General features: G+C 48.1%; 3 protein-coding genes and 2 long non-coding RNA genes across 13 annotated transcripts; all 5 read right to left on the bottom strand.

Annotated features, from left to right (window-relative positions):
* Positions 1-6,101: 6,101 nt before the first annotated feature.
* LOC134486301 (uncharacterized) lies at positions 6,102-9,950 on the bottom strand. Its single transcript, XR_010065109.1, has 2 exons — positions 9,737-9,950; positions 6,102-6,886 (listed from the first exon to the last, which is right to left on the bottom strand). It is a non-coding gene; the product is annotated as an uncharacterized LOC134486301 (long non-coding RNA).
* Positions 9,951-49,927: 39,977 nt separating this feature from the next.
* Chst14 (carbohydrate sulfotransferase 14) lies at positions 49,928-51,985 on the bottom strand. Its single transcript, NM_001109639.1, has one exon. The coding sequence runs from the start codon at positions 51,855-51,857 to the stop codon at positions 50,730-50,732; it is 1,128 nt and encodes a 375-aa protein (NP_001103109.1). The 5' UTR covers positions 51,858-51,985; the 3' UTR covers positions 49,928-50,729.
* Positions 51,986-54,051: 2,066 nt separating this feature from the next.
* On the bottom strand, positions 54,052-80,480 carry Bahd1 (bromo adjacent homology domain containing 1). Of its 9 annotated transcripts, none has more exons than XM_063284160.1 (7): positions 80,414-80,480; positions 61,150-62,571; positions 59,011-59,393; positions 58,134-58,293; positions 57,639-57,715; positions 56,850-56,950; positions 54,052-56,182 (listed from the first exon to the last, which is right to left on the bottom strand). In XM_063284160.1, the coding sequence occupies exons 2-7, from the start codon at positions 62,555-62,557 to the stop codon at positions 55,993-55,995; spliced, it is 2,319 nt and encodes a 772-aa protein (XP_063140230.1). In that variant the 5' UTR covers positions 62,558-62,571; positions 80,414-80,480; the 3' UTR covers positions 54,052-55,992. The 9 variants fall into 9 exon arrangements, with proteins under 9 accessions (XP_063140230.1, XP_006234856.1, XP_017447685.2 ...); XM_006234794.4 differs by lacking the exon at positions 80,414-80,480 and adding an exon at positions 76,927-77,255; XM_017592196.3 differs by lacking the exon at positions 80,414-80,480 and adding an exon at positions 76,927-77,255 and having other exon boundaries at positions 56,850-56,941.
* A 10,060-nt stretch (positions 80,481-90,540) lies between these two features.
* LOC134486300 (uncharacterized) lies at positions 90,541-91,605 on the bottom strand. The gene is made up of 2 exons (XR_010065108.1): positions 91,057-91,605; positions 90,541-90,740 (listed from the first exon to the last, which is right to left on the bottom strand). It is a non-coding gene; the product is annotated as an uncharacterized LOC134486300 (long non-coding RNA).
* A 4,711-nt stretch (positions 91,606-96,316) lies between these two features.
* Positions 96,317-116,749, bottom strand: Ivd (isovaleryl-CoA dehydrogenase). The gene is made up of 12 exons (NM_012592.2): positions 116,598-116,749; positions 110,639-110,728; positions 110,390-110,441; positions 105,727-105,896; positions 104,198-104,291; positions 103,871-104,007; positions 102,291-102,387; positions 100,632-100,725; positions 100,036-100,117; positions 99,466-99,570; positions 99,287-99,359; positions 96,317-96,885 (listed from the first exon to the last, which is right to left on the bottom strand). The coding sequence occupies exons 1-12, from the start codon at positions 116,742-116,744 to the stop codon at positions 96,752-96,754; spliced, it is 1,275 nt and encodes a 424-aa protein (NP_036724.1). The 5' UTR covers positions 116,745-116,749; the 3' UTR covers positions 96,317-96,751.
* Between the last annotated feature and the right edge of the window lie 25,497 nt (positions 116,750-142,246).

Here is a 142,246-nt window from a genome sequence, read left to right as displayed (position 1 = left end):
ATCAAAGGAGGAGACACAACTGAGAATATGGCACCATAAGGTCAGACTGTAGGTAAGCTTGTAGGACATTTTTAAATTAGTGATTCCTGGGGGGAGCCCACCTCATTGTGGGCGAGGCACCTGTCGGCACCTGGGTCCTCAGACAGCAGACTGAGGAAGCCAAGAACAAGCTAGTAAGTAGCACCTCTCCATGACTACTGCATCAGCTTCTGCTTCCAGGTTCCTGCCCTTTTTGAGTTCTTGTCCTGACTTCCTTTGACAATGAACAGTGCTGTGGAAGTGCGAGCCAAACAAACCCTTCCCTCTCCAAGCTGCTTTGGTCACTGTCTTAGGGTTTCTGTGAAGAGACACCATCATCATGGCAACTCTTTTTAAACATTTTATTTATTTATTATATATTATGATTACACTGTCGCTATCTTCAGACACACCAGAAGAGGGCATCAGACTCATTTCAGATGGTTGTGAGCCACCATGTGGTTGCTGGGATTTGAACTCAGGACCTTGGGAAGAGCAGTCGGTGCTCTTAACCACTGAGCCATCTCTCCAGCCCCATCATGGCAACTCTTACAAAGGAAAAGATTTAATTGGAATTTGCTTAAAGTTCAGAGGTTTAGTCCATTATTATCATGGTGAGAAACATGGTGGCAAGCAGGCAGACATGGTGTTGGAGAGGAGCTGAGAGTTCTACATCTAATCCACAGGTGGCAAAAAGAGACAGTGAAACACTGGGCCTGGCTTGAGCATCTGAAGCCTCAAAGCCCAACCCCAGTGGCCCACTTCCTCCAACAAGGCCACATCTCCTAATAGTGCCACTCCCTATGTGCCTATGGAAGCAATTTTTCTTTTCTTTTTAAAATTATTTATTTTATAAATTTTATAAATTACATAAGTACACTATAGTTGCTTTCAAACACACCAGAAAAGGGCATCAGATCCCATTACACATGATTGTGAGCTGCCATGTGGTTGCTGGGAATTGGACTTGGAACTGTGGTTGCTGGGAATTGAACTCAGGACCTCTGAAAGAGCAGTCAGGGCTCTTAACTGCTGAGCCATTTCTCCAACCCTGGGAAACATTTTTCAAACCACCACAATCATTGTTGCAGCCATAGAAACCCTAAGACACCATCCAAGACCATCTGCCCAGGGGTGGCACTGCCCACAGTTAGCTGGTCACCAATCATCATTAATAAAAAGAGGGGGCAGGAGTGTGATGGCTCATGCCTTTAATTCCAAATACCAGCCTGGTAATAGTGTGTCACACACACACACACACACACACACACAGTGTAATATGTATCTGTTCCCTAATCTGCTTACCTCCCAGCTCCTAAAGTGAGCTAAACAAATGGGGGAGGGAGAGGGTGGTGATGGCAACTCGAAACCTGTCCCTTTCTACAGAGCACACAGAAAGGCTTCTCCCAACAACCACTGTCTTTGTATGTGGTGTCAGCTGCCAGATCAAGTATGTGCATACATACACATGTGGGTAAAAGTGTGCCTTTAAGGACTGGAGAGATGGCTCGGTGGTTAAGAACACTGACTGCTCTTCCAGAGGTCCTGAGTTCAAATCCCAGCAACCACATGGTGGTCCGCAACCATCTATAATGAGATCCGATGCTCTCTTCTGGTGTGTCTGAAGACAGCTACAGTGTACTCATATATAATAAATAAATCTTTTTTTTTTTAAGTGTGCCTTTAAGAATGTGTTCTTGAGCTGGAGAGGTGGCTCAGCAGTTAAGAGCACTGACTGCTTTTCCAGAGGTCCTGAGTTCAATTCCCAGCAACCACAAGTTATCTCACAACCATCTATAATGAGATCTAATGCCCCCTTCTGGTGTGTCTGAAGACAGCAACAGTGCACTCACAAAAATAAACAAATCTTAAAAAAAACAAAAAAATGAATGTGTTCTTAGTCAGACAGTGAGGCCTTTAGTCTCAGCACGTGGGAGGCAGAAGCAGGTGGTCTCTGTGAGTTCCAAGACAGCCAGGGCTACACAGAGAAACCCTGTCTTGACCTCCCACACCACCTGCAAGAATAAAAGGAAAAGAAAAAGGAAAACGCATTCACTTTGTACTTGACACTATATACACTTTCTTCGGCTCCTCAGCCATTTGCTGTACAGACTGTCTCTCCTTTCAAGGTGCCACCATGTACTGGGACAGAAAGGTCGGGTCAGAGGACACGTGTAAGGGTATGACAGAGATACCAGACCCAAGGCGAGCAGCCTCTGTAGGCTGCACTGCTGCCCTGTGGCTGGGCATGTGCCTGCCTTGTGTAACGCCCCAGAGGCCTCCTCAGGGTGGCTTGGCAATTCTTCCGAAGGAAACCTTTAGCTCAAGGCACTCCTTCAAACCCTATTCTTGTTGCTTATATATAAAAGTATTTCATAAAACTCAAGGAAATTGTAAATAAAAAATTATAAAATTACCTGTAAGTTTTAGAGATAACCAGGGAAGGCACTTGGGTGTATATTCTTCCAGGCTTTTTTCTAGTTCTTTCTCTTCTTTCTCTCAGCAAAAATAGGATTGCAAGAAGTGTGTATGGGTATGTGCACGTGGGTGCAGGTGCCCATAGGTGCCTGATGCATTGGATCTCCTTAGGCTGGACTTACAGGCTGTTGTGGGCCAAACCACACAGGTGCTGGGAACCAAACTCAGGTCCTCGGTGAGAGAAGTTGTACTTTTCTTAAGTACATGCCCTTAAGTACTGAACCACTTCTCCTGCCTCTGTTGTTTTTTTTTTTTAACTTTTTTTTTTTAATTCACGTGAGTGTGTGTGTCAGTCATGATACTGCGTGAGTATCATGTGCTCTACGCCAGTGCAGGAGACTGGCAGCCACAGATGTCAGATCCCCTGGAACTGAATCGATTAGAGACTGTTGTAAGCATCCTTTGAATGCTGGGAATCAAACCCATGTCCTCTGGAAGAGCAGCCAGTGTTCTTAACCTCTGAGTCACTGCTCCAGCCCTAGTGTTCACTATTAACACAGGGCTGATCCCATAGTATCCTGGGTTCTTTCTTTTTTTCCTCAAACAAGGTCTTCCTATGTAGTCCCGTCCTATTAGATGTCTATACATTCTCTTCCTTTGCAATCAATGTGACTTGCAGCCTTCTGCTTTGTAGGGAGAACAGTCTTCATTGACCTATTAAAGGACCATGTGATTTTGTGCTTTAATCACTGAAATGTGAGGGATGTGACCTTGCCATTCTCTGAAGATGGTGCCTTAAGAAAGATGGAGGTTTTCTCTGCTTTCTTTTTCCCTCTGCCATGAGGTAGGCAGATTCCAGACATAGACTGTGTCTTCTGACTGATCTGAGAATGGAGGTGATAATGCAGACTGGAGACACCAAGGACCCTATCTGATGCACAATGTAAACAAACGAACCCTTGGTCTGTCTTTTGGAGACATAATGTCTGATAAGCTAATTAAAAGTCATTCACACGTGAGTGTTATTTATGCCACTGGAGGACTGGAAGAGAGGGCCCTTTGTAGCTTCTAGGTTGTAGCATCAGATCTACTCCAAATGTAATCCAGCCTCAAGCAGCTAAGACATGCCTTTGGGGGAACTAAGCCTAGGCCAGTCCATCCAGATGTAGCGGTTGGATGGAAAGAGTGAGCATGGAACAGCGAGTGCTTGTTACGCATGGTACTCAAGCAACTTGTCTCCTGGATGGGTAATTTGTGACCTTGTGCAGAATCTAGTTCCTGACACATCAATGATCTTGAATCCCTTTTCACTAAAAAAGAGAAAAAAATGAAGACGTGGGTGCCATGATGCAGAAATTTTTTGTTATTGTGTTCAAGACAGGGTTTCTCTGTGTAGCCCTGGCTGTCCTGGGACTCACTCTGTAGACCAGGCTGGCCTCAAACTCAGAGATTCGCCTACCTCTGCCTCCTGAGTGTTGGGATTAAAGGTATTTACCACCACTGCCAGACAAATTTTTATTATTGAATTAGTTTACTTTGCATGTATGCATGTGTATCTCTGTGGACACACGTATACACATGTATGCACACATATGTGGAGATCAGAGATTGACATAGGTTATCTTCCTGGACTGTTCTCCACTTCATATATTGAAGCAGATTTCCTCACTTGAACCCCCTAACAAGGTTCTCTGACTTGGCTCTGTCTCTGCCTCCCATGAGGCACAGTGGATTCTATATGGTTGTCAGGGATCCCAAGTCTAGTTTCTCAAACTTGAGTAGTAAATACCTACTAAACCATCTCCCCAGCCCCAAAGTGAATCTTCTTTTTAAGACGGGGTCCCTCTTTATAGTCCTGGCTGTCCTCGAACTCGCTGTGTAGAGCAGGCTGGCCTCTAACTCACAAAGATTCTCCTATTTCTGGCTCCCCAGAGCTGGAATTAAAGGGCACCATGCCAGGCACTCCAATTTTTTTAGGAGAACATTTTATTTGACTTCGGAGATTTGTGGCTGAGTGTGCTGATGTACACGTCCAGTCCCAGTAATCAGGAGGTGGAGACAGGAGAATCAAGAGTTCAAGGTTACTTTAGACCCACACAAGATTCTAAAGCAAAAACTTGTTACTAATCTGGAAATGCTGTCATTCTTGTATTTCTTTTAGAATTAAGAAATGTGTTTATAAATAAAAGGATGATACTAATAAATGATAGTATTTTCAATGAACTTACTAAAAATACAGCTGTCCTCACTGTACAGCCCCTCCCCTGATGCCTTCCTGGTGCAAAAAACTCTAAAACTCAGGAAGTGTTATTTCCTGTGTGAAAGGATGAACACACAAGGTGAGGCACGGTGTGTCCTCAGAGGTGGGCCAGGAACAGCTCTGTGGAGGCCTCCAGGGGCAGCAAAGACCTATAAACACACATTCTGAGGGCTCTGTGAGAGGAAGCCCAGCTCCCCCTTGCCCCAGCATGTGAGTGGCTGTTTTTGACTAAGGTGTGTAGGTGACCAGAGGAACAGAGTTGACATCACTGTCTCTTTCTGGAAACATTGCTGACAGGGTGTGAAAACTACAGTAAGTGATAAAGGCAGGCTCTAATTAAGCCCTCAGTAGAGCTAGGCTCCAGCCTTGATACAAGGGGTAGAAATCAGCTGGGTCGGGAGACAGGACAATGGTCCTAGGCCACTCAGCAGGCACTCAGTGTGTGTGCTCACCAGCAACTTAAGGAAAGGGAGACAGTCTGGACCCGAAGGCAGGTTGGCCCTGATACCTTTATCAATTCTTGTCGTGGAAGCAGCTTGTAGAGCAGGCTGGACTCCAACTCAGATCTGCACCCCCAACCCCTTACTAGCATTAAAGGAGGGTGACACCACCGCCCAGCTTCCTTTACCAGTTCTTGGTGTGAATAACCTAGCAGAATCTCTGGATATACCAACAGGAAGACTAAGTAAGAGTCCTCCTCCCTCACCATAAAGGCTGTATGACCCATCCCTAGGAGGGTACAGGACCTTCTTAGGCAAAAGAGATTGAGAAACAGAGCTCAAATCTCTTGGGCAGAAGACTAAAAACCAATTTGTCCTGGGGGCCTGCTGGGCAGGGAGAGGATCCTTCCAAGCTCAGAGATTCCAGGGCTGGTCCTGAGAGCCCGAGCCGGCTACTACACAAACTTCATCAGGCCCCGTCTGAAAACCGTGCTGCTCTGAACTGAGACGGTAAATCTAGATCTTGGTTGGGTCTGATGTCAGGCACAGTGAGGATGGGGGAGGGCGGCATTTGGGGCACCGACAGGATAGGAATTAGTGAGAGGGTAGCCAGAAATAGCCTAGAATGGGAAGACCTGGGAACCCAATGAGAACAGAAATGAGAGTTGAATACTTGGGTCAGAGCTAAATAGAGTTGTGTTAGCCTGAAACGTAAATTGCCAAGGGGTCAGTAGTGAGACTGATGGAGGGTCTGGGGAACAGTGGGAGCCTGGAGGAAGACAATGGCGGCAGGAAGAGGAGGAGAAGGAAGAGGAGGAGAAGGGAGAGAAGGAGCAAGTGGCTAGAATCAGGGAGCTGGGTGGTGCCATGCCTGTAATGCTAGAGCTCAGGCGGAAGGCGTAGGATCCAGAGTTTGAGACCCTATCTCAAAATAAACAGAAAGCACCAGAAGGTCGGAACAAGAATAGGTATGACAATGTCAGCTCTGTGTAGATAAATCCAAAGCATTTGGGGGATGTCACAGCTTGTCATGTTTGTCCTCAAAATATGGGGAACAGGCGAGGTTGTTAACGCAGAGGTCAGAAATTCCTCCACCGCGGCAGCACATACCAGAGCGAACCTGCTTCCCTACACTCTGGTGCTAAGGCTCGCGGCCTCCAAAGAGCCATTCGAAAACTCAGTCTAAAACGCTGAGCTAAATGAGGTGAGCTCCCACATGGCTGGCGCTGCGGAGACCCGGGGCCGCACAACTGCGGCCTGCATAGTACCAGCACCGGGTTGCGCTCAGTCTCCTCCCCGGCGTCGGCGGCGGCACCCGCACAGGCTGCCCAAGTTCACGCTTGCGCGACCCGCATGTTCCCTGGGTCCCAGCCCCAGGGAGTGGCACGGCAGCCGGACCAAGACCTTGATCCTGACCCGGTCGGTGTCGCGCGGCCGGGCGCTCCCGGGCTCGTAGAGGCTGCGAACTGCAGCAAGTGCCGGAGTCACGGGCAGGGGGCGCTCACGGGATGCCCCGGGTCACTGTCGGGTGGAGCGGAAAGCGTAGGTCCTGTCACTCGCAGAACCACCGGCCCACTAGGGTAGATCCTTAGAGGCGCGGCTTGAGCCAGAAGCCACCGCAGGGAGTGGTGAGGTTCCCCGAGGGGCGGAACGGCTTAATCGCTGCTCGCTGGGCGCCTTCCACCTCGCGTGAAGCTGAGTGGAGAGCGGCAGAGAATAATTTGCATCCAAACGAGGGTGATTCTCCTGTCTGTAGGAACGAAGAATTGGAGCCCATTATAACCGCATCCCACCACACAAGCGCCCACTAAAAGACGCAAAATCCCGTTGTCATTATACGAACACGTGCCGGGGAGCCCACTATAACCGCATCCCCACCACACAAAAGCCAAGACCCCTTTGTCATTACACAAACACTTGTGCAGGGGCCAAGCAAGTTCCTTTGCCAGAACAAGTACACACGAAGCGCCACCTAAAAAGTCTGTCACTCATTAAACACAAAACCCGAACCTAGGACTGTGCCAGACACATTCAGGATAAGGCAGTTTGGATGGGTGTTTGTAACCTGACTTTCCTGACTGTACCCTTCAAGGCAGGGTTTGGTAATTCTCCCACTCCTCCCTAGAAATCCACTTACACAAGCACTTTTATAGATCACGTGGATTTTATGGAAGGTTTCTAGAGGAACGCAAAGAAAGGACATGTACACACAGGGCAGAGGGCACAACACTTCGTCCTTCCAGAAAGTTCTTCCTTTTTTGCCTTTTTTGACTGTTTCTTAAGGCCCCTTTATTTGAGCAGAGTCTGAATCTTGCCTACCATTAGCCACAACCCCAAGACCTTCCACCAGGCTTCACCACAGAGAGGCTTGCATCTCCTAAATTGCTCACGGGCACGCACACTGGCTCACTCCAGGCAGTCTGCTCTGTACTAAGCAGTCTGCTCAGCATTCCCTACAGTTAGTCAACAACACCCCACCTTCTCCTTCTTTCTCTTTCTTTCTGTAGGTGGGGATGAATGGGCATCCCCAGTCCAGTGCATGCATAGGCCAGAAAGAAGCCAATGCAGGTGTCTTCATTTACAGCTCTCCAACTTGATTTTTTTCAATTTGCATTTTTTTGCAAACGATTTTATTTGTTTGCGTCTCTGCATGTCTGCACAAACTCACACTTGCTGAAGAAGCCAGAGGACAACTTGTGGGAGTCAGTTTGTCAGCTGTCTCCTAACATATAGATCCTGTGGATCAAACTTGGGCTCTCAAGCTTGGTGGCAATAACCTGTACCCATTGGGACATCTCACCAGCCCTCGCCTTCTTTCTGAGATGGGGTCTCTTCCTGAACCTGAACTTTACCATTTTAACTAGACTGGTTGGCCAGGAAATCTGGGGAATCTGCCCGGAGCTGGGATTACAGGGACCATCAGTGAGTACAGGAGATCTGAATTCTGGTCCTCATGCTGGCCCAGCAAATACTTTACCTGCTGACTCTCTCCTCAGCTTTGATGCCCCACTCCCTACCCCAAACCCTTGTCCCAAACCCCAAACCCACACATACCTTTCCCCATCTCACTAGCCTAGAAAGCCCTGTGTGGTAGGAGTTATTCCTGCTTTGCAGATAAGTGTTAGGGAGATTTAGTAACTTCCTCAGTCTCACAGGTAATAAGTGACAGAGCTAGCCTGTCCACTCAGGCATTCAGAGTGTCCCCCTTCTACAAGACACAAGGAATTTAGGAGGGGGTCAGATTGAAAAGCCATAGCCAGTGCAATGTCCTGGGTGTGTCAGTAAGCAGCCATCAGTGAATGTGTGGTTTTCACAGCAGAAGAATGTCCACAGCACTGTCCCTTGCTAAATTCTGTGACTCTCTGGCATTTGGACTCAATGTTTCACAGATATGGAATTCTATCAGGTCAGGCATGATATCAAGCATCAGAGACAGAAACAGGAGAATTGTGAACTTGAGGCCAGCCTAGGCTATATGATGAGACCCTGTCTAAAAACTAAAAATCAACAACATAATGAATAATTATATCAGAAAGTCAAGTTGAATAATGTATACACATTCATATTCCTTAAATTTGATCAAATATGAATGTAAGGATGTGGCCCCCTTTGACCCTCTCAACGCCGTTTGAGGTTAAGACGGTGGTAGGTTGATCCTTCCATTCCCACTTCGAATTTCTCTCACAGAAACTTCTGACACGTAGCACTTTAAACTATGTCTTTCTCAAAGTCTCTCAGATTCTGGGCTGGCTATTAATATTATATATAAGTGCTATATAAATACCGCATACATATAAGCAGGATTTGTAGGGCGGCATCTAGGTTCCACACATTATATCCTCTTACAATTCTGTGTGCGGGCACATGTGTGCACATGTGGGGGAGGGCAACCTCAGCAGTCCTCCATATTGTTTGAAGACAGGGTCTCTCACTGGGTTTTGATATGTAGACTAGGCTGGACAGCCAGTGAACCCCAGGGGTTCCCTGTCTCTGTGTCCCCAGCAGTGAGATTGCAAGCACTCACTTTAAAACTTGAGTTCTGGAGACTTTATGTGTGCTTCTGTTCCTCAGCCCTGCGGAGGGAAACGCAGGAAGTGTTCAAGGACAGCCTACGCTACATGGCAAGACCCTGTCCCCAAAACAAAGATATTTTAAAATTGAAGTTTAATGTACATGCATTGAAATGTACAAGTCTTCACGTAGTTTACGAACTCACACAGCCATTACCATGATCAGTCAAGACACGCATCGCTTCAGAGGTTCCTTTCTGTCTACACTACTCATAGAGCCCAGCATTCTGATATATAATATCATAGGTTACTGCTGAGTGGAAGTCAACTGTTTTTTTGTTTGTTGTTTGTTTTTTTTGTTTTTTGTTTTTTGTTTTTTTTTTTTTGAGAGTTGTAATTTTAGTATTATCTGAATAAAAAGAAAAACTGAGCCCCGGACAGGTTTAAATTACTTATCTAAGAATAACGTGCACAAGCATAGCGTTCTAGAGTTTCTCAGCTTAAGAATATTGTTTTGAAAAGAAAAGCCGAGGTCGGGAGAAGAGAAGACAGTGAGGTGGTAGGAGGATTCAAAACCCAAGGGAAGCCACCTTTGAACTCTGTCCTGGGCGAGGGCGTCTCCCGTGCAGTCAGTGGTCGACTGTCCAGGCTGAGCCCTGGGGTTCAGCCACTCCTTGTCATCTTCTCAGCGTCCTGGGCCGGCCGCTGCCTGCAGCCCACACTGTCAGCCCGGAAGCGGCGAGCAGGCAGGCGCAGCAGCCAGCAGCCCTATAAAGCCGGGACTCCGGGACGCACGAGGCTGGAACGTTCCTCAGCGCAGTTCTCCATCTGTCCTGCAGGGGGAGCCACGCCCGCCTGCAGAGGCCGGTCAGGGGCTGCTTTGCATCTCCGAGGGGAGGCCTGAGCCCACCCTGGCTTTTGGCGGGAGTATTTCAGAAGCCTGCGCGCAGCCTCTTGTCCCAGCAGTCAGCCCAGCACGCGTTCAACTATTCTTTTTCTCTTTTGTCCTCTGAGCGCTTTATTTATTTATTTTAAAGGAAGCTGCTCTTACAGAGACGCAGAATCACGTTTGTACAGTAAAATCAAACAACTCGATTGAACTGTCCTTCAGCTGGAAAAGCACCGACTTGCAGATTCTAATAGAGATGTCAACATTGAAACAGAAGTGGAGGAAAACAGATTTTGAAATGTTGGTATTTTGCACAGCCATTTGAACCAGAAAATGCCATCCGATACACAATAGGTAACTGACTTGAGTAGGAAACAAACACATTTTCATCAATAAAATGGAAACTACCTTTTAAAAAAAATCTAAAAGATTTGCTCTTAGGAGGTCCAGTTTCGCTCGTCCTTTGCTCTAATATTTTGGTTTACTTGAAGGGAAGAAGGGGAAATCTTAAGTAGTCATTATGAGAGGAAATGAACACCCAAGAGGCCTTGTCACCACACCAGCTGTGGTAAGTGGGAGCTGGTAAGTCAGTGGGGAAACAAGACTGAGGGTCAAGAAGCAGGTTAGTGAGCCCTACAAAGTGCAATGTCACAAAATGCATAATGGCACTATTGGTGAAAATTCACACTTCCCAAAGACTGTCATCATCCTATCACAGCTGTTTCAATAGTTCCAGATGGATGCCCTGCTGAGCACCTGTAATCCTAGCACTCAGGAGGCTGAGGCAGGGGAATCTTCACTCAAGCTGACTTTGAACTTATTAAATAGCTGAGACTGGCTCTCATCTTCCCCTTCATGGGCTGAGTACTGGGATTTCAAGTGTATACCACACAGACCAGTAAATTGGTCAGTGTTTTCCTGGTTTGTTTTTGTTGTTGTTGTTGTCGTTTGTTTGTTTATTTGTTTGTTTGTTTTGTTTTTCCACACAGATTTTCTGTTGTGGAGTCTTGGATGTCCTGAATCTCACTCTGTAGACTAGGCTGGCCTTCAACTCAGAGATCCACCTGCCTCTGCCTCCCATATCCTGGGAGGATTAAAGGCATGACTCACTGCTGCCCCGTTTTTATGTGTATGTGTATTTTGACTGCATGTGTCTGTATGTACAGCATGAGTGCCTGGTGCCTGAGGAAGCCAGAAGAGGGCTGTGAGCGTCCCAGAACTGGAGTTACAGAGAGTTGTGAGCCACCTGACGCAAGTGCTGAGAACCAAACCCTGAGGCTCTACAAGAACAGCAAGTACTTATAACTGCCTAGTCATCTCTAGTCCTGACTGACTGGCAGGGTGTGTGCATGCATGCGTGCGTGTGTGTGTGTGCGCGTGTGTGTGTGTGTGGTGTGTGTGGTGTGTGTATGTATGTGTGTGGTGTGTGGTGTGTGTGTGAGTGTGTGTGTGTGTGGTGTGTGTGGTATGAGTGTGTGTGTGTGCATGTTGTGTGTGGTGTGTGGTGTGTGTGTGTGTGGTGTGTGTGGTGTGTGCATGTGTGTGTGTGGTATATGTGGTGTGTGTGAGTGTGTGTGTGTGAGTGTGTGTGTGTGGTGTGTGTGGTGTGTACGTGTGTGTGTATGTATGTGTGTGGTATGTGATGTGTGTGTGGTGTGTGCATGTGTGTGTGTGTGGTATGAGTGTGTGTGAGTGTGTGTGTGTGTGGTGTGTGTGTGTGGTATGAGTGTGTGGTGTGTGCATGTGTGTGTGTGTGGTATGAGTGTGTGTGTGCATGTGTGTGTGTGGTGTGTGGTGTGTGTGAGTGTGTGTGTGTGAGTGTGTGTGTGTGGTGTGTGTGGTGTGGTGTGTGGTGTTTGTGCATGCTCATGCTCGTGCTGGGGATCAAATCTAGGGCCCTGTCCTTGTCACCCTTGCAGAGCTACATCCTCTACCCAAATTTCAATTTTGTTTGTCTACTTTGTTTTCTTTGAGTAGCCCTGGCTGTCCTAGAACTTGCTCTGTAGACCAGGCTGGCCTTGAACCAACACAATCTGCCTGCCCCTGCCCCTGCCCCTGCCCCTGCCCCTGCCCCTGCCTCTGCCCCTGCCCCTGCCCCTGCCCCTGCCTCCTCGTGTTGGGATTAAAAGCCTGCACCACTATGGTTAGTGTTACTTTTCAAACAGACAATACACAACAAGAAACAGCAGAAAATATCAGCAACATTTTCAACAAGCCGTCCCTCCTAAAGCGCCTCTCAGAACTGCTCCACCGGCTCTCCACCACTGCAAGTCCACGGCCCACGACCACAGTCTCTTCCGTGTGTGAGCTTCTCTTTTGGTTAAATAGGATGTAGTACTGTGTACACTGTTCTTCATCTTGACTTTTCTCAATATTTATTTTGAGACAGGGTGTCACTAATAACCCCTGCTTGCCTAGAACTTGCTGTGTAGGCTGTCCTGGAACTCACAAAGACTTGCCAAGCCTCTGGTCCCTCTAGCGCTAGGACTGAAGGTACAATAAGGAGATGAGACTACAGCCTGGCTCTTACTAAGACATCTTGCCTTCTTTCTGCGTTTGTCCCTTTAATGTGGTCATCGTATCATCCCCCTCAACACATCTTTAACATTCTTAGCACATGCCCTCTTGATGGCAGAGTTTTCTTATCGTTGCCTGTAGTGTGATATGTCACAATGGTGACCCAGGCCTGTAATCCCAGAATGAGGGAGTCTAAAGCAAAAGGATTATGAGTTTCAAGGCCAACCTAGGCTACATAATCGCTAAAAACAGTGAACAATCGGGCTGGGATGCAGCTCACAGGTGTGAGTGTCTGGTAGAGTGTTTATCTTGTGTTCAGCAAAATCTAGGTTTGCTCCCCAGCACTGCAAAAACTAAATGCATGCTTATAATTCCAGGAGGATCCGTTCAAAGTTATCCTTGGCTACATCAAGAGTTAAAGGGCATCTCTCTTCTCTCTGAATTCCAGTCAATCTTGTCTACTTGGCAAGTTCTAGGAGAGCTATGACTACATAAATGACAAAGTGTCTCAAAAAAAAAAAAGTTAGGCAGAGGTTGTGTACCACTTTAATGCCAGCACTTGGGAGGCGGGCGGAGGCAGGTGGATCTCTGTGAGTTTGAGGGCAGCCTGGTCTACAAAGTGAGTTGCAGGACAGTCAGGGCTATACAGAGAAATTCTGTCTTGAAAAAGTAAGTGATCAGGGCCAACCTGGGAGACTGTGTCTCAAAAATAGACATAGATAAATATCACAAGCAAGCAAAGGTGTGTGTGTGTGTGTGTGTGTGTGTGTGTGGTGTGTGTGTGTGCGTGCGGTATGTGTGTGTGATGTGTGTGTGCGGTATGTGTGGTATGTGTGTGTGTGTGAGTGATGTGTGTGTGGTGTGAGTGTGTTTGTGTGTGTGTGAGTGTTTGTGTTTGTGTGTGTGTGTGTGTGTGTGTGTGTGTGAGAGAGAGAGAGAGAGAGAGAGAGAGAGATGAAAGGCAAGTAGGAAGCAGAGAGAGCAAAGTAGAAACGTCAAGAGTGTTTAGACTCACAAGGCCCACCTCCAGGAATAAATCCTCTAACAAAGAAAGCCTCACATCCTAAGGGTCCCAAAACATGGCTTTCAACTGGGAACCAAGCATCCAAATGCCAGAGACTGGGGGTGGTGGGTATTACTCTCAAATCCCCAGGTACCTTCCACCTTAGTTTAAGACAGGATGTCTCATTGGTCTGACACTTTGCCAACTAGGCTATGCTAGCTGGTCAACGTGCTCCAGTGTCTCCTGCCTTCTTCTCCAATCTTGTCCATTTTGGGATAACAAGCCTGTGTCACCATGCATATCAGACTTTCCACATGAGTTCTGAGGATCCAGAGTCAGATTTCCATACTTCTTTTTAAAGATTTATTTATTTATATTATGTAAGTACACTGGCACTGTCTTCAGACACACCAGAAGAGGAAGTCAGATTCTATTCCAGTTGGTCATGAGCCACCATGTGGTTGCTGAGATTTAAACTCAGGACCTCTGGAAGAGCAGTCAGTGCTCTTAACCATTGAGCCATCTGGCCATCTCCAGTTTCCATACTTTTTTTTTTTTGGTTCTTTTTTTCGGAGCTGGGGACCGAACCCAGGGCCTTGCGCTTCCTAGGTAAGCGCTCTACCACTGAGCTAAATCCCCAGCCCCCAGTTTCCATACTTTTAAGGCAAGTACTTTATTGACTAAAGGATTCACCCAACTTCCTGTCTTTTGCTATATTATAAAATTATAATAATATAATATTATATATATAATTTTGTGTGTGTGTGTGTGTGTGCGCGCGCGCGCACGCGCATGCTATTGTTTTGGTGCTGGGATTGAACCAAGGCCTTATGTGGGCTAGGCACACACTCTACCACTAAGCCATATTCTTAGCTTGTTAGTGCTTTTTAATAGTTTGGGGCCGTGATAATGGATAGATAGTATTGATGGTAAAGTGTGGAAACGCATCTCAACATTTTGCATTCGTCCTTATGGGAATAATTTCCATTTAGAAATTGAAGCCGAAGTGGAGAGCTGTTTACCAGCCTGCGTGCTCCTCTTGCATAATACTGTTGTTAGCGAGCGACTTCCCACCTGAGAGCTGTATTCCAGCTCCCTTATATTCCAGGGAGCCTGTGTGATAAATTCGTATCAATGGCGTGGAAGCGAGGCAATCCTGCTCCACTTTCAGGCCCAGTTAGAAACAGGCATGCCTTCTCTATGCTGATTGGCTGCAGAGAACGAGCTGCTCTTAGAGACTGGCAGTCACGTGAAAGAATTGCCTGAGCCTCAGAAAGAGGAAAACCCCACTGCCCAGGAATATTGGCTCCAAACTGTTACGAGAGAAATAGCCTTCAATTACATAGAACCTCTGAAATGTTGGAGCTTCTGTGTTACAGCAGCTAGTGTTACCCTGAAGTAAAACTCCTCTCCCGGCTTGTCCTTTTCTGGGATGTAACTAATGCAGAACACAGATCAATCTTCAAGGTCAGCTATGCAAATTTGATCTTCTGTCCTTACAGAGGCATAATTTAGTTGACTGTTCTGTTTTTAGGCAAGTTTTATTTTAGTATTCTGTAACCTGAATGAACAACAGAGTCCACGGTGCAACTTGCAGAAGAACCCAAAGCTGAACGGAATAGCGCGGTACACAACGAGAAAATCAAGATCCAAAGGTACACAATTGGTCTGATGGCACAAGAGCAGCGAGATGAAACTTAGGAATGCATGGAAATGATATGGGCAGCTGGGTGTGGTGGCACATGCCTCTAGCCCCAGCACTCTGTAGGCAGAGCAAGCGGATCTCCGTGAGTTCTAGGCCAACCTAGTATACGCAGGGTAGACAGACACTAAGAAATGCTCTCCTGAAGATTGGTTGAAACCACTGTAATGGATGGAGCTCTTATTATTAATTGAGATATGCAGCAGTTGATACTTAATGGAGGGAAAAGGGGGTTTTTCTTGCTACATGTTAGAGAAAAGGGGCTGTGATTGTTCACTCCCTGACCACGTGACTACAGCTTCCCAAGCTGGGATGGTGCTCCACATTAGAGCATTAGAGCAGCATGGTATAGGTGAGGCTACGGGTTTGGTGGTTAATGCCCCAGGAAGCTGTGTCAGAAAGATGCCTTGAGCCTGAGACCAGCTTAAGGAACATAATGAGACCCCGTGTCAACAGGAAAACAAAAAAACAAGAACATGTAACAGTGTTTTAGACCATCTTGTGTATTCTCTGAATCTAGTGATTTCTCCAGACATAGATAATTTCCCTTCGTTTGGAAGATTCTATGTATTTGAAAAGCAACATTAAAAATGGCATTGTGGTCCCTGCCTGTAATCCCAGCATCAAGAGGTGGATGCAGGAGAATCAGAATTCAAGATGATCCCCCAGCTACGTAGTAAATTGGAAACCAGCTTGAGATAAATGTGATTCTTTCTCAAAAGAACCAGAGCGAAAGGGCAGGGATCAGAAATAATAGATTCAAAGTTCGAACACCTGTACTATTTTCCACATTAAAACTAACATCGACGGGGTTGGGGATTTAGCTCACTGGTAGAGCACTTGCCTAGCAAGCACAAGGCCCTGGGTTCGGTTCCCAGCTCCTAAAAAAAAGAAAAGAAAAACAAAAAACAAAACTAACATCGACACCAGGCAGTGGTGGTGCAATCCTTTAATCTCAGCACTCAGGAGGCAGAGGCAGGCGAATCTCTGTGAGTTCAAGGACAGCCTGGTCTACATAGTGAGTTCCTGGATAGCCAGGGCTACACAGAAAAACCCTGTTTGGAGAAAAAAACAAAGATAAAAAATTCCCTCATATTGATAAGCAAACAGGTCCTCACTCTGTGCCTGACTCTAGGTGCTTACCTCAGTGACAAATGGTATTTTGCTCTGAGTGAAATCACCCTAATAATAATAATTCACCCCTATAGGCCTCAGGAGGACACCTCACTGCACTGTAGCAAGGATGTAATTAGTCACACAAGATTTTACACTTCTAGTCATCGTGTTAAAAAAAAAAAGAGGAAAAAGAAAAGGTGAGATTAATTTCAGCAATGTATTTTACTTTAACAAAAAGACTATTTCTATGTATCTAGTGTGAAAATTTGAGATGTTTTACATCCTTTTTGCATTCTATTTTCATATTTACACCTTTTGTACCTCTCGCTGGGTTCTGATGGTCATAGTCCAAACTCATCAGCTATGACCAGTTTCTGCTACATCAAAATGGTCTTAAAGACTTTCTCTGTGTTTCTCTTTCGACCTTCACAACACTCGGCCATGGGGTTATCACTCATATTTTACAGATAACATTTTTTCCACAGAGGTAACCCAGAGACACACGGCCGTAAAGGAAGAGCCGGGCTGGAACCCAACTCTCCTACCAGTGTTCCCCAGCCCAGGCCAGGGTCCAGGTATGGAGTCAAACAGAACTGGTTTAGAATCCTGTTTACGACATCTGCCAGCTGGCTTACTTGGAACACACGTTGTCACACTGACACTTGGTTCCACCGCATGAAAAATGGTGATAATAAGAACCCTGGTAGATTATTGCAGGATTACATGAGGTACTGCATGCAAAGTGCTCAGCAAGTACCCATCCCGGCAAGTGCTCCTCAGAACGTGATGGTTATTACCGTGACAACCAGCCCAAGCTCGCTCCATCTTCCACACAGCTTGCCAGGAGCTTCCCCCCCCCCCCCACGGTAACAAGGTTTATTGTTGATGTGTGACTTTTTACAGAAAAACCAGCGACCTGGCTCCCAGGCCAGTCTTGTCCCTCCTACACACCATTGTTATCTCCCAACACCAGAGTGTGAGACGTGACCAACCACAAAGCAAGCCTGGAAATGTTTGAAGTCAGACTACACAGTCCCATTCTGAGACCCCTCTCAAATCTGCCTCATGGGGCAGAGGAATGTCACTTGGTGATGGGTTGGCTATCCCTCTGTGCCTCTGAAACCTTCTGAGGCAGAGCATGCAGAATGTCCCCAAGCAGGAGCTGGGTGTCCTTGCAGCCTCCTCCCTGCCTGCCACCAGTATCCTCACTTCTCTGTACTGCTGGTAACATGACCCCTTCCCCCGGTGCCAGGCTGAATGCCCACAAGCCAGTAACAGAGTGTGTTTACCACCCTGAAAGAAATACTTTAATAAAATATGTAGCGGGAGTATCAAACCCTCAAGTAGAAAAATTTGGGCACTCCTTTCTGTAGTAACTGTCCTGTCCCTCAAAGTATTTTATCCTATGTACCTTCGGATGATAAATGGGTTATCATAGTGAATCAATTATAGTTTCAGTGGCACATTCGACAAACGTCTGCTGAACCCAGATGTGAGACCTGCTGATCCACAGCCCAGGGTTAGGAAGAGTTTGGGCCAAAGGAGAAGGACGGAATTGCTGCTTTCCTTGTTCTTATCCTCTGGGGGGATTGTAGTTAGCCATCATACATAGAACTACAAGCTGCAGTTAGAGCTACAGAGGAGAGGAGCTCCATGATGGGGTACACAGTACAGATGTCTGATCTGCGGGAGAGAGGAGGAAGGCTGTTCTGAAAACCCTGCGAGCAGCTGAGGGACACAACACCTGTGGTGCGGTGGCCAGAGGGGTAGGGGAATGATATCGAAAGGAGGATCAAGTCAGTTATCTTGGGTCCTGAATTAGTTGGCAAATGACAACATTTTTCTCCCCAAGACAAGGTTTCTCTGTATTGCCCTGGCAGTCCTGGAACTCACTCTGTAGGCCAGGCTGTCCTTGAACTCAGAGATATATCTGCCTCTGCCTCCCAGAGTACCGGGATTAAAAGTGTGTACCACCACAACATGGTTTTATTTTGTTAATTATTAGCTTGTGTGCATGTGTGTATTTTGTGTGTGGCTTGTATATATGGTATGTGTATTCAGGGCTCTGTGTGTGTGTGTGTGTGTGTGTGTGTGTGTATCATGTGTGTGAAGTATGTGTGTATATTTTGTGTGTGACTTGTATGTGTGGTATGGGGGGCTGTGTGTGTGTGTGCGTGTGGTGTGGCGTGTGTGTGTGGCATGTATGTCAAATATGTACTTTGGGTGTGACTTGTATGTGTGGTATGGGGGGGTTTGTGTGTGTGTGTGCATGTGTGTGTGTGTGTGTGTGTATGTGTATGTGTGTGTTACAAGTGTGAAAGATAACTTCTAGGAGCCAGTTCTCTAGCTTTTCCCCTCCATCCAGGGATTGATCCTGGGTCAACAGGTTTGTACAGAAAGCATCTTTACCCACTAAGGCTTAGGGACAAAGCCACCGCTTCCTCCTGGAAATAGCACTGAGACACCTCAGAGGTGTGATCAGAGAGGCAGGGTGTGGTTTTAACCCAATGTAGCCATAGCCCTACTCCCAAGCACAGGGATTTCAACAGAATGTGGCCAACAGAGAGGTCAAACATGAAGCCTACAGGTGCCCAGTGGATGGAGTGAGTCAGAGATCATTGGCGACCCAGGGAATAGATGTTTGGCTGGGAGGCTGGAGCCAAAGGCTGAATAAGAGTTAAGAAATGGGGACACTGAGTGTAAAGCCACTCCTTTCAGAAGCTTGGTTATCAGAGCATGCGACTGAGATGCTAAAACCTCCTCACTATAATCCACTGAAGCAAGTGTCATATTTCAATGGGAGGAGAGCCATCGTTTGTCAATGAAAAGCCAGAATTGCTGCCCCTCCCAGAAAGAGCCAAGGAGCTCCGATTCTGGGAGGACTGCTGTGTATGTATATCAAGGAGGCAACAAGACAAATGTTCTTCGTTTTGGGTATGCACCTATGAACCTAAACAGCATGATCTGTGTGTGCAGATGGTTTGGGAGACATTTACTGAGCCGGGGCTTGTTTTAGCCTGCTGATCTACTAGGAGGAAGTGGTAGGAAAGGAGACTAATCACCGTGATGGATGCCTGCATCAGAACTTGTGACTCACAGCATGCATCAGCACCCGGGGCTCCTAACACTGCCTGTGACACTTCAAACTGTGCTGAGGCCACCAGAAAGCCAAGAGGCAGAGTCTGCTCTGGAGGCACAGGCATGTGATGCTCAACCTAAGAACTATGAGGGAGGGAGGTGACTTAGGGGGTTGGAACACACACTAACGTCATGGCTTTGACGTCCTTTGCCAGAGCAGGCTATGTTGTTAGTCTTAATAGATCTCTAACCTCAGACATTTTGACCCATTTGGAGACACAGATGTCATTCACTTGGCATGAAACAGAAACCAACACATTTTTTTTCTGATCTGTGTATATATGTCCAAATTTAACCCTAATGTTTGAGGTCTAAAACCTTCATTCTGGGGGCCTGGGCTGTAGCTTGGTAGAGTGCTTACCTAGCATGCCTGAAGTTCTGGGCTCTATCTGTGGCATGCTGTTTTGATCCCCAGTACCACAGAATATCATACTGGTGTTCATATTTATGGAGTCAGGAGGCTAAGAAATTCAAGTTCATCCTCAGCTACCTAGTGGTTGGAGGGCAGCCTGGGCTAAATGAAACAAACAAACCAAACACACACACACACACACACACACACACACACACACACAAAATCAGATAAAAATCAGATCCTAATAAGTTGATACAATTGTTGAGAGGATAAAGGCTGTCTGAAAGGTTCCTTTTTTTGTTTTGTTTTGTTTTGTCTTGTTTTGTTTTGTTTTGTTTTCCCCAGACAGTGTTTCTCTGTGTAGCCCTGGTTGTCCTAGAGCTCACTCTGTAGGCCAGGCCAAGGCCTCAGGCTTGCAGAGATCCACCTACCTCTGTCTCCTGAGTGCTATTAAGGGTAAGTATATCACAATCGGTAGAGACACCCCAACAAGAGCAAGAGCACTGGTGTTTCCTTAAAAACAACTTTAATCACAGCTCAAAGGCAGAGGCAGGTGGATCTCTGTGGATTTGAGGCCAACCTGATCTACATATCAAATTCTAGGGCAGCCAACACTACATAATGGGACCTTGTCTTAAAACAAAACAAAACCTAAAACTTCACTTTGGACATACTTAAAATGTTCTGCTCCCGACAGCATGTGGCTGTCAGAGAGGGTATTCTGATCTGAGGGTTAGTTGGTGCCTTATCTATAATCAGACATCTGGTGCTTGCTTGCATCACCCCACTTGTGAGCTCTTCCTTCAGCTTACGAAAGACCCCAGGCTCTGGCATACAGCATGGTAACTGCCGTTATCAACAAGGATAACGTCCATATATTCTATGTTTGAAAGTAGATCTTGTGTTCTTACCACACACACACAAACACACACACACACACACACACACACACACACACACACACACACAAAGGTATATGAGATGGTGAATATATTAATTAGTTTGATTGTAGTAATAGTGTATATATAGTTATATAGTTCAGGCATCTGTAGATCAAACCATCATGTCATGCTACACATACATATACACGGGAACATATGGTTTTTTGAGGCAGTATCTCGATTTGTAGCAAGTTTTCCAAATCCTGATCTTCTTCTTGCCTCTGCCTCCAAACTGCCAAGGTCATAGGCGTGCACTACCACCCTGCTATACAGACAACTTCCATTTGTCAGTGACACCGCAGTATAACTGGGGTTGGGAAGATACCAGCATTTGCATATCTCTGGAGGAGAACAGGGAGTACAGACCAACAACGAAGGCTGGCCATGTGTGGGCTGGAACAGATGACCTGGACTCTTCTGGGAGAGCCGTTCCTTACCTGGGGAAGACAGCAAGCTCTAATCAGGCAAGGGGCTAGCCTGGGAGCAGAGTCAAGACTACCTGACTAGAGAGGGGGACAATACAAATTACAACCATAAAAGTCCCCCAAAGGACTGCAAAGGGAAAATACCCTAGCTAAGGAACTAAAGATAAGGTCAGGAAAAAAAAAGAGGCAATTCTGCCTTCAAGGAGTGTTTATCCTCAGGGATAGAGGATGTTTCCAGAAACCTGCCTGGGCCTGAGGGGCCGAATGAAAGACCGGTGGGGAAGCAAAAGGGCACACACAGCAGAAGCATAACCCATGTTTCGGCTTTGGCTCCTGGCTGTGTCTGAGAAGTAGAGAGGGGGAGAGCAAGCATGAGTCTGGGGTAGGTAGTTAGTTCTTCTTGCTCTCTGCCACGGCTGCTTTGTTAGGGAGGAGCCTGGGGAGCTGACGGTCCTAGGCTGTCCGTGTTGCTAGCCACAGGCTCTGGCTTAAACCACATCCAGCGTCTTTGAGGAGACAATTGTGTTAACATCTTGAGACAAAGCTCACATTTAACTATTTTAGAACTCTCATTACTTTCTCAGTCGGTTCTTCCTCCCAACACTTGGGTTACCAGACAAGGACAAGATTCTATAGAACAGGATCCTACCGGTTTAACAGCAAATGCCTTCACCCACTGAGCCATCTTGATGGCCTCCTATGGCTTTTTATGAAAGAGACAATATAATCAATCCAGTGTTTTAAGAGAGAAGGTCCTGGAGCCACAAGACCAGGATTTAAATTCCGGCTCATCTGTTTCCTAGCTTTGTGACCTTGGGCAGGAGTTACTAAACCCCTGTGTGTTTCACTTTCCTTGTCTGTAAAACAGTTGTGGTGATTGCATTTGCTTCAGGAGTTTTTATGAAGATGAAGGGAGATCGCCACAATAGGCGAGGACCACCCCTGGCATGTAGTAACACGCGGTAAATGTTGGCCATTTCATATCTCCCCGGATCCCTGGGATGGTCTGTGCTGAATCTTTCCTGCAAGTTGGTGGCCGATCAGTCAGGTGGGGATGTGGACAGGCCCTGCTCCAGGCTGGATGAGATCAGTGGCTGCTGGGGCTTAGGGTTCAGCTCCATTCACTCCATCCATTTCTGTCCCTCTTTTCTTTTGGCTGTGCTGTGGTTGACCTCAGGGCCTGGGCTACACCCTCAGCTCCATCATTTGTATTTGCTTCACTAGTTGGGGTGCCTTGTTTAAAACATGCTTCGTCTTCTGTTTGACTGCAAAGGTAAAACTCTAAGCTTGAGTCTTCTTTCATTTACTTGCTTTCAAGCTGTGAAGACCAAACAGACTGGTCTCATAGTCCCATCCAGTCACTCTCCTGTCTTGATTACAGCTGATCTGTCTGGCTAGTGGGAGCCTTTTCTGGTAGTTCCTGCATTGTTTTCAAGACTTTGGGCAGTAAAATAGCATTCAGGCTTATATTGTGCATGGATTATGGAAGGGAGCAGAGGCAACCTGGGTGTTTTTGGTATTTTGGTTTCCCTTCCAAATTAGCCCCCCTCCAATTTCTCCCTCCCCAACTTCAACCCCCCAGGAAGGGACTGATTTCTCTCTCACAGTTGCATTTGAATTTGTTCTAGCTTTTGTCACAAAGCTTTGTTTAAACACAAAGATCATCATGGGCACAGTAGGGAGGAAATCAGAGGCCTTCCTGCCCCACCCCCTTGTTTATCCAAACTGTAAATAATCCCCTTTCCTTTACCAATTTTTCTTTCCAATAGTGACTTTGTGGCCTTACCTCAGCAAGTGTAACTGGGCTGCTACTTCTGGAAGTTCTGATTTCTATGATAGGAAGTGGAATCCCAGGACCACAATTTGGGTGGTGTACTTACTGCTTCCTTGATGGGATGCTGCTTCTAATCTCTTCAAGTGACTTGATAGCAGACAGATGTGTATATCAATTGATCTACTGATAGATTCAAAAGAGCTCGTGAATTCCTATGGATACAAATCCAGATCTAAAGGGGAGTTTCTGTTTGTTACTTGAGGCAGGGCCTCCTGCAGTCCAGGCTGGCTTTGAGCTAAGGATGGCATTGAATTCGTCCTTTAAGCTTCCGTCTCCCATGTCCTGGGATTACAGGCAGGCTACATCCAGGTACAGTTGCTATGTACATATGTGTGCGGGTACATGTGACACAGTACACATATGGAGGTCAGAGAACTTTTGAAGTCAGTTCTATTTTTCCTTCCTTCTTTACACGGGATCTGGGGCTGGAACTCACATCATCAGACTTGTGTGGCAAGGGCCTTTATCTGCTGAGTTATTCTCTTTGGTTTCTATAGTCATGCCATATGAGTCTTTGGTCTTTAAAGACAAATTTTCTTTTTTGATTCCCATGTTTAGTTCTGTGTGCCACTGTGTATTTAATACTTCCCACCAGTCCTCAGCTTGACATTTCTCTAATAATTTTGACAGTCTTTTTTTTTTTTTTTTGTTCTTTTATTCGGAGCTGGGGACCGAACCCAGGGCCTTGCGCTTCCTAGGCAAGCACTCTACCACTGAGCTAAATCCCCAACCTCTAATTTTGACAGTCTTAATAAGTTTTTAAGACTGTCTATTAAGGTTTTACTAAGCAGTGTTCTCCAGAGAAGCAGGCTCAGTCTGATACAGGTATAGTATAGGCAGGCTTAGCACTGCAAATCATCCCATGTGGTTATGAAGCCAAGAATCTTCTCGATCTGGATGAGCTGGAGACTCCAAAGCTGAAGCTACAGCTCTGGACCAGGTCCAAAGTCTTGGCATGCAGAGGAGGAGCAGGAAGTCCAAGTGCCAGCCAGCCCCAGAGGGAACAGAGCTGGTGGAGTCTGAAAGCAGGCAGACTCACTTCTCTGAGGGTAAGACCACAGTTCTGTCCATTTGGGCCTCCCACTGATTGGCTCAGAGGCCCACCCACCCACCAGCTACTCAGGTACAAGGGTTAATGTCCTCCCAAAACATCCTGCAGACCTGCCCAGCGTGATGTTTGACTACTCCAGCCAAGGTGGCACACAAAATTGGCCAGAATTGAGTTTGTAATTCACTGATAAGAATGTTTGGCTAGCAAGCATGAAGCCTTGGGTTCAATTCCAAGTACCAGCCCCTCAAAAATAATATATATTAATAGATATCACAAAATAATATATATGTGTGCATATATATATATATATGTCATAAAAGTAGAAGCAAGAAAACTTTGATGCTGCCCAAATCAAGCTGTCATTAACCCCACCTGCTAGGTTAGAAGGTCTGCCATGGAGCTGGTAAGCAGTCCACACAAATGGCTCACCTCCGTCTCTCACTGTCTATATGCCATTGGCATCACTGGCCGCTGAAACTTGCCATCGTGGGAGCTGCAGGAAGTGAGGGAACCTGAAGGACAAATGTGAACGTGGATCTACTGGCTCAGCCCCCTACTCCCCTCCACTCTGCTGGAAATTCTGGGAGGACAAGGTTCACACCAAGAGGAAGGCATTATCTACTCTGTGGCCTATGATTCGCAGAGAGATCTGTACAGACATCCCAGGCCCTGCAATCTCTGTGGATGCTTTGGTAAATCCTCAGATGCAGGATGTAGATAAGGGAGAGCAATTTAAAACGTCAAGATGCTAGGTTTTCCATTTCTTGAACCAACAAATGATGGCATTGGGATTGTCAGTGCCATGGTACATAACATCAAAGAAAAATGTAATAGGAAAAATTGTGCAAGCAAAAGATCTATACAGCGAAAACACAAAGCTCCAGCTGTTTGGGATGCTGAGGTAGGAGGAGCCATTGAGGCAGGAGTTTGAACGCTGCTCCCCCGACAGCAAAGTCTCCCTCTTTGTTGTGGTTGTTCTTAACAGACATGGCCTGACTTTGTAGCCCCCTGGCTGGTTTGGAGCTCACTATTTCAACTAAGCTGGCCTTGAACTCATACAGATCTACCTATTTTACCACCAAGTAGTGAAATTATAGGTGTTTGCCCTACTCCAAGAGCAGCTCTACCTGTGAGCCTGTAACGAGGGATGTGGGGCATGGGGGAGGTGGAATTAAAAAGGGAAGAAAAGAAAGGCAGGAGCAGTGGTTCACATAATTCCAACACTTGAGTTACAGAGGCAGGAGGATTACTGGGACTACCCAGTAGTTCTGACTACCTAGTTGGCTACAAGCCAACCTGAGGTACAAAATGAAACCTTGTCTTGAACAAATGAAACACCGAAAACCAAAACAATGAGAGAGAGAGAGAAAAGCCGAACTCAACTCCCAAAAAAGTAGAAAAGAAAGAAAATAAATAGTAAATGTTTGAGGAAATAGATATATTAAACCTGGCATACATGTATATAAATGTGTGTGTGTATTCATCGAAACATGACATGTTACCTCAACACTTTGGAGGCTGAGGCAGAAGGATTATGAGTTTGAAGCCAGTTTGGGATGCATAGCAAATTCTAGGCCAGGCTGTGCTATGAGAACTCGTCTAAACAAACAAGCACGTTTTAATCTTTTCATGTATGAATTTTAACTTTTTTTTAAATGTGTGAGTACTTTATCTGCATGTAAACTCTCATGACAGAAGAGGGCATCAGATACCATTCCAGGTGGTCGTGAGCCACCATGTGGTTGCTGGGAACTGAATGCAGAGCCTCTAGGGGAGCAGCCAGTGCTCTTAACTGCTGAGCCATCTCTCCAGCCCCTTAAACTTTTAATTAAAACACAAAAACAAAAACAAAAAAACCAAAAACCACAAAACAGACAGGCATAGTGGTACATGCCTTTATCCCAGCAACTGGAAGGAACAGTGAGTTATAAGATAGCCAGGGCTACATAGGCAGACCCTGTTTCAAAAAACAAAACCAACAAAAAGAGCAAGTGAGCCTCCCTGGTCTCCCAGACCTATGCAGAAGGAATTCTGTAGCCAAGTCATGAATGTTCATTTTTTCCTTTCTTTATCTTTTATTTTACTAAAGCATTGTATTAGCATACAAAGAAGTAGGTTTTATTATGGTATTATCAATACATAATTGGCTTATTTGTTATTATTTTATTTTGTGTGTATGTGTTATGTGTCTGAGGTGCAGATGTATGTGTATATATGTGTGGAGGCCAGAGGAAACCCTGAATATTGTTCCTCAGGACCTATCCATCTTATTCATTTCTTTTTGGAACAGGGTCTCACTATGTCGCTCTGGCTGGTCTTGAACTCATAGAGCTCCACCTGCCTCTGCCTCCCCAAATGCTGGGATTGAAGGTGTGTGTCATGGTACCTTGCCTGCCTATTTTGTTCTTTGAGACAGAACCTCTCGCTGGTTCGTGGGGTTTACCAATTACACTAGGCTGCCTGGCCAGTGAGCCCCAAGAATCCTTCTATCTTTGCCTCCCCAACACCAGGATCGAAAGCACAAACCACTATGCCCAGTTGGGTAGTTGTTTTGTTTTCTTTGCTGTTGTTGGTTTGTTTTTCTGAGATGGTGTCTCACTGTGTAGTTCTATCTGTCACGGAGCTTACTAAGTAGACTAGGCTGACCTTGAACTCACAGAGATCCGTCAGTCTCTGTCATTCAAGAGCTGAAGTTAAAGGTGTTCATCACCAGACCTGGCCCACGACCAGCTTTTTACATATGTGTTAGGGATTGAATTTACGTCTTTATGTTTGTGCTCCAAGCATGCTACCCACTGAGCCATATCCCTGGTTCAATCAGTTATTTTTGTTGATCCTCCTCCCCTCCCCCAACCACCTTTCCTTCTGTTTACGCCCTTCCACTCCTCCCCCCAGAGCAGAGTGTGTTTTACCCAAATGTGTAAGACATATTAGCATATCTGAAAGACTTCAAGCAGTAATCTCCTAAATTCAGTGTGACTCTGAGTTTGTCCTATGTCTCTGACCCCTGAAACTTGTCACTAAGCAGGTCACTAGATTGCAGCTCACTTCTCTGGAGAAATCGAGTGGATTCCTCCCTGATCCCATATTACAGCTGCAGTCATGACCCAGATAACCCAGTCTGTTGATAAAAAGTATCTCTAGCCACCTGAGTAAAGTGTGACTCAAGGGAAGGGACAGGGACAAAGCCATAGTTACTGTTACCAAAGCGAGGGCACAAGACAGAGTCAACACATGCTGAGCAAAATCTGCTTTGTTGGCCCAAAGAAACATTAACTTCATGTTTGCAACTCATGTGAAGGTTTCCAGAAAGCAAGGTGTGGTGGTGGTTTCAATATGTTTGGCCCAGGGGAAGTGGCACTATTAGGAGGTGTGGCCTTGTTGGAACAGGTGTGGTCTTGTTGGAAGAAATGTGTCACTGGGTAGGTGGGCTTTGAGGGCTCCTAGTGCTCAAGCTCCACCCAGTGTGAAATGAGACTCTCCTCTTGGCTGCCTGCAGAAGGACGAGCTTCTTCTGCTGTCGTTGGATCAAGACGTAGAACTCTCAGCTCCTTCTCCAGTACCAAGTCTGCCTGCATGATCCTGCTTCCCACCATGATGATAGCGGGCTGACCCTCTGAAACTGTAGGCCAGCCTCAACTAAATGTTTACTTTTAAAAGAGTGGCCTTAGTCATGGTGTCTCTTCACAGCAATAAAACCCTAATTAAGTCAGAAGTATCAGGTGGATTAGGAAAAATAAAATCTAAAATTATGTTACTTGACACTTAAAAAATAGATCATATTAATTAACTAATTAGTTTTTAGACAGGGTCTTTCTACGTAGCCCTGGCTATCTTGAAACCTACTCTGTAGACCAGGCCAGCCTCAAACTCACCGAAATCCTCCTGACTCTGCCTCCTGAGTGCTTGGGTTAAAGATGTGCACCACCATCCTCAGCTTATTTTTAATTTATGTGTGTCTGGGTACATGAATTCTGGCGCTGGCACAGGAAGTGTGTGACCTACACATGCCCTGGAGCTGGACTTATAGGCAGTTGTGGGCTGTCTGACCTGGGTGCTTGGAATCCAGCTCAGTTCCTCTGCTAGACAGTACGTATTCCTAACCACTGGGCCATCTCTCCAGCCCTTGACTCATGTTTCCACAGGCGGAATCTCATCTACGACTACTATGTTAGCAATTATTTTTTTTTATGTATTTGTTATCTCATTAGCTGATTAAGATGCTGGGGAGATGTGTGAACAGGTTGTATGGGACAGTGTGGTAATACATGTTTGCAGTTCCAGCACTCAGAGGTAAAGGAGTATTGCTTTGTGTCTGAGGCCAGTCATTGCTCCATTGTGAGTTAGAGGCCAGCCTGAGCTGCATAGTAAGATACTCTTTAAAGAGAGAAAGAGAGAGAGATGTGTCAACAGATTGTGAAATTGTCCCCTAGGTGTTGCTAGCTTGCCTGCCATCTGTTTCTTGTTAAGATGTAAGGAGCTGAGAACTGTTCCTCATTCCTCAGCCATGCCTACCTTGCCCTGATGAACTGCACCCCCAAATGGGACTGTGATAGTCAAGTCCTTCCTGCTAGAATGGCCTAAGAATATCTGAGAAGACAGCAGACTAATCCTTGCACTTTTAAAATCCTATTTTCTTTTTATTATTACTTTGTGTGTTCACAATGTACCTATGAGAGATGCCCTTCCACAGTACAAATGTAGAGGTTAGAGGACAACTTTGTGGAATAATTTCTTTCCTTTTACCTTTTCAAGGGTTTGAGGGCTCAAAGTCAGGTCTCCAAGGCTTGCAGAGCAAACACCTTTGCCTGCTGAGCAATCTTGCCAGCTTCTGGAAGCTGCTCTTCTTAGATATTTTGTAACAGCAATGAGAAAGGTAATAATTAATGCCACTGTCAAAGAAACACAAAACAAGAGTTGCAAAAGCTGAGGAGGAAGCAGAAACCTTCTGCACTCTTTGTTGACGGGACTGTAAAATAATGCAGTTGCTCTGGAGACCACGTTGGCCTTGAACTCACAGAGCTCTGCCTGTCCTGCCTCTAGAGTGCTAGGTGTGTGCCTCCATGCCATCTACATTCACTGGAGTATTATCTATTCCCATGGCCGATGTGGAGATCCCTATTGAGTGACTTGATAGGAGAATGTGGTGTGCACATCCATAAGAAGGTTATTGAGCCCAACCAAGAGGCCCGCTCGATGGCACACATCTGTAATCGCAGCAGTTGGGAGCTTGCAGGAGGAAGAATGCAAGTTTGAGGCCACCCTGGGCTACCTAGGGTGACCTTAGCTCAGAAACAAAACAAAAACCAAACCAAAACACAGAAATCCCATCAAATGTTACTTTGATGACATTCTGCAAAGCAAAATGAGCCAGCTACAAAAAGATAAATACATCGTGACTCCATTAACATGAAGAGGTCTCAAGTAATCAAAGTTACAGAAACAGAAAGTAGGGCGGCGGATTCCAAGGACTGGGGACTGCGGGGGGGGGGGCTGGGGCACAAATATAGGGGGGCAGTGAGAGTAGGGCCAGTGGTGGAGAGGGGAGTAGGAGATGTGCAATGAGATTAGAATTTCGTTTGTGCAAAATAAGGCCATTATGGAGTCGGCTCTGTAACAATGGCCTACAGTTAACACTCTGCTGAACGTTTATTGTGTTGCAGGCTTTCTTGTTTGGACAGGGTCTCCTGTAGCCCAGGCTGGTTTTGAACTCCCTACGTAATTGACGATGGCCTTGAACTTCTGATGCATCCTCATGCCGAGTGCTGGGATTACAGCTATGCATCACCATAGCCTTGTGGTTTTTACAATAATAGCCATGGGAAGAAGAAACAGCAGTTCTGGGAAGATCGCCGCAGCTGCCTTGTGCTTCTCCAGCAGTGTCCTCCTGTCAGACCCCTGAGAGACTTGTTTTCTAAGCTCCTTCTAGGAAAGGAATGTAAAGCTGCGATTTCTGGGCCCTTTGGATGCTGAAAGGCAGAGGAGAGTCAACCAACTTCAAAGAGTGGTACCTCAGGGCATTGCAGGTACAGTCAGGTCCTGGCAGTGCCAGGGAAGAAGGCAAAGGGCAGAACACACTTAAGCCAATGGGAGGAAAGAATAGCGGGGAAAAATACTGTCAGGTTCCCAGAGACACTGCCCCCAGAGTCATAATTTCCAGGACTGAAGTCCCAAAGGATCAAAACTCAGAAAGTAACCTGGAAGGATGGCACAGGCCTTTAATCCCAGCACTTGGAAAGAGGAGACAAGCAGGTTTCTGTGGGTTCAAGGCCAACCAGGTCTACATAGTGAATTCTAGGCTAGCCAAGGCTACATAGTGAAACACTGTCCAAAAAAAAAAAAAAAAGAAAAGAAAAAGAAAAAAGAAAGAAATGAAAAATTACATGTGCTTTGTGCATGCGTGTACATTTGTGGAGGTAAGTGTGCATGTGTGTACAGAGGTAAAAGTCCATATGTCCTTCCAAATCACTCTTCTCCCTGTACTTTGAGACAGGGTCTTTCACTGAGCCTGTAGTGTACGAGTTCCATGAGACTAGCTGTCCCCTAAGCCCCAGGGATCCATTGGTATTACAGATTGTCCCACTGTGTCCAGTGATTCTTTTTTTTCTTACAATTTTTCTTTTAAAATAATTTTACTAGTTTTTTGAGAATTTTATGCAGTGTTTTGATCAATCATAATCACACACGTTTTCCAGCTCTGCCCAGATCCTACTATGTGCTGCCCCGCTTCTCCATTCCGATCTTTTCAAACCTAATTGAATCCACTTTGTGTTGCCCAGATACTTGTGGGTGTGAGGCCTGCCTTGGAGCTTAGAAGATTTATCAGGGATCACACATCCTTAAAGAAACGGACTGTCCCTCTCACTGCAGCTATCAGATGCTAATAGCCCCTCAGCTGGGGACTTGGTGTTCACCTCCTCTTCCCCATGCTGAAATTTGTTTACTGGGCAGGCAAGTTTTATGTCAACCGGACCCAAGCTAGAATCATCAGAGAGGAGGGAGTCTTAATTGAAAAGATGTCTCCATACAATCTGGCTGTAAGGCATCTTTCTTTCTTTCTTTCTTTCTTTCTTTCTTTCTTTCTTTCTTTCTTCCTTCCTTCCTTCCTTCCTTCCTTCCTTTCTTTCTGTTTTCCTTCCTTCCTTTCTCTTGTTTTTTTCTTTAACTTAACTTTCTATTGATTCTTTGTGAATTTCATGTTATGCATCCAAATCCCACTTAACCCAACCCCCCCCACACCCACCCTCACAACCTCCCTCCCAAAAGAAAAAAAATCATCATTGTGGAAGTTGCAGTGTGTCTCTCATACTTTTTATCCACACTTCTTTGCTTGCAAATACTCATTGAAATTAACCATTCTGGCCTGAGGCCTCTGGCTTCTGCTACATTATCGCTATGGATCCTCACCAGGACTCCTCTCAGATTTCTTGTTGTTGCCCTGTATCCTGGATATCCTGTAGCTTTGGATCTGTAGAACTGGCCCCATAAACAGGCTCCAGCAGTTGACGGATGGGTTAGATATTGGATTGGGCCAACTCAAAGCCCTGGATCTGGGTGGTAGTTGAGCTGGCCAGCTCTCCCGAGCCCGCACCACCAGGCGAGCTCTCTAGCACTCCTTGCTCATCCAGCGCCACAGCTGGCAAGGAGCGGAGCCAGCTCTCCCTATTTCCTGCCTTCGGGGGCTGGCTCACCTACAACCCTCACAACCAGGGCTAGTTCTACTTTGCTGCCCTGGCAAAGTGTGGAGCCAGCTTTCTGGAGTGCTGCAGCAGGTGAGGGGTGGTGGAAGGCATCTTTCCCTTGCTCATGACATTCCATGTAATTTCCCAGGCTCACACCTTCCAGAAACCCCACAAGCAGGACCAGCTCCTACTTTGCTTCCCAGGCAAGGTGCATGCCCCCTACTCCCCACTCCCGAACCTTCTGTCTCACCCTCCCTCCCCTGAGTGTTGAAGACAGTGAGGAGCAGTGCCAGCTAGCTTACTCTCGTGACCTAGGGCCTGCTCTCCTGCCTGCCATAGGTAGCAAAGGGTGACATCTCTCCCTCGCCCACACTGCCACATAGCATACAAAGTGGTGAGGCCAGCTCTCCCACACTCACACCCTCGGAGCTGGCTCACCCACAACTCGGGCAATCAGGCCAGCTCTACTGCCCTTCCTTGGAGAGGTTTGGGGCACTCTCGGGAGTCCTGTAGCTGGCGAGGGGTGGGGCTGGCTCTCCTGCTGTCATGGGTAAGGCATTTTCTTAATTAGGGACCTATGGGTCATTGCCCAGCCCATTGCAGGTGGTTCTATATCTAGGTGGGTTATTTTGGTTCTGTAAGAAAGCAGACTGAGCAAGCAAGCCATGAGGAGTAAGCCTTTAAGCAGCATCCCTCCATGTCCTCTGCATCAACTCCTGCCTCCAGGTTCACGTGCTGCTTGAGGTCTTGTCTTGCTGACTTCTTTCAGTGATGGACTAAAATGTGAAAGTGTAAGCCAAATAAAGCCTTTCCTCCCCAACTTACTTGTTTGCAGTGTATCATAGCAGTAGCAATCATAACTAAGACAGAAATTGGTACTGAGATAGTGGAGTATTGCTGTGACTGGCCTGTCTGTGTTGTTTTGGGGAGGATTGTGGAAGGACTTTGGGCTAGAAAAGCCATTGAGTATTCAAGCTTAGTGAGCTGTTTTATGAGAGCCTGGAAGATAAGAATGTTGACAGCAGTGCAGGCAATAGAGGTCTGGCTTGTGACGTTTCAGAGGAAGCAAAGATTGTATCAGGCCATTCAAGTGAAGAATCTGCGGTGTCTGGTCAACTGGAATTGAAGAATCATCTATGATTAACAAGAGACCAGAACCACTAAAGTAAAACCTTTGTTTTAATGGGACAAATAATTCTGGGTTAGCTGGAGCTGAGAAATAAGGGATTAAGAAGAGACCAGCTGGTAGAGCGCTTGCCTAGCAAGCTCAAGGCCCTGGGTTTGGTCCCCAGCTCCGAAAAAAAGAAAAAAAAACAACAAAAAACAAAAAACAAAACAAAACAAAACAAAAAAAAAAAAAGAAGAAGAAGAGACCAGCATCACTGAGATGACATCTTCCGGGAAGTGTTTCCTGAGAGTCAGCACATAGAAGCTGTGGTCCAGAGGTGACCATGGTTTACTTGTCTGGCGGTGGAACGAGGTAATGTAAGAGTCACCCAGGTGGTGCTGGTTTTAAAGGTATAAAGAGGTCTTGGAGAGCAACCGAGACTTGGCACTGCTCATGTGGAGCAAGTCAGTAAGCAGCATCCAGCTTGTGCATCAGCTCCTGCCTCCTGACCTGTTTGAGTTCCTATCCTGGCTTTCTTCAGTGAGGAACAATGATGCAGAAGTGAAAGCCAAATAAGCCCTTTCCTCCCAACTTGCTTTTGGTTATGGTGTTTCAGCACAGCAACGGTGTGACCTGAGACATCTGGCAGGTCTTGTGCCCGCTGTCACCACTGCTGTGAGTTCATATGTGCATCTGTCTCGTGGTATCCAGGAAACAGACTTCTTGTATTTTTTTCTGCCAGGCTCTTCCTTGACGATCCCTGAGCCGTGGGAGAGGGATATGCGTTAGAATCCTATGCAGGATGGAGCACCCTGCAATCTCTCATTCTCTTCACACTGACAAGTTGTAGGTCCGTGTTAATTGCCATCTAATGGAAGAAGAAGCTTCTCTGATGAGGGGTGAGAGACGCACTGATCTATGGGCACAGCGATAAGTCATTAGTGGTTTAAAACTGTGCCCATCTGGGAGAGTAATGGGTTCTCCCTAGGGCCTATGAGCTCTCTAATCACCGGTTCGTGGCCCTGATAATGGGGGCAGGTATGGATTCCATCTGGTGGAAGTTTGCTTTTCTGTGGGTGCTAGGGATCTGAACCTCAGATTCTTTTGTTTGCACAGCAAGACCTTACTGACTGAGCCATCTCCCCAGTGTCCCCTACCCCTGCCTTTTTTTAAAAAAAGGTAACTATTTCCGGGGGTTGAGAGACGGCTCAGCAGTTAAGAGTACTGCCTGCTCTTCCGGGGGTCCTGAGTTCGATCCCCAACAACCACATGGTGGCTCACAACCATCTGGAATGGGACCCAATGCTCTTTTCTGTGTGCCTGAAGACAGCAACAGCGTACTCACATATAAACTAAATAAGTCTTTTAAAAGGGGTATCTATTACATTTGGAAAGAGGATTTGCTCAAGAAACACAAAATTAAAAGAGAAGCAACAACAACAACAATAACAAAGCCCACTTTCCAGGACATTTTGTACAGTAAAACAGATAATAGTAATGCCCACCATAAGCACCGGACAGCTACGAGGGTACCGGTTATGAGCACTCAGAAAGAAATTCCGAGACTCGAAATGTACAAACTCGTATACATCACCATGGTTGGTAACGGTGTGCACCAGCCTTGTGCTTTTGTTTGTTCTCAAGACAGGGTCTCACTGTAGTCCTGGCTGGCCTCAAACTCAGAGATCCAGCTGCCTCTGCCTCCTGGGTGCAGGCATTTAAGACTTGAACCAGCATGCCTGTTTTAACTGCACTCATTTGAAACACCATGATAGACAGTTTTACAGTCTTTTGATGAGATCAGCCTAAAAGAACTTTCACAAATGCAGACCTGCAAAAAGAACATCTCTATTTACTGAGGAATTTTCACAAGATCAACACTGTCGTGATGCATCTTTGGAGACAATTTTGAAAAAAAATGGTATATATATATATTAGAATACCATATATGACTTATGCCTTCAGGGTTGGAAATGAGGTATGGTGATCTGTAAAAACATGCTGACTTCAGCCATACCGTATACTTACCTGCAGTGCTAATTATCAGGAAGGAGGCTGAGGCAGGAGAATTATCTGAATTCAGTTGTTCAAGACTCGCCTGTGTAATACTGCAACCCTGTCTTAAAAGAACAGCAAATAGGACTGGAAAGGTGGCCCAGTGGTTAGGACTTATCAGCTGCTCTGCCAGAGGTGCTGGGCTCGATTTCCAGCAGGTACCTGGCAGCCCACAGCCATCTGTAATTCCAGTTCCAAAGGATACGAAGGACTCTCCTGGACTCTGTGAGCATCGTGTGTATATGGTGCAGCATGCAGGCAAAACATCCATACATGTAAAAATAAAAAGAAGACAGAAGAAAAGTGTGTGTATGTGTGTGGGGGTGGGAGTGGGGGCAGACAAACAAAAAACTTCTAATACAGTACCCGAAAAAGTATAAGACTAGATTGTAATCAGTCACCTGGAGGTGACCCACCAGCTCTGCTTTTAGTCAGTAATTAACTGTATTTGGAAGTCCCTGGTCAGAGTGGAATAGCTGCTTTTTCCTGTTAGGGCGGGGCTCTCTTTGGAGCACTTACATTCCTTTTCCATGTGGCACTGCTCCTTGAGACATTTTTCTCGTTTGACACACGGGCACAGGAGCGTTCCCAGTTAGACTTCCCCTTCTTCCAAGCTGGGCTGCTGTGTCGTCGTTGTGGGTGTGCAGAAATTCATTGCTTGTGCACACAGATGCAGACCACAAACTTGGCATAAACAGTCCGGGTGGTGGGAGAGCAGTGCCCGCTGCTTAAGTGTTTTCTTAACCTACTGCATGCACGATTATTTTTCAAGGTATACAGTGATTTTACCGATTTCTGTGGGCAAACGTGGCTTTCATTTATTAAAAGCCCCTGGAATGTCACCAGCCAACGGAATGCCAACCCAGGAACAGGACACATTTTTAAACTGAAGTTTTTCTCATTGCCGCATCGTGTGGTTCACCCAGTCATCTGAACTTCCTCTCAAAAATATTGGGCTAGGTGAGGGGAAGAGCTTGCTGATAACTAACATTGACCTTTAGGAGCCTTGTTTGCACTTAATTTCAAGCATATCATCATAGTCTGGGGTTCAGGTGGCACACATTTTCTTCTGCAGAGTCTATAAACATTCAAATGAGTGCTTATAAACGGTTTTGGTTTACTCAGTCATTAACCAGCTCTTAAACGATCAGATAAGTCGCCGAACTTTCAACTGGGCATTGTGATGCCACCTTCAATGCCAGCATTCAGGAGAGCTGAAGCAGGTGGATCTCTATGAGTGTTAAGGCCAGCTAGGGTTACATAAGAGTTTCAGGACAGCCAGGGCTACATAGTGAGACCCTATCTAAAAAAAGAAAGAAAGAGAGGGAGACAGAGACAGACAAAAAACAAACAACAAACAGAAAAACAAACAAACACACACACACACACACACACAGAGACTGAGCTCTCTGATACATTGTGGAGTTTCTGATTTTCTTTTTTCTCTTTCTTTCAATTTTTGTTTTGTTTTGTTTTTTAATATAATTTTGTAACTTTAATTTTTTCAAAACCTATTTTTTTTCAAAACCTATTTTTAATGATGGTTCTTAAATGCTTTAACCTCCCTCTTAGCCCCACCTACCAGAAGTAGTGGGAAAGTAAGGATACAAGGGTGGGGGGAAGTGGACCTATTTAGGAAGTTTCTTTGGAACAACTCCCAACTGTGTTGTCTGTAAATCTGCAGTTTGGTTCTCAGGTTAGCAGCAGCAGCTCAATCCACTAGCAAACACTTCACAAATACACCAGCAGTCCAGTTTGGTAGAGCCGGGATAACAAACACAAATCAGCAGCGGTGGCACGACCTAGCAGAGGCAGCCAGGCCTCAGCCTCAGCACAAGTCAGCAGCAGGAGGGACCCTGAGGAAGCCAGAAGCTCTTGGCTGTGCCTCTCTCTGCGAAGACACCAGACCCACAAACATTGCACAGCTAGCTCTATAAGCAAGCTAAACTCAGCCCCCATCACTGTCTGTTGAGTCCTATTTATATCCTCCAAACATCATGTGTCCTCCATGTATCTTGCCTAAGCATATGTCTTGCTCCAGCACCCTGAGTCTGTATCAGCTGACATCACTCTGCCAATCAGCCAGAGTCCCAGGAAGTGACAAGGAAGGGCAGCACACCACCAGAAGTTTTTGGTATGCTTCTCTCTATGGAGTCTCGACAAATGCAGCTCAACTATGCAATGTAAAGGCAGACCAGTACATACATGCTTGTTGTTGGCAAAGAGTCCTTCCTCACATGTCCTTTCACATGCTTGCTTTAGCAGAACATCCTTTCTTTTCTTTTCTTTTTTTAAAGATTTATTTATTATATGTATATGAGTACACTGTAGCTGTCTTTAGACACACCAGAAGAGGGCATCACATCCCATTACAGATGGTTGTTAGCCACCCTGTGGTTGCTGGGAATTGAACTCAGGACCTCAGGGAGAGCAGTCAGTGCTCTTAACCACTGAGCCATCTCTCCAGACCCCAGAACATCCTTTCATCTGTTTCTGCTTCAGCTAAATGTTCCTTTACCTGTTTGCCCCAGCAAAACACCATTCAATTGACTTTCCAAAGAACCCTTAAGTTTCTACTTCAAGGTTTCATTGTGTAGCCCTGATTGTCCTAGAACTCACTTTGTAGACCAGGCTGGCTTCAAACTCAAAGATCTGCCTGCCTCTGCCTCCCAAGTACCAGCCACCACTGCCTGGCTCTGGCTTTCGTTGTAACAGTTAAAAGCACCACTATGAACTAAAAAACATATATGTGACCACGTAACTATAGGAAACATGATTTAAATACTTCCCAGAAGTGGAAAGGAAGAGAGAATACTTCATGAACACCGTATGTAGTCCAGATTGTTCTCTTGACTCCATGGCAGTGTGTGCCCACCTCATGGTTAGTGCCACAAAGACTCTGCATTGTGAGGAAGTCAAATAGTCTAGTGGCCCTCGCTGGTGTTACACTGCCTTGAGGCTTCCATTCTTGAAGTCTGAAAACCCAGCTTTTGATAAATCAAGAAACCACATACTTGACATCTCCAGAAATGATCTAACCTAGCATTGGAGAAGTTTTTGAAACAGCCACCAAATGCTCGAGACCCTAACTCTTTCCTTCTTCAAAAGGAAAAGAGGGTGAAGTGCAGAGGCGGCTCGGCAGTTAAGAGCCCCTACTGTTCTTGCAGAGGCCTTGAGTTCAGTTTCCAGCACCCATAAGAAGAAGGTCACAGCAGCCTGTGACGACGATTTCAGGGGACTAGATAGATACCTTTGGCCCCTGCAGGTGAGCATGTACGCACACACATACTTTAATTAATAATAAAAATAAATCCTTTAAAAAAAAAGCTAGGTGTGATGATTCAATTCCATAATCCCAACACCTGAGAGATTTAAGATTGTCATGAGTTTGAGCTAGACTAAGATCCTGTCTCAACCTCCAAAAGGGGGCAGGGACCGGCACAGAGGCACAAGCTTGTAGTCCTACTTATTTTGGAGATCCAATCTCCTATTGAAGAGAAAGATAAATTTAAAAGTAACTTCAGGCTGGGTGATGGTGGTGCATACCTTTAATCCCAGCACTCAGGAGGCAGGGGCAGGTGCAGGGGCATCTCTATGAGTTTGAGGCCAGCCTTGTCTACAGAGTGAGTTCTAGAACAGCAAGGACCATATGGAGAAACCTTGTCTTCATAAATAAACAAAACAACAACAAAGAATATCTGTTGGTATTCTAAAAGTAGCTTCAATATTCCAGAGGCAGTATAGGAAACACACACACACACACAAAACCAAAAGCAGAAACTAAAATTATAAAGGTGATGGGCAGCAGAAAGGGACAGAGAAACACTGGGAGTTGTGGGTAAATGGCCCAGCCCAGCACTTCACCCTCAGTGAGCACAGTTCCAGATCTCTGCTGTAGGCTTGTTTTCCAAGTAACAATAAACATGAAACTAAGAATATGTATGCGGCAGGGTGATGCGGTACATGCCTGTTACCTCAGCCCTAGAAACTCGGGGCAGCAGAATCAGAAGTTCAAGGTCACCCTTGAGGCCAGCCTAAGCTATGTAAGATGCTTTCTCAAAAAACCCACCAGTGAGGTAAACAACAGAAATACTATATGTATTCCATCATGAACGCAGTAGAATTGAGCGTCAGTCCTAATAGCTGCCGTAGTTCCTGGACTGAAAGTGTGGCTCAGGTGTAGACTACCTGCCTAGCTTATGTGAAGCTGCAGTTTAATCTCCAGCACTGTAAAACTAATTCCCACAATGTCTATGTAGTGGTCAGCATAATTGGTATTTTTTTAATTTAATTTTATCATTTATTATTTACTTTACATCCAGCTCACTGTCCCCCTCCTGGTCACCCCTTCCCACAATCCTCCCCCCATCTCCCTTCCCTCTCTCCTCTGACAGGGTAGGACCCCCGACCCTGGCACTTCAAGTCTGCAAAGCTGAGTGCTTCCTCCCTCACTGAGGCCAGAAAGGCAGGCCAGAGAGAAGAACATACCCCACACACAGGCAAACAGCTTTTGGGATAGCCCTTGTTCCGGTTGTTTGGGACCCACATGAAGACCAAGCTGCACATCTGCTACATATGTGCGGGGAGGCCTAGGTCTAGCCTGTGTATGTTCTTTCGCTTGTGGTTCTGAGAGCCCCAAGGGTCCAGGTTAGTTGACTCTGTTGGTCTTCCTGTGGAGTTCCTATCCCTTTCAGGGCATAATTGATATTTTATCAACTGTAAAGTGGTGTAGAAATTCGGTGGTAACCATAGATGACAGCCATGGATTTTACAAATATTCGCAAAACCATGAATTTACTAACATTTCAGAAATGTATAAAAATTGTGTAGCTTTCTTTGAAATTTACCCCTTTGATTATTTCCAAATCCCCTAAGAGGACCCCAGCTGAAAACCATTGACCCTAATCCTAAAATGGGTAAAGTTTTCGACACACAGTCAAGATTAGCTGATTCTCTGCTTCCCGGCTAAGACCAGGGAAGGACCTGTTCTGTGAGTTTGGATAATTGGTACAGCAAGCTTGGGTGATTAAGGATGTACCCAGGTCTCCCACAGAGGAGCATGGCGGAGACCCAAACCCTGAACCCTAGGCAGCCTCCAAGGATGGCTAACTGAGCCTTTCCCTGCATGGTGCAATTGACACCTGCACCTTCCCCTGTAGGAATGCTGCTTCTTCACTGCAGGAATGCTTCACCGCCTCCTCCATGTTCTCAGACTCCCGTCCCCAGGAGGAGCCCACATTCCAAAGTGCTGTGTGTCTCTCAGGCCACAAGGAAGGAGCCTGAAGACACTGCTTGCCTCTTTCGAGGAGGAGGAGAGCTCCCCTTAATGCAAGAACCTCCCTGTTTGTTAGATTGCTGGCCCTGTGGAGACCCTCAGAGCAAGGAGGACCTAGCCACTCATATTATCACCCCCTCCACCCACCCTGTGGCTGGAAAGGGCTGAAATGTCTTGGAGTTGCTAAGCAACAGGACAGAATTCAGTGATGACTGTACCCAGAGGATTGCTACACCCTCAGCGTCGTGCGGTATGTAATATAGTGTAGCTAGCGCTTTCTTCCCTTAGAGGTCTAGAGAGGGGGTGGAGAGGAGACGTTGAAGGAGTCAAGGCAAGCAGCCATGGAGGCCAGGCTGACTCCACAGAGTAGGCTGGAGATGTCTCCTCCTCCAGCACACCAGGGCCTGTCAAAACCTGTGGTGTCTCAGCAGGAGAAGGCGCCTGACACCAAACCTGATGACCTAAGTGTCATTCTCACGACCCACAGAAGGGAGGCCTGACTCCTGTAAGTTGTCTTCTGACCTCCACATGCCTGTGGTGATGCGTACATGCAAAATAAATAAATAAAATGAAATTTAAAATATATGCCTTCTGTCACAACCAAAATGCTAAAAGGAGCTGTTAAAAAAAAAACAAAAAAACAAAACAAAACAAAAAAAAAAACAACTTGGGTTGAAGAGAAAGATGTTCTGGTCCTTAAGCTCGGGGTCCTCATGCTTGCTGCTTGAGTGTGAGGACCCGAGTTTCTTCTCTAGCACAAATGAAAGCTGTGAACTGCAAGCTGTGTGTGTAACCACAGTCCTGTAATGGAGGATCCCCGGGGCTCCCTGACCAGAAAGTCTAGCTGAATCATCTCGCTCCGGGTTCGGTGAGAAATCCTGTCTTCAAAAATCAGGTGAACAGAAATTAAGGATGACACACACAGGTGACCTCTGGCCTCCACACTCCTAATACACATAACAGGCACATATACTTCAACATACTTGTGTGCACATGTGTGCTCTCCCTTCCCCCCACCTCAAACCCCTGTGCTGGGAGTGATAATCACAGTACTGGGGGGAATGAGGCCCAAGGATTGCTGTAGGTTTAAGGCCAGCCTGGGCTAAATAGTAAGAGCCTATTTCAAAGAAACTAAGGGCTGGAGAGGTGGCTCAAGGGCTCTTAACCAGAGGACCCAAGTTCGATTCTCAGGACTTACACGGCACCTCATAACCATCTGTAATTCCAGTTCCAGGAAATCTAATAGCCTCTTCTAACCTCTAAGGGCATCAGGCATCATGTGGTATGCAGACACACATGTGAGCAAAACACTCATGCACACAAAATACAGTTAATAAATCTAAAAATGAGAGAGAGAGAGAGAGAGAGAGAGAGAGAGAGAGAGAGAGAGAGTTAGTTTAATGGGTAAAGGCATCTGCCACTGAGCTTAACAATGTAAGTTCAATCCCAGGACACATGTGGGAGAGAGAGCACTGACTCCAGAAAGTTGTCTTCTGACTTCCACACTCAATGCAGCAGACATGTGCACCCTCACATAGACAGAAAAAAAAATAGGTAAAATGTAATAAAGAAAAGTTGAGGGCTGGAGAGATGGCTCAGTGGTGGGCTGGAGAGATGGCTCAGTGGTTAAGAGCACCCGACTGCTCTTCCAAAGGTCCTGAGTTCAATTCCCAGCAACCACATGGTGGCTCACAACCATCTGTAAAGAGATCCGATGCCCTCTTCTGGTGTGTCTGAAGACAGCTACAGTGTACTTATATAATAAACAAATAAATCTTTAAAAGAAAAAAGTTGAAATAAGCCAGGCGGTGGTGGTGCATGCCTTTAGTCCCAGCACTCTGGAGGCAGAGGCAGGCAGATCTCTGAGTTTGAGGCCTGGTCCAGAACTACACAGAGAAACCATATCTTGAAAAATAGCAATAGTGAAACAAACAAAATTTTTAAAAATTAAATTAAAGAAGACTAGGAAGCCATGTCAATAGAGCATGAATCCTTGATGCTTTACTGGATTTTTTTTTAAAGTTGTAATTTTTTTTTAGACAATTGGGAAATTTGTATGAGGGATTATACAGTACTGCTGTGTTGGCTACAATGTCTTAACTTTAATGACAGTAGTGAACTGCACAGCAGAATGTCCTTTTCATGGTCGAGGGGATCTGCTGGAGTTGTGGGGGCTGAAGCACTAGCGTCTAACCTATTCTGAAATGGCTTAACAAAACATACATATTCCAGGAGAGAAAACAAAAGCACCCAATGTTAACTGGGGAATCTAGGTCATCGGTGCTCATTGTACTATTTTTATAGCTTTTATGTAGGTTTGAACATTTTCAAAATAAAAAATAAATAAAGGAAAGCTCAAGGCTTGGCACAGAGAGCCAGTCAGTATAAATCAGCTCCCTGTTGTGTGAGTTGATCTTTGTACCTGCATAAGGATGAGCAAAGAAATGCTGCCGCTGAGCAGAAGAAGAAGGGGAAGAGGAGCAGGAAGAGGAGCAGGAAGAGGAAGAGGAGCAGGAAGAGGAGCAGGAAGAGGAAGAGGAAGAGGAGGAAGAGGAAGAGGAGAAGAGGAAGAGGAGAAGAGGAAGAGGAAGAGTAGGAAGAGGAAGAGGAGGAGGAAGAGTAGGAAAAGGAAGAGGAGGAAGAGGAGGAAGAAGAGGAGGAGGAGGAGGAGAAAGAGTAGGAAGAGGAGGAGGAAGAGGAGGAGGAAGAGGAGGAAGAGGAGCAGGAAGAGGAGGAAGAGGAGGAGGAAGAGGAGGAAGAGGAGCAGGAAGAGGAGCAGGAAGAGGAGCAGGAAGAGGAAGAGGAGCAGGAAGAGGAGGAAGAGGAGCAGGAAGAGGAGGAAGAGGAGCAGGAAGAGGAGCAGGAAGAGGAGCAGGAAGAGGAAGAGGAGCAGGAAGAGGAGCAGGAAGAGGAGCAGGAAGAGGAGCAGGAAGAGGAAGAGGAGGAAGAGGACAAGGAGGAGGAAGAAGAGAAGAGGAAGATTGTTTCTGCCATAGACCCGAGAAACAGAGGCCTCCATTCCTCTGCCCAGCCTCCCAAAGGGTATGAACAGCATTGTCAGATACACAGAGATCTCCTTCCACCATGGGTGGCAGCATCATGCTTTCCACACTGAGGGAGGAAGAGGCAGCCCAGGTCATCAACCAGGTTCACAGCCTGGCCTTTTCATGTCACCTCTGTAGAAATTAAAATGTAAAATGCCAGGGGTGGAAAGGATTCTCTTAGTTCTCAGATTCAGGTGATGGCAGGCAGCAAGGGAAATACAGGAAGAGAACCTGTGCAGGAGAAGAAATCAGGAATCACTGTGGAATCTGGCATTTGGCACACTGACTTAAAAGGCAATGAAAGCCAGAAGGTAGTGGAGGTGTTTTACACATCTATAGTCACATAAACACACACAAACACACACACTCACATCCTACATGTTCTATTCTATCTGTCTGTCTGTCTGTCTATCTATGTATCTATGTATCTATCTATGTATCTATGTATCTATGTATCTATCTACTATCTATCTACTATCTATCTATCTATCTATCTATCTATCTATCTATCTATCTATCTATCTATCTATCATCTATGTATCTACCACCTACCCAACCACCTGGTCTTCTACCTGGTCAGTCTTTATTGAGCATTTAGTATTTACCAAATACAAAGGGACACTAGGCTGAGCTCTTGCCTTGGGCAGGACCCAACAAGCAACAAAGTGAGTTAAACGTTCTCCTTAGAGTGTGTGGTGCGTGTGTGCTAGAACCACGGCTATCAGAAGAAGGGGCTCCATGGTCAGAAGGCTTCAGGGAGGGCTGGCCTCTGAGCTGCACTGGGACTCTTCATCCTTCTTTTCCGTTTGTGGCTGTCACTCGCCACATTCCCCAGTTAGTCACTTAAAACCACTTGCAGGTGCCTGGTTGAAGGCATTTTCTGTGAGCAACGATCAAAGGTCCCTTCCCAAACGTTGGTAGGGGCTGACTTTTTTGCCTGAGTGACATCATTGCACCAGGCTGTCCCTACTTTCTTCTCTGCCCCTCTCTCCTCTCCTCTTCTTTTCTCCTTTTCCTTCTTGTCAAAAAATTTTCTTTTTTATTTCCGGAAACTTCCACTCTGGTAGCTAGAGGGGCAGGCCTCAAACTTGTGATATTTTGCCTCAGCTCCATGGCTGTCAGAATTATAGGGTACTTACTCGTCCAGTGCTTGGACTTTTCTGTACTTAGAGATTTTTGTTTTGTTTTGTTTGTTGAGACAGCATCTCTCTACATAGCCCTGGGGGTCTTGGAACTCACTCTGTGGAACAGGCTCATGCCAACTCGCCTCCTCTGCCTCCTGATTATACCTGGCTTAAAGGTTTATTTTATCCCAGCACATGGACTGCTGAGGAAGGACTACTGTGAGTCGGAATCTAGCCTGGACTACATAGTAGGTTCCAGGACAGCCTGAGGTACAGAGTGAGACCTTGCCTCAAAAACAAAGAGATGAAAAACAAATGAAACCAAGAGCAAAGATAGCAATTCTCCATTGCCTTTAATACCCTGGCAGAGGTCACAGGGGCAGCCAATTTCTCAAGGGCTGGGAGGAGCAGTGGTTAGGTGAATGTCTTATTGTATGCTCCTGTGCCCAGCGGTTGTACAGTTAGGGATTGGTTCCCTCCATCTGCAAGCTGGCAGTGAGGCAGTGGCCGAATATGAGTCTGGGACACAACAGGCTCTTGGCAGGAAATGCATCACAGAAGATCCTCTTTTCCCCCCTCCTGCTCCTCAGAGTGCCATATCCCAAAGCCAAGGCCAACAAAGCTTTCCTTCTAGAAGGTTACAGGTTACTGAGTGACCTGGCTTATCCACCCCCCCTCCACCCCCAACCATTGATGTTCTTTGCTTTGTGGGAACTTTTCTCTGGGTCAGGCAGAAAGGAGCTGAAGAGCTGGGAGAGGTGCTACTAACTAACAGGCTTTCAGCCTGGTGGTGGCACTCCTGTAATCCCACAAGGAGGTAGAGGCAGGTGGATCTCTGTGAGTTTGAGGCCAGCCTGGTCTATAGAGCTAGTTCTGCACAAAGAAATCCTGTCAAAAAAGAAAGAGAATAAGTGTTCATATATGTGTGAGCCCCTAGATGCTGTCTTTGGGGAACCTCTCTTTCTTTTCACGTTGCCTTGGAATTCAAGTCTAGCTGGAAGATCGTATTTGGGGGGAGCCGGGTTTAGTAGACAACACCAGCCTCTGAACTCACGGTTATCCTTTCCAGCTGATTCTGCCCTCCTCAACCCAGCTGTGTGTGATGGGGGAGGATGGGGGAGCTGGGGATGTGGACACCACCAGGGAGGTTGAACACTAATGACAAAGACACAGTCCAGATAACGGAAACCTTCAGTTGGGTAAACTGGGAAAGGTCGCCCCGAGAAGACAACAGGGCATTTGTGAATGCTGACTGTATGTATCCTTGAATGTCCACTAGAAGGGCAATGACAGAGGCTGGTATAAGGCAGGAGACAGGGGGGTTGGAAAGATGGTTAGGTGGTCAAGAGTATGCACTGCTCTTGCAGAGGACCTAAGTTCTGCCCCCAGCAACCATCTCAGATGGTTTACAACTGCCTATAACTCCAGCTTCAACTGAATCCAGTACCCTCTTCTGGTGTTCTTGGGGGCCAGCACACACGTGCACATACATATATGTGGACATACACATAAACACAAATACAGTATTTTAAGAATAAAATTGGAACAGCTAAGAGCTTGGTGAACAAACCTGCAAGACCTGAGTGCAAGTCCTCGCTATCCATCTACAGCTGAGCATGGTAGTTCTTGTACCCTTCAGAAGAGATGGGAGGTGGAGACAGGGCAACCTTTAGAAGCTCAAAGGCCAGCTGGCCTGGCACACACAGTGGCAAAACAAGGGACCCTGTCACTGACACATCTTGCATAGACCCATACTCACATACACAAAGCACTCTCTCTCTCTCTCTCTCTCTCTCTCCTTATCCTAATTAAATATTCACAAAGCAGATGCTGCAAAGGCTCAGGGTGCAGCTCACTGGTAGAGCGGCTGCCTAGCATGAGCAAGACCTCAGGTCGACACCCAGCTCTGCTAAGCAAAATGATGTCAACAGAACCCAAGGGGACAATAGGCAAAAGTCAAAGTGGCACATTGGTTCTGTGCGGCAGCCATGGGATCTCACAGAATACTAGCATCTTTCCAGGAGAATGCTTTTGGCTGACAAGCACCCTACCCACCACCCTCGGCACCTCTCTGTGTGCCTCAGTGCTCATGTTTGCTGCCTGCTGCCAGCATGGTGGATGCCAACAGTATCATCCCATCCCATCGTATTGATTACCTTCGGATGGGGTTTCTCTTACAGTCCTGCCATAAACAGACTTAGTGGATTCAGGATTCTTTCTGGCTTTTCATCTTACAGGTATAGGCTCTTCCTGACTCCCTGTTACTTACCTGGCTGGTTTGAAATTTGCTATATGGTTCAAAATCACAGCAGTGTGCTAGGATTATAGATGTGAGCTACCATGCCAACAAGTTTTTCTTTGCTTCTCCTCCCTCCTTCCCTCCCACCCTCCTTCCCTCCCACCCTCCGTCCCTCCCTCCCACCCTCTCTCTCTCCCTCCCTTCCTCCCTCAAGAAATTTCAAATTTCTTGCACATCGAATTCTTGTTTATTTGTTTGGTGTTTGTTTGTTTGTTTGTTTTTTGAGATAGGGTTTCTCTGTGTAACCCTTGCTGTCCTGGAACTCACTTTGCAGACCAAGCTGGCCTAGAACTCAAGAGATCCACCCGCTTCTGCCTCCCTAGTGCTGGAATTAAAGGCATGCGTCATCACTGCCCAGCACATCAAATTCTATATTCACAACCACTTGAAAAATGTGAACAGATTGCATTCATGGTCTTGGACTAGCAGCAACCAGAAAGTTGACCTTTGGGGTGGGCAAGCCTGGGGAATTTTGTCAGATTTGGAGAAGTCCATGGATAGAATCAATTGTACAGTGTTAGAAAAGAAGACTGGAAAGGGGCACAAAATCTCAGGAGAAAACCACCAAACACGTGCTCACAGCCCACACAATGGACAAGGTCACCTACGAAGCTCACAGACTCGCTCTCAGGAGGCAGAGGCTGATCAGCGCTAGGTTTTAATCCTCAGACCAATTTCCTCCTCCCTAGCATAAAAACAGGATTCTTCTTACTGTACTGAGTTGCAGGGATGGTCAGGATCTCATGACTTAGAGCAGCCATCGTCACTTACTATTGTTTTTAGACTCTGGGAAGCAGGCTTGAGAAAGAAAGGCACTGGGCCCCTCCTAGGAGAGGGCTTGGGAGTTTGGCTCCTCTGGTGGTTGGATCCCCTAGAAGCGAGGGTTCTGTGTTCTCCCAGAGAGGGAGGTCAGCAGCTCTTCTGCCCTTATTATGGCTTCCTGCAGGGTCCTGGATGGCATGGCCTCCTGCAGAGAGGGGAGTTTCTGTACAGTGCCTCAGACAGGCAGAGAAACAAGCACTGGAGCTTCAAAGTGGGATCAGGGTCCAGACTCAGAGAACCAATCCCATGGGCCCTTTTCCCTTTTCTCTGCCCTTGGCCCCCACCTGTAACAGAAGTTAAACAATGCTAGTCCCTTCACTCTGTGTCCAGGGGACCTGAGTTGTCCTGGGTGGAGTTACTTTTAAAGGGGCCCTTGTTCTCCTAGAAGCCAGCTTAGAGCAGGGGGTTGGGCTCTGAGTGGGAATCACAGCTGACCCAGGGAAAAGCAGGGATTCTCAGAAGATGCAGTTTTGGAATCTAGTCCATGAGAAGTCTCTTCTGGTGATCCAGAGCTCACAGCACTTGGACTCTGGCCTGGACATGAGGGAAAGTCAGTTCCCACTAGAATCAGCTGGGCCCCACAGCTCTCTGTCATTACCTCGTGGACCTTTTTTAGAAGTTTGTTTCCTGGAAAGAAAGCTTAAGCCAAGGCCCAGCAGTACCGTTTGTCTTGTAGCTCTCTCTGCTTGTCCCTCCACTTCTCCTACATCGCAGCTGTCCACCTCTGGTCAGCAGGATGCTCTGTGGCCCAGCATCCCTTTTCTGCCAGATGGACGAGAACCAATATGCTAATCAAGGACTTCTTTTGACCCTCCCCTTTCTCCTTTAGAGCAGTGTTCCTGACCAACCAGTTAGGCTGGGTTCAATTCTTTCCAAATCAGAGTGGAGAAATTTTGCTAAAGGCCTCTGCCCACAGGCCCATCAGTAATCCTGCTTTCTCGTCCTTGCTTCTGTCGACTCCCACCTTCCACAAACTTTCTCTGTCCCCCAGTGTGGTCAGTTGGCACATCTGTCTGTCTGCCCTTTTCCTTTTCCCTCCTACCTGAGAAGCATGTACACCTGGAGTGGACTCTTTGGGTGACTACTCACCCTCTTTGGGCTGATTCCCACCTCTGTAAGACAGGATGGCACGTGAGGAAACTGAACTCCTCAGTATTAAATGGAAAGAAGCAGAGACAACAGCTGGGCCTCACACTCTCTGAGCTTTCTAGGCTGCCTCTGTGCTAGTGGCACTGGCGAGGGGGCACCATTGGCTGACACAGGTTTGGAATTGCTATAAGCCCCATGTAAGAAACAAAGAACAAGGGAAGGGCTAAGAATGGACTCCCAAGGTCCTTGAGGCTCACAGGACTTGTTGACAATCCCTTTTCGTAATTCTCAATTCTCCCCTTGCTCACACAGCAATCCCTTTTATGTTGTTTGAAATTATTGGGGTGGAGGAATCCTGGGTTAAGAGGTATTCCTAGCAGGCATAATGGTAGGCACCTACAATTCCAGAGGCTAAGGCAGGAGGATGGTATGTTTAAGTCTAGTCTAGGTATAGTAAAGCCTATTTCAAAACCAAAAATATAGTGAGACCACCTTACTTTAAAAAAAAATTAGGCCTGGTGGCTCATGCCTTTAATTCCAGCACTCAGGAGACAGAGTCAGGTGCATTTCTGAGTTTGAGGCCAGCCTGGTCTACATATCAAGTTCTAGGGCAGCTAAGGTTACACAGAGTCAGGATTCTACCTCAAACAAACAAAAAACCAACCAACCAAACAAACAAACAAAACAAAACAAAAATAACGTAACACAGAGCCCGTGCCTCTTCACGCCCTTTGAACTTTACTTTTCATCGTATGTACATGTGTATATCTGTGTGAATGTATACCATGTGTGTATGGGTATCCACAGAGGTCAGAATCACTGGATCCCCTGGACCTAGAGTTACAGGCAGCTGTGAGCCACCTGAGGAGGGTGCTGGGAATTGAACTCAGGTCCTTTGGAACCTAACCGCCAAGCCACCTCTCCAGCCTTCCTTCCCTTTAATCTGCTTAGGTGTGCTGTGCACCTGATGCCACATTGTGTGTCCCTGTCTGGTTTGGAACTCCCTGCATACACCAGGCTGGCCTCAAACTCACAGGGACCGTCTTGGATTAAAGGTGTGTACACTCCCTTCCGCTGGCTGGTGTCACCCTTGACAGGCCTTGCCTTTTAAATGGCATCTTAGAAACTGAGTCTGTGAGCATGTTAGAAGTCCCAAAAGACTTGATGATGTGACAGGGGCCACTGGACCTGTTTAAGCAGGTTACACTGTCATATTGTTTCTACCTGCAAGCTTTCTCTTTGACCTGGGGAAACAAGCATGGCGAGTCTCCAGCACCACTGGGAACTGAGGGGAATTAGAGATGCTCATCTTATATACAAAAAAGGCTTTATTAAAAGTCAGCCCTGACAAGGATTCTATCAAAATATACACATTTTAAATAAATGCATTAGACAAATGACATGGGCCACACACCGTCTCACATAGTCTCAAAGGTTTGTAGGGAAGGGGGCTTATTGAAGATGCTCCACGAGCCCTAGGAAGAGGTCAGGCACAGGGGTCTTTGGATACTCGAGGGGCTGGGCCTTAGAGCTGTGAGGTAAGGGCCCTACTTCCGTTCTTCTTTCCTTAGAAAAATGATTCAGACCGAGGAAGAGGAGGAAGTTTAAAGTCTGGAAAAGAAAGGCACAAATTTCATTTCTACAGCACCATAGTTCACTCCAATCCTGAGGTCCATGGTGTGGGTGAATGGGAATCAGAACCATTGGTTCTAGCAGGGTCATGTGCTTGGCTAGTGCCATATTTGGGATTTGGCCACAGGTTAAATTACAACGGACCAGGTGGTATACATAGACCCAGCAGCCAGGGGCCTGGAGTCAGTCTTTAGATCAAACATATGGCTTTAATAACCACTGGTTATTAAGCCACTTGCCCTGCCAGACAAGGATGCCACAGGCCCCTGAGAGAGTCAGTTCACCAGTGAAAGCAGCAGGCCTTCTTTCTAGATCTGTACTCTGAGTCACTGTGTACAAGGACCTCTGAGGACAACCCCTACCACTGAGATATGGTGACACCTGGAAAGAACAGGAAACCCCAGAGCCAGGAGTTTCTCTGAAAGACACCTCAAAGCTGGTGTCATTAAATCCAAACTCCAAAAGGTGCTGGCCCACTGTCACTAGCGACAGGCTTCCTTGGTGACATTGGGCAGTGGGTAAGCAAAGAGGGAGAAGTCTAGGATATACTTAGGTAGCACATCTTGAAGCAGGGCCCGCGGGGCATTGCACAGGTGGTAATGTAGACTTTCTGGGCTGGCTGGACGGTACCAGGCCTGGCGAGCTGGGAACCGGACATGGGATGGGGCCCGCACCCACTCCAGCACCTGGTTGGCATCAGCTTCCAGCCTCTCATAGGAACCCACGAAGTCATAGTGCACAGCACATGGTTGGCACAGGTGGTACACAGGCATCCAATGCTCATTCATATGCTCAGGATCTTCATCCACCAGATATCTCAGGAACTCTGGGAAGGTAACGTCGTCCCCCGCAGGGCTGGGACCAGCTCCAGCCCTGTAGCGCCTGACAATTTCGGCCCCATAGCGCTGCTGGTACTCTCGGATCTCTCCAAACTTGTTGCGGTAAGCAGACAGGAGGCGTTCCAAGGGGTCTCGCACAAACAGGAACTTGAAGTAGTGCTGCAGACGGTAGCGAATCTCCTCAGGCCGCAGGTCTGCCAGAAACACCAAGTCACTGCGGTGGTCCATCTTGAGGCGGACATCCACGTTGTTCAAGACGCCTGCCAGCACCTTCAGCACGCGTTTCCAGTTAGAGCAGGCCACTTTGGGGACGTAGCAGTAGAGGAAGCGGTAGCGGTCACTTACGAGGATGTGGCGTAGTAGGGTGCGCCGCTGTCCCACCGGCAAGTCCCAGGGGTCCCGGGGCATGCCTGGTTGTCCGCACACGGCCCTCAAGGTCCGGTTTCGGATGTCCTCCCGCACTTGCAAGTCCGAGTCCTCAGCATCGAAAGATAGGCCTCTAGGCTTAGGATCTGTCCCGCTCCAGGCCGCGCCTTTGTGGCTGGGAGGGTGCAGGGGAAGGGGTTTCATCTCCGATAGGATGCCCCGCTCGATCATGAGCAGCAGTCCGCTGGACGCCACGATTACTGCGAACATCAGCATGGACGGCAGTAGCAGGGGCGGCCCCCCGATCCCAGCCCGGGCCCTGCCCAACGGGGCCCGCTTCGGCGTGCGGGCCAGGGTCTTGGCGCTTTTCGGAGCAGCTAGTGGGGTCAGAGGGCGGGGAAACATGGTGCTGAGACCAGACCTCGCCGACTTCGAGGTTGCAGGGAAGGCGACTGCAGCTGGGGCTGGAGGTCTCGGGAGGGGATGGATAGTGGGTGGCCGGCTCCAGAGGTGCAGCCAGGGACCAGGGCCGGATGTCCCGCCCGGCCGCTCTCCTCTCCCCGCCCCTCCTTGATACAGGCGCGGGGGCGGGCCCACGTCGGGGGGGGGGCGGGGAGAGGGGCGGGTGCCTGAGTCCTAGGAGCTGTTTGCGGAGGCCGCAGGCGGACCCTAGCCTGGGAGAGGACACATGAGCCTGGACCACTCCAGACCCCCTGGGCCTGGAGACAAAATGAGACCTGGAAAGCAGGAGAGAGTAACTGAGGTCCTGTGTCTCTTTAACACGTGCCCTCTTGGTGCTGGATGTAAGATTTGCACCCCTCCATTCTGCATTAAACTGCTCTGGAATGGCCGATGCTCCAACTGTGATCTGAAGGCAGGACAACCCACTACTCGGTCGGTCTAGACATAAGGAGATCTGTCTTGACTGGAAGCATGGTCCTTAGCCCAGGACAGGGCCACTCTGTCAAGCTCTGACTAATGTCTCCATGGTGATATTTTGCTTTAGTAATTCCTAGAGACTATAGTTCTTGTCTACTGAGTAATGCTTGCTTATCTGTCTGTAAACTGAATCTCTCCTTCCAAGTCTGAAGCAGTAGGCTAACTGGGCACTCTGGTCAGAGGCTATGGACATGTACTTCGGGACCATATATAGCCAATATATATTTCAGGGTCATCTGCAAGTACAACGCAGCAACCACACAGAAAGAAAGCCTCTTTGCTTGGAGCCAAGATGTGCCCAGCGGCACCAGATTGGCCAAGTAGTAGACTATAGGCAACTCCCAGAGCACTTTGAAGAGTAGCATTCAACTAGTCCCTAGGCACTGAAGCTTGATTTCGTGTGGGGTCCCAGCAAGGCTTGAGACAATAGGATTGGGGACCAAATCTTAAAAGTTTTACTACTTCCTTTAGTCATCAGTCACTTGACAAGCAGATCCTGTGGACGTTCCCATTGTAGACTCTGGAGTAACTGTAACTACAGGATTTTGTTCTGTAGACATTGTAAAGAAGGTTTCACTGGATAGCCAAGGCTCACCTTCAGATCTTCCTGCCTTACTCCAGGGTGCCTACTTTATAGGCATGTTCCACTCTGTCCATCTCTGTTGATCTCACTCTAAAACAATCTCTAGTCACAACAGCACACTAGATGGGAGGAGGAAGTACTGACTTCGGGACAGGTTATACCCAGAGGATGATGGAAGGACTGGGTGATAATGGTGGGAAGATGAAGTTAGCTGACTAGACAGATGAGGGGTCTGAGGGATAGAATGGTGTGTGTAGCCCTCTAAACACAGTCACACAGAAAATACGGGTAAGGGTCAAAACTGGGAGGTTCACTGGCTTTCAGACTGGATGCTTGGGTGCATTTCAGGCTACTTCTGACCCTTCACTACACTGCTGTCTACAGTCAGTGTGTAGATTTCCGGTGGTGGAATTGCTTGGTTCTCTGTAAAATGACAGCTCTTAAAACACATGGACAGCAGCACACTGATGCTGTCCATACCAAGGGTTAGCTTTCCCATATCATGAATAGAGTGTTAGGGATGAAAGCTCTGATCTCACCATCACTTTTCTTCACCATGGATTTGGACTGAACTAGCAGGTGGGGGACCGAAGCATCCCAGAATGAGAGGGCTCTAGAGAGGTTCATACTACTCTACCAGTCAAATCCTGAAACTCAAGATGCAGTCCTATCTCACAGCACAAAAGGAGTACCAGCTGCAAGAAATTAAGAAGGAAGTTTCTAACCAGCCCCAATGTTATGATACAGTTATCTTTATGCATCTAGATGAACCAATTCCCACTTAGATCACTGACCAAGTCAGAGCTGGCAACCCAAGAACTGCACAAACCCAGAAGGCAGCTGTGGCTACCTTGATGTTAACTTCGAGACCCCATTTCCTGTCTCTTTTCACTTGCCTTTTTTCCTAGCTTTGCACCTTCTTCATTAGCTTTAATAAGCACCTTTGTTGCAAGGAGTAATTAAGCAGGATCCTTGAAATAAGAACAGTGAGTCTCTTCATATTTACTCCCTAAAATCTAAACCAGCCCCCCAAAATAAAATCACCAAGCCAAAACCAAAACAAGACACAGAAAATAATTCTTTTCTAAATCAATACAATTTCTCAAATTTATTTATTTTTCTTAAAGAAGTACTTCTAATCTCTGTCAAAAGGGAGGTTAGGAAAGGTGCCCCTCCCTTGTAAACACTGAAATACAGATCTGGGAAACCAGGATCGACACACACAAAAAGTGCATTTTACAAAATATCAACTAAAATATATTTTACATGGATTATACTTCCATTGAAATTCTACCAGCTGCATTTTCATGTTCGAAAAAATATTTCCACATCTAAAGAGATTCCAAAAGCATTTAACATCTGGGCAGCAGCCCTTGCCTCCTAGGAGGGCCTTATCTCCTCTCCTGTGGGCGAGGCTGGGCTCCTTGGCAGCACTCTAGCAGGAGCAGACTCCAAAGGGGTCCATCTCCACTCTTGACAACTTACTTACGCCTCGCTCTTTCAGACTGATGGCTTCCTCCAAAGAGCTTATTCAATGTGAAGTCTTCCCTTTGGGTTTGGGACAGGGCTTTCAAAACAAAAGAAATTAACCCGTGAGGCCTGCAGGCCTCATCAGCCCAATTACCCACCAGGAGCAGTTTATCTTCTAAGGATCAGGGTCTGGACCTGGGGTTGCTAGGTCTTTGCTGTCAGGGTTCACTTCCACCTCCCAAAGTAGCCTGTGTCAGACTATCCTTACCCCAGTGCCATGTCCTCAGAATGATGCCCCCAGAACACGCCCTTGTAGAATTGCCTGGGTGACAGGTGGCCAGCGCTGGGCCCAAACCACACTTCCCTGCACTGCACCTTCCCTGATCCCATGCTCCTCTTTGGTACAAACAAGGTACAAATAGTCAGGCTTCAGCCCCTCAGCCCAGGACCACAGGGCACTGAGCCTTCTGATGAATCAATCACTTGTGGGGAGCATGAGGCTAGAATAATCTCTGGGCAACAGGAATGAACTGAAAAATGCAGGGCCTAGCTCCTAGAGGAAGTGGCTGCAGCTCAGGTCTGTGGACTGATACAGTGTTGGTTTTCACTGGGATGTAAATTAGTGCAATCTACAAAAGACTAGGGTAAGGGGTGGCAGGGCAAGAGGAGCCACAACACTCCTTTGGTTTGACTTCAGGTGGGTGTGGCTTGAAGAGTCACGTGTGAAGTTCTGCAAGAGGTTTCCCAGAACCTCCAAGTATAAGGCAAGAGGAGAAATCTTCAACAAATCAGGTAGCAATTTTCCTTGTCCCCTGCCCCCACCCTCTCCCAGCACGCATCTGCTCTTCCAGACATGATGAACTCCGGGCTGACCAGTATTCTGGGAAGCCAGACCTGCTGGGTGACCCTTAATGGCGAGCTGACATGAGGCTGACACCCAGGGGTGGGCAGGGTCAACTTGTGCCAGCACCAGTGGCTACTGCGGTGGTAAAGGAAGAAAGCCAGGGAAAAGCCTCGAGTCCAGGAAGAGGAAGTCAAAGCTCGGCTCTCTTGACTCACTGGAACAAGCCAGAGCTGTGCTAGAATCTGCAGAGTCTGGTCCCAGGCTGACAAGGAAGCAGCAGGTCACAGTGGGTGAGGTAAAGCTGGCTCCTGCTCCCCTTGGAAGGCCTGAGGGAGGCTAGAAAAGGGCCTGGTAGGCCTGGTTCTGGAAGGACCTTACCCCTTCTACTTGTCCCTGCCCTTCCTTGGCCATGTCCCTCAGGCTTGACCCAACCTCAGGGAAGACCAAATCTTCGGGATTCTCTACCCTGGAGTGCACAGATGGGCACCCCAGGCCAAACTGAGGGTTTAGATACCTTTCTCATATCCTGGCCTCCCTTTCTCCCAAGGGGCCCTGAATCCATAGGGCCCCTGCCCTCCCTCCCCCCAGAGAGAACCACAGGCCAGCAACCCATGGCCCCTTAACCAAGTGCTGTGCTTCAAGCAGTGCCCCCCTGCCCCAGGCCCCATCTTCCCGAAGGCAGCCCCACTATGAGCATGAAGAGGCTACTGGGGGTTCTTGAGGATGCGGCCATGGCGGAAGTCATAGACATGGCGGCAAAGGAACACCAGCTCTGGGTCTGTGTCCTCTGGCACTGTGCGGTGTGGTGGGGTGGAGTAGTCTGCAGACGGGGGCACCAGTGCTGTCTTCCGGCTGGGAAGGCCCTCACCCCGGCGCTTGGCCATGGCACAGAATCTGTAGTGATACACCATAACTGCCTTTAGCACAATCACTTTTTTCAAGAAAACCAACTCCTTCCCCACCCTATCACTGAGCTGGAACCGAGAAATGACATGCTTTTACTCTTACCACCAAGGCTGTGTGCACCTGTCAACTTCCAGTTGACTTCAGCCCCTGGACACATACAGCTTCCAGGGCTTTCTCTCTTAAATACCTCTCTCCCATTTTCCTAGATTTCTCTCAGAACGGTAGTGGGCTACAACATGATCATGAAGACTGGGTTAAACTGTACTCTCTAATTACCTCAGTAGGGGACAGTTCTGCTAATTTAAAAAAAAAACAAAAAACAAAAAACAAAAAACAAAAAACCTAGCCAAGTGTGGTAACACATGCCTTTTCTTCTAGCCCTCAGGAGGCAGAGGCAGGTCAATCACTTGGAGTTTGAAGTCAGCCTGATCTATAGCATCCAGGACAGCCAGGACTATCAGTAGCAAGCAAACCAAACCAAACCAAACCACAATAAAAAAAGTTGTTAGAGGAAAGTTTTAGAAAAGAACACTCTGCGTCTGTAAGACTCTTGGCCTAGAGCATAGTTATTCCTTGAAACTCCATGCAGCTCCCCCACATCACCCTAGCTGAGTCTGAGGGAAGAGGCCAGGTACTGGTGCAGAGTACTACCTACCTGCAGTACTCAGCAAAGGTTAGCACATAGCACTTCTCTTCAATGCAGGCCACACTGTTCTGGTCCTGATGTCTCGACGCAAAAACTTCATTCTGCAAAGGCTCAAGGAGAGACAGGAGCAGCTTAGTTGGTTATGGGAGCTAGAAAGAGGCACCTAACTCTAGGAACACGCTGGCCTTAGCCACCTTCAGCAAGCAAGTGAGTCAGTGTAGTCTAAGTCTTGACCCGACTGCCCACACCGACCCTAAGAGGAAAGGAGACCAATCTTTCTCCCTCATGAAATGAAACATCCCACCAATGGGATGTTCTGGTGTATGCCTTTAATCCTAGCAGTTGTATCTCAGTGAGTTCAAGGCCAACTTGGTCTACCCATATCAAGTGCCAGACTAGCCAGAATGATATGGTGAGACTGTTTCAAAAACAAAAAGCATAACAAACATACAGAACAAAAAAGAAAGAAAAAGAAAAAAGTTTTTGCAAAAGGAAAGGAAATAAAAGGTGCGTTTGGCCCACCCTTAGCCTATGGGCACTCAGCTCGGAGGTTCTGAGTGTTGTAGGTACTTAAAGGGGCTAGGTGAACAGTGCTACCTCACCATCCTGTGCTTAGGACTCCATTTTCAAAGTTCCTGGCCCTCAAGTATCATTATTCCCCTTTGGAACACAAATTGGGACAGTGTTTGGGAGGGGCTCAACCCCAGAGACTTGGCTGTCTCCTAGCTGTTCCCTCCCTATGCCGTCTTTTAATGCCACAACCTCTTGTTCTGCCCCCTCCCCTGCCAGGCAGCTCACCTCATGCATGCTGGGGCTGCGGCCTCCCTGTAAGTGCTCAGGCCTGTAATACCACAGGAGGCTCATCATCAGTTCTCCTAGGGGGGACAACAGACGAGGTCATGCTGGAGCTGGCAACCCTGCTTATTTAAGACAGGCTGGCCACCTGCCCTAGAAGTTTGTCCAACCCCAGCTACTGGCCCAATCCTGCAGGCTCTGGCCACCTGTGTCCTCTGACCGAGGCCAAGCATTCAGCAGTCTGGAATGCTGTTAGACATGGAGAGATGGGAAGAAGGCTCTGGCGGGTGAGGTATGGGGCAAGTGATCAGGCTAACAGAATGAGTGCACAGATTCAACTCAAGTCACAAGGTTGCTACAGCCTCCGCAGGAGACAAGACCCCAGATGAAGGGTCAGCAGATTCTGCCAAGAATGGTGCTCTTGTGCCAGGCCAAACTCTAGGCAGGGGCCAACTGAGGGCAGCTGTTCCTTTGGTTCCCAGTCTGAGGAACAGGTACCTGACTCAGGGTTCTCCCAGAGGGCAGAGATCTTGGCCACATAAGGTGTAGACGTCTTTCTTGGACCTGACTTGAGGAGGACAGTGTCTCGGACTCGGATTGTCTCTCCATGTCGCTCAACTGCCTGGTAACTCTTTCTGATGGCAGGTTCTGGCTCATCCTGGGCAACAAACCAAGAACAGAGATACAATTTCAGAGCCACACTCAGCATGAGAATGGAGGGAAGCAGGGAATGATATCCACTTCCCTTCATCTAGGCAGTCAACCCACCATGGGGAACTCCTATGCTTGGCAAAAGAGTGACTGGTGGGAATGTAGCGGAGTCTCTAAGCATCTGCACTAATGGTGTGGTCTGAATTTGAACCCTTAAATAATCAGTTTAAATGGCAAAGCCTTGGTCAAGTTACCTAGGCCTCAGTCTCCTTATCCACGAGACCGTGGAGTACACACTACATATGGCAGTGGAGAGCACAAGGCACAGAGTGCTCAGCTTGGTTGGTTCTGATATCCAATTTCGGAAGTGCTCAATGCATTTTGGCTGATAGCGTTTCCACTTCCCAGGGCTCTTCTATCATTTAACTTTCCTTGTCCTCCCCAAATCCTCCTAAACACTCTCTCCAAAGGATCCCCACTTCAGTGTAGGGTAGAAGGTGGACTGAACAGGGATAAGAAGCTGGAGATTTAGGTCACTGAGAATAGGTGACAGAAACTACTAGGGCATGTGGTACAGGACTGGAGGAGGGGAAGGGGGCGGGGTGGGGGGCTGGGAGCAACATATTTGGTTCTTGAAGTGAACCAAGTAACCAAACCCATCTTATTACATGTCCTGTGTCCCATCGCCCCGACTTGTTCCCACCAGCTAAGTGCTAACACTCACCAGGACATACACTGCCTTCTCGCAGGCAGCACCTACAGGCACCCAGCCATTAGTACGGCGGCGCCGGCGGCGGCGAGGACGTGGGCGCTGGGCACGTGGCTGCTTGGGGTGGCTGGGCCTGCGGGCAGCCTTGCTCCTCACAGTATGCCGACAGCTGGAGCCTGTGCGCAGACCTGACTTGGAGCCGCTTGGAGGCTTGGCGCTCTGAGGGCACGCCCGGGCTACTGTCTGGGGCTCCGAGATGGGCGTTTGAAGATGGGGAATAGGCTCTGCTGCAGGTGGCACACTGGGTACAGGGCATCCCAGGAGGGGGTGAGCAGGTGAGGCTGGGTGGCCAGCTTCTGGGAGAGGAAATTCCAATTGGCCGAGCGACCTGCAGCCTTCTAGAAAAGGAGAGTGGGTCAAGGCAGGTAGGGTCAACAGTGACCCCTTTAGGATCTGCTTTCAGGTCTCAAGCCTCACTTGGGCTCTTTCTTCACCTTGGAAACTGGGCTGCAGACATTTATGTGTCCCTTTCTAACTGGATGGAGTGACAGCAAAAACATCTTCGTTAGCTCTGACTTAAGCTTCTCTAGGGTTTTCGCAGTACTGAAGAGCAGGGGTTCTGGAGTCAGATTGGATATTGAGTCCCACACCTACCACTTACCAGCCATGTGACCCCAGGCAAGTCACTCTGGCCCCTCAGAGAAATATTAAGTAGTGCTTTCAAGTATGACACAGAATTTCCTGTTTTCCTTATTTACATATTAACTCATTTCACCTAATAACAAGTCTGAGGTAGGTACTAACATACTTTACAATGAAGAAAGACAGAGCAGTCACTGGCTTATCCAATGGTCATGGGGTATGGGTGCATTTCAACCCAGGGACTTTGGCTGAGTCTGCCTAATTACACGCCTTGGTGACTTGTGTGTCAAGCACTCACACGGTGCTTACTGGGGGGTCTTACTTATCAGGGTGAGGGTCTAAGAGGAAAAGCCAAGAAGCAGTGTGTTCTGGTTTCTTAGGACTTGATTCATGCTAGAACCTGACAGAACCAATCTGGCCAGAGCCAAGTGGTCTATAAAGTTGTTTTATAAACCCCTACATGAAGGGGTGTGGGAGAGGAAGGGAGATCATGGAGAAGGTCCAGCCCTCACCTCTCTCATACAGGGCAGACCTGCTGGCCAGGATGGCTTTAGTCACCTCATTTCTACCCAGAAGCTAGAGAAAGTAGCCTGGAGAGACAGATGTAGACAATCTTTCCAGTCTAATGCTGTTCATGTTGGGCATGAACCATGCCGATGTCTGATCCCACTGTGACCACAGCAGAGAGTACTGCTGGTCTCTTCTTGGATGGCCACCTACCCTGTCTACACACAAGTGTTCACACATACCATGTCTGTGCACCTTGTCTTTCTCAAAGCCTGCACAGCAGGAGCTCCCACTACCCCCGAACACCTTCCTGAGCCCGTGAGCTTCCTATGAATGCTCAACTCAGCCTGCATGTTTTTGGTCTCTGGAACACGGAGAATGGCAGATTTCCAAGGGAGGAGGGGGAGCCCAGGGCAGAGCGCACGTGAGAATGGCTTGGCAAAACCCTAGTTTGATTCTTTCTCCCCCTGACTGGGGACTGAACCCCATGCATACATAACAAGTCAACATTCCTATCATGGCTAAGCCCCGAGGCTTTTTCTATTTTTGTTAGAGATGGGGTCTCTTTCTGTAAGTCCTAGCTGGACTTAAAGCATGACTCAGCCTTCCATGTAGCTGAGCTTATAGACTACTTGTACCACAGTTTTACAGAAGATCCTACCTAACTCCTGTAACTAGGAGTCTGAGGGGAATCCCAGTATGGGAGGAAAGACCTTTTTGTCCCATTCCATGGCAATGTTAATTAACTTCCAAGTTGAGAAACCTCACTGACAGCCTAGGCAAAGCAGGCCCTAAGAGCTAACCATGGGGCACTTTCCTGGGGCTGTTCCTAGGCTGAGAACACTGTCTAAATGAGCAGAGACCTCCCTTCTCAAAGTTCCCTGCCTCCCAGGCGGCACATAAAACCCAACAGAGCCTCTGTCCAGAGCTATATCCCAGCCTCCTAGGATGCCATGTATTAAACACCCCCCCCCCCAGCACACCATGTGTCCCCACAAGGCTTACCTGCAGTGAAAGGCATTTTGTAGGGGCAGCCACCACAGGTAGTGCCAATATGAGTGAGAGACAGAGGCAACACTCCACAGATGCTGTAGCCATTTGCTCCAGTGTCCTCGCTGGAGCAGTATCGAGATGCGCTCCAAGGAGGGTGCTGGAAAGGAACGCCAGAGGGCACTGAGCTTGGGGCCATGAGCAGCCCCTCATTGGGGGCTGCCACCGGAGACAGCTTGCCTTCTGGGAGCATGGGACAAGGGGAGTAACTCCCACATTGCAGCCCATCTTGGCCACAGTACAGGTAGAAGCCGCCCAGTGCAGTGAGCTCAGGCCCTCCACATGGACCACTGTAGTCGGCTGGGTTGCCAGGCATCGGCAGCGGAGCCAGCTGAGGTGCAGGGAAAGAGGGCTGATGCAGTTCCTGCTTGGGGGCAGGTGACTCCTCGCCCGGACGCCCAGGCTCCGGCTTCAGGGCTGCCTGCCCACCCATCAGCAGAGGCAGGTTGGGGCGCAAGGGGTTCTCCAGAGCTTTGCCCGGGGCCTGGTGAGATGGCTGGATGGGTGGCCCTCGAGGAGGAGCAGATGGCCAACGCTCCTCAGGTTGCTCCTGCCAGTTGGGGGGCCCCGTGGCCTCCCCGGAGCCAGCCCCTTGCCGAACCTTGGGACAGTTCTTGCCATTGACCTTCGGCCGCAGGACTTTGGGCGCCAGGGGCTCAGTGGAGCGCCCATCTGCTTCTGCTTGGGCACGAGAAGGTCGAAGAGGTAGCTCCCGCTCCTGGCTGAGTTTTAAGAAGGCAGCGGCATTTAGGCTAGCCAGTCTCTTAGGAGCTGGGTCTCCATCTCTACGGGCACCTTCATCTGGGGCGAGCTCTGGGGACAGGTCCCTACTTCCTTCTCCAAGATCTCCCAGCCGAGGTCGCTTCTTAGAGAAAGACCAGGACCCTGTGGCCCGGTCCCGGCTGCGGTGAGGGTCCCCACCTCTGCTTCGGCGGGCACCTGCCAGGCTGCTGGTGTCCTCCCTCTCCAGCAGCAGGTTATTAAGGGCCTCTGCGTTAAGGGAGGCTAGGCGCCGCTTGCGGGGCTGCACAAGACCAGCATCCTCACTGGATGGGGTTGGACTAGGGGCTTTGGGCAGGTCAGGGGGCAGCTCGTCAGCCTCATCTGCACTTCGCGGACCAGCCACATTTTCCAGGCGAGTCAGCAGCACTTTGCAAGCTTTGGGCTTCTCTGGAACCAGTGAACGTTTGCGCAAAGGGTAGTTCTTGCGGCGTCCTGTAAGGTGTCCAGGGCTCTCAGGCATGCCTGGCTCCACGTCCTCGGCCCCCTGCTCCACATTGCTGTCTTCCATCTGCAGGGGCTCCCCTCGGCCAGTGGGGCCGGAACTCAGCATAGGAAGGGACTTCCTCCGAGTGTGTGTCATGGAATCCCTCCAAGCTGCAGGACAGAAGGCAGGCAATGAGAAGACCTGTCACTGGCCCCTTTCCTCCACTGCGGCCCACCCACCCTCACCCAAGGCGACTCCGGCTCACTCCTGCTCTCGTCCTTCACTTGTAGTTTCCTAGGGTCAGCCTTCCAGATGCATGTGGGAAGACTCAGTAGCTGTTCAAGGACTGGCTCCCTTCTCTCCTTCTAGCACCAAGTCCCCATGAAATAAGTCCAGCAAGCCTGCGGAGTGTCCCAGAAAACAGTGCCAAGACACAGGAGGAGCGAAAGCGATGACCAGACCACTTCTTTTCTCCCCACTAGACACTCAAGAGGAGCTGTGAAAACACAGCCAGAATGGGGTTAGGTGGTAGGAGCATTTCAGAAACATGACTGCTCCCTCAACCCTGGACTAGCCACAGGATGAAAAAGATGGGCAGAGTTGAGCTGAAGAACCTGCCTGCTGGCAGGATACTTTACATGACACATAAAGCAAGAGGGCCGTAACTGAAAATCTAGAAAACCCCTAAGAAAGCTGAGGCCTGAGTGTGATCCCCACATAATTTGGTTCAGATTCTAGGGAAAGGCAGCTCAGAGTGCCACTACTGGTAAGGCTATTGGGCTAGGGTCAAAGCCAGTAAGGAGTCAAAGCAGTGCTCCTTCTAAGCTTTGCCCTGTTCCTCAGTTTTTCTGGATAGGCAAGGTGTCAGGTAGCGGGCAGAAAGGAAGCCTAAGGATACCCATGACCAGGCATGATCCCTAACTTCGGCTTTGTTGGTGAGCCCTGTCCACATGTGGGGCAGCCTGATCCCAAGTTCTAAGGCACAAAGGCCACACAGAGCTGGCTGAGCTGTGCACTGCACACTTGCACGTGAAGACAATGCACAACTGCAGGGGTGAGGGAGGGTGGCCAGCCTGCAGAGCCCTTCACTTCCCATCGAGTCTCCAAAGCACAAAGGCTGCCAAGTGAGGTGCCAGACAGTGCACGCTCCTCCTCAGGCACCTCAGGAGCCTTCCCCACACTGCAGGCAAGGCTTTTCAGCTTAGTTTCCCCGCTGTTGTTATTCATTCTGAAGAAGTCCTTGATGGGCCGGCTTAGCCCTGAAAACCCAAGCCTGAGGATTTCCAGGCTTCACCAAGTTTCCCCCAGTTAGTTCTGTGATCATAGGCTAGTGGTGGGGCTCACTGGGTGCCTTCTCTGTACAGACACGCTGCACTAGCATAGACAGGGTGCTGAGAAAACTCAGCTGACAGGGCAGTGTAGACAACCCTCAAGGAGAAAGGACTGGGAAACCTGCGAAAGGGAAGAAGCAATGGCTCGTGCGGGGATCTGCCGCTGTCCAAAACCAGGTCCCAGGCATGTCGGGAGTCAGAGGAAGCAAATCCATTCATTCCTAAATGGCAGGGCTCTGTGAAGCTCTATTCTGCTTTGAATCGGTGACCACTGCCCTGGCCGCTCAGCATCCTCACCATCGTGCCCCTTTCACACTCAAAAGCACCCGTGTGACAACCCACACACACCCCCCTTCCTCAAACCAAAGTGCCCTGTGCTGGCAGTGGAACAGCCAAGAGCAAGCACCACTGACTACCACAACCATATCTGCATTTCCAGACAAAGCGAAGTCCTACTTCCCCATCCCCGAGGAGCTCAGAGATGAAGGATGAGTGATCAGACAATACAGCTACACATGGGCTGAAGCCCCTCAACAGGCCCCAAGTTGCCAGAGCAGCTGGGCCGGGCAATGGCTGGGGGCCAAGGGTGAGGTCACCTGGCCCTGTGGCCTTTGAACACATGGATATCAAGTACAGAGCAAAGGGGGGTGGGGAAGTGGCTGGTGGAAGGGCTGTGGTTGGGAGACTGGCTGCCTGCTGCGCATTGGTTACCTGGGAGTGCTGACTGTCCTCAGATATACTCACGTCTTTCCCTCTTAGCACCCTAAAGCTTCCAAGCAAAGTGGTGGGAAGAAAAAGCAGTGGCCACTTTCAGGAGACCATCCCTGGAGTGTGTGTCCCCTGCAGAGATGGCTTCACGTTTAACCTCCCATTCAGTACTCACAGACCCCTCTGCACCACCACCCCCCTTCTCCCCAGGGCTGGACATTTGGGAGCAAGTCCTGTTTCCAAGCCGAGCACAGGAGCCTCCTGCTAGCCTCCTCTGCATCTGCCAAACCTCCTGTCTGGCTGAAGACTGCCAGGGCCATCAAAGCACATGGTGCAATAACCCCCAGCTTTCATGTGGTGCCTCAGTGGCTGAGGAGAGGCTGGGGTCTCTGCCGGCGGCTCTGGCTGCACTTGCTATTACAGAGCTGATGTGAGTCATGCTCAGAAGCACCTGTGAGAACCTCAGCAGCAGCTTTTCCCTGGGGCGGGGCTGGGTGGAAGGGCTTGCAGCTTGCGGGGGTGGGGGTGGGGTGGGGGGGTGAGGAGTCCTTCAACTGGATGGAAGGAAATCCCAGGCATGCAGTGGGCCTGGCCCCCATTCCGGAAGGAGAGACGTCTTGAAGGCCCTCTCATTTACACTAATTCAACCGGGAACTTTCTATCGCTGACAAGTGGTGATGCTGTGGGTACTTGAGCACAGCCTACCTCTGCACAACCATGCTGGCCCCTTGGGAGAAGGAAGCCCCCAGGCAATTACCTCCACTGAGCTGGTATCAAGCAAGCTCCCACTGGGGAAAACCAGTCTGACTGTCATCAGCTCTGAACAGCTGCCTTGAAGGACAGTGGCTGGCCAGAGGGCTTCTAGGTCAAAGACCCCACGAGTTGAATCCAAAACCCCCATGAGTATACACTAATCTGGCAAGCCAGTGATTTCCACTCCAGGTACATCAAAGGCTCCACACAGAGGGGGATCTGAAATGTAAGGGTGAGCAAGTGGGGCTAGGCTTCAGTTTGACTCAGATCTGCCTGGGGCTAGCAGAAGTCACCCCCCCCCCCCAAGCAGAAAGGCAAGATGTTCTGTGTCTTGTGTACAGATCACCACACACCATCCTGACCATCCTGTGATGTAGTGCACAAGCAAAGTGCTCCGTGTCCATCTGAAGGCTCCAAGCAAGGGAGGTCAGGGGATGGCTGAGGTCATAATACGAATTACTCCCATAACTAAATCTGCCCTTGGATAGGAAGAGAGCCTCAGAACTGACTCTTGCTCCCCTTACTACAGTGCCCCAATCTTAGGGCCGGAGCTGCTCCACCCCTGACAGGAGTTAACTATTGTCAGAAACACTGGCTTTCTTGAATCTTCCTACTGGAGAAGAAGAGCAACAACCATCAAAGGCGGAGTCTCCCTCCCGTGTGCATGTGTAATGGCACCTGGGAGAACAGGCGCTCCTACGCTGGACTACTTATGGTAAAGCCAGGCAAAGGTACTACACTGCTCCATTCTCTGGTGAAAGACAGCACCTACAGAAGGTAGACGGGGCCGGACTCTGAGACGGACATGTTTTTGATTGCTCTTAGGTCTGGCATCCATCTGAGGAGTCATACCTGCCATCCATAGGCGGCACCAATACTGTTGAGTCCCTATAAGACCACACCTGCTCCTCATGGGTCACAGTGTGGACTCTGGGACTCCAGAGACAGAGTGAATAGCAGGCAGGACCTGGTTATGCCAGCTCAGCTCAACCTCAAAGCCAGGACTGACTTTTATCAATTCCGATGACTCCAGCATGAGAACCCACAGGCCAAAGCCAGGCAACCCCCTTCCAGTAACTATAAAGGCACACGGATCCACTGCGGGGTTTGGGGGTATTGGGGGGATGATACAGACTCCCATGTCTGTCAGAGATCAAAGTTTTGGGTAGTAACAACAGAAATGCTAAGTTCTTGATGGTCAGAAACTGCCATTGCTTCAGTGTTGAGACAAAGCCTCAACAGGCAGGGGCTGAAGGGAGAAAAGACAGCAAGCACCTTTCCTATCTACAGATTCCTAAACAAGGAGAGTGGGCAGAAAGCACTGTGCTTTAATAATGTCTATGTTCTGTTCCATGTGACTGACAAATTAGAAGGTAACCACATGCAATACCAACTAGTCTTAATTTTTTTTTTGGTATGTGCATATGTGTATGAGTGCATATGCCAATAGAACTGTGGTGGTCAGAGGACAACTTGTGGGAGAGTTAGTTCTCTCCTTCTGCAAGGAGGGTTCTGAACATTGAACTCAAGCTTGGCAGCAAATGCCTTCACCCACGAGCCACACTGTTGGTCTTAGGGGATTTGTTTAAAAGTCCAAGCCTCTACCTTAGCCAATTTACCCTCCCCTAGCTCTTCCTGGTGCTCCCAAGAGCACCCAGAGCAACTACTGCTCATACCCAGCACCTCTTACAACCTTTGTCCCCACCGTCAGTCCCACACAGCAGAGCTGATCAAGACTGGAAAAAAGCCTGAATTCCATGTCTTGCTTGGTTTGCTTTTCAAAGCAAGACTTTGTTTTTAGGATTGAGTAAGAACATGTTTCGAGTGCTGAGTATATACCAGGCACTTAATACAAGCCCATTCTTTCTTCTCATTTTTATAAATTACCTTTTGTGTACTGAGTGTTTTGACTGCATGTATGTGTACCATCTGTGTGTCTAGTACCCACCAAAGTCAGAACAGGGCATCAGAACCTCTGAGACCGGAGTTACAAACAGCTGTGATCACTGTGGGTGTTGGGAGTCAAACCTGAGACTGAGCCACCTCTCCAGCCCTAGCCCATTCTCCCCTCTCCCTCCACAAGTACCAGGTTAAGGGATGAAAATAAACGTGCAAAAGGCAGAAACTGGAGTGTGTGCTAGTGGACTGCAGGGGAGCTGGGGTGAGGGAGTACCAGCAATGAGAAGGATATGATGGGGTGGGGGGGGGGCTGGAGCTGGCCGAGAGATTTGCAGAGAGCACTTCTGATTCAACTGAGGGCCTAAGACACACCAGGTGTGTGAGAACAAAAGCCCAGCAGGGAAGGCAGTGCTAACCATCCCTAAGTACCAGGATGCAAGAAGACAACAGAAGAAACTTTCCCTATATTCTGCCTGGTGGGCTCCACAAGGGCTACTCCGAGGTGGGGGTACAGGATCTCCAGGCCAGGTTCCCTCAAACCCCACTACCATATGCCACACTGCCCAGGCTGGGTTAGCAGAAACAAACTTATGCTTGGGGCACAACCCATTGCTCTGAGCAGCTGTTTGGAGACAGGAATAGGGACAGCACTTCCCGTATCTCAATAATGGGCTTTTAGCAACTAACGAGAATACCTTGCATTACTGATGCAGCATTCCTTTAAGAGTCCACAGTTTACCAACCTGTTCTTCGAGCTGTCCAGGAGGAGTAAAGAATGTGCACTGGTTCCGTCACCAGGACAGTGCTCTGGATGGACCTCAGAGGGAAAGCATTTTCTTGCCTAACATTTGCAAATTCCCAGCAGCAGTAAAAGAAAGAGGGGGAGGAGGGATTTTAAGCCGTGCTCAGATCGAGAGTTTCAAGTCAGCCTGGGTAAGACCGGGAGACCCCAGTTGCTTGCCAGCTACCTCCAGGTCCTGAACAGAAGTGACCCACCAAGTCAGAAGGAGAGCTCCACCCCAGACCTTCCCAACAAAGAACCTCCTGAACATGGCTGCCTCAAAAAACAAGTCCCAAGGCCAAGCCTTCCAAACATGCCACCGAGGGAGGGAGTCACTGGCAGGCTGCACTGTTACCTCAACAGGTCGAAAGCCTGGGGGAGGGTTAGGTAGGATGACTTCCCCACTACTAAATTCCAGCCACAAGGCTTACCTGGCTGCTGGCTTGACTCGCAAGGGTTGAAAACCCCTAATTTAAAATGCTTGGATCTGTTACGTATTTTAGATTTCTGGGTATTTTCCCCAGTCCATTTTGGAACGTGTACATGTACATGCTTTACCAGGTACACAACTGAGACCCAAAAGACAAAAAGTAGGGTACGCTCCCAGACAAACAGCTTTTGAAGCAACCCAAGGACTTCACATGCCTAGATTAGGGAATCCCTCTGGCCTTCAACTTTCCCCCTCATTCCTGAGTCCACTGTGCCTATTCAAACTCACATTCAGTAATTTATATTTACTCAACTCTTTCACGACTCTCTTTCTCTCCCCCAATTTGCTACCTCAAGGAAAAGATTCTACTTGCTACCTCCCACCAACCAGTAAGATTAAGTGTACGTACGTTTATGACAAAAGAATGCCCAAGCTAGGCTGGGGATAAAGCATAGTGCTTGCCTGATGCTGGCCCAATGCTGGCAGTCATGGATCTGATCCCCAGCACTCTGGGGTTGGAGGCAGGAGGATCAAAAGTTTAGAGTCATCCTTGTACAGTAAATGTGAGGCCTGCCTAAGTTACATGAGAGACCTTGTCTCTCAAAATAAACAGAAAAGATAGAAAGGTGTAATCAGCAGCCAAGAGAACTTGATTCACCAGAGCCTCCTGCTGTCAGGAATGCTATTCTGTATTCTGGATACCCAGTAACACCTAGCACATGACAATCACTGCATCTATCCTCACAACAGTTCTAGGAAAAAGTCGTTACCATCACATCTTCAGCAGATGGAAACAGATACAAAAAAGTTCATTAAAAAAGAGGAGGAGGAGAATGTATGGATTGAGTGTGTGTGTGTGGGGGGGGCTCTGCAGGTAAAGGCACATACTGCCAAGGTTGATGATCTGAGTGCACATGTGTGCTCACACGCACGTGACATGCACGTGGCACACACGCCCTCCCTCCTCACCTCCTATTTATTATAAGCAAGGGCAGAGGCAGGGTCCAGGTGGACCTCAGAGCCCACACTTCTACGCTGTTACCATGCTGCCGCTCTCTAAGACCTCACACGCTTAGAGAGGTCACAGCCCAGCGTAAGAATAGTTTTTCTTGAATTTTCAGTTTAAAGAACTGTTCATACAGACAGATGTGTTTGTTCACACATCTGTAATCCTAGCACTCAAAGGGAAGCAAAAGGAGTAGTGTTCCAGAGGCTAAGCTACACAGGATCCTATCTCAGATAGACAGACAGACAGACAGACAAACAGAAAAGTTGGCTCCGAGTTGCGCATAAACTCTTATAAGCATTTTCGAAACAAACCCAATTTATTATCTAGAAAGTGGTGTGTGTTCTTGAGAGATCAAATTTTACAGTAAACCCAGAAAAAGAGTTTTTCTCAGCACTGACACCAGTCTGCAGGCCTGAAGGAAATCCCTTTCTCCTGGCTTAGTTTGCAGTGGAGACTCAGGGTGGGCTATCGTGGTGTGGACACCCACTGAAAACTTACAGAGACAGAGTAACTGCTCCTGGCTTCCTTTCTTCAGAGCAGACAATCTCTACTACCCTCGATTTTCTCTAAAGATCATTTCCTCACCATCTAATTCTTTTTTCTGCATTCAGTGGAAACTGTGTGAGGACCTACAGGTACAAAGCAAGGGACACCAACCCAAGGCTGGGAAGGCCCTGGTTGACCCTGACGGTTGGTTCTGTGCTTCTCGAAAACTTTTCAGGATCTCAGGGTATCAAGTGGCACCCGGACAGTAACTATCCTAAGAGCACACTTCTGAACCACCTGGCCACACAGAAGGCTGATAAATAAATCGTGTTATCTCAACACTCTGGACACGGGACTACATGTGAAGGACCCATTCCTCAGCAGGACACCGGAAAAAGTTGTATTCACAGAGGCAGAAATTGGATACATTCCTTTACTCCAGGCTAGGGAATCAACAGATCTGTCCTTTCCAAATCTCACAGAGCAAGAACAGAGGCAAGAGAAAATAATTAGACCCGGGGCTGGGGATTTAGCTCAGTGGTAGAGCGCTTACCTAGGAAGCGCAAGGCCCTGGGTTCGGTCCCCAGCTCCGAAGAAAAAAAAAAAAAAAAAAAAAAAGAACGAAAAAAAAAAAGAAAGAAAATAATTAGACCCAAGAAAGTCCTTAACCAGTACCAGTATCATTAACTTTAAAAAGCCACCTGTCTTTTCATTCAAGTAACTTAGTTATGGTACTTTGGAAGTTACCCACTTGTAAAGCCAGACCTAAAGACTCATTCTTTCTCTCATTCTTCCCTGGCAGATCAAGCCTGAAGAGGACCCTCCACATTGAATCAGATAAAATAACTGCCCTGTGCAAAAAGAAATGTAGTAACGTGACTCTAGGACAGTAACTACACTCTGGGTCCTGTTCTCCTAACCCAGTGGCCTCTCACCCCCAGCTTTCTCACCTAGATGCCTGGGAGAGCTAGCTACCTAAACCTATCCTGGGACCCCAGAGCTGGGTGTTTGAAACCCATTGCTTCTTCTACCTATACCTCATTAGCAGCAAAACCAGGAGATGGGCTGGAGAACCATATAGGAGCTGACTTCCAAACCAGTCCATTTTATTCCAGCTATGTGGCTCCCATAAAAACTAGGCAGGATCTCATCATCTAAGACCTCCCAGGCCTGATGTGGAAGATTTAAGCAGTCAGAGTGGTCAGGAGCTACAGAACCTAAGAACTAGTGTCAGGAGCCTTTGCTACTAATTTTCATAAGTTCTGGACCACACATGGTATTTCCCATCTTTTGAGAGCTAAAAGACAATGTGTTGGTCCATCAAGACAAGGAGAGCGCTGAGGCTGCACCAGAACCAAAGTCCCTCCAAAGTCACAAAGCAAACAAGCCTTGCAGACAGACTGTGCTAGCAAGCTCCATAAATACTTGGGCTGGGGTAGTGCTGCTTATGTGAAATGCTTCCCCATTGAGAGATGCTGCTTTATTTACATTCTTCGCAACCCATTCATAAAAAGGAGGCCCTTTACTGTTGGGCTGTTCATATAATGCTCCATAAACTCAGCAGCCTCGGCTGGCAGCTTCAGTTCAACACAGGCTACTTTTCAGCTCTGGGGATTTTCCCCCCTTTGGATTTTTTTCTCCTCCTTAATGATTCACCTTTCGACAGGGCACTGAGGCCAGATGTTGCCTGAGCAAGGCCAAGAGGAACAAAAGTAGATAAAATGAAAACATTTTAAGTCCTCTTAGCTGCTATGATGGAGAGGTGGGGAGAAATGAAAATAATTAGCCAATTTTCACTGAATTCCAATTTCAAGCAGATATGCTAGGCTGAATTCCTTTCAGGTCTACTGAAATTTCCTTTTTGACTGCTACCCAATTCATGTTTCTAAACTCTGAGTGTAAGGAGCCACTTCCTCTATCTCTACAGAAGAGAGAAGGGTTCTTTCTGGATTGTAATTTGCATTACGGATGAATAAATTAAAAGGTTGTTTCCTCTTCTGATGGTTCTAGAGCTGCTGGCTCCAAGAGGGGCAAAAACTGCTCAAGGTGAAGAAACTCAAGTGATGTCCCTGAAGAGGGAAAGGACTGTGTTCCCAGATGCAGACAGCACAGGCAGAGGAAGGCACTCAGGAGAGGCTTTCTGAGGTGGCTTTTCTGTTATAGTAAAAGAGAAGTAGGATTTTTTTTTTCTTAATTGATGGGGGAGAGGTCTGCATTGCCATGGCAACTGTGAGGGGTGGACTTCCCGATTGGAAGGGAAATGCTTGTTCATTAATCATCAAACTGGGGCACAACTGAAAGGTTTGGGGGGAAGAGGATGGGTGCAGGAGGTATCTTTCTTTATCCCCCTAGCTCCAAGCCAGTCTCTTCTCCCATGCCCCCATGGTCTAGGCTTGATTGTCAACACACCAACTTCTAAAACAGCTGGAACGATAGCATTCCAAGGCTCTACCTTGGACAGATATAGCCAGTCAAAACACTTACTATAGAAGGAACCCTACGAATCCGATCGAAGGGACTGACCCAGGTTCATTTTTCTTCTGTGTTCTCCGAAGTGTTTTCTCCCTCACTGACACCCAGACAAGAGGTAAACCATATGGATTCATGCAGCATAGACAACAAGTAAAATTCAAACACACGGCAAAGCTGGGTACAGAAAGAGAAGGTCCAGTGGGGACAGGAGAACAGGATCACACCCCCTTTCCCACTCTTGTCTGTGTGGTGTCATGTGAACAATCTACAGGCTGACTGCAGCAGCAGATGGGTCAGAAACGGCAGTTAACATGCCCATGGCCAGAACCTCAGACATGCCCTATTTTTATATACCTTTTGCAGAAAAGGGCAGAGACCTCCAAGGACTAAATCCATACTGAGCATTTCTAGAAGAGCCAAAGTTCCCCTCCATCCCCACTGAATTCCACATCACACAACACAGAGGAAGATTAGACTACCCTCAGACACACACGTTTAGCTCACTGCCCTTCAGAACCTTCCAATCTACAAAACACTTGGTGAGACACCATGTTAGACAATCCATTTTCACAAGCTCCTGGGCCTGAGCAACACCAAGATAATGGACAAGTGGGAAAGAAGGAAGGGTAGGAGCTGGGGAGCAAGGGCAGGGAGAGACAAAAGTGCTCAGCAGGACTATGGAATAGCCTTAGGGACACTGCCTAGGGTCAGGCTGCGGGGGGGGGGGGGGGGGGAGGCAAGCACGATTTCATGAGTAAGAAACTGACTGGTGAAAGGGGTGCTTTGGGAGAAAGATCTGGTAGCTGTGTACAGACTGGATCAGAAGAGCCAGAGGAAGCAAGAGGAAAATGACCCGGGGAACATGGCAACAGAAGGAAGGGAAAGACACTGAAAAGAAGAAACCAACGCCAGCAATGGTAGTGCACACCAGGAGGCAGAGAGAGGAGATTCCCTGCAAGTCCCAGGCTAGCCTCAGTTCTGGAGTGATGAGACATAGGAGAAAGCAAAGAGCAGAGGGACCGAAGAAATGCAGAGTGAAAACACATCTCTTTAATGGCTCAACTCCCCAGAGCCAGTCCTAAACATTCATCTGACTGACAAGTATCTCTTGCCAGGTTAAGCCCCCGTCACAGAGGGAAATGTTATTTTGGCAATTCCCACCTTCCAGCAGCCAAACCAGGTCACCCTTCTGACTGCCACCAAAAGAAATCTCGTACAGTACAACCCCAGCAAAAGAGATTCTCCAGCCTTCTCTGGATTTAGACATACAATTAAACTCTCTCAAACAAACTTCAGTCTCTTGTGTGAAGTAATACCCCCCTTTCCTCACAAGCCTCGACTCCACCCAAACTGGGGTCCAGACTCTCCTGGGGAGAGATGGGGTGCTCTGAATGAACTCCACCCCCTGCTGTTCCTGCTCCTTTGGCAGACAGCAGCTTCCTAAAGGTGGGCTTAGAGCCAAACACAGCCGAGTGCTGCTCTTGACCAGTCCCACTGGTGTGCCACTCCAACCCAGATTTTTCTCAGCAAAAGGCCATGTTCTCAGCTGTTATCAGCCTGAGTCTCCTCTCTTCCTGTTCCCAACCCAATCACATGAGGAGGGGCACGGGAGCTGAGTGGATTCTCACAAACGGATAAACAGCATACAGCCTAGAGCTGCTCACCGCTGGGGTTAGCAGTACTCTCACAGCTTAAGCCAGAGATTCCAAAGTGTCCTAGGACAGTGGTGTCCCCGAGAAATGTGGTCCCCCTGAGGCTTTTTCCTTTTTGGTAGAAGACTATGGAGGTGTAGAAGCTGGGGAGAAACGTGTCAGGTGGTACAAAAGAGAGCTGGAAACCTTATTTTATGTCATCATCAAATTTCTGCCTCAATTTATGGACTCAGCTTATCTTGTCCCTATGTGGGTACCTTCTTGCCTAAGGAAAACTGCTACAGCAATAGTGAAGGCATCGCCAAGCACAGTGGGTGTGTGTGTTGGGGGTGGGGTCCCTTAGTCCCAATCCAAGTAGCCGTCTGTGCTCTTAAGATTGCCGACAATGGGCCACTAGGAGACATCCCAGGTGGAGTTAAACCTCTATCGATAGGCAGACTTGCTGAAAGCCTCTCACTGGTAGCAGGCTCTGCTCGCCTCTGAGTCCACCAGCCCATTCGCCACCGGCCAGGGCACTCGGTGCGCACACCCCCCAACCCTGCCCCTCCGCCTTGGCTAAGTCGACCCCACTCTTCCCGGAGCCGCGAGGATATCTGCGGCTACAGCCCAGAGCCAGTGCCGCAGCTCCTCCCGGTGGACGCCCCGGCCCCCGCAGTCCCCAGGGCAGAGTCCGGCCCCGTGCCCGCCCCTTGGGGTGGGTGCCCCGGACTCGCTCCCCTCCCTGATACCACTACCTGCGCCCGCTTGGGCGCCGCCTTTGTCCGGCTCTTCACCGCCGAGCGGGCCCCTTGGGCCCGACCTGACCCGGCCCCCGGCCCCAGAGGAGAGGCGGCGGGGCTGGCAGGGCACAACCAGGCCGGGCCTGGAGCACCGGGTCCCGCTGTCACTTAGAGGCGGTCTGACAACTTCGATTCCCCCCGCCCTACCTCGGACTCGGCCGCCGCCCCGCACGGTCCCCACAGGGCCTCCCGCGGCCCACACTCGCTGTTCGAACCGGTCCCCTTCCGTCTTCGGCGCCTCCCTTCCTTCAGCCCGACCCGATCCGGTCCACACTACCCCTCGCCCTGACGCGGCCCCCATCCCCACCCCCCCTCCGGCAATTGCCGGTCAGCTCCCAACCCTGGAGGGCGCCCCCCACCCCGAGAGGGCGCTCCCGCGGCGACGCCCCCAGCAGCGGCCCCTAGCCTCGGGGACCACGATGGGGGAGGGGGCTTGGCGGGGGCCTTGCCGCCCGCGCACTCGGAGGCGAGCCGGCTCCGCCGCGGCGAGGAAGCACCCCGCGTCCTCCCGCCCTCCGTAGCCCGGGACGCCCGCGCCGCCGCCCCCTGGCCAAGCTGCCACCCTGCGGCCGCCACCCACCCCGCCCCCGGTCTGCGAGGCGGGCGCCCCCCGGGGGCTGTCACCTCGAGGCGCGCAGTGCTCCCCGATGGCGGGACCGCAGCGCCGGACCCGGGGGAGGGAGGCGGCGCGCGCGGGCGGGCAGGCAGCCGCACCTGCTTCTTGTCGTCCGTCCGTCCCTTCCCGGGGCTGGCGGGGGCGGCGGCGCGGCGCGCTCGGCGGGGCGCGCTGACGGGCGGCCGGTCCTCTCCCTTTTGCTAGTCCGCCTACCTAGCTCGTTCGCTCGCTCGCTCGCTCGCTCTCGCTCGTTCGTCCTCCCCTTCCCCCTCCTGGATCCCAGCTCCTAGCTCACCGGGACGAGCGGCGCGGACGGCGCGGCTTTGGGCGCCCGCAGGCCCTGACCGGGCTGGAATCCGGCGGCTGGAACCCCCCGGGGGCGCTCAATTCCCGGGCTCCACGCTGCTGCGTCAGCGCCTCCTCCTGGGGGCCAGGGCCGGGCGGGCGGAGCGGGGGCCGCGGTCGGGCGGGGCCGTCGGGGGGGGGCGGGCGCGCCTGGCCGGGGCGGGCAGACGGCTAGGGCCGGACGGGCGGGGCAGGCGGCCGGACGGGCGAGCAGCGGGGGCCGGGCTCCGGGATCCGCTACGCCGCTCGCGGTTCCCCCACAAACTCCCCGAGAGCGGAGCCTCCGCCGCCCTCCTTCCTGCTTCCTCGTCCCCAGCCAATCAGCGGCGCGCCCCTCGGCAAGCTCCGCCAATCAGCCGCCCCGCCCTGCGCTGGCCCCGCCAGCCAATCCGGCCCTCGGCTCCCCCTCCCGGTCTCCAACCAATCAGAATCGTGGGTCGGTCGTCCCGACGCAGGGGGCAGCACGAGGCGGCCGGGGGAGGCGGTGCGGGGAGTGGTGGGGCCTGGGGGGAGGGGTACGGTGCCAAGGGTGGTGGCGGGGGATGATTTTCTTTGCCGGCTTCTAGTATTTTCTCCTGGTCTTTGGAGCCTGAGCCAGTATCCCATGGTGACCTGACCCTGAAGCCCCAGCACCTCACTGCAGACCCCCACCCTGAAAAATCTTAGCGCGCCCCCGCCCTGACCATTACCCTTCTACATCTCTCTTCCCTCCTAACCTCTCCAGCACCCGCTACAGTAAACTGAGGGCCGAGGGGGCACCCCACCCTCCTCAGGCTGCTGCCCCCATGGCAAAGCTTCGGGAAGACCAACCGAAAAATTCAAGCAAGAACAACACCCCCTTTCCTCTGAAAGGGCCCCAGACTCGCGCGAAAGGGCCCCGACTGCTAAGAAGCCCCTCCCGCCCTTGCCTCATCTTTCCGACTTCCCTGCTTGCCACGTCTCCTTTCCTTCCTAGCAAGGTCGGTCCTGGCTCCGTAACCCCTCACCCGCATCTCTTTTTCCTCTTTCTGCCCTTCACCTACCGCCCCCCACCCCAGCTCCCAATTCGCCCTCTTTCAGAAGCCAAGTGTGGAACCCTCATCCATTTCCAGCTGACAGCACAGCCTGGTCTGTGAGTCCTTGACACCCACACACCCTCTACCACCACCGCGGGGAACATCAGAGCTCTCCGGGGGAGAGGGAAAGGGGCGGGCAGCCCAACAGGCGCGGCTGGACACACTCCTTCGCGTCCCCAAGCCTGGGTAGAACCAGTGCAGACACTTACCTAGCTTCCCCATAGTCACCTTATGCTGTGGCTCCGTCTCTCACACCCACAGACGTGCTTTTCCAAGCCTGAGCACGCTCTCGGGGTCAGCTGGGTGGGTGGGCAAAGCAGGCTGAGGTCATACGAAGGGGTGGGAAGTCCCTGGGAGGTGCGGGAAGGGGCCGTGTCCTGGACACCTTGTAGCGTCAGAGCCAGCCCAGGACTTCACTTCAAGGAGTCGTAATGTGCACACAGTAGGTTCTTGAGAAATACCGAGTCCACCCCTGAACAAAGCCTCATTCCCAATTCAGGCGGGGGAGGGGCGCTTTGGGAGGTAAAGGAGCAGGAGCAGAAAGGGTAGTGTCAAGTCACCCGAGCCTGGGAGCAGCCGGGGAGGGGCTGGGCCCTGGAACGCCTAGGGCAGAGAAGCGCCCAGAGTGCTGAAGAAACCTGGTTAGTAAGCAGGAAAAAACGAGCCTTGGAGAGTGGCTTAGGGGCTCCTCCTACACTCTATACAGTTCCCCACCTTTCCTAGACCGTGCTACTGACGCGCTGACCCGAGCAGCTTTTAAGATAACTAGGGCTACCAGCCTCTGTAGCTGGGCAATAGACTTCCCTCGGGAGAGAGGGAGAGAGAGGGAGAGGGAGGGAGGGAAGGAGGGACGAGGGGAGAGAGAGAGAGAGAGAGAGAGAGAGAGAGAGAGAGAGAGAGAGAAGAGAAGAGAAGAGAATATGAGAATATGAGAATATGAATGAATGAATAAGAACTGTTCCGGGGTCTCCTAGACTACCTAGCTAGTCTACAGGACATGATTTACCAAGGCCGTGCTAAAATCATAGTGTGCCAACTTCTCAAATGGCCAAACTCTTAATACCTCTTTCCTTCTACTTCCCATCCTTAGGGAAGGCAAAATCCCAATCCTCGGAAAGTAGGGCACTGAAGGACTCACTGATCCTCCTAAGGCAAAGGTACCCTGCAGTGCTCCCCAGCACACACAGGCCAGCTATACTTCCCATCTCACAAAGTTAGCCCCTCCCCTCAGCCAAGTCCATTATCGTGTCTCAGGATATAGACCCCAGTCCTCCACAAACTGGGAACAGAGGGTACCTCTGGCCACTTAGGTGAACAAGGTAGAAGAACAGGCTCTCTGATGATGGGGGTTGGGGTGGGGGTGAGAATGTGAGGATTAAGAAGACAAATGTTAACTGGTCAGAGGGGAAGAAACTCAAGTAGCCCATGTTTAGCCTGGGAACTGAAGAACAAGACTGCTGAAGGGGGCATCTCCCTGGAAGCTTCGGTTAAAACTCCTGGTACCAGACGAAGTTGACTTATTTGGGACCCAAGGGGAAGGGAAGAGAGAATCCTGATGGAGGAGGAGGACCCAGGAGCTACTTAGAGTGCCCATCCTGCTGGATAGCCAACGGAATTCTGCCCTCAGACCTCTCCCTATGGCTGACTGGCTCATTTGCCCCAGGAGGCTCTGGCTCAGTGGACTTCTGGCTGGGGGTAGAGTCTGGAAGGAGGAGGACAGGTTTTCTAAAGGCACTTGATGTTCCTCCTTTAGCAGCCCATTGCTCTCCTGGGTCCCCTTCTCTCTTGCTTCTTAACACTGGTCCACCAGCCAGCCAAGAGGAGACCAGAGTTTTAAACAGGTTGCTTGGTGCTCCTAAGGGAGTTTGTGGCCTCCTGTTCTCTTTCACTCCGTTTTCAGGAACCCCTGCATCTGGACCACCCTCCTTCCCAATCCAGAGCCTTTCTGTTTTAGAAATAATTAATCTCAATCTGGGGTTTCTACCCCGCCTTTGACCATTTAGTTCCCGGATAACACACACACACACACACACACACACACACACACACCCTTTATCTTTATAATAAGCCTTAATCAGCACATCTGGAAAAGGCTCCTGCTCCCATAGTCTCTTCCTTAGTACAGGCAGCTCCCATCCCACTCCACCAGAACAGCTGTGCCAGTGCCTGAGGGCTGTCACCTTTCCTCTCTCTCGCCAAAAAAAAAGGGTTTGTCATTTGATCTGGAAATGGAAGGTCTGGAAATGGATGGATTGATTCATCAGGTCTCCACGACTAGCCCCCTTAGCAGAGGTTTGCTCTACCTGGGCATCTCCAGACCCATCAGTAAGGGTTAGCTCCCTTGGAGCAAGAAAGCCGAGAAAAGGAGTTAGAAGCCACCAGAACATCCAGGGCCAGAGAGAACGTGCTGCACACCCTTCCCCCACCACGTACAACCAGACTGACAGCAGGGACAGACTGGATGCTCTGTCATCCCCAGTTCAGCAGAGAGGCACCTCCCCCCACTGCCGCAGCAGTCCCAGCAGACTGCCTGCCCTGAGATCCAGCCACTGGCACCGGGCAGGGAACCCAAGCCCGCAGCAGTTTCTGTGAAGGTGGCACTTACCACTTTCACCTACCTCCATGTCCTGCCCAGGTGTCTCCTTGCTGAGTGTGGGCAGGCAGCCCTCCCCTGCCTCACCTCAGACCGTCCAAATTCCAGGTTCTTCAACACTGAAGGACCTGACCCTCAAGCCCCACTGAACAAGATGAAGGAATGGCTCTCTTCTGGAGGGACTCCTTCCTCATCATAGATTAAATTCATCATCAATACTTGCCCCTCCCCCACCAAAGGAAGCCCCCAGGGGTGGGGAAATAAAGTCAGACTTTTATAGTCCTTTTGCTGGGACCTGCTCACTCTTAAAGGGATCAGAACACCCCCTCCTTAAAGGGACCTCCGGAAATTATTTGCCCCCAGGCAAAGCCAAGTGTAGAAGTCTGGTTTTTACCTGCTGTGGCTTCTTTCCCTAGGGATGGGAGAGTCAGAAGTGCTCTCTTTGTAACTAAGCCGAAAGGGCTGGGCCCCCTCCTGCCACCAAGGAGCCAGTTGTTGAGTACCCATCAAAGAAGAGGATTGTTTCTCTTCCCTAAGGGCCACGGAATGGTCTGTAGGATCAAGGTGATGTAGGGGGTCTGTGTGGGACCAGTCTTCCTATAAGCCTCCAGCGCTTAGACTTTGGGGACCGCATTCCATGATGCTATGTCCCAAACCCCCATCTGTCCAGCGCTACCCTGCAGATTGCTAGCCAGGGAAGTCTTGGCAGGCTGCCCCTCCCAGCGAAAACCGTTTCTGTATTCTCCTTCCCTTTGACACAAGACTTCGCCTCGTTGGGTCCCCGGTCCTTCCTCTTAAGATTCATTCTCTACCCCACAGGCGAGTTGCCTCCCTGCAGTGCCAACAACTGCTGCTTATACCTATTTCAGGCTCCTTCCTGCCCTAGTCGGCGTCCCTGGGGTCCGCCTGCACCCCCACCCGTCAAAGGCTGGGGGATGGGCACACCTCGGCTCCCTAGAGCGCAGCAAAGCTGCATCTTCTCTCCGCCGCTTACTAGGCACATAGGTTCATTCAGCCCTTGGGGCTGGGGGGGGGGGCATAAATGGCGGAGAGGGGCCCGAGGGCGCTTCAGCTGGAGAGGAATAGTCACAAGTCGCACTCACTAAAGCCACCTCTTCTGCATTTTCCCTTCGCCGGTGGAGGGTCGACACCGCTGGGAGACTTTGCTGACGCTTGGGAACCGGCCAAGGCCGCCCACCCTTGCCACTCTCAGGAGGAGACTCCCCCCCCCCCCCCCGCCAGGGCTGGAGCAGTGAGCCCCCTCCCCCTCCCCCGTAGCTGCAGCAGCCTCCGGCTGAGGTCAGGCTCCACCTCCTTTCTCCGGATGGAGAGCGCAGAGGGTTGTTTGTTGTTGGGGTGTGTGAGGGAGAAGGTTCGAGATCACCTGGCTAGGTGGGCACGCCTTTGAGAGTCGGAGCTGAGCCGGGTGGGCTGGGTTAGACTGGAGCCTGCCTTGGAGGGCGAAGTACTAACCTCCCCCCGCCCCCATTCCAAGGTTCGGGCTGAGCTGCCGGGTCTGCCTCAGCTTGGGTTCTGCACCCGTCCACGTCTCCTCCCTACCCCCCGTTGCACTCCATCCCTTAGGGAGTGATCTGAATGTCCCAAGGCAGAGGCCAGTAGGAGAGTGACTTCCTACTTTCAAGATGCTTCCAGTCCGGCACCCGGATGGGTTGTGGGTAGAGGGAGGAGGAGACTGAAAACTAACTTTCTGAGAACATCGTGTAATGGCTGCTGGGGAGGGGCAGGTGCCAGGGTCTGTTCCCGGGTGTAGGGTTGGGAAAGGTGCGGGTGTTCTGACAAGAGTCCAGGACGCGGGCTTACTTTGCAGAGGAGTCAGCATTTTTTTTTTTTTAAAAGGCCGACCTTCGGGAACTGGAAAGATGAGGACACCCTTTTAGTATAGGCAAGGAACTGTGAGATCGGCTGAGAGTAGGACCCGAAGCTGGAGAGCTATTGGGGCTCCTCAAGTTTTTTAAGACACGCCACGTCCTGCCTCAAAGGCGTTGGGGGGCACTCTAGATCATTTAAGGAAAAGGAAATCCTGTCCTGAGATCCAAAATGCAAACTGATTGAACAATAAGATCCCTTCCTGCAAGGGTAGTCGGGTTGCCCCTCGATTTCCTGGTAGTTTAACTTTTGGGTCTCACCTTCTATCCCAGGTAAGAATTGGGTGGAAATGGTTCCTTCTGGGGTACGGTGCCATCAATGATGCTTTACCCCTTACAGCTCCTATTGCTGCCCACCATAGCTGGGAAAGGTCGAGGAAGGCAAAAGCGACTCGCTTTTATTCTCCCCACCAAGGCAGCCAGCCTTACCAGCCCTCAACCCTTGTTTACTGGAGCAACTACTGAAAAAGATGCCAATGTGGAGGCCAAAAGTGCTTCCTCCTACCCCTACTCTTTTTGAGATTAGAACTCTCAGGCTATAAAAATCGTAGAGACCAGCATTTCTAATCCCATCCCTTGGTACGATGGGAATTAGAAGGCAAGTGAATCTCCCCGAAGCCAGCTTGGTTTACATGTGAATTCCAGACTAATTGGGGCTACTTTGTGAGACCCTGTAAGGGGCATGCGCCGGGTGGGGGGGGGTCGTATGTAAATGGAGAAAAGTGAATTAGTTTCTCATTCTTACCACAATCCCACTTGGGATGCAGTTACTGTGGATGACTCACAGATGAGGAAACCCATGATTAAAGCAGTAAGTGCCTATTCCTAGTTACAGAAAGGAACTTGTGTGTCTCTTGACCTCATAAGTCAGCCCTCAGCATCTACCTGGAGTTGTCTCATTAACCCTAGCCCACAGCACTGCCGCCTTCCCACTCCACGGGCATGTAGGGCCTTGTTTGCCGGAGCTCTCCCACCCGCCCCCAGCTGGCTTCATCTCATTCTGGAAGTTAACCATGACAGTATGTTGGTATCAAGGAAGCCCCGTGCTATACCACCGCCTTTGCCATACAGATTTTAACCTGCATACAAGTTCTTTGTGCACAGGTCATGCCTACTCATCTGTTCATTTGCTGAGACCAGGTCTCACCAGATAGCCTAGGCAGGCTTCAGACTTGCCTAGTTGAGGCTATCCTCAAACTCACCTTTCTGCCGCCCGCCCCAGGCTCCAGAGCTCTCAGGTTACACTCTGGTGCCACTTTACTCAACTTCTGTTCGTTTTACTCACCTTGCCTTCTGGAGCTCTCCAGAATTCCTGCCTCTGGAATTGCTATCTCAGAGTCAACCCTGACTTTCTGGAAAGATCTTCTAAAGCTCAGAGTTCCGAGAAGTCTACATAGCCCCTTGCCTCTGCCTTCTGGGCCACCTATTGCTTTATCTGGGTCTCCATGATGAGTCTTAAGAACACCTGAAGGGCAGGTCTATGGCTTCCACATCCTCTTTTGTGATTTCCTGTGGACCTAGCACAGTTCTGGCCTCAAGGAAACATGACCATTCCTATCCCTCAGCTTTTGCCCCTGGATACAGCCTTTCACCTCTACACCCTTCCTCAAATCCACTTAGAGGTAAATTAGACCCAGGAACAACAACCCAGCAAGCAAGTGTTGCTGGTTTTCACAGGACTTTCAGAAAAGACTAAAATTAGAAGCCAATGCTGATTTTTTTTTTTGAGACTTAAAGTAAGCTCTGATTTCTCTCTAAAAACCTAAAGATTTGCTACTGTTGGCTCCCATTCTATTTGCAGCGATAGGCAGATAGGAAGGAGTAAGTGCCGTCTTCGTGGGTGGGCAAGCTCTAGTTTGCCCGTAGTCCCTGCTTTCCTACTTGGGATACTTTTGAGATGTCTTAGCCCCCGAAGGTTTCAAGTTTATGATTCACAGACATGGAATATCTACCTCCTTCTAGAAGCACCATCTTCATTGCCCCAGGAGCAGAAGTTCATGAAGCATACTCTGTCCAATACCCACACATCAGGCTGCCGATGAAAAGGGGAAATTAAACAGAATTTGTGGGTTCCTCCAGGTGGCTGATTACTCCTAAGAGCATGACATAACATCTGGGGACGGTAGGTGCCAAGTTGCCATTTGTGGAAGGAACAGTAAATGATTGGCAAGGCGCATCTGCATGGGAGAGAGAGGTGAAGACAAGACCATTCCAAGAAGTGTGAGAAGCCTCTGGATGTGACGCCTGCAACTTTATCTTCCTGGGTCAGCATTTCACTGTCAGCAGACACCTTGTCTGTTCAGATATCACAGTGAGTGTGTTAAATGAGACATTTTCCTGAAGTAACTTCACAGAGGCTGTGGGATAAAAAAAAACCAGGGTGCATACCCTGTGCTCCAACAGACCTGTAGTCCCCGGAGAGAGGGAGGAAATCCGGATCTAGAACGGACATTCTCTTGAGAGCCTCCAAAAGCAGTGGCACTCTAGGAGGCATGGACAGGCATCCAACCAGCATCTTTATTTAAGCCTCAGCAATCCTGGTGGGTAGGTATTATGCTCAAATGTACAAACAAACAAGAAGACAGAAATTTAAACTGTCTGAGTAACTGCTAAGATCACGTGGGTTTTGAATGGTTCCAAAACATTTGGTTTTGTTGTTGTCGTTGTTTGCTTGTTTGTGATATGGCATTTAACATAAAGGGTAAGCCGAGGTCTAATCCCTGGTAGATCTAAAACCTTTATTCCTTCTGTATTTCACGCAGTGTAGTCATTAAGAACACAAGCTCTGAAGACAGAGTTCCTAGTAGATGCCCTAGCTCTTTGTCTTCTTAAAACATTTAAGTGTTTTGAACAGTGGCTGGCCCTAGCCAAGTGCCCCCAAAGCATTAGCAATTGTCAATCTATTTATCCTGTTTTCTTCCAGCCATGCCTACAGCTTGCTCCGCTTCCATTGAGTCCAGACCTACATCCTCTGTCTCTACCCTATCTGGATCCCCAGCTTCTGTCCACCCAGATGCAGCATGACCCCTTTTGGCCTCAGTCAGGCTGAGTGGCTTCCTTTGCTGGGTCTCGGTGGCTTCTCTATGGCTTCCTTCCTCCACCATCCAGCTCTAAGACTGGTTTCGTGACCTCAGATACTATCCTCCGTGTCTTGGAGATCCTCAGAGGCAACCGTGATCTCATTCCCCAGAGGCAATTCTTCCCTCTAGGCTTCCCACCAATCTCTTCAGTCTTCCGAAACCCAGAGCAGAGGGAGAATCACCCAAGATTCTTTTGCCATCTTCCCTGGCCTTCGATAGGCTTTGCAGTAAGAGGCAGGACCAGTTCCTGGTGGTAGAGAAGAGAGTCTGGGCCACAAAGACTGTGCTAACCAAGGGGCCACTTGTGCTCAGCACTGTTTGGGCACTCGGCTCCCAGCCTCACCTCTTTGGCCCATTCTCCCATCACTTTTTGCTAAATGAGTTGGCCCAATGGTTCCCCATTCTTTTATTTTCCAGAGGTCTGTCAACAACTCATTTGGATTTTACATGTGAAGTTGCCGTGAGCAACCTTCCTTTCACTATGAGATTGGGACAAAATGTTGCAAGTGGGTTGCCCTATTTCTTTATCAACAGAATATTCCTTTGGCAAAACCTCATCAAAAGTACTCTCTCTCCCCACCCTCTGCACTCGCTCTGACACTGAGACAACAATGGGGCTTTGAGGAGCTCTGATACACTAACCCAACTTCTTACTGCAGAACTACTGCTCTCCTGCAGTACAGAGGAAAACCAAGGACTCTCCAGTGCTCTTTGGCACTTCCCTCTTCCTCATTAGACATTGCCCGTCTGTCCACTAGGACTGTGATCAGCATAGCTTTCATCCATCTGTATGAATCAACCTCTCCTTCCCTCCAGCCCCAGTGACACAAAGCCCTAACCTCTGATTGCTCTTCCTAAGCCAGATCGATTTCAGTTAGTGGGATCTTCCTAAAGTACACCACTTTGTCTCCACGGGTCTGCTTAAACCCTTTAGTGTTTCACACTCACCCTACGATCCAAAATCTGGAGTTGCCTTCATGGCTCACCAGCTGGGGGCTCTCTAGTCTTATCCCTGGGCTCAATCTCAAACCTGTATGTTGCTGTGGATCCTCAGGGCCACCAGTCTTCTGTATTCATGCCTGCTGCCCTGGGTTGCAGGGCGCCTGCACTCGATGGATGTCAGTAGGCAGTTATTCCGTGGCTAACTGAGCCTGGCCCCAATGCTGCGCTGGTCCGACAGTGCTTGTCCAGGTAGATGTAGTACTGAATTTCCTTATCAACACAGAAAGTAGCTGGTCCAGCCACCCAGAGCCAAGCTCTACCCACTATCTTAGGCTTGCTCCTTCTGACCTGATCAATAACTTTGATCGTTTTCTAGAATGATAGCAATGCTATTATGGCTTCTGAATTGCCTTTTGTATTCTTGTCTTTTAAGATTGGTGCATAGTTTTTGCTTATAAAATTAATTGACTTCATACACTCAAGAACTGGATTACAAAGTCTGACACTGTAAAGGTAGTCTTGTTGAGCCTAAACATCCAAAAGTTAGAGTTCAGAATTGAGGGTATAGTTCAACGATAAGGCACGTGCTTAGCTGTTCAAAGCCCTGGATTCCACCTTCAGAACCAAAAGAGAGTTAGGATTCTGGCTCCATTTTCCCCAAGAAGGTAGGTGCTGTGAGCAGAACCTACTTTTTTAGCAACTACTACAAAACTAAAAAGGGAGAATTTAGTTCAAGGCAAAGCCTTGAGCGTTCCCTGTGTACCCTTTCTTTTCCTCCCCTCTCCAAGGCTGCCCTTGATGTCTCAGTCTGATTTCATTTAGATAAGCTTGCTAGAGTGCCTTGGGTATAAAGATGCTCCTGACCAAATCTGCGGCAACCTACCACCACGTTTATTATGCAAGTATTTATTGCAAAGGTGGCCCGTGCCTGGAATTCTAGTACTCTGAGGCAGGAGCATCAAGAGTTCTAGGCTAGTCTAGGCTATATAGTGAGACCTCGATTCAAAATTAAATGCATTAAAGTAGATCGTGTTTTTAATTACTTATAAGCATACGTGTATGCGCGCATACGCATGAGTCTGTGAGCCTGTGGGACCAGAGAAGTCACATACTCTGTGAAACTCCCTGACCTGAGTGCTGAGAATCTAACCTGGCCACTGCAAGAGCAGTAAGCAGTCTTAACCACTGAGGTTTTTTTGTTTTGTTTTGCCAAGGCAGGGTTTCTCTGTGTAACAGCCCTGGCCATCCTGGAACTGACTTTGTAGACTAGGCTGGCCTTGAACTCCCAGAGATCTGTCTGCCTCTGCCTCCTGTGTACTGATGTTAAAGGTGTGCTCCTTCGAGACAAACAGGCACTCTCTTTATACTGTGTTTCATTCCCAACCCAATAACTTCAATCAAAATAATAAATCACATCCTAGCAGTGTTAGCGCACGCCTTTAATCCCAGCACTTGGGAGGCAGAAGTCTCTGAGTTTGAGGCCAGCGTGGTCTGCAGAGTAAGTTTCAGGACAGCCAAATCTACACAGAGAAACCCTGAATTAGAAAAACAAACAAACAGATAAAACAATAGATTACGTGGGCAACTTTGTTAAGCCAGGAAAAGGGTGCTAGAGAGGCACGATCAAGCACACAGGTAGGGTTGGAATAGCGTTCATGCCAGGTCAGGAAGAACAGCATTAAAATGGATCGAAGGGTTGGTGGCTCAGTTCTTAGCACAGCAATGGTAAAGCACAGGGCCATATGCCTGCAATACCAGTACTCAGAAAGCTGAGGCCAGAAAATCACCATGCTAGGGTTGGCTACATAACAAGTACCAGACCAGCGACGGGTACATAGCAAGGTCTTATAACAACAACAACAACAACGAAACTGATAAGGGTGGACGAAATAAGAAGGATCTTTACAAATTTTTTTTTGTTGTTCTTTTTTTTCGGAGCTGGGGACCGAACCCAGGGTCTTGCGCTTCCTAGGTAAGCGCTCTACCACTGAGCTAAATCCCCAGCCCCCAAATTTTATTATTTTTTTTATTTCAATGTCTCTCTTGCCCTAGCTTTTAAACTCTGTCTACTTCATAACTAATACCTGTCTTTGCCACTTGGCAGCCCCTGCACGCAGTGGTAGCCCCCGCATGCAGTGGTAGCTTGGCAAATGGATCTTAACTGAGCAGTGGATTGGTGAGGTGGGCAGAGGGCAGAGGACCTGAGAGAAGAGGACGGGCAGGAAAATGCCTTCATGAGCAGGCTGGTGGGAAGGTGTGGCGGGCATAGGAGACCTTGGCACATTCTCTGAGGTGTGGAGTGCTGCTGTCCCTAGAACAGCACGGGGCTGAACTTAGTGACCGCTCCGCGTGGGAGTGGGCTTCTCAGAGGACAATTGAGAAGGAGGCATAGGATAGCCAGTGGATTACAGTGGGGTTTCTCAGCTTGGGGGGAAAGGATAATGTGGAAGGAGATTGTGAGACTAGGAAGAGGTAGCCTCCAATGAGGGCGCTACAATTGGGATTCATAGAGTCATTGCTCCGATGTCTTAGGCGGACGCCCCTAGTAGGGCTGAGACTGTTCTCTGGGGAGACCTAACAACCTCTCCCACAGAAAACAGTCTTGTCACTTCTTGGTGACAGTCTTCACACTCTACAGAACATGTAGAACTATGGCCTCTCCCCAGACTCAGGCGTCCGGAAGAGGTGGGTGCTGTGCCTGCGAGTAACCAGGTATCAAGAACAGAAAACCCCAGCTATGTGTAGGTCAGTGAATGGGACGCAGACGTGTGTGTGCCTTGGGCATGCTGGCCACATGACAGGCCGCAACTGCTTTCCAATGAGGGCTTCTCCTTTTTCCTCTCTGGGGCCAGGCAAATGCCAGGGAGGAGAGGGTATTGAGGTGCTGTGGAGCCCCTAAAAACCAGGCTGGTTTTCATCCTTTCCCAGCCTCAATGGTCCACAGTCTAAGTTCTGTCCAGAAGCACTGGAGAGGGAGGTTGGGGGAGGGAGAGAGGTGCTGAGATGAGCTAGGATTTGCTGAGTCTTACTATCTAAGTGGCAAATTCTTTAGCCGGAACTAGCCAGCTCAGGGCCTTGCAAACAGTCAGGATTGGGGAGCAACCTCAGCAACCCTAATAACTACAACCGTATAAAATTGACTCAAGTCCAGTCTCAGCAACCTTGCAATGACCCCGACCTGTACCCTTCCACTCTTGGTCAGGAGGTTGCAGGCTGACTCTGGAGCACAGTGTCCTCTCCAGGCTGGCTTCCTGCCCACTCAGATTCTTCCATTTTAAAATTCCTTTCACTCCTCTCCCTTCCCTTCCTCACTTATTTTCTCTTATTTCATTTTATTTTTCGTAGAGCCAGGGATCAGCTGAACCCAGGGCCTCAAACAGGCTAGGCAGGCATTTTATCACTGAATTACACTCCCAGCCCAGAACCTCATGGCGGATTTCATTAAACGTTCCTTCAACAACTAACAGAACCCATTGAATACCTCATCCTGTTCAGCCAGCATCAGCCACAACCCAAGTAGGACTGAGAGCATTTGCTACTCCATTCCTGTAAATAGAACAAGCCCTTGAGGGTGGGGCAAGGTGCCCAGGCTGTTCTGAAACACTGCACTTTGCAGAGGCTGCCCCTGGGGAGCTCAGGCAGATGCATAAGGTGGCTTGCCAGGGAGGCCGGCTCCCCCCACCCCCCACCCTGTGCTTATCTCCCACTGGCAGCTGCGTGTTCACGCTCGTTGCTTCTGCTCCTGCAGCGTGTCTGACAGACTCTCCGTGTGTGTAGTGGTATGCATGTCCATATGTGTACTCACCCATGTCTACTCCAGACAGGCACAGGGTGTGCTTGGATGGATCTGGTGTGCCCTTCTCTGTCAACACGAGTGTAGATCGGGTCCTCTACAGTCCTGCACCTCACTCTACTTGCAGTCTCTGAGGAGGGAGCGTGCTCCTTCCTGAGCCTGGAATAGCTTTCTCCTTTTCCAGAGAATCCCCATCAAGCCCTTCTCTCCCCCTGGGTAAGCTGACTAGCTGGACTGACTGGCATAGTACACACGGGAGCATCATGTCCTTCCGAGGTTGGTCTGGGCTGACTTGTCATTATCCCCACACCCGAGGCCCAGGGCATGGCTCTTAATAGCTTGTCCAGAAAGCTTTGCTGAATGTGTGGGTTTTGGACTTGGCCAGGGACGCAGCGATGCACATTCATAAATACATGGAGTTGGCTGTGGTCTGGCATGGTAGCCACCTCTGTTTTGAGTAATTTCCCATGGCATTCTAAGAAATTATAAGCCTACCACTACTTTCCTTTAAAATTTTGAATTACATCTTCATTCTGTACTTGTGCTGTGTGTGGGTGTGCATGCTCTACTGCGTGGAGGTCGGTGGAAGACTTTCAGGTGTTGGTGTCCTCTACCATGGGGGTCTCAGGGATTGAACTTAGGTTGTCGGGAAGCGCGGGCAGCAGTTGAGCCACCTCACCCGACCCCAGACTACAACTGTGGAAAAAAGGCTCTGAATTCCCTTTTTAGGTTGGCCATGTGCATCCCCTGCAACAAAGAAATTCCGTTCCTGAGGATGTACCTAGAGGACCCAGAGAGGCATGTTTGCACCAGAAGGAACATCCTGTAGCAGTCGGAAACTAGAAATGTCCAAATGCACATCAGGGTAGACTGGACATTAAATTGCACAATTCCACAGGAGGGAGCACTAGACAAGAAAAAAACTTGAGCGGGTCGTAGTTCTGCTCATTAGCCTGGAAGGAGAACCAGCAGTGTAATACAGCGATGAACCATAGCAGCACACACACACACACACACACATGCACACACAAATATACACACAAACATATGCACACACAAACATACACACACAAACATACACACACATATACACACACATACAGACACAAACATACACACACAAACACACACACACAAACACATACACACAAACACACACACACAAACACACACACACAAACACGCGTGTGCATGCACACACAATGTAAGTCTAACTATAAAAAGTTAAAAACCTAGCATGCTGTGTAGAGATACACAGACAGGTAAGAAGCCGCCTTTAGAAAACCAACCTATGCTGGCACACCTGTGGGAGGCTAAAGCAAGAATCCAGCCAGAGCCTGGATTTTAAGGCCAACCTAAACAACGTAGTAAGCCTGTCTCAAAAGCAACAAATAAACAAACGAAAACTTAATTATTGGGGGCTGTTGGTGTACCATGGGGGCAGGACCCTTGCCTAGCATGATCTAGGCCCCAGATTCCACCCCAGTACCATAAAAAATAAAATGAAATAAAATAAAATGGACAGGGGCTTCAAATGAGTCATTTGAACTTATTTACAAAACAAAGTAAAACAACAAAAATTGTGGTCTTGTTCTGTAGCCCAGGCTGTCCTGGAGCTGGCCGTCCTGCCTCAGCCTTGCAAATGACGGGACTGCAGGTTTGAGCCACCAAACCTGCTCCTCCCTCTTTTTTTGACACTGCATGTATGTGCTTTCTTACGTGCGAGTTACTGTGGAAAGAAAGAGCAGTGTGTGGCCCTCCTCTGCCCCCCTTTTCCCGCTACCCCCCATTCCGTCCCCAGCCAGCAGAGGAGGGGCCAAGTTCCTTATAACAGTTTCTTTCTTTATCTCTGAGTGGGTCAGAGGGATATGGGGTGAGGGTCTCCCTCTGCAGCTGGGCCCTGGCCACTCCAGGGTGGGAAGAGATGGGGAGAGCAGGGTCAGGCGAAGCCGGCTGGCTCTGCTGTTCGTGCCAACTCTGGATTAGGCCAGGACTCCGGTCCACCTGTCGTTCCCTCATCCAGCATGAGCTTAGCTCCTGCGTACCTTCTGCAAGCACCGGGTGCTGCTGAAGCTTCAGAGAACTGGGAGGGCTTCGTTGTTACTGCAGGTTGTTTGTTCTGTCTCACCACAATGCTGGTCCCAAACCGGAAATCCTCCTGCCTCTACCTCCTGAGTGCTGGGACTAGGGACATATGCCATCAATGATGTCTGGCAGGAGATGGTTTTTGACCTCCAAAATCTAACAGTATTACTAAGGTGACCACAACACAAGTAACTATGTTATCAGCAAAATAGGGCACAGGCATCACATGACTGCTCATCAGAAACAGGGTGACATTCCCACACAGACAGTGCAGTCACCGAGCTAGCCCTCCAGTTTACAGTCTAAAGGCAGAGAAACCGATTCATCAAATAATAAAACCCACTGTGCAGGAGGGTGATGGGGATGGGGAATGGGAGGTTGGGAGGGGGGTGGTGGTGGGGGGTAGGAATCGCCTCCTGCTGAGTATTCTGGTTAATCTAATCTAACAGCAACCAGGATCCAAGAAATACTTGGGAGAAATGGGGCTAGCAGCTCTATCTGAGAGTGGGCAGGTGTACTCTAGAATTGTCGGAACAGTTCTAGAGTTCTAGAACAGCAGAAGCTGTAGTCTGGAACTGTCCCTTGCTGAAGGAAACAGGTGGCATGCATGAAGAAGAGAGTCCCCACCTCGCCTTTGAACGTGTTGTGCGCCCATGGATGCGCATGTGCGAAGGCAGGAGGAAGGTGAGTGGGGTGTGGATGAGGTAGGGAGAGAGGACTGAAGAAAGGCTGAAGAGTTCTTCTGAGGGGCCCTGCGGGGAGGCTTTAGGAATGGGAAAGAGCACAGTGCAGAGCTGGAAGGACTTCCTGGATGAAGAAACAGCTGGGGCAAAGGGCCAGCCTAGAATAAGGCAAGGAGGACTACTCACAACCTGCTGGGCTCGGCAGTGGAGAGGGGAGTTGCAGAAAGAGTCAAGATGGATCCAAATAGTGTTTGCTTTGCAAATCCTTAGGTCCTCCCCTCCCCCAAGACAAGGTCTCAATATCCTGTGAGCTGGAGCTCTCTCTAGACTAAGATGGCCTTTGAACTCACAGAGACTTGCTCCCCAAGTGCTGAGATTAAAGGCATGCGGCACCCGCTTCCCTTTAACACTGGGTCTAGAGTGTTGCTCAGGTAGCCAGCCTCAAGTTCCTGGGTCTAAGTGAGCCTCCTGCTTTGGTCTGCAAAGCATCTGGGACAAAGGTGCTGAAAGGTTAGATCTTTATTTGGGGGCATTTCCCAGACAGTTTTACTTATGAAATCCAAGCTTGTTTTGAACTGGATATGTAGCCAGCTCAGGCCAGCCTCAAACTCACAGTAATCCTTTACTTCAAGCTAGTGAGTGCTTGGGAACACAGGATGCCACTATGCCCAGTGTAACCTTTGACCTTGAGTGTGCTGGGATGCATGCTAGGCGAGGTTCCATTGTTCTCTCTGGCTCTGGGTGGAGGTACGGTTCAGGGTCCTGGCCTGGAAGAAGGGAGGCAAGTTGGATTGTTGTGGAGAAGTGGAATTCCAGAATGGCTCCAGGTTAGAGGAAGTAGGTGGAGCTGAGCAGCAGAGAGCCCCCACCATGTCTAGTGTAGCTCTGAGTTCCTGCACTGTGGGGCTGAACACAGGCAGAAGCAGAGGCTGGTATGTGCCCCACCCTCACAGTTTATCCCAGGGGCATGCCTAATGCTGGACAGGACTCATTGGATAGTGAAAAAATATGAACATGTTACAAGATTGTCATAAATGACAGTTATGTGCATTAAAGCACTATCCTTTGGAGGACCTACAATTAAATCAATCAATCAATAGGGCACTTAGAAGCATGAATAGCCACAAAGAAACTCCTTACAGATTCAAAAGTGGTTTTGTCCAGGGGGAATGGGAATAGTATAGGAAGGAGGGACAGACTTTTCTTTTCAATAAACTTTTAAAAGCTTACATTGCTTTGAAGGCTGGGGAGATGGCTCTCAGGTTAGGGGCACTTGTTCATTGAGAGGCCCTCGCTTGGGTTTCCTGCTGTCCAAAAGGCAACTCACAACATAGTTCCAGGGAATCCAGCCCCTCTCCTGGTCTCTGCCGGTATCAGGCACACAAGCAGACACATGCACGCACTCAGGCAAAATACTCATACACATAAAATACGTTTTGAAAAGAATTAAATTATTGTTTTAAACTGTGACCATAATTTTTAAAAAATACAACAGTCATCTTTACTGTTTATGATCTCCTTGTTTTTGTTTGGCCTTCTTATATGAGATGGTGGTGATAGAGGATGTTGCTTTTCCCATGCCGTCATTTAGTAAAATAGGAATTCACTGGGAAATTTCAGTCTTGGAAATCGCGTATCCAAACTACGCCGCTGGCAAAGTGGGAAAGTGGAGCGTCCAGAAAGTCCGCGCGCCTGCGACTCCGAGGATGGCCGGTAGGGGTCAGGCGAGCTCCATGCAGCGCCGACTGAGCGGGTCCGGAGAGTCCTCGCTGCGATCGGCCGCCCGCTGAGCCTTAAGGCAGGAGGAGTCTTAGAGAGAGCACTTTCGATCTGCGGTGGGCAGATAATGGATGGCCATCTGGGTTCGAGGGTTCCAGCTCCCAACAGGGCACTCAGTGTGCTAGGCGTTCCCTACACCCTGCATGCTGTTGCTTTATTCGGGCTCTGGCCCCACCCAGCCTGACAGGCGTCGGTGCGTGTCTGGCTCACTTGTTCCTAGGTTTGAGCAACTCACCTTGCAGGGCTTTGCATGGGGTCCTTAAGCAATCTTGCCTCTAGCAAAGGTCAGGGAAGGAGTGGATGTGTGAAGTGAAACAATATTATAGATGTAAGGGATTACCACTGGGAATTGGGGCTACGCCTCAGGTCCCTGGGGAGAAACTCCCTCAGGCCCAAGTTGGACTGTCGTAAATACACCCCCCTTCCCAAACAAAAATAAAAACTGTGTGGCCGCCTTAGCCCAGTGTCATTCCCAGGGGACCTAGGTGTCTACTGGTACTTGTCACTAGACTCTGAAAAGGAGCAAGACCTGGCCACACTTAATACTTCTCATTAGCGCCCCCCAAGCCCAACCCCCATCCACTTTTAGACACAGTTTGCTTTGTCTTTTATTTAAAAACATTTCTTGTATGTGTCACATAAAAATCAAGAAAACAGGGGCTGGGGATTTAGCTCAGTGGTAGAGCGCTTACCTAGGAAGCGCAAGGCCCTGGGTTCGGTCCCCAGCTCCGAAAAAAAAGAACCAAAAAAAAAAAAAAAAAAAAAAAGAAAAAAAGAAAACAATCACACTATTCCTGTTGCTATAGCTGGATACACACTGATTGGGCAATAACAGAAATTTAGCTTATGGTTCCAGAAGCTGATATGAAAAGCATGGCACTCCCATCTCCTGCATCATAACACGGTAGGTGACCTCACATGGCAGAGCAGGCACACTTTGTAAAGATTCCCTTTACAAAGCCACTAAAGCCATGAGGGTCTTAGGACCCAAACCATTAACAAATGGTTGGGATTACGGTTTTTTAACAGGTAGCTTCTGGGCCACACTCTCAAGTTGGTAGGATTCCTATGGGCACGACCGGGTGACATGTGCATTCTGTTATCTTATGGAGGCCAGAGGACAACTCTCCGTCCACCACAAGGGTTCTAGGGCTCCATCTCAGGTTGTCTGGCTTGGTGACAATGTGCAGGCTTGCAGGTCCCCTGCCTCATTTGGAACATCCTCTGTGGTTGTTTCAGGGATCTTTCTCAGCTGGTCACCGTATCTACTGCATTCGTGAACACAGCAGTACCCAGAGCGAGAAAGTTAAGGGGCAACCTCGAGCTCTGGGACGTCCTCTTAAGATGAGACTGGATTGGGGTCGGTAAAGCGCGAACTCCACCTGTCTCAGCCCTCAGCCCTCAGCCTGGGCTCAGCACTGCTGGGCTGGGAGCCAGGAAAACCAGTTTTATTTTTGGGAACTCAGATGGATGTGGTAATCCACTGCTAGGGCGCTATCTGTGACAACTCAAGGTTGGGATGTTTCTGCTGCTAGCCCATTTGGATGCTAGCTCCAATTCTGACCTTGAAAGAGTCAGATATTAAAACAAAACAAAACAAAAACCCCTGCAGAGTTTGGTCTGGGCATGGTGGTTGCACATTACTTTAACCTTAGAACTCCAAAGGCAGAGACAGGAGGATCCTTGAGTCCAAGGTGCATTAAATATATATATATATATAGTGAGACAGAAGAAACAAAACTCGGAGATGTGCCAGGTATGGTGGTTCATACCTATAACTTTGGCAGGCAGAAGGCAGAGGCAGGAGGATTCTGAGTTACAGGTTAGACCCTGAATCAAAAACAAAAATGAAAGCAAAAAACAAGAAAACCTCCCCAAATCCAAAAAAAAAAACTCTCAAGGATGGCCTCCAGAAACTTAAGACTCTCCCCTTGTCTTCCCACACTTGACCCCCATGCCCTTCCTTTAAGAAAAAGCACGGGGGGGGGGAGGTTGGGAGATTTAGCTCAGTGGTCCCCAAGCTCTGAAAAAAAGAAAAAAGAAAAGAAAAGAAAAAGCACAGGGGGTGCATGTGGCTTGTGCCTGTAATCCCAGCACTCAAGAGATAGGGGCAGATCTATTGTTTGGGGTCTTAGTTCAAAGCTAGTCTCAGTTACCGGGAGACTGAAGTAAAAACCATGGAGAAGCTGTTGGGGTAAGGAGCTGGTTCAGTGTTACAGTGCTTGCCTAGGCCCAGGTACAATGTCACACACAAGAAAAAGAAAAGTCACTGGGAAGTTAGTGTCTGAGATCTTCCTATTCGGGCCTCCTGTCCTGTTACCAAAGGTCAGACTGAAGGGCAGACTCTTCAAGGGCACTCAGAGCAGACAGGGTCACAGCAGGGTTTACTTTGCAGTATGTTTAATACAAAATGGCAGCAGAGCCTGTGTGGTTGTAACAAAATTAGCCACAGGGCGTCTAGAGAAATATACATAGACAGCAAGGCTGGAGTTGAGCCAGGCAACCTAAGCTGGGCCACCGGAGTCAGGCAGCTGCAGAAGGTCACGTGAGCAGGCCCAGTGCTAGCCTGTGACGGAGTGATGTAGACACTCAGCCACACCAGGGAGCCAATCTCCAAGTTGTCTTGGCTAGACTGTGGACTCTGCCCTTCATGGGTCTGCCACACAGGCATTCTGGAACTGTCTAGCTAGCTCTTGGGGAAACAGCTAAGAAGGACATGGTTTTTGCCTTTTCCTCAAGAAAAGAGACCACAAGTATCTGACAATTGAAAGAGGCAATGCCTCTGTTACATTGCAACAGAAAGAGCTCCCCTGCCAGAGGCTTGCCCACGAAAAGGAGTTGGGTACCTGTCATATGCTACCCCAGAGGGTGAGGTTACTACATTCAGAAGTAGAGAACAAGGGCGCAGACACTGTTACCCTCCCTGCAAACCCCAGAAAAGCCAAAGTCCTTTTAGCAGCCATTTTAGGCTTTCTTTTGGTTCTTTTTTTTTTTTTTTCCGGAGCTGGGGACCGAATTTTAGGCTTTCTTGATTGACTGGCTGGCACGGCTGGAGAATCCGACTTCACGAAGAGCAGAGGGCTGGCAAGAGGAGGGCAGTTGAGCAGCAGAGCTTCCTTAGCCAAGTCAGAGGGCTGCCACGTCTCTGCTTCCAAAGGTCTCCTGCTGCTGGGAGCAGGGTGATGGCCCCAGGTTAGCGGAAGTCTGCGTTGAAAGCTCTGCCAATGACTAGCCGCCTCACCTCACTGGTCCCACCTCCGATCTCGTACAGTTTGGCATCTCGAAGAAAGCGGCCCATGGGGAAGTCATTGATGTAGCCATTTCCACCTGTGAAGCAGATGTGGGGAGAGAAAGGACAGAACTGAAGGCAGGGGGTGAAGTGAGGAAGCAAATAGATCCTCCAGGACTGTCAAGGATTGGTTCCTTCCCATGTAACCTACATGCATTCCTGTGACTCTCGCCCCTCCCCCCCTCCCTGTTTCTCTGTGCCAGGGATCAAGCATGGGCCTCACACACTCTACACAAATGCTACCTCTGAGTTATGATCCCAGTTCATATTTTGAATATCTCTGGGTTATTTTATATCTAATGAGACATAAGCACCATTTAAACAGCTGCTGTATTGGAATGTTTGAGAGAATCAGGGCAAGAAAAGGGGTCTATGTGCAGTTCAGGTACAACGTTTTTTCTTTTACATTTATTTATTTTGTGTATATGTGTGTGCATGCATGTGTGCCCTGGCAGACATGTAGAAGTCAGAGGTGTGTGACATGTGTCAGTTTGACCTCTTCACCACGTGGGTCCTGAGGACAAAACTCAAGTTTGTCAGGCTCAGCAGCTCCTCAACCCAAGGATTCATTTGCTGGTCCTCTTTTTCAGTGCTGGCAAAAATCCCAAAATACTGATAGAATTTTCTTTTCTGAATATTTCCTTCCTCCCTCCCTTCCGTCCATTTACTTTTTGAGCCAGAGTCTGTCATATCCGAGGTTGGCCTATAACTCACAATATAGCAAAGATGACCTGAACTTGTGACTCTCTCCCCTCAACTTCCTGAGTTCTGGGATTAATTTGTAATCTGGTTAATACAGTGCTGGGGTGTGGGCTTTGTGTACGCTTGGAGAAACCACATCCCAGGCTGGCGAAGAAGTTACTATGTAGCCCAGGCTGCTCTGAAGCTCACTGCAATCCTCTTGTTTCAGTTTCCCTAGTGCAGTACTGTGCCCTGCCTTTTCTGAATATCTTTGGTCTATTGATTGAACCAATAGTCACCCCAGGATATACAGGCTGTGCAGGAGGTCTGATTAAACAGAAGCAAAGGCTTCGAGGGAACCTTATTGGGGTCAGGAAAGCACAGTAGGGTTAGTCTAGAAAGTCTCCCAGATGCTCAGGACCCTCACAAAGAAAGGGCAAAATCTGGGGCTGGGGCTGTAAAGTGGCCCCCTAACATGTCCTAAGTTCCCCATTCAATCCCCTGGGTTCAAAGCACTATTCAAACGGGTGTGGTGGCATGTGCGCTGAAAGTCCCAGTACTTGGATGTGGGCAGAGGACGGGAAGTGCTAAACCATCCTCTGCTACACCACACTCACATATAGAGACTCCATTTAAAAAATGCAGGAGATGGGTTCGATCCCCAGCCCCGAAAAAAGAAAAGAAAAAAAAATGCAGGAGGAAAAAACAGTCAGCCAGTGGTAGCCCACACCTTTAGTCCCAGCACTCCAGGAGGCAGGGGCAGTTGAATTTCTGTGAGTTCAAGGCCAGCCTGGTCTATAGAATGAGATCCAGGACAGCCAGGGCTACACAGAGAGTCCTCTGTACCCTACTGTTCCCCAATTGCAGACTCGGTGGCTGACATGAGCAAGAGAGGTGGGTTTCAAACCTAAGCTTGTACCCTTCACCACGGGCCAACAGTGAACAAGGCTGCTCCACCCAAGGCTTCTCTCTCCTGATAACCTTATGCCAGGAACAGAAGGGCAGCCTCTTCCCAACTGCCCCTCCCCCCCTTTTTAAGACAGGGTTTCTTTGTGTAGCCCTGGCTGTCCTGGAACTCACTTACTTTATAGACCAGACTGGCCTCAAACTCAGAGATCCACCTGCCTCCCTAGTGCTAGGATTAAAGGTGTATATCACTACCACCTGGCTATTTTTCTCTTACACACACACACACACACACACACACACACACACACACACACACACACACACACACTGATTTTACATATATGGGTGTTTTGCCAGCTTGTTTGTCTGTGCACCATATTCATGCCTGGTGCTTTCAAAGGACACGAGAGAATGTTGGTTCTCACAAAACTTCAGTGACAGATGGTTGTGAGCTGCCAGGTGGTGTTGGGAATAGAACCTGGGTCCTCTAGAAGAGCAACCAGTGCTTTTTTTTTTTTTTTTTTTTTTTTTTTTTTTTTTTTTTTTGGTTCTTTTTTTTCCGGTGCTGGGGACCGAACCCAGGGCCTTGTGCTTCCTAGGCAAGCGCTCTACCACTGAGCTAAATCCCCAACCCCTGCAACCAGTGCTCTTAACAACTGTGTCTCCAGGTCCCACTCCAACCCACTTAAAATAATAAACATCCACTTATTTACTGACTGCCATTATAAAAACGTCCCTTTCTTCTTCACAGTGGGCAGATGAGCCTAAAGGGGCCATCGTGGGTGTGGCTGGCTTAAGCAGAGTGAGGAGTGGAGAGGGATCCCAGGAGTGGAGTTGGGGGCCACTCACCTAAACATTGAATGCCATCCAGGGCTACTTGTGTGGCACACTCGGCTGTATACAGAATCACACCAGCACAGTCCTGTGGAAGGAGGCTCCGCTCAGCAGGGTCCTGACTAGGACACCGTGACACCCATCCCAGTAGATAACCCACCGCCCCACCTCTTCTTCCCTCAGTCGGCCTTCACCTTGGCAGTGATGTGGCCCTCGTCACAGGCCCTGGCGACATTGTAGACATACTGTCGACATGCCATGAGGCGGGTGTACATGTCAGCCATCTTTCCCTGCATCAGCTGGGGACAAAAGGAGCCAACAGGTCAACATGCTGGGACACTCCTGACTGCCAGGGATGAAGAACCAGGGCAGAAAGAAGAGATGAGACGTGCTTAGGACAACAGAGATGGGAACGGCTCTAGGAGATGAGGCCAAAGAGCTGCCCCTCGTGTGCCGAGCTTCTAGCAGCCTCTTTAAGACAGAAAGGTAGGATTAGAAAGACAGTCCCTGTTCTCCTAAGCCCCAATATTCTGCATGCTTCACCTTCCGGCCTTACAGTGTCTGGTTCACTCATCTCCACTAGGAATGGGCAGATCAGTGTGATGAACCTCCAAAGCCAGGCTGAGTAGGAAGGAGCTGTCCTGTGAACTCAGGCTCATTTTGTAAGAGAAGGACAACGGCCATCGCACAGTGCTTGACGACCTCATCATCCCAACAGAAAACCTTCCAGTGGGAGAAGACATTTCAGCAACTATTTCACTCACCTGGAATTGGCCGATCTTCTGGCCAAAGGCTTCCCTCACATGCAAATAGGGAATGGTGTGGTCCAGGACAGCCTGCATGATCCTGCCAGAAAGGAGGAAGCTATGGAGTTGTGTTGTTAAGTGGGGAGAGCAGTATGTCAGAGGATCAAGTCTGAGGGCTGAGGTGGAGGGTGAGGAACTGAAGTACCAGAAAAAAAGGTAAAGGAACCTGAGAAACTCCCTGCTCAGCCGCAGCACTGCCTGCCCAGCCCCATGCACCGTCCGAGGAGATCAAGAAGGTGTGGTGGGCAGCAGGCAGCTGTCAGAGTCTGCGCCTCTGGTTTCACAACCACAGTGATTAAACAGAGCGGCTTCTCAGGCCTCACCTGCCATCTGTCGCCTAATGCCATTTCCCTTCTGGGTGAAGAAGAAATTAAATGTAGGAGGCGATTCTCTAGGACAGAGGATAGACCACGCAGTACCTTTCCTGCACCTCTGCTCATACCAGGGCAAAGCTGCTAACTTAACAAGAGCTGCAGATCTCAGGTACCACTCCCAGCCTCACGCTGGTGAAGCTCTGTGCTTACCCAGGAGGCCTCCAGCCCCCTTACACTTACCCAAGGGGTCCACCTGCCAGCACCAGGCGTTCTAGGTCCAGCCCGCTCATCAGTACGTAGACACCCTTACTCTCTTGGCTCAGGATGTTAGCAGCTGCAGGGTAAACTGAAGTCAGAGGCTGTGCATGGCCTCCTTACGTTGATAAAAGGTACCATGTCACACAGGGCACAAAAGTGAGTCACTCAACCTTCAACTAGGGTTTCAAGAGAGGAAAAGATCAACTTTGCCACTTCCAGCCAGAATTGGAGCTTTAGGACCCCCCACCCCCGCACACACACACACACACACACACACACACACACACACACACACACCCCATCCACAACACTACAGATCTTTCCTTTCTTGCCCTGGACCCCTAGGATGAGGAAGAAGGAGATCTGATTGGTTTAGAGGTCACCCTGTCCCTCTTCGCTTCCTTCCACACTCAGTGTCTACTAATGTAGAAATCAGAGAACTCAGTGCCTGAGGTTGTCTGCAGGGTCACCTCTCAACGACATTCACAAAAGCTATGAGTTAGGGTGCAAGTGACAGAAGCTACTGAGCTCCTACTCCCTCTAATAAGGACTTGGGAGGTGTGGGCAGAACACCGGGTATAGAAACCTGACAGCCTAACTGCTTTTAAGGCTGGTGGATAAATTTTTTTCCATTTTACAAAGATGAGTTTGGATGATCTCCCTTCCTAGAGACTCCTGTCCACAGCATATTATTTCAGGACGGTTTATGGCTGATGCACAAAGCAGTCCTAATTGAGGACCAGCTCTCCGCCCTCAGCTCTCTCACAGTGCTACATGGTGTCACGTTTTCAGATACAGTACAGGGAGAAACTATTCCTGCAAAAATCAAATTACCTTTCCTTCATCGAGCCTGGCTTCTGTCAATTTATTCAGATGGGCTTTTAGCCTCATTATCGAGTGTCATTCAGAGTGGTGTGGCTTGGGCAGGGAGCTCTGCTGTGAGCTAGTGTGTGCTGAGGGCCTGGCTCTTGGGGCAGCAGTGTTCCGAGGTGAGGTTTGGGACATGACTGGATTGTGAGGGCTGACTACTCAATGGATTAACCTGATGATGGATTCATAATTTGATATCATTAACGGAGACAACAGAAACTTTCAGAGGAAGAACCTCCAGGGGAAACTGGCCACCGGGATGTGTCCTTGAGAGTCTAAAGGGACTCTGGCCTCTTCTATCACTGCTACTTGACTTCTATAAGATAAGCAGTTCTCTCCCAAGTCCCTTTCTCCTCATTCTCTGCCTCACCATAGGTACAGAAACAATGGCGCCAAAGGACCAGAGGCTTGACACCTAAAACCATGAGTCAAGATAATTTCTTTTCCTTTAACCTGCTGTGGTCGGGTTATTTATGACAGAGTCAGACTCCCACATGGGCTGTATAATCAGTGCACAGAAGTCTGAAGGACATCAGTAGATGAGGCTAGGAAGGGCTGGGACCCACAGAAGAAACCCCATCCTTCACCTAGGCAGGCAAGCAGACAGCAGCAGGGTCTGTGGCCAGGACAGCTGTCTAGCAGCTCCAGGCCCACAGTCCAACTGCATATCATGGGGCAGATGATGGCCATGAACCTCTGTAATGGTGTGATGGGTTTTTCCAACTTGCAAAGTTGTCAGGGCAGGGACTCCCTTATTCTCTGGACACTTACCAGGAACCTTGCAGTCTTCAAAGACTAGCTCACAGGTGTTGGAGCCCCTCATGCCTAGCTTGTCCAGCTTCTTCGAGGTGCTGAAACCAGGCATATCCTTCACAGGAAACCAAAGGAGGCCCTGGTTAGACTTGCCGCAAGGGGGCCTAATAAAGGGAAAGCTTACTCTACCTCCAGGCTTTGCTACCGGCCCAGTGTGCTGGCGTCTCACTCCTGAGTTCTCACTCTGGATGCAAAACTCCAGTCTTCCCACTAAAGCAATCTTGTTCTCAACTCCTCTGTGGCCAGCCTGTTTCTCCCGGTTCTCAGGGGAGCAATTTTCTCAATGAAACATTCAGTTCCCAGCTCTCCTCACTCTCTCAGGGCTAAGATGCTCTCACTGGCCCATGCCAGTCTGCCTCTCGTTCCTTCACCACCTGACCGTAAAGGATCCCAACTCCAACCTAGATGCTTTGACCCAAATGAGTCAGATACACTGTTGCCAAGTGCCCCCGGGAGGCACTGACATACTGCTCCCTGTTACCTCCAGGTCCTTTCTTAGCTACTCCCCCACCCCTTAATCTGTGCTGCCAATCTTTGCACTGCGTATTTAAACTCTCTAGTATTCCCCTGCAGCTGGGTCCCCAGGCCTAAGTGGCACCTGCTTCCTTCATCATCATCATAGGCAGATGGCATGAAGCCAACACTGGCTGCCTAAAGTTATATATATATATATATATATATTTTTTTTTTTTTAAAACTTTTTCCAGAGTGGGGCACGGGCCTTTAATCCCAGTACTTGGGAGGCAGAGGCAAACGGACCTCTGTTAGTTCAGGGCAAGTCTGGGCTATACAATGAGTTCTAGGCCAGCCAGAGTTACACGATGAGACCCCATCTTAAAACAATTGAAAACAAAGCAACAAAAAGTCTTCCTGATTTTCTTCTCTCTATACTGAAAACTTTGCTTATTATTTTTATTTTCTGAGATAGAGTCTTGCTATATATATAGCCTTGGTCTCACTACGAAGACCAGGCTAGCCTCAGACTTATGCCCTGTCTGCCTGCCAAGTGCTGCTCAGATCACAAATACATGTCACCTTGTGTGGCTCGATTTGTTTGCAACAAAAGTAAACCTCAAATGGAACCCTGGAGCTTTAACTTAACTCCTAATGTACCTTATCTTTACCTTTATCAGAGGTATAGTGTCCAAACTATCATTTGCAGTCCCACCCAAGCCTCAGTCTCCCCCACAGTTCCTGCTCAGCTCAGGAAAAAATATCTCGTGGTTTCCTTTCCATTTTCCTCTTCCTCAACTCTGTGGACAGTTTTACTGTCTTCAAACTTGACCCAGCCTCTCTGGTTTTTGTTTGTTTGTTTTTCTTGTAACTGAAAACTGAACCCAGGGTCTGCTCTACCACTGAGCCACATGGCCAGTACCAGACTTGACTTTCAGGCTGCCATCTTCAGTCTCTGCTTACCCACCAGCTCCTGGGAGCGGAGCACAGAACCCTGTACCTTGACCAGCTGGAAGGGGTGAGTTAGTCACCTCTGTCACTTCATTAGAGGTGGAGTCTCTCTAGGCCACACCCACCACACTCACCTTTTCCACAATGAAGGCTGTGATGCCCCGAGACGCAGGCACAGCAGTCAAGTCTGTCTTGGCATAGACAACTAGGACATCAGCGTCAGGGCCATTGGTGATCCAGAACTTGTTGCCATTCAGAACGTAGTGATCTCCTAAAGGGCAGGGCAGGAATTGGCTGTTTGTGGAAGTCTCTTATCCTGGTTCAGCAGTCAGTCCATAGGCGGCCGCCACTCTGCTAAGAACTAGTACGGAAGCCCAGAGGAGCCAACTCCCAACTGCTACTCCCTTTCTCTGAGTTTGTTTTTCTGTCTTTTCCAGATGCCTCATGGCAAGTGGCCTTACCTTTCTTCTCTGCTTTCAGCCTCATGGAGACAACGTCAGAGCCAGCGTTGGGCTCACTCATGGCCAGGGCTCCGATGAACTCACCACTGATGAGCTACAAGGTAAACCAAAACCGGTTTTCTTAGGACTGGGAAGTACCCTGCAGTAGTTCCCGGGGACTGCCTCTTCTTGCCCACATTCAAACTGCCCCCAGAGCAAAGCGAGTATCTACAGGGCCTCCCTTCTTTCTATTCCTGCTTCACCACTTTTTGGCAGTGCTTGGGACTGGCTCCAGGGTCTCATACATGCTAAGCAAGGAACTGAACCATTGAGTCCTCCCCTTACCCCTCCACCTTTATATTTTAAACACTTTTGTTCTCTGTGTGCACATAGGCTACTATGTGTGTCTATCAGAGGACAATTTGTGGGAGTTGGTTCTTTTTCTATCATGTGTATCAAACTCCGCTCATCAGGCACATTTATTTATTTACGCACTAAGCCATCTCACTGGCTTAGTTGTTTTTTGAGATAGGGTCTTGCCAAATCCTCCAGCTTCTGTCTCCAAAGCAGCTGAAACTACATATGTCACAAGTCACTGTGCTGACGGCTGAGGCTCATTTCCTTTCTTTCTTTGTTTCTTTCTTTCCTTCCTTCTTTCTCTCTCTCTCTTTTTTTTAAAGATTTATTTATTTTATTTATATGTTAGTACACTGTAGTTCTCTTCAGACACTCCAGAAGAGAGCATCCCATTACAGATGGTTGTGAGCCACCATGCGGCTGCTGGGAACTGAACTCAGGACCTCTGGAAGAACAATCGGTGCTCTCAACCACTGAGCCATCTCTCCAGCCACCCCCCCCCCCCTTTTTTTTTCAAGAGAGGGTTTCTTCTATGTAGCCCTGGCTGTCCTAGAATTCACTCTGTAGACCAGGCTGGCATCAAACTGCTTCTGCCTCCTGAGTGCTAGGATTAAATTTAATTTTTTAAGGTCCTTGTCAAATGTCAATCATCCAACCCACAAGTTAAGTTCTGCCCTCTTTCTTTCTTTCTTTCTTTCTTTCTTTCTTTCTTTCTTTCTTTCCTTTTTTTCGGTATGTTTGTATGTGGACGTGTGCCTTTGAGGGAGGCACACAGGCACATATGTACTCATGCATGTGGAGAGTAGGGGGTCGATGCTGATTATCTTCCTCTATCGCTTTCCACCTTGTTTCACCTGCATGTGTTGCAGTGCTTAAAGTGGCCGGAAGAGGGGATGAGATCACGGGGGATCACAGAGGGCTGTGAGCCACCATGTATATGTGCTGGGCACTGAACTTGGGTCCTCTGGGAAGAGCAGTCAATGTTCTTACCCAGTGAGCCATCTCTCCAGCCCTTCAATTATTCACATTTTTTGACTTACGTATTTTAAAGCGGCATCAGTCCCCTTTCTAGTTATATGTAGCTTGTGGCAGTAAGCCAAGAGGGGGAATCTGCTTGGCCCTCACCAAGGGGAGAACTTGTCATAGGGTGTTGTGTTGAGTCCTTGTGAGCTTCTCCATCCCTGTCTCCTCACCTTGGGAAGATATTTCTCTTTCTGTGCCTCATTCCCATTGCGGACAATCTGGTTGATGCAGAGGTTGGAGTGAGCGCCATAGCTGAGCCCCACAGCTGCTGAAGCCCGGGATATCTCTTCCATCACCAACACATGTTCTAGGTAGCCCAGGCCAGAGCCACCATACTGAACTGGGAGTGAGACAGTGGGGAAGCAGAAAGGCAGCCAGGTTACACTGGAACCCAGACAGGAATCTTTTTTTTTTTTTTTTTTTTTTTTTGGTTCTTTTTTTCGGAGCTGGGGACCGAACCCAGGGCTTTGCGCTTCCTAGGCAAGCGCTCTACCACTGAGCTAAATCCCCAACCCCCCCAGACAGGAATCTTATATGCAAGGGTGGAAGGCGGTTGCCAGGGGCTCTGCTTAGGTCGCACAGCTGGTTCTGCTGCTGCCAGTGGGCGAAGTGCAGTCCAGAGGACCATCATCCCCAACACTGCCTTTATCCCAGACATCTTCAGTGAGGACAAGCAAAAACCTGAGCACCCATTCTTCTAGAAGTTACAGAAGGCAGAAGCAGATGGATGAAGGAAGAAGGCAAGGGAACACAGGGGAGTGGGTGGGAAGGGGGCTACGTTCAGAGCACCAAAAACCCAGTTACAGACTGTACATGTGCAGAGGCCGCAAGAAGATGAGACTTTTATGAAGTCTAATCTGTCTTTTTCACTTATCTGTGTGTGTATTTATGGCAAGTGTATGGGTGCCCTCAGAGAACCAACCCTCTTGGATCCCCTAGAGCAGCAGTTCTCAATCTGTGGGTCAGGACCCTTTTGGCAAACCTCTATCTTGAAAAATATTTACATTACGATTCATAACAGTAGCAAAATTGCAGTTACAAAGTAGCAACAAAGATAATTTTATGGTTGGGGGTTCTCACAGCATGAGGAACTATATTACAGGGTTGCAGTATTAGGGAGGTTGAGAACCACTGCCCTAGAACTAAAGTTACAGTGGTTGTGATCCACCCCAGGTGAATAGCAAGGACTGAACTTGGGTCTTCTGGAAGACCAGGAAGTACTCTTAACAACTGAGCCAACTCTGTGGCCCAAAGGTGAGATTTTATAGCATAGCCTTGGGAACAAAGTGAAAAAGATGCATATAGATGCAGCATAAATACACAGGCATGCGTAAACACATATGTGCGTGCACACACACCTATACACAGAGACACGTACAGGGCAGGCCCAGTAGCACACACCTGTAACCCCAGACTTTGGAAAGTGGAGGTGGGAGGAGCATGCGTTAAATGGTATCTTTGACTACATAGCAAACTCAGTGCTGGCCTGGGCTATCTGAGGCCCTATCTCAAAAATTAAGAAGGAAAGGAAACATAAAGAAAAGAAAACAGAAAAGAAAAAATGTTTTCTCTGACAACTGTTCCAAGAAAATCAAAGTATCTGGTCCCCTGGTCCCTTAGCTCCGCTGCCTGTGTGAAATGCTCTTCTGCCCAGTGCTCTAGGCAAGGGAGACACAGCTCCAGCTCTCAGAAGGGACTCTGGGAAGCAGAGTCTTCAAAACGTGTCCTTCAGGTGGGCCACAGTCTTACCTGCCTACAGGGTGACTTCAAGGCCAGCTAGGGCAACGTAGTGAGGCCCAGTCTCAAGATAAAATAACAGGAAAGGGGTGGGGGCATAGGGAGATGTAGTTCAGTGTTAGGACTAGTCTGGCCGTAGGTTCAATCCCCAGTACAAATAATAGCCCTGGCTTGGTTGCTTCCTCCCTTCTTTCCTTTTCTCCCTCCATTTTTCCTTTCTCTTTCTTTCTTTCTTTCTTTCTTTCTTTCTTTCTCTCTCTCTCTCTCTCTCTCTCTCTCTCTCTCTCTCTTTAAGAATTATTTATTTATTTTATGTATATGAGTACACTGTAGTTGTCTTCAGACACACCAGAAGAGGGCATTGGATCCCATTACAGATGGTTGTGAGCCACCATGTGGTTGCTGGGAATTGAACTCAGGGCCTCTGGAGGAACAGCCAGTACTCTTAACCACTGAGCCATCTCTCCAGCCCTTTCTTTTGTTTTTTGAGACAGGGTTTCTCTGTGTGGCTCTGGCTATCCTGGAACTCACTCTGTAGACTAGGCTCAGATATCTGGCGGTCTCTGCCTCCCATAGTGCTGGGATTAAAGGCATGCATCATCACTTAAAGTGTCCACTTAAAAGGCTTTTATCAGGTTTCTTTTTTTTTTTTTTTTTTTTTTTTAGGTTCTGGGGATCAAACCTAAGGCTTCACACCAAGCATACACTCCATAAGCTACACTCTGACCCCAGATTCCTTTCTTTATTTCTCTTTTTCTTTTCTTGCTTTCATGTTTCTTCTCAAACTTCTGTTCTTTCTGCCTTATGTCTGAGTATTGGGATTTCAGGCACCACTTTCTGCCATGTTGGGGACACTTGAACATTCTAGCAAATGACCTATATATCCTCAATCTCTCCCTCAGGGTCTCATGTGCTTCTGCTGGCCTTGAACCTACAACCTTCCTACGTCTTTCCCCCAGGAGCTGGTGTTACAGGTGTTTGCCACACCGCCTAGTTTCGCCCACTGATTTTAACCATTTGTTCCATTAAATATATTGTAATTCAGAAGCACATTATGTTGGGTGGATCATAAACCCTCAAAGCGAAAAGAAAATCTTGTTTGGCGGTTCCCAATAGTCTCTACCCCAGAGTCCCTCACACTGACATGGTCTACGTGAATCATTGTACTTTTCAAGGCCAACTCAAACCCCAGGACCTATGTACCCCAGGAGGATACAAGGTGAAATATACAAACACCAGTCTAACCATCACCAGCATCTCTGGTTTCCAGTCCCATCCCAGATGCCAAATCCAGTGATATCTCTTAGAAAAATGGCAATATAATGTATATGCACCTGCCCACATCCACTGAAGCCCCTATATACCATTCACTATTATAAATAGGACATGTTTTAGACAAATAGTTGTTAGCTTGTTTTTCCTTAAAGTTGTTTAGATTTATTTTGTTCGCATGAGTGCTCGCCTGTGTGTAGGTGTGTGCAAGCCTGTGTTAGGTGTGTGCAAGCCTGTGTGTAGTCATGTGCAAGCCTGTGTGTAGCCGTGTGCAAGCCTGTGTGTAGCCATGTGCAAGCCTGGTGCAAGCCTGGTGCCCTTGCTTGTCCGATCTCTGGGAACTGGAGTCTGGGGATGGCTGTGAACCTCCAAATGAATGCTGCGAACTGAAGGTGGATCCTCTGTGAGAGCAACAAGTGCTCTTCACCCATGGAGCCATTTCTCCAGCCACATGGCCACCACAACCGATTTTTTGATCCGGGGTCTTAACTCTATTGTTTAGGTTGGCTTTGGCCCCAGTCTCCCTGCCTTACCCTTCTAAGTATGGGATTAGAAGCAATTGTTCTTTACTGTTTAGGAAAGAATAAAAGGATAAAAATGAATTGTTTTGCTCTCATGCCCCAGGAGTGTGGCTGGATGAGGAGGCCAGTGCTCATGCACTGGTACAACCCAGGCAGGGTCTTTTCTAGAAGGCACAGAACAGAACATACCAGCTCCCTGCCTTTCCCCACCTCAAACAAGTCATAGCACCCACAGAGGATGTTGGGCAGCCCCAAGAACCTATTAAAACACATCATATGACCACATATCTGAGGATCCAGACACCCTTCTTAGTCCCATTTCTGACCCCAAATGAGCCCTGGACAAGCTGTAAGAAGGGGACTTACTTAGGCCGTGTCCCTCTGGGACCTGCTTTTCCTAATGATTTCTGTTTACAGGCTACTAGTGCAACAGAGCTTAGGAAACTTTGAGAGAAAACTGATCTACTGGGGCAGTTGTTTGACTTAAAATTTTCTAAATCCCCCCAAGACAAGTCCTATAGGACTCTGGAGAGCATGCAGATTCCACAGGAAGCAGAGGTCTGAGAGACCCTGCCTTCAGCCATCACTAATGATGTAAGAATGTCTGCTCTGGTCTTACAGTCAATGGATACTGCCTCAGATTCGAGGGTGAGGAAGTTCTTTGGGAATGATATTTTCCCTTCTCTTCCTGTTTGACTTCTCCCTTTCCCTCTCCCTCTCTCCCTCCCTCCCCACCTCCTTCCCCTCTGTGTGTGTGTGTGTGTGTGTGTATGTATGTGTATGATACACATATGTGTATGTGAATGCAAACACTATGTACAGCATGGAGGCCAGGGGAAGATACTGGGCATCTTCTGTTCAGTCTCTACCCTGTTTTTTGAGGTAGGGTCTCTCAATGAACCTGGAACTTGTGTCTTTTGTCTAGACTAGTAGTTAGTGAGCCCCAGCAAGCACCCAGTCTCAGCCCCACTCAGTGTTGGGATTACAGGTGTCGGTGGGATAGGCCTGAGTGATAGTGCTGAGATCTGAGCTCTATCCCTCATGTTACACAGCAAGCTTAGCTTGAGCCTTCTCTCCAGCCCCTTGCTTTTGTTTTTCTGAATTAGGGTCTCATTTTGAGGCCTAGGCTGGTCTGGAACTTACTGTATAGCACAGGGTGGCCTTGAACTTAGTGCAGTCCTCCTGTTTCATCCCCCCTGAGTATTGCTGGGATTACAAGAGTGTGCCACCATGCTGGCACACTTCCTTCCTGCCTGTTTGGGCCACAGAGATAGTTCTCTTTAGGGAAAGAAGCCAAACTCACCGGGGGCTGTGATGCCCAGGACTCCCAGGCTTCCCAGCTGCTTCCAGAACTCCTGCCAACAGAACAGTGGGGTGAGTTATGAGAAGGCAGTTAGTCACTTGTGGCCAGAACAAGACCGTTCAGAGAAAGGGGATATACTCTTATTCACAAGGCCCCTGTCACCAGGAGGCAGTGGCCTTCTTTCTAGGCACAACTGCAGGCAGCAGTGTCCTAGAGGCCTTCACTTTCACCCTCACCCTTGCAACTCACTCTCAGGTTCTTGAAGTCATTGCTTTGATCAATCTCTTGGGCCTTGGGGGCCAGGTTCTCTTGAACGAACTTAGATATCGTATGACGAAGCTAGAGGGAGAGAGAGAGAGAGACTACTGAAACCAAGACATGGTTGCCACTGAGAGCAATGTCTGTGATTGAAACAGCATATTCTGGGAGCTAGGCCACAGGTAATTTCACCACACAGCATCAGGTTGAGGCCAAGGGGCTCCCCCTAAATTATGTTTCCTTAGAGGTGATTGTGCAGGCAAGTTTTATATCAACTTGATACAAGCTAGAGTCATCAGAGAGGAGGGAATCTCAACAAGAAAATACTTCTATAAGGATTGTAGACAAGACTGTAGGGAATTTTCTTAATTAGTGATCTATGGGAGAGAGCCCAGTCTATTGTGGGTGGGGTTAGCCCAGGGTGGGGAGTACTCATGGGTTCTATAGGAAAGCAGAATGAGTAAGCCATGAGGAGCAAACCAGTGAGCAGCATCGCTCCATGTAAGCAAAATCACTCATGGCCTCTGCGTCAGTTCCTGCCTCCAGGTTCCTGCCCTGACTTTGTCAAGGTGGAACTGTAAGGCAAATAAATCCTTTCTTCCTCAACTTGCTTTTGGTCATGGTATTCATCACAGCTGTAGAAACCCTAACTAGGACAGTGATTGTCTCCTCTTAAGATTCTTGGTTTAGACATCATGGGAATGATTAAGACATTAGCATTTTATCGATCTTATGATTGAGTTTTGTCCGAGATGAACTTGAACTCCTGCATCCCAATCCCTCAAGCATTAAGATGAATGCAGCCCTACATAAAATTACTCCATGCCTTCTTAACACACATGCCCCTAAGCCAGCCGGCATGGCTTGTCCTCCAGCTTTCTTCTGTGTCTTTCCAGGACCTGCTCACTGCTCTCCAAGGCACTCCCCTTCAATTCTGGACTCTTGTCAATCTCTTGAGACTCTGGCTAAAAGAGATTACTCAGTGAGGTTAAACATTCTCCTGGCAGGAACATTAAATATCTAGGCCCGAGTATTAGAGTCTCAGGTCTCCAACGCAGCCCTCTCTGCCAACCATACAGCCACAGAGTTTGGAGTTTCTTTTCTTGTTGTTGTTCATTTTAAAAATCACATTCGTGTATTTATTTTGTGTGTGTATGGGGGGCTGCCATTGAGCATATATGGAGGCCACCTTCTGGAAGTCGGTTCTCTCTTGCTACCATATGGGTCTTAGAATCAAACTCAGGCCAGCAGATTTAATGGCAAGTGCCTTTGGCCACTGGTTCATCTTGCCAGTCTCCCTTGAAGAGGTTTAGTAATATGATGAGGCAACACGAGAATTACAGTCCTAATCACTTCACGCAGCCTCTAAGTGACACAAGCCCCTTCCGGCAGCCAGAGCTCCAGGTCAACTCCATTCATAAGCACCCCCTCCTTTCCCTTTTTCCATCTTTCCTTTGGCTACAAGAACACAACTTAATATTTAACCTCTTCCCATTTGAAGCCAGAGTTTGCCATGCCATCATGGCCTTCTTAGTGAACTGCCACATAAGATCATCACAGAAGGGCTGGGTGAGGTGGCTCAGCGGGTTAAACGCTCACCTTATAAGCCTGAAGACCTGAGTTTGGTTCCCCCTGAACCCAGATAAAGGTGGAAAGAGGAAAAAGACTCTACAAAGTTGTCCTCTGACCTCCACGTAGACACACAGATTCGTACAACAATAATACAGTTTAAAAAAAAATCTGTTAAAAAAAGAACACTATGAAAGCTAGTTATAGTGGTACGCAGGCAGATGGATTGTGTAAGTCCAGTCAGTGTACCTAGTGAGATACTGTCTGAGAGAGAGAGACACACACACATTATTGTTGTGTTCAAACAACAACGTACAAATGTTCATTCAAAGTACATGGGAAAGTCCGTGTGCAACCTAACACCATAGACAATGAATAGACACAAATGGTGTGTGTTTTGGGGGCGGGTACATTATAAAACTGGATTTAGGGGTTTGCATATATAATTCCAGCACTCAGGAAGCTGGGCAGGAAGATTGTTAAAACTTTCAGGCCAGCCTGGCCACTCAGCAACATCCTGTCTCAAAAGAAAGAACCGAATGAACACCTACTATAAATGAAGGCAACCTTCTTTAAAGTATTCAGGTTAAAGCACTGAAACAACATTGATTTAGAAGGGAAAGTGAGAGGGTGAACCAATGGGTTCAGTGGGTAAGAGCATGCACTAGCTAGTTTTATATTGATTTGATACAAGCCAGGGCCAACAGAGGCGGAGCCTCAATTGAGAAAATGCCTCCATAAGAGCCAGCTGGAACCTGTATTTTTCTTAAGTGATTTAATTAGGTACTTTCTCTTTTTTTAAAGATTAATTTATTTTATGTATGTGAGTACACTGTAGCTGTCTTCAGACACACTAGAAGAGGGCATCAGATCCCATTACGGATGGTTGTGAGCCACCATGTGTTGCTGAGAATTGAACTCGTGACCTCTGAAAGAGCAGTCAGTGCTCTTAGCAGCTAAGCTGTCTCTCCAGCCTCTAGGCACTTGCTTAATTAGTGATGGGTGGGGCCATCCATGGCCTGGTAATCCAGGCTTTTGTAAGAAAGCAGGCTGAGGAACAAGCCAGTGTGCAGCAGCACCCTCCGTGGCCTCTGCGTCAGCTCCTGCCTCCAGGTTCCTGCCCTGTTTCAATTCCTGTCCTGACCTCCTTCAACGATGGACTAAGCCAAATGAACTCTAAGCCAAATAAACCCTTTCCTCCTCAGGTTATTTCTGGTCGTGGAGTTTTATCAAAGCAATTACAATTCTAACTAGGACAGAAATTGGTGCCAGGATAGCGTGCGTGATAGATGTGACCATGTTGTTTTGGGAGGATTATGGAAGGACTCTGGAACTTTGAACTAGAAGTTGATGAGTTTTCAAAGGTTGGTGAGCTATTCCATGGGGTCTTGGAAGATAAAACAAAATGCAGAGGATAGGGGTCTTGCTTGTGAAGTTCTAGGAGGTTTGAGAGGCCATTTCACTTTTGAGTTAAGAATCTGTGGTTCTGATTAGCTGGGGCTAAAAAACCCGCTGTGACTAACAAGACTGGAACCACTAAAGTGAAACCTTTGCTTTGCCACGAGAATTGATGCTGGAGCTGAGAAGTTAGTGTTGTGTGGGAAGAGACCAGCATCATGGAGACAAATTCTTCTGGGAGCTGTTTCCTCAGTTAGCACACAGAAGCTGTGGTACAGTCTCCCAGGTTCTGCTGGTTTTAGAGGTATGAAGGGGTCATAGAGAGCAGCAGAACCTTGACACTGTGAGAAGCCAAGAGAGGCTCTTGTTGAAGGGTCATGGATTACACTTAACCCCCCAGGATTGAAAGGCTGAGGCTGTGCACCATGAAGTGAGCTATAGATGGCTATTGGTGGAAGCCCAGCTCAGTTGCAAGAGACCCCAGTATTTTAGAGAAACCAGTACCACAGGATGACCACCAAGAACAGCGGCAGCAGGAAGTGGAGCTTGTCAGAGCTTAGAAGACAAGTTGTGGGTGCTGCAAAGGGCAGAGCTGGAGAAGTGACCCCAGCCCCTTGGAGGAGCCCAGAAGGGTATGAGTGAATCCCAGATATTGGACATTTGGGTTATTTACTCTGTTGGAGTGTGGGTTTGATTTGATTGTGACTGTGCCCTGGTTCTTTACTCTTGAAGTAAGAAAGTGTTTAACTTACTTTAAACTTTTTTTTGTTACTTTTTTTGTTTGTTTTTGTTTGTCAATATATGTTTTTTCCTGGCTGTCCTGGAACTCTGTAGACCAGACTGGCCTTGAACTGAGAGATCTGCCTGCCTCTGCCTTCTGAGCGCTGGGATCAAAGGTGTGCGCCACCATTGCCCGGGAAGACTTTATAGACTTTTTAAAAACAAGTTTTTAAAAGAGACTGGATTAAAAAAAATTGTTAAACTTTTAAAAAGAAATTTTATTTCATGTATGTGAGTACACTGTTGCTGTATTCATGCACACCAGAATCGTGCTTCAGATCCCATTGCAGATGGTTGTAAGCCACCATGGGGTTGCTGGGAATTGAACTCAGGACCTCTAGAAAAGTGGTCTGTGCTTTTTTTTTTTTTTTTTTTTTTTGGTTCTTTTTTTCGGAGCTGGGGACCGAACCCAGGGCCTTGCGCTTCCTAGGTAAGCGCTCTACCACTGAGCTAAATCCCCAGCCCCGTGGTCTGTGCTCTTAACTGCTGAACCATATCTCCAGCCCCAAAACTGGATGTTTTTAAAGAGACAATTTTTAATGTATTTGAATTTGTAAGGCTGTAAGTCTTTTTAAGTTTGTAAAACATTTTATACTGTGATGTCTTTATTAATGCATGATCTTGGGGATCAAAAAGGAAGGTTGTGACTTAACAGTAATGTGTTTTGTGTGTCAAATTGACGAGGGGTCAGTTGTGCTGGCTAGTCAACTTGACAGAAGCTAGAGTCATCAGAGAGGAGGAAGCCTCAATTAAGAAAATGCCTCCAGGGGTTGGGGATTTAGCTCAGTGGTAGAGCGCTTGCCTAGCAAGGGCAAGGCCCTGGGTTCGGTCCCCAGCTCCGAAGAAAAAAAACAAAAAAACAAAAAAAAACAAGCCTACCTAAGACATGCTGCTTTTGCTGATGAGATGACCTAGGTTCAATTCCCAACCCTCACGGAGGCTCACAACCATCCCTAACTCCAATTCCAGGGGTAGGACACCCTCTTCTAACCTCTGCAGGCACCAGGCATACATACACACATTTTGGCAAAACACTCATACACATGAAACAAGTAAATCTAAAACTAAGTTACAAAGGTAAGTGAGTTAACTAGCAAACATCCAATTTCTTTGCTCATATAGGACGGAACAGGGACAAAAATGATACTCCCCATGAATGCCATGTTTCAGATGCTTAAAAAACAGGGCTGCGGGAAAGTTACCTTCTAAAAGTAAGTTTCCCAGGACACAGAGAAAGGAATAGCTCAGGAAACAGACAACAGCCTAGTGGGATAACAAACTGGAACCTTAGAATTCCAGAAGATTCTAACAGAAGATGCCTGGGGTTTCCACACTCTTCCTCCACTGAGGTTAACATTCATAGCAATACTTGCCATTGGTAGCATCTGACTCAGATACACTGTGTGTGAAGCCATCACTCCTTAGCAATTCCACTAGGCAATCTACAGCAGTTGCTTAATATAAATATAGCAGGACCCACGGCATCCCTGGGAATTCCTCATTGGCTTCCATTAGAGAAGAGTTAAACCCAGCAACAAGAGTATGCAACCTGTGTTAACCAAGCTCTTCTTCATCTTTGTGTGTTAGGCCCTGAAGAGGGGAAGAATAAAAACTTAAGACTGCATTTTAGAATTCTTTAGAGTCTTCCACTGAAAAAGCACTGAAATGCCTTGGTAGTTATGGATCAACCATAAATTGAGACCCACAGTTTAAAGCCAGATATGGTGGCCCTCGCCTTTAATCCCCTCACTCTTGAGGCAGAAGCGAGAGTTTTACTAGAGTTCATGGCTAGCCTGGTCTATAAGGCAGGGTAGGTCCAGGCCACCCAAAGCAATACATTCCCCAGGAAAGAGATAGATACATATGGAGAACAGGTTAGAGTGGACGCAGACTCATGATAGCCACTAGAAGTAGGGCCAGCCAATCTGCCCACCCCAAACACCACTAGTCTTCCAGGTTTGGTCCTTACTCTTTTTATCTCCTCCTAGCTGGAGTTTAAAGCCAGAAATCCCTCTACTTTGCTGTCACAAATCTTCCCTCGTTAGAGATAACAATGAAATCAGAGGCCTGGGTAATAAATATTAGTAGGGAGAAGGGTGCACAGTGTCTCTCCCCAGCTTCCAAGAAACGTTTCCGAGGCCGGGCAGGCATAAGTCGCTTGGGTAAGACCTGGGATATGAGGTCCTGGGACCGGCCTCCCTACCTGCTTCTGCTCCTCGTTTAGCCCGTTGATATCATCATCCACAGGCAACATCGAGTGGGCCCGCTGCGGGACAGCAAGGGGCGACGGTAAAGGCCGCAGTCTCCAACTGGAAACTCGCCGCCCCAGCAGCCGGACTGCAGTCGCCATCTCCGCTGTATACCAGGAGCTCTGGCTTCTACAGCTTTCACTCCACCAGCCAATCCTAGCTTTATCACTTTGTCCAATCAGGGAGGGGGGTGGGGCTTCAGTAGCCAACCGTGTTCGGAAGCCAGCCGAAGGCCTAGCTGCTCTTGCAGCCATACAAGCCAATCAGCGGAGAGGTGGTAGCCAGACCTGGCACTTGGCGCTTGCTACTTGTTTCTTAAGTGTCTTTCTTGCGTAGGAGTCCATAAGATATTATCTCGTCGTATTAATTTTGTGATTTTGTAATCTTTAACGGCACAAGACTACCTTTGTGGGAAAGCAAGTACTCCAACATAGATGCCTAATGTGGAAGAATAAACTTTCCAAACAGATCTGGATGTGCGAAAGTCTGTAAAGAAACTTTTGTTTTAGAATCACTACTGAATTAAAACAGTAAGATTCGTTTTGTTATTATGTAATCTCTTTTGGTTCCTCCTTAAGCGAAAGAGGTTGCCCGGGATTCTATGCCCTCAGATTCTGTAAGAACTTTTACTCGTTGGGGTAAACAGGACAGGAAGGGAAGAATGGTGTTTGGGGTTCCCTGAAAAAGCCGCGTGTGTGAAGACTCTGCAGACTAATTAGAACTTTCTGATTGTGGGTGTTGGACTATTGCAGATTCACAGCCAAATTTATATTTGAGTATCTTTAGTTCCATTAAGTAGCTGTTTATATCCAACACACGTAACTGACCCAGTATTCTTGACCATCAGGTAAGAAAATTTATTTTTATTTAGTTCATTAACCAGAGACAGGATCTCTATGTAGGGTTTGGGGATTTAGCTCAGTGGTAGAGTGCTTGCCTAGGAAGCGCAAGGCCCTGGGTTCGGTCAAGGCCCTGGGTTCGGTCCCCAGCTCCGGGGGGGGGGGGGAATCTCTATGGGGGGGGGGGAATCTCTATGTAGCCCTGACTGTCCTGGAACTTTTTGGCTTTGAACTCAAAGAGATCTGCCTGCCCGCCTCTCCCTCCCGAGTGCTTCTGCTCTAAGTGTATACCACCACACCCATCTGGAATTTATTCATTTAGCAGACAACTAACTAACCAAGAATCTAAGAATGTCATCAGATAGCATCTGAAACCATGGCAGAGATTTCCCTGTTTTGCAGTGACTCTCCTACCCATTGTTGGTACCAAGGTCTTTGGTAAACACAGTGATTTATGACTCTTTGATTTTGTGACTAAGGACATATCCTGTAGCGATTCCACAGTGGAGTGTGCCATTAAGAGCAACCTGAATTTTGCTCAGGTCCCAGGACATGGTTTTTAGCATTAGCTTAGAATAAACTCTTAGTGCCTTTGAGGTGAGATCTGTCTTTTGTGTTCAGAAGAAGACTGACAGGAGCCAGTCTCTTACCCTTAATCCCCTCTCCGCTTCTGTTATAATATGTAGCGCCCAAAGTCCAGGAAAGGGGCTTTGAACACATTGCCTGGATCCTTGCTGTGTCTTTTATCACCTGAAAATGAAAACAGTGTTCCTCACCATGCTTCAATGTCATCATGAGGCATATTCTCTGGGCAGGGAGTACAGCACAATGTGAAGAGGCATCCACTTAGTACCCATGAGACTTTGGTTCAACCCCAGCAATCAAAATAAAAGCGATTGCACACTTAATTATATAGCATAGCACTCAGCGCCCTGTCCTCCTCACTTTTAGTCATTCCTACCACATCTGACTTCCCTCTACCTGTTCGGACAATCTAGCTTAGCCCCTTCCACAATTGGAAAGAGCTGCATTCTGGGACTTCCCTAATGAGAGGTCAAGAACCAATCACAGAACAGCATCTATACCTATAGTCTCAACCTTGGGAAAACCCGAGGCAGGAGGATTAGGAGTTCAAAATTATTTTCAGCTGCATGTAGAATTCAAGGCCTGTAAAGGTATAAAAATGAAAACACACAAACTCCCACTCCTCTTGTTTCTACTCTGGTTGAAATGACTTCTTTAGATATTTTGAGATTGTCATTGATCTCTTGAGAGGCAAGGGAATGGGTATAATAAAGTATTTTACAGCTAAAAGTACAACGGTTTTCCTCAGCCTCCCCTCTCCAGAATAAGGAAACCTTGAGTCTTTGTTATTGACCTCCGTGTAGGATGTGAAGCATTGCTTAGTAGAAAATAAGGCTCAGAAGCTCAAAGATCAATGAAAATACCTTTAATAGATGAGGCTCTAGACAGCCCTTCCCATTTTAATAGCTTCTACACCAGTCTGTTGAAAATTTTATTTAAAAATATTGATAATACATTCGAGTGCTCAAGAACAAACAAAAACTTGAGCATCCCATCTTTGGCCCATTCCTTTTCTCTCTGGAAGTTCTTTTTTTCTTTCTTCTTTTTTTTTTTTCGGAGCTGGGGACTGAACCCAGGGCCTTGCGCTTGCTAGGCAAGCGCTCTACCACTGCGCTAAATCCCCAGCCCCTGGAAGTAGCATTCTTATTGCTTTCTTTGAACTGTTATTTTATGGTGAGTGTGAGTGCAGCCCTGTCCAGGGTGTGATACTGTGCACATGGAAGTCAGAGGAAAGCATTGTGGAGTGGATTCTGTCCTGCTGATGAGAACAGAAGATAGTTACCGGGCAGGCAGCTTAGGGGCCCCCAAACAGTTGCTTCACAGAGGCCTTCCTTGTTCTCCTAGCAGGAATGTGAGAAGGGAGTATGGGGTTGTTCTCTTGACTGAGCACTCTGCCTGGAAGCTGTAGGTGAGGGTGGGGACTGAAGCCCCATGGTTCCTCCTGGTGAACCGCTTTGGGACTGGGCCTTCTTACTTATTTATACCTATTTGCCAATTTCAGCTCATCTATTTTCAGGGTTCTGTCTTTAGAGGGAGGAAAGACAGAACATCCATAACCCAATTCTTTCTGGTCAAGAGCATCAAATCTCTGGCTTAGGTGGAGACCTAACATTCCAAGCTCCCTAAAACATGGAAGAATTAATCCAGTCAGGCAGGCCAATCACCTGGCCAAGGGACCCCTCCTCGGGGAGGTGGGTTCACTTTGAGCTGAGCTAAAGAGATAGGCCGAGTAATTATTCCTTTAACGATTTACTGCACTTCTCCCTCCCAGAATTTCTGCCTCAGAGCTGTTTCCACAAGCCACTGTGAGGCCATTTTCTGGTACTTTGGGTTTCCATGCATCCTCCCTAAAGCCTAACCCCTCACCCCTCACCACGTGGCTGACTGCCATACCAGCTTAAGTGACACGGCTTTTTGCTCTTTCTCTTCTCTTCCTCTGGACAGCTGTAGAGACTCACAGCTTGCTTGTCTTGGGGTTTTTCTTTTTTAAGCTCTAATAAAATCCTCTTTGAATAGACTTTGATTTTTGTATGACTTTCAAATTTTCCCTGCCTCTTAATTCTTTAACTGGTGGAGAAAATTCACCTGTTCCTGCATCCTTAGACGGTGTCGTTTCCACCTTTCGGTGGGCTCCAGGGATCCACTCAGGTTATCAGCCTGGTGTGGCGTGTGCTTTTGTCTGCTGGGCTGTCTCATTGGGCCTTTACTAGTCTCTTGAATACTCCTGATGCAGGCTTCTGCTTGGCTTGGGTACAGCCTCCCCATTTCTGCTAAGGATGCACTAGGCAGCTCTTCTCCTTTGCCTCCCACGATTGCAAACAAATCTCTCCTCAAACAGTGCAGCCTTGGACCCCAACCTGCATCAGACTACAGTACACCCCTCTATGAACAAGAGGATGTTTTCCCTTTCCCTTGGCAGTCATCAAACTTAAGGCAAAGTCTATTAAATACATTCCCAATGTACCTAGTATTAAAGAATGGAGAGTCATACATGGACTAGGCTGATTTTTGGTACTTGCATAGTAAAACAAAACTGTGTTTTAGGGAGGCTCCCCTATTTATTACTTTATGTCTGTGACATAATCTGATGTCCACATGATTAAAATCAGGTGCATCTTGGTAAGGCACATGTGCAGTGAAATGATTGCATGACATAGTCTGTGAGTCAAACAGAGAATCACTCCCACTGTGTCCTTTAGTAACCAGACTCTTTAAACCTCACACAAGGATACTCCAAAGAAGAATACGGGAGGGGCTGGAGAGCTGGCTCAGTGGTTAAGAGCACTGTTTGCTCTTCCAGAGGACCCAGGTGTGTTTCCCAGCACCCACATGGCAGCTCACAACTGTCTGTATTTCCAGTCCCAGGAGAGCTGACATCTTTTTCTGGCCTCAGTGGACATTGCATGAAGACACACATACATACAAAACACCCATACACATAAAAATAATAAAAATGGTTTTTTTTAAAGTAAATTCAGAAAATATTTTAAATTTGTGTGAGGCATGGTGGTGCATGATTTTAATCCCAACATTTGGGAGTCAGAGTCAGGCTTCTTTGAATTTAAGACCAGCCTGGGGGTTGGGGATTTAGCTCAGCGGTAGAGCGCTTGCCTAGCAAGCGCAAGGCCCTGGGTTCAGTCCCCAGCTCCGAAAAATAGAAAAGATAAAAAAAAAAAAAAAAAAAAAAAAGACCAGCCTGGTCTACATAGTGAGTTACAAGCCAGCCAGGACTATGGGAAAAGACCCTGTCTCTAAAACCACAACAGCAACAACAAAAAGCAGAATCTGAGTTAGGAGGGTGGGATGGGAGGTAGACAGTGAAGTCAAATCACTTGTTGCCGAGTCTGACAATCCGAGCTGGAACTTACATGGTGGGAGAGAAATGGGTCCCCAAATTGTCCTCTGACCTTCACATGCACCTCATGGCTTATCTCCTCACAAACACACCCCTTTCTGTAGGTTGTTTTGTTGGCTTGCTTGTTGTTTGAGATAAGATCTAATCTGCCTGTTCTAGAACTTACTATGTAGACCAGGCTGGCCTTAAACTCAGAGATCCGTCTGCCTCTGCCTCCTGAGTGTGCCACCACACCCAGCTTTCAATATTTTCTTTGACTATAGATGAATTGACAACCCTAATGCAAACCCAGAAAGCAGTAAATGGATGATTGTGGCTGAAACAGTCCATGTAGATGCTCAACACGGAACACTGTTTTCAGAGCTGAGGCACACCAATGTTGAAAGCAGGGATAGAAAAGTTGTTGCATGCAAATAAGGAACAACTAGAACAGGGTGTCTAATCATGCAAAACAGATCTTTTATCAGCTCTGTCCTACCTTGCTTTTAGGGATCGGGGAGGTTCCATTCAGGCTGGCTTGGATGGAGATGCTGCCTGAGGGTTCCCCCTGTCTTGTATAGCATCTCACTGGCTATGGCATGTGTGTATGAGGAGATGTTCTCCAATGAAGCCTCCAAGCGTAGCTGTGACTCAGTAGTGGTCACCATCCATCCCATTTGCTTGGAGACTTGGGAAGTAGGGGAGAGGCTGCCTCTGTGGCTGGACAGTTGTCACTCAGTAGGAATCCTGGTGGATCCTTCCTACAGCAGGACTTCCTTGCATGGACCCAGAGATATGAAAGACAGCTCAGATGTGTGGGCATTTTGTTTCCATGTATGTGTGTGCACCACTTACATGCCTGGTGCTAGGAGAGACCAGAAGAGGACATCAGTTCCCCGGGAACTGGAGTTACAGATGGTTGTAAGCCACTGTATGGGGGCTGGGAGTTGAACCCAGATCCTCTGCAAAAGCAACAAGTGCTCTAAACCAGTAAGCCATGTTTCCAGCCCATTTCATAATGTAAAAGTGAGATTTAGTTTTTTAACTTTACTTTTAGAATTTTTATGTGCATGTGTGCTTTGTCTGAATGTATGTCTGGGCACCATGTTCAATACTGGTGCTCTCAGAAACCAGAAAAGGACATTAGATCTGCAGAAATGGAGTTACAGATGACTGTGAGCTGTCATGTGGATGCTGAGAATCGAACCTGGATCCTCCGAAGAACAATCAGTGTTCTTAATCATTGAGCCCTTATACGTCGTTCTTCCTTTCTTTTCCTTCGTTCATTCTTTCTTTCTGAAATAGGATATCGCCGTGTATCCCTGGCTGGCCTCTGCCTCCCTAGTGCTAAGATTGTAGGTGTTTGCTGCCATGGTCACCTCTCACCCACTTTCTCTTCTTTTTAATTAAAAATAATTTATATGTGTGGTTTTGGGGTGCTTTTTTGTCTTTTTTGCCTGCATGTGTGTTTGTACACCCTGTGGGGGTCTGGCGCCTGAGGAGGCAGGAAGAGGGGTGATTTGTCCTTTAGAACTGGAGTTACAGGTTGTTGTGAGCCACCATATGGGTACTGTGTATTAAATCAGGTCCTACAGGAGATCAGCCAGTGCTCTTAACCACTAAGCCACCTCTCCAGCCTCCTCAGCTAATTCCCTGTTCTCTGAGAACAGTCCCACCATGCCAAGTGACCTGGGCATCACATGGAACCTTCCATGCTCAGTCCCTTCACTTTGATTTTACAGCATTTTCTCCTCCTCAGTCTTACATTCTTCTCACAGCCTTCAGGTTTTGGGCGCCAGTGCAGCTACTTAATGCAGATCTGCATTCTCTATTCTCACCCCTACCTCCCCTTAACCCTGAGTGGCAGGCCAGAGTCTCCAACTCACCTTTTTAATTCTGACTAATTCAGAGGCTGCTGCAGAGGACCCCTGTGGCTTTGGTCATCGTGATTTCCTCTCCCTTTGGTGAGTTCTTTTTGGTGGGGAGTGAGTGTCCCCCTGTACTAGAGATCATTGTTGACATGAGCACAGACATAGTGAGGATGCCAGTTGCTTCAGATGCATGGGACTGGCAGGGCCTTCCCTGGTCTGAGTACAGATGTTGAGGAATGGTTTACATTTAGCTAAAAACAGTATGAGCAAAAGAGCACCCACTACAGCTTCCTTCTCCTGGATGACTACACGATCAGAGCCCCTGAGCTCAGAGCCCTACGGAGACTTCCCAGTGAGACCATCTAACCTGCCTCCTAGTTCATGCTGTATAGAACAAACAGGCTGAGGATCATGGCTTCTCGTGCATTTCTATCCAAGTCCATTGCCAAACTGGCTTTACATTCCTTGTGTCTGCCTTCCTTAATCTCCTTGTTAGGTTTCCAGAAGCCAGCTGCACAGGGCAGTGACAGGTACACAGCTCAGTCTCAATGGTATGACTTGTTCCCCAGGTAACTTCTGTCACAGCTCCCTTACAACCCTATTCTCTATGTGCTATATCAGAGACTCAAACACACCCCAGGTCTCAGTAGTGTGCTCCACCACCCACGGCAGGAGCAGTGCCAACACTACCACACCGTGGAAGCATGCCATTCTATGCCACACAAAATGACAGCCGCTTTGGGATTCTCCCAGCTCAGAAGCATATTGCACCATCTGCATAAAGAACAACACATCCGGGCTGAAGAGATGGCTCTTCCAGAGGTCCTGAGTTCAAATCCCAGCAACCACATGGTGGCTCACAACCATCTGTAATGGGATCTGATGCCCCTCTTCTGGTGTGTCTGAAGACAGATACAGGGTAATTATAGATAATAAATAAATCTTAAAAAAAAAAAAGAACAACACATCCACATCTCCCAGACTCTTTGGTTTTGTCCCTATTTGTTCAAGTCTTCCCTGGGAAGAAGCCTCCTTAGCATGGGTAGGGTATCAACCGCAGACCAAAGTAAAATTCCAGCAAAGCCCAGTCAGGTAAAACAGTGGCTCAAAAGCTTGCAGAGCGTGGGTGAGGGGTTACTGACAGGAGAGTGGGTGACCCCGAAGCAGTTCATCACAAAAGTCTCACCCAGCATTGATGAAAATGACCCCATAGCCACATATAGAGAAGAACCATGCCTTAGCCTTCCACATGCTACACATTGTAACCCCTCTAGTCCATGAGACTCTCTGCACGCAGAGGAGAATTACATATAGTTTGTCAGAGAGGCACAGAAAGGAGTAGCTGGAGTCTCAATCGAGGGCCTATTGACCCTTCTCACCTTTTAAATGAAGCAACAGTTGGGAGGTAGAGGCAGAAGGATAGGAAGTTCAAGGTCACTGCTACAGAGTGAGTTCAAGGCCAGCCTAGACTCCAGGAAACCTCTACTGAAGAGGACTCCCAGACTGCCAAACTGATGGCCAACTGACTGATCACTTTGGGTCATGGCCAGGGTTAGTTGCAAGCTGAAAATCAGGGAGGACACAGTGTACCAGCTCAGTTATCCTTGAAACATCCCCTATCTGCTGGTAGCAGTTGGTGTTCCTCCAGCTGCTCAAGTGACACCTGCTCTGTCCTCACCCAGGTCCTCAGGCCACTCTGAATAATCCTCTGATGATTTAGAACATGCCTCCTCCACAGCCTTCCCCAAATCACCATATTGTCATGGCTAGCTCCTCAGAAGGAGGAGGAGAAGGGAAAGGATGAGGGAGAGGGATAAGAGGAGGAGGAGCGGGGGAGGACCAAGTTATTTTATGAAGCCTGTATAGCAATGATACCAAAATCTGTTTACAGGAAGAAAATAACACAGGTCAGTATTTCTCACGGATAGACACAAACATGTCAGCCACATATTAAAATATCACACTCGATGTTGCGCAAAAGAGATAATGAGTGAACCCTGCTGTGGGTAAAATTCTGAGGCGTTTCCACTTTCATCTCAAGGATCAGAGGGTAAAGGGAGGAGAGAAAGCAAGTTAATCAGTTAGCAGCCACAGGTGAAGCTAACCTACTCAGGTAGAAACCTTGAAAGCTGCCACAGTTGATTGCTGGGGCTCCTGCAGCCTGTTAACCCATAAACCGGATGAATGCAGAAACGAGAGCTCAGCCTGTGATGCTGAGGAGAGGGCTCAGCAGTCAGTGAAGGCTGGCCTTCCTACAGGACCTGAGTTCCACTCCTGCGACCAAGATGGCAGCCTGTGACTCCTGTTCCAGAGGATCCTAGGCCTCTGGCCGCAGGCATTTTACAGCTCTGTATTCATGTGCACTCACGTGGTATAGACACACATACACGCAGAGGGGGAGGGGGAGGGGGAGGGGGAGGGGGAGGGGGAGGGGGAGGGGGAGAGGGAGAGGGAGAGGGAGAGGGAGGGGGAGAGGGAGAGGGAGAGGGAGAGGGAGGAGAGGGAGAGGGAGGTGCTCATGCCCACTGACACAATTACAAATAATAAAAGGTTAAAAAAAAAAAAAAAAAAAGAAAAGAACAAAACAAAACAGAGTTCCGCTCGTGGATCGTTCTACCTGGATCTGGAGCTTCCTTCTCCTCCCGCAAGCTCTATCCTGTAGCTGAAGTGGGCTATTTTCCTTTCCTTTTTTTTTTTTTTTTTTTTTTTTTTTCTGGAGCTGGGGACCGAACCCAGGGCCTTGGGCTTGCTAGGCAAGCGCTCTACCACTGAGCTAAATCCCCAACCCTTTCCTTTCTTTATACAAGGCTTAGAAAAGTATGCTCTTAGCTTTGGTGCTGTAGACATTTCCAAGTCTTGCCTAGCATGGTGCTGCTGCTGGTGCAGGTTGGAGAGCCCTCAGAGACAGAGGTCACATAGAGACAGAGGTGACATACAGACCTCATCCTAGAGTTTCTGGGCTCTTGTTTGAACTCCTAGGAGGAATGAAGATTTTCGAAAGAGCCCCTTCCCTTTGGTTGTCAGATTGTTGAAAGAAAGGACCTGGAGAAATTGGAATTTCCCCCCAGGAATCTCATGCTTGGAGAAGGAAAAAATCTGAGCCCTGGTGTCAGGAAGTGAGGAAGCTTGTCTTACAGAGGGAGATTTCTCATGGTTCTAAAATCTTGTCTGTCTATCTTGTAGGAGAAACTGGACCTAACAGTGCTGATGGACGTGAACCCATGACCACACCTCAGCCAGGACTGGGAAATAACTCTTGCCTCTCTTAAACCTAAGCCTTGTGCCAGGACCCCCAAAAGGACCCTCATGGAGGGGTGTTATGGTTTTATTTCTGTTGCTGGGTAGGGGAGATGCCTAGATAGTTAGCAGTTCTTGCTGTTCCTGTAGAGGACCTGAGACTGGTCTGCAGCACCCACACGCACTCACTCACACCAGCTTGGGACTCCAACTCCAGTGGATCGGATGCCATCTTCTGGCTGTTGGCACACACACACACACACACACACACACACACACACACACACACACACAGAGAGAGAGAGAGAGAGAGAGAGAGAGAGAGAGTGTTATCTCAGAGGAGAAAGGATTTATTTTAGCTTGCAAATAGTTACAGTCAATCATAGCAAGGAAACCAGGAAGACAGGAGCTCAGCCAGTCCCGCTACATCAAGGGCAGTGAGAAATGCATACATTTCTCCACTCCTATTCAGTCCACAGTCAAAATCTTTCACTTCTATACAGTCCAGAGCCTTAAACCAAGGGATGGGGCTGCCCACGGTCAGCTGAGTCCTATCCATCAGTGAACACACAAAACCCACACATCTGTTTCCCCAGACATACTTACAAGCAACCTGATGAAGGCAACCTCTCATGGAGACTGTCTTCCCGGGTGATGCTAGGCTTCATCAAGCTGACAATTGGCTGTCATGACAGCAGGGAGGGTGGGGCATCACTTGACTTCTTTGTTCCCTTCTCAACGTGAGCACACTGAGTAAATCTCCCTTTTCTGCTTTTTTCTGTCACTTGTTTCTTTGACTGATCTGTTGAGGACAGGTGTCTAGTGTGTTAGGGACAATAGGGCCTGGGCTCTGACTCTGACAGCTATGGCAACATTGTCACTGTTAGAGAAGGGACTCTGACAGTAGACAAGTAAGAGTAGAGAGAAACTTTATTTATTTATTTTTTTCAGAGCTGAGGACCGAACCCAGGGCCTTGTGCTTGCTAGGCAAGTGCTCTACCACTGAGCTAAATCCCCAACCCTGAAACTTTATTTTTTTTTTAATTTTTGGTTTTTCTTTTTTTTTTTTTTCCAAAGCAGAGCTTCTTTGTGTATGTGGAATTTGCTATGTAGACTAAGCTGGCCCTGAACCCAGAGATCTACCTGCCTCTGCCTCTCTGGTGCTGGGATTGAAGGTGTGTGTCACCACCACGGGGCTGAGAGGAAGCATGCCCTCAGCCGGGGAACATCATAGGCTTCTGGAGAGAGAGCCAAGTCTACAGGAATTTATTGTTTGTTTTATATAAAAGCTAGGGAATACCTAGGATTTTATTATGTTTAGAGTTACTTATCTTATAAATGTGGGTGTTTTGACTTCGTGTATGAATGTGTCACCGGTCTGGTGCCCTCTAAGGGCTTCTGTGAGTTACCATGTGGGTGCCAATGACTGAATCTGGGCCCACTTTGAGAACAATTGCTCTTGACCACTCCGCCATCTCTCTAGCCCCACATGTTAGTTTTCTTAGTGAAGTGATTCGACAGGGACTGTTTCATATCAGCATGTAGGTCAGATCAGACATCTTTTAAGAAAAAGTCTCCTGTAGCCCAGGTCAGGCTCCAACTCACGATGTACATCTCACTATATATTTCTGGCTGGTCTGGAACTCACTGTATAGACCAGGCTTCCGGGGATGCACTGAAGTCTGCCCATCTCTCCCTCCCAGGTGCTGAGACTAAGGGTGTGTGACACCATGCTCTTCATGAAAACCCTTAGGCTGGTGGTGTGCTGGCATGGGAGGCTGACCCTGGAAGATCACAAGTTTAAGGCTAACTTGGATTACATTGTGCAGTCGCTCTAACGACTTGTTAGCTGAGCAATTCCAAGTACACGTTTTCCAAGGGATGACTCTAGTTAGAACAAATCAGACACACTACAGCTTGATTAATAGCATACATCTAAACACTACTGTTAGCCTAAACAAAGAAAGGACAGGTAAGGCCCAGCTAGGAGGAGATGCCCCAAATGCCCATACTCAAAGGGAAGATGCACTCCTTTCCCACCTTCCTCTCATGCAGAAAAGAGGCTAGCCACACCACCACCACCATAACCATCACCACAACCATCACCATTATCACACCACCACCCCACCCCACCACCCCACCACCCCACCACTCCACCCCTACCCTACCCCACCCCACAACCCCCAGCACCCCACCACACCATCACCCCACCCCACCACCCCACCCCACCCCACAACCCCACCCCCAACCCACCCCATCACCCCACCCCACCACCCCACCCCACCCCACAACCCCACCCCCAACCCACCCCACCCCACAACCCCACCCCACCACTCCACCCCACCCCACCACTCCACCCCACCACCCCACCACCCCACCCCACCACCATCATCACCACCACCACTACCCCCATCACCACCACCACTACCCCCATCACCACCACACCACCACCCCATCCCACCACCCCACACCACCACCCCACCCCACCACCTCACCCCACCCCACCACTCCACCCCATCCCACCACCCCACCCCACTACCGCACCACACCCCACCCCACCACCCCATCCCACACCACCACCCCACCCCACCCCACACCACCACCCCACCCCACCACCACCACCACCACCACCACCATCACCACCCTAGTGACAGCAGCAGCAGCAGCAGCAGCAGCAAATTCAACCAAGTTAAACACCAGAAGGACTGCTAGTGTGGAGACTCAAACTTAAAGGAAGTTTTTTTTCAATTTAGGGGTTCTTTTGGGGGGGCTATTTTTTAATGGGTGCTGTTTTCTTTTAAGACACTGTAGCACAATAGCTCAGGCTAGTCTAGAACTTGGTATGTAGCCCAAGCTGGTCTCTAACTTGTAGCGATCCCCCTGTCTTAGACCTGCTGGGATTATTAGGATTCACCACCATACAAACCCTGCCTCAGCTTTCGTTTTGTTGTTAGCAATGATGGGGATGGTGGTGATTCTTTTTAAGCCTGGGATTGGAGTCATTGTCTTGGGAAGAAGTTGAGTCTTCATCTTAATTTATCTCTGAGGACGGGATGTCTGTAGGCCAGAAGTCCCTCCTCAGTTAGATTACCTGAAACTGACTGAATCTAAGATGGTTGTCAGAGTGGCCAACAGATACCCTCCAACTTCATGACCCTGCAGCCCTCGGGCCACATGGCACAGCCTCTATTCTCAAACACTCAGAACCGTAACTTGATGCCTCAGTTTCCCTGTATTCCAAAACAAATTAGGAAACGGAACTGAGGAAAATATATTTACAGTTTAGCCAAACAAAAGAGAGGAAGAGCTGATTTGCCTCCACTGTGCCTCCAGCAGCCTTAGTGTTAGAACAACCCGAGAGTCAGAAGGCAAGCGTTAGGTATGATGGTGTGGATTCTTCTGAGAGCTATAGCGCTTTTCTCAGCTTTTGGCGAGCTTGACTCAGATAATCAATGTGCTGGATCAGACATCAAAGCCACCCAAGCCAGGGCCTTCCAAACTTGTCACAGTCAAGAAGGATTAAAGGCAGAGGGAGCCCAGATCTACTAATGGAGACACCAGAACGAGCTCCCAAGAGTGGGAGGGGCTCCAGAGAAGAGGCCTGATTTGCTGCTCTTCTCAGTGGCCAGGTAACGGTACGGGGAGCTGAGTATAGACTAAGAACATCTGCTTTGCTGGTCTACCATGGATTGAGTCTGCAATGGTGCCACACCCACTCCAGTGGAGTCTGCGTGACATGAAGCTCTTGTGCTTCGTTTCTACAGAACAGAGCCTGTGCCTGGAATGGCTTGGCCTCCTGGAGGTCCCTGGCAGTCTCCCTACAAATCGATGATGACTGGGGTCTATGCTTGCGGTGGAGGTGCCTTCTGTGTTCTAGCCTTGGTGATCTTGGCAACTTTAAGCCTGTCAACAATATCCGATTTTAAGAATATAGCAGTGTGGTAAAACCATTCTGGAAATCAGTCTGGAGGTTCCTCAGAAAATTGGACATTGAACTGCCTGAGGATCCAGCTATACCTCTCTTGGGCATATACCCAAAAGATGCCTCAACATATAAAAGAGACACGTGCTCCACTATGTTCATCGCAGCCTTATTTATAATAGCCAGAAACTGGAAAGAACCCAGATGCCCTTCAACAGAGGAATGGATACAGAAAATGTGGTACATCTACACAATGGAATATTACTCAGCTATCAAAAACAACGAGTTTATGAAATTCATAGGCAAATGGTTGGAACTGGAAAATATCATCCTGAGTGAGCTAACCCAATCACAGAAAGACATACATGGTATGCACTCATTGATAAGTGGCTATTAGCCCAAATGCTTGAATTACCCTAGATCCCTAGAACAAACGAAACTCAAGACGGATGATCAAAATGTGAATGCTTCACTCCTTCTTTAAATGAGGAAAAAGAATACCCTTGGCAGGGAAGGGAGAGGCAAAGATTAAAACAGAGACTTAAGGAACACCCATTCAGAGCCTGCCCCACATGTGGCCCATACATATACAGCCACCCAATTAGACAAGATGGATGAAGCAAAGAAGTGCAGACCGACAGGAGCCGGATGTAGATCGCTCCTGAGAGACACAGCCAGAATACAGCAAATATAGAGGCGAATGCCAGCAGCAAACCACTGAACTGAGAATAGGTCCCCTATTGAAGGAATCAGAGAAAGAACTGGAAGAGCTTGAAGGGGCTCGAGACCCCAAAAGTACAACAATGCCAAGCAACCAGAGCTTCTAGGGACTAAGCCACTACCTAAAGACTATATATACATGGACTGACCCTGGACTCTGTCCCCATAGGTAGCAATGAATATCCTAGTAAGAGCACCAGTGGAAGGGGAAGCCCTGGGTCCTGCTAAGACTGAACCCCCAGTGAACTAGTCTATGGGGGGAGGGTGGCAATAGGGGGAGGGTTGGGAGGGGAACACCCATAAGGAAGGGGAGGGGGGAGGGGGATGTTTGCCCGGAAACCGGGAAAGGGAATAACACTCGAAATGTATATAAGAAATACTCAAGTTAATAAAAAAAAAGAAAAAAAAAGAATATAGCAGTGTGGGAAGATGGTCGTGTACCTTTAGATGTCTCAGGAACTGAAAGTTCAGAGACGGAAACGTCTCACACCATCCTGATCCTGATGAACGCAACGGCTGCGATGAATTCAACTGCTGCACCCATTCGTTCCCAGCAAATAGGAGAGAAATTAATTGCAGCTATTAAGAACATGACTGTTCCAGAAAAGTCTTTCCCCCCTTTTGGGAAAGTTTGTTTAGCATGATTCAGAATAGTAGTGACTCTTTTAGAAAGATCATGGATGAGGTTGGGGATTTGGCTCAGTGGTAGAGCACTTGCCTAGCAACCGCAAGGCCCTGGGTTCGGTCCCCAGCTCCAAAAAAGAGAGAGAGAGAGAGAGAGAGAGAGAGAGAGAGAGAGAGAGAGAGAGAGAGAGAGAGAGAGAGATAGATCATGGATAAGTTCCAACAAGTTGAGCAAACTTATCAAGAGTTAACTAGAAGGAAAAGAAAAACTAACATTGAACAAGAAATAAAAGAAATTATAGAATGGTTACAAAAGTTTCCATATTATCTTGAGGGGCCATAAACATTGAGTTTAAACTTTATTAAAATAAAGGTAAATGTTGAATGCATACCTGGTGCCCACAAGTCTGGCAGTATAACTGCAGTTTTCTAAACTATTGTCTGCGGCTAAGAACTGTTTCCTGGACTGTACGTTCTGCTTTCCTCCTTGCAAGGGACATTGGTGGGGTGATGAATAAGAGCTGGATGATTGCCAATTATGATGTACCTGTTCTAACTGCTTAAATCTGTGCCAAGAAGTAAAGCTTTTTGCAGCAGCACACACCTCGAGTTTGTGCTGTCTGTCACCCCGAATCCATTCTCTACCTGAAATCCAAGCCTTGGTCCCTCTGCTGACACACTCCACTGGGTGGTCTGTGGCACAATGGGCCCACATACTTTATGCTTGGCCCCTCAGCTCAACCAGAGAATCAATCCTGTGCATTACTGGTCACATGTGTAAATGACACTAGCTCACGATCTACCACTACCCCCATTACTGTCTGAGGGGAGCTCTCTCAGTGAGACAGTATACCTAGTCCTTTTCCTGAGCATGAAGGTGTTGCCAGAGCCTCAGGTTACCTCCAGTCTCAACTCGGAGAGTTTTATGTTGTTAGAAGTCATACTTTACAGAGACTTCTTTTTTTTTTTTAAGATTTATTTATTTAATGTATATGAGTACACTGTAGCTGTCTTAGACACACCAGAAGAGGGCATCAGATCTCATGATAGATGGTTGTGAGCCACCATGTGGTTGCTGGGATTTGAACTCAGGACCTCTGGAAGAGCAGTCAATGCTCTTAACCGCTGAGCCATCTCTCCAGCCCCTACAGAGACTTCTTAATATATATTTAAAAATTAATTTATTTAATGTGTCTGCGTGTTTGTTTGCATGTATATTTGTGTGCCACATGCCTGAGCCCTAGGGGTCTAGAGGACACCAGATACAGGACAGATGGTTGTAATCTGCCGTGTGGGTGGTGGAATTGAATCCAAGTCCTCCAGCAGTAAAGGCAGGACTCATGGGAACAGAGTATAGACTAAGAACATCTCCTTCCTTGGTCTATCATGGATTGAGTCTATAATGGGCCCACATACTTTATTCACAGCCCCTCAGCTCAACCAGAGATTCAATCCTGTGCATTACTGGACATGTATATATCTGTGTGTACACATGCCACGTGCACCTGGGTGCCGGAGAAGGCTAAGAGAGCATCAGATCTGGAGGTGGATTTAGAGGCATCGAGGGCTGCCTGATGTGGGTGCTAGGAACCAAACTTCACTCCTCTGGAAGAGCAACAAATGCTCTTTGCCTCTGAGCCATCCCTCCAGCACCTAGAGAAATTTTGATTTTTTAGTTAAGTCCAGGCCTGAGGAAAATGGGCTAGATAGCTATTCCATTTCAAATATTCCCCTTTGAGCATTTTGGGGGAGAAGGAAAGGATTTGGCATTACATAAGGGCAACACTGTAAGCTTAAAAGAGTGCTGTGGGAGCTGGAGTTGGCTCAGAGGTTAAGAGCATCAGTTGTTCTTGCAGAGGACCTGAGATTGGATCCTAGCATCCACGTCATGTGACTTCCAACTTCTTGCAACTCTAGCTCTAGAGAATGCAACAGTCTTCTCCCTTCCATGGGTGTTTGTACACGTGTGGAGCGCACACCATGGGAACACACACACACACACACACACACACACACACACACACACATGTATTTAAGCAGAGGAAGAAAGATATATGTTTAATTCCAGAACCTGGGAGGCAGAGGCTAGCACAGGCATAACTTTAAAGTTCAAGGCCAGCCAGGGCTACACAGTGAGACTTTGTCTCAAAACAACAAAGAAATAAACAAACAAACAAAAAAAATTTTTTTTTGAAAAAGCATGTTGCAGGGCTGGAGAGATGGCTCAGCGGTTTAGAGCACTGACTGCCCTTCCAGAGGTCCTGAGTTCAAATCCCAGCAACCACATGGTGGCTCACAACCATCTGTAATGGGATCTGATGCCCTCCTCACTAGACACTTGCTGTAACCGGTGGGATCCTACTGTGCTGCTGAGAAACCTGCTAGTACTTTCTTTTTTTTTTCTTTTTTCTTTTTTTTGGAGCTGGGGACCGAACCCAGGGTCTTGCGCTCCCTAGGCAAGCGCTCTACCGCTGAGCTAAATCCCCAACCCCGCTGCTAGTACTTTCTTAATATTCCTTTAGCCCTAGATTCCCAGGCTTCTGTCTTGTCCCCTCTTCTTCGTAGCTCTTTAGGTAACTTAAACCTGTGTTACTGTCCTGTTTCTATGTTAGTAGAGAAGGACGTTATATTTTGGGAGGTCTATGTATGTCAAGAGCCATGAAGGAGGAACAATAAATGGCTTTAGAACTCAGGGAATGCGGCTCACCAGTTAGCACAACCACAATGGGTGTGGCTCGGAGAGGCGAAGAACTTCTGAGGCCGTCATGCTGCTATGGAGCTCTGCTCTGCTTGCTGCCCCCACGTCCCTCTTATCTGAGAAGTGTATGAAAGCTCTAAGGAGCTTCCAGTCCCTCACTGGGCAGTATCTCTGGCACTCACAGTAGTAATGCCTGATCTCTTTCAGGCGTTGCTGCTGGAGCAGATTCATGATTCAGCCACCACCCCGGGAAAGAACACAGAGGTGTAGGTGGTCAGTCATGACCATCACCCTGAGAAAGCATTTGGACAAGTAAATTAGTGACGCTAGGCTGAGATGGTTTTGCTCCTGACTCTGATGTAGAAAGTCTTAGAGAACAATTTGAAGTGCAGAAGGCACACTCTTAATAGTTGAGCTAGGGACATTTTATGGTCAGGGAACAAGAACAATGGCAGCACTGGCTGACGTGTCTCACTGAGGCTGGACTGGTGATAAGTGATTTTTTACACACATTTTTGCCCTCAGCCTTCTGATATATTTAATAAAATTCCTCGGTTTGCTGCTGGGTAGTTGTACATTCTGAGAGTTTAACGTAGAAATTACTGATTATATTTCATATAAAGGTTTAGGTTTGTGATTCTTTTAAGATTTTTATATGGGTTACTTTTTAAGATAAATAATAAAATAATTGTTCCTTTCTTTGTAACTGCAAATTGCTGCCCGCCAGTAGGAAAGACTGGTTGAGAAAATTACCTTGCTTGCTCACACTTTGTTTTTTTTTTTTTTTTTTTTTTTTTTGACATTAGAAGATTCTTTTTACTTCATTGGTGAGAAGTCTAGGGTAAATCTGATAGGTCTGCCTTTATATGTTACTTGACGTTTTTCCCTTACTGCTTTTAATATTCTTTCTTTGTTTTGTGCATTTGGTGTTTTGACTATTATATGACAGGAAGAATTTCTTTTCTGGTCCAGTCTATTTGGACTTCTGTCAGCCTCTTGTATGTTTATGGGCATCTCTTTCTCTAGGTTAGGGAAGTTTTCTTCTATAATTTGTTGAAGACATTTACTGGCCCTTTAAGCTGGGACTCTTAGCTTTCTTCTATACCTATTATCCTTAAGTTTGGTCTTCTCATTGTGTCCTGGTTTCCTGGATGCTTTGGGTTAGGAACTTTTTGCATTTTTTTTTATTTTATTTTATTTTTTTTATTATCTTGAGTATTTCCTATATACACTTCAAGTGCCATTCCCCCTCCCGGTCTCCGGACAGACATCACCCTCCCCCCTTCCCTTCCTTGTGGGTGTTCCCCTCCCAAACCTCCTCCCATCGCCACCCTCCCTGCATAGTCTAGTTCACTGGGGGTTCAGTCTTAGCAGGACCCAGGGCTTCCCCTTCCACTGGTGCTCTTACTAGGATATTCATTGCTACCTATGGGGACAGAGTCCAGGGTCAGTCCATGTATAGTCTTTAGGTAGTGGCTTAGTCCCTGGAAGCTCTGGTTGCTTGACATTGTTGTACTTTTGGGGTCTCGAGCACCTTCAAGCTCTTCCAGTTCTTTCTCTGATTCCTTCAACGGGGGACCTATTCTCAGTTCAGTGGTTTGCTGCTGGCATTCGCCTCTGTATTTGCTGTATTCTGGCTGTGTCTCTCAGGAGCGATCTACATCCGGCTCCTGTCGGTCTGCACTTCTTTGCTTCATCCATCTTGTCTAATTGGGTGGCTGTATATGTATGGGCCACCTGTGGGGTTGCTCACACTTTGTTAATGTCTAACAAGTTGCTTAGTTAGAAATACATGTGGATTCTTGGGAATACTTTGTTTTCTTTACCTGTACTACATAATATTATTTCTTGTAAAGGTTCCCCAGAACTGGAGAACACAGAAGAAAACTAAAACAATAATACATTGTAATTGCGTACTGCTTGAAAGATTTTGTTGGGATATCTAAGCTGTGGGAGGAAGGATAAATGGTTGGGGCTTATCGGAGCTTTGCTCCAGCCACCAAACGTGCATACATGCATGCGGGGTGTGTGTGTGTGTGTGTGTGTGTGTGTGTGTGTGTGTGTGTGTGTGTGTGTGATTTTTCTCCCTTTCTCTCTTCTTCCTCTTGTCAGCCCCCAAAGAATTTAAAGAGTTCAGAGAGTTCCTTGCAGGTCACAGGGAGTGCTGGCCCCAATGAGTCAAGCTTTATTCCCTCAGAGAAAAGTCTGCTGAGTGATTACTCTAGCTGCTGGCTGCCATCGGCAGTGGCCTTCTTCGGTTGCTATCTGACCTGACCCCCAGCAGCTCTAGTAATGCTGGCCCCAGTTGGCTGCTATTAGCACTGACCCCAATCACTGACTCCATACTCGCCCCTCCTCAGTTAATCCTGTGTTGTCAAAGCTGGCCTTCAACATACATGCTTATGAATTTCTTGTGTATGTGTGCATACGTGTTTGTATGTGAGGATTCACTGTCTAATTGGGCACCCACCATCAAGGTTACTGACCAACCGTTCTGTCCTATGATAAATAATTCAAGGAAAAATGATTTCTTCCTATGGGGCTATCTTCTAGGTCACTTAGTATCCTGCCAGCACACAAGAAAGTCTTATACCACCATGGTCAGCCTAATTTGAGTTAATTGTAAACTGTTAAATATTCAAGATCACTGGGAGACTAAAAGCAATGCCATAGGCATTAGGCCATGCAGTATTCCTGGGCCCACATTTTATCCCAATGGCATGAACATGGTTTCAGCTGGTAAAAGTGAACTTCCACCTGGGGGAACAAATCTTAGGAAGTTAAAGATTCTGAATCTAGGTGTCTTCATTCTGGAATCCTCCTTCCAACGACCAGTGTAAGGCAACACAAGAAGGACTGGAAAGATTTACAACTCCAGCTCCAGGGATCCAATGCCTCTGACCTCTGGAAGCCCCTACGCTTATGTGCGTACACACATACGCTAATTAAAAGCAAAGTAAAATCTTTAAGAGTTAAAAATAAAGACGATGCAAAGAAATGCTAAATTATTTTGCCCTGCACCTAGCATGTTTTTCACGACAGGGTCTTGAAGATATAATCATGACCTGTGAGCTCACTTGGAAGGAACGAGGTAATAATTCCACCTCTCGGTTGCATAGCTGATGAAATACTGAACCTGGGCTTCAATCAGATCATTAACCCCTAGGGCCAGTTCTGCGGCCATTCCTAACTGAAATTACCAAATAGGTGATGTAAGATGACTAGGATTCGCTGATGCCAACGAGATGGGAAGAAGAAGAGGAGAGCAAAGAGTCTGCAAACTTTCATAAGGGATGGAGGTGACTTAAGGCACAAATAAAAACGGCACCTTTCTTCACGGGAGGATGACGAAGACCATTATGAAATACAGAAATTCTCCAGAGCGACTTACCATACTGAGTCTCACTGTATTGTGAGCCCAATAGATCAAGAAAAGAGCGTCAGGTGAGTGGGAGTGGGAGCATCCTCACAGAAGCAGGGGGAGGGAGGAAGGGGGATGGGAGACGGGGGAAAGGGGATAACATTTGAAATGTAAATACATAAAATATCCAAGAAAAATAAAATTAAAAGAAAAGAAAAAAGCTTCAGAAAGTGGCATTGGGTCCCCCAAACCTTTAAATACAATTTCTAGGTGTAGCTTTACCATTCTTAAACTTAGATCAAGCAGAGGGAGAAAGATCTATATAGCCTGAGTTGAAAAGGCAGATCAAAAGCTAAAAAGAGGCCAACCACGTTTTTGCCTGCCTTTTGAGAAACCATGTCACCTCTGAGCCAGATAGGAAATTCTTCTCTGATGGCACCAGGGAGGGAGGCTCGCTTTAAGACAGCCTAGACATTGGAGCAAGGAATGCCTCCAGGACAGCAGTCACCAAAGACACTCTGCACTCTGCACCAAAGACACTTTGCACACACAGGCAAAGGGGGGCATAACATCAACAGGACTGCATTTGATTTGAAGAGCTAGAATCAGTCCCAGAGGGGAAGTTGTTAGCCATGTTTGACTGAAGTGGCCAATGTCCTCTGCACTGTAGTTTCTACATTGCAGGGCTTGGGGGCTCTTTAGAGAGCGTTGTGATCTGTTCAGTAGGTCTCCTCAGCCCCTACCTATACAAAGGCCACTGGAGCCAGTTTTAGTCTTTCAGTTTTCACCTTATTATTAAGGGGTTTGGGGAGAGGGCTTCAGTGGAATTTAAGTCTGTTTACTGTGTCTGGAGTGATCACATAGTAATCCATCAATTTCTTCTTTCTTTCTTCCTTTCCTTCTTTCCTTTTTAAAGATTCATTTATTTATTTTATGTATATAAGTGGCTGTCTTCAGACACACCTGAAGAGGGCATCGGATCCCATTACAGATGGCTGTGAGCCACCACGTGGTTGCTGGGAATTGAACTCTGGACCTTTAGAAGTGCAGCCAGCGCTCTTAACTGTTGAGTCATCTCTCCAGCCCACCCATTAATTTCTGATCATCCCTGAACGTTCTGTCCTGTTATTGCAGAAAAGCTTCTTGCGAACTGGCAACTGGCTTTTAGCTTTACCTACCAGTCAGTGATCTCATTAACTACACTTACGTAATGTATGTGTAAATCCTGCCGAGCCTGAACACCAACCCCTATAGTGACAAACGACTTATTCCAAGAATGATGGAAGACGGTACCCAATGTACACAGTTCATTCCAGTTCTTGGAAAGGCCTTCCAGATGGGTGGCCTTTAGACACAGCTGAAGGCAGGAGTCCGTTGCTGCAAAGCCAAACCAAACCAAACTAAGCCAAAGCCCCCAAACCCAGTACTCTCTACAGCTATAAGCAAGGATATTAACCATTAATAGAATATCAGCCATTAATTGATACATTTCTTGAATACATCTTAATTGGACCTTATCAATGTCCATATAAGATCCTTTTCCTGTAAAAACTTAATGGAGATTATCACCGAGCAGAAGGCCTTGTTGTATTCTTTTTTTTTTCTGGGGAAAGACACGATTGTCTAGTCACAAGCTGGAGAGATGGCTCAGGGGTTAAGCATGTTGGTTGCTCTCCCAGAGGAACTGGGTTAAATTCCTAATACCCACATGACAGCTTTCAACCATCTGTAACTTCAGTTTCAGGGGATAGGACACCTTCTTCTGGCCTCCACAGGTACCAGGTATGTGTGTGGTGTGGTGCACAGACATATATGCAGGGAAAGCACCCATTTACATATAATAAAAATTAAAAACAAACCAAAACAAATGCCTATACACCCAAGATGGGCACAAGAACAAAACCAAAGTGCTTCATATCAGAGTCTAGGTTGGTGACCTGGAAAAGTCACTCAGCCCCTGTGGTTCCTTTCAGCATTTCTCACTTTCCTACCTCTCCTCTCCCTCTCCACCCTAGGGACATGGCTTTCCAACTTCTCTTTCATATATAACCCAGACACTTTGGCCACATGCTCTCTTGGTTCTTCTTCCTCCCTTGGTCCTCTGCCCCCGACAACACTCCTGGTCCATTTGTCCTCTCTGTCCCCTGCCCTTCTGTGCTTGCTCCCTCCTTCTCCTCTTAGGCCCATTTCAATCTTGGCCCTTCCAGATGCCTCTGGCTGGACTCTCCTTCATTATCTACAATAAAATCTCCTCGTGTCCTCATTTTTATCCAGACACTAATGAGTGTGTTGGACTTGCTTATAGATCAAGGGTGAAGCATTACCCAGAGTGTGGGCCATCAGCTGTGTCACTACCCAGTTCCACCCATTATGGTAACCATCTGGAAGTTGCATCATGGGGTCCTGCTGTCAATTAACCTCGCATTTTCTATAGAGCCTTGCCATTCTTGAGAGCACTTAGGCAAAACAACAGCTAAGATAGCTAAGATCTTAGACAAGGGTCTTTGACGTCCCTTATCTCCATCTACGAGAGGGAAAAGTTCTAGAACCATCACCACACACCTGGCCACCACTGTGTTGCACTGCTGCGGTTGTCAGGGCTCTCAGGGCAAAGTCCAAACGTGTATCTTATTATGACTGGAGAGCAGTAAGTGAAGCCGGTTTCCCCAGGGGTTCCCAATCACTATGTTTTCTCACACAAATGTTCTTTGACACCATATAGTTTAGTGTCTTGGGTCTACAAGATGCTTTCTTCTTGTATTCACGCAGCCTAAGCACATTATTTGTTTGGTTTGAATGAACCGATCCTCAAACTAACATTATGTAATAAGACCTAAATCCCCAGCCCCCCCTTTCAGGGATCTTAAGACAGCCCTTATCTTTTTGGCAATGCCTCGGCTTGAGAACTTAGCGCTACTCCTTTTTTTTTTCCCCCTTTTTTTCAGAGCTGGGGACCGAACCCAGGGCTTTGTGCTTGCTAGGCAAACGCTCTACCACTGAGCTAAATCCCCAACCCCACTTAGCGCTGCTTCTTAAAGAGGGAGTCTGTCCTGAGCAAGAAATGCCAAAAACATAAACTTATTTGTGCCTTTCCACAATGCCAGAATTTGTTGAGAAACATCATGTACTAAAGGTATGGCTTTCTGCTTCCTGTATTCTGATGAAACCTGATCAACCAGCTCGCTCCTACACTCCTATTCTCTCATTGTTTCCTTGTCTTCCTATCTATGATGAGCTCTGTCCCTCTGGAACTAAAGCCAATGAGGCCAGGTAATGTATGGCAGGGTCACACTTCCTGTGAGGAGGTCCTGTAAGGTCACTGTACAGAGCTGCAAAGGTGAGGCCTTGGCTGAGTGGAGACCCCAAGACATCATGGAACACCTGCCAAGAACTGCACAGAGAGTAGAATCAGATCAAGAGAGTGAAGTATGCCGCAGGCACGGAAGTCAGACGGTCAGAACCATCTAACCCTTTGACACTGAAGACCCAGACACTGAACATGGAACCATAGGATCTGCTGTTGACCCTGATGGGTTTTGGTCTTGCTTTGGGTCAATATGTCCTCATTAGACCTCCATTTCCCCCTCTCCCTCTCTCTGCTTCCTGTGTGCAGCGGAAATTTGACCATTCAGCTTCTGCTCCTGCAAACATACCTTCCCTGCCCCCTGATGTTTATTCTTCTCCGTGACAGACTCTTGCTTCTATGAAACTGTAAGCCAAAATACACCATCTTCTCTGCCCAGTCAATTAAAAAATTAAACACAGTGCAGTGGTTTCAATGGCAGAAAATTTGAAGACAATTACACTTACTTTAGCAATCTGACTAAGGCTAGTGCAGGTTTTTTAAATTCTATTTTTAATCATTAATATTAATTATTATTTTACACAGTAAATATCTCTCTGTAGGAAGATTTATATCTCTTGATAGAGATGGCCATAGATGTACCTCTGTGTTTATTATCTATCTTTCCACCTATGTATTTGAACCGAGTCCAGCTCCAAGGTGAAAGATTAGAACTGGGTTGGAACATGACTGGTGTGCTCAGGTCCAGACAGGCAAGCAGGAGGGCGGTGAAGTAGGCTGTGTCAGCAGTGGGAATCCAGCCACGCTGAAGCCCTGATGGCAGTGGGGGTTCTCTGACTGTCAGCCCTTGATTACACACCAGGCATTGATTACACACCAGGTGGGAGCAGGGCTGTACTATGTATCCACACTTTATGGGGTCCAGGTGAGGGAGCTACACTTTTTTTTTTCTCATTCTGACAAGTCCGATAAATTTTTGATCTTAGTTTCCCTTCTATGATTTTAAATGCTTCATGTGGCCCTACAGTCCCAGCTCAACCTGCTAAGTTTACAAGGCGGTCCCTCTTCTGTTCCGAGGAGTAAGTCAGTTATCAGTGTCCTGGACCGG

The sequence above is a fragment of the Rattus norvegicus genome, chromosome 3 (genome assembly GCF_036323735.1).
Source record: "Rattus norvegicus strain BN/NHsdMcwi chromosome 3, GRCr8, whole genome shotgun sequence".
Classification (NCBI taxonomy): Eukaryota; Metazoa; Chordata; class Mammalia; order Rodentia; family Muridae; genus Rattus; species Rattus norvegicus.
Note: the sequence above shows the minus strand (reverse complement) of the source record. Positions and strands in the feature narration are given on the sequence as shown.

Excerpts from the sequence above, each read along its gene's own strand:
- Chst14 (NM_001109639.1), bottom strand. The coding sequence starts at position 51,857 with ATGTTTCCCCGCCCTCTGACCCCACTAGCTGCTCCGAAAAGCGCCAAG.
- Bahd1 (XM_006234794.4), bottom strand. Across the intron at positions 56,951-57,638 it reads GCAGCCCCAGCATGCATGAG|CCTTTGCAGAATGAAGTTTT; the intron begins GTGAGCTGCCTG and ends TCTCTCCTTGAG. Across the intron at positions 56,183-56,849 it reads ACCTTTGCTGAGTACTGCAG|ATTCTGTGCCATGGCCAAGC; the intron begins GTAGGTAGTACT and ends GTATCACTACAG.
- Ivd (NM_012592.2), bottom strand. The coding sequence starts at position 116,744 with ATGGCGACTGCAGTCCGGCTGCTGGGGCGGCGAGTTTCCAGTTGGAGA. Across the intron at positions 99,571-100,035 it reads AGAAGATCGGCCAATTCCAG|CTGATGCAGGGAAAGATGGC; the intron begins GTGAGTGAAATA and ends TTTTGTCCCCAG. Across the intron at positions 99,360-99,465 it reads AGGGCCACATCACTGCCAAG|GACTGTGCTGGTGTGATTCT; the intron begins GTGAAGGCCGAC and ends CTCCTTCCACAG.